This window comes from Cuculus canorus, chromosome 5 (genome assembly GCF_017976375.1).
Source record: "Cuculus canorus isolate bCucCan1 chromosome 5, bCucCan1.pri, whole genome shotgun sequence".
Taxonomy (NCBI): domain Eukaryota; kingdom Metazoa; phylum Chordata; class Aves; order Cuculiformes; family Cuculidae; genus Cuculus; species Cuculus canorus.
Window position 1 is genome coordinate 46463553 of NC_071405.1, and position 120123 is coordinate 46583675.

At 40.3% G+C, this 120123-nt stretch overlaps 2 long non-coding RNA genes across 2 annotated transcripts; both read right to left on the bottom strand.

Moving 5' to 3' along the window:
• Positions 1-10706: 10706 nt before the first annotated feature.
• On the bottom strand, positions 10707-62237 carry LOC128852405 (uncharacterized). Its single transcript, XR_008450234.1, has 2 exons — positions 62191-62237; positions 10707-11375 (listed from the first exon to the last, which is right to left on the bottom strand). It is a non-coding gene; the product is annotated as an uncharacterized LOC128852405 (long non-coding RNA).
• Positions 62238-62930: 693 nt separating this feature from the next.
• LOC128852404 (uncharacterized) lies at positions 62931-70432 on the bottom strand. The gene is made up of 3 exons (XR_008450233.1): positions 69606-70432; positions 65064-65252; positions 62931-63061 (listed from the first exon to the last, which is right to left on the bottom strand). It is a non-coding gene; the product is annotated as an uncharacterized LOC128852404 (long non-coding RNA).
• Positions 70433-120123: the final 49691 nt, after the last annotated feature.

The window sequence follows — 120123 nt, forward strand, 5'->3', positions numbered from 1 at the left end:
TCAGACGGCAGTGTATGCATAACACACAAGAAGTCATACAGGGGAACAGTTTGTTTGAACATTAGGAATACTTCAGATCTCATTGCAACTATGACGAGAAGAAAAGGCTTTTTTTAGTGTTCTGAATCCTTTACATCTTTGCTTGCAACTCTGCCTTTTACTGCTGTGTGGAGGGATAGAAGACCATCAGAATGACGATAATTTTCCATTTGCTTGGTGATGAAAGGATGTCAGATTAATCAGATTGATAGATAAATGACTTTTGTTGATTTATTTTTACCCTTGGAACACAGTGTGATTCTAGAAAATTTATTTTCCCTATAAGGACAAATGGTGAGATCTCACAAATCCAGAGGGATGATCAGTAACGCTGGGGTAAGTTGTATCCAGGGAATGGTGTGCTGTGTCTCCTATTTGAAGAGTTGAGGAAGTCTATCTAACCTTCCTCACTGCATATATTAAGATCTCCTCATTTCGTTTCATTTCATATCACAGCAAGTGACGGCAAGGAATGACAGAAACTGCACAACCCTCCAGTTAGTTTGTCACTACAAATGTAAACTTCAGCAAAGGGAAGTAAATAAGAAAACTTCAAGACCTAAATAAACCTGTTGTTCTTGTGTTAATAAAATAAAAGTAAACAAAGGAAGAAATAAGACAGAGAAAATTAAGTGATATAGTGCAGTAACTTTTTTTTAATTGTCATAGAATTTATACCTACCTCTAGGACTTCTGTTAGTAAACTTGTATATTAAAATTCAAACTACTTGCTTAACTTAAAAATATTTTCCTTAATGCCCATTGGATTGAACAGAAATCTTCTTCTCTATTTGTGAATGGCTTCCTTGTCAACATTATTTTCTGAGTCACCAGTAGCTGATGTGTTGCTTTACTTTTATTTGGAGTGGTTAGAAAGACAGTGATGCATACTACAAAGGGAGTGATAATTTATGACAAGGTGTGCAGTATACAAAGTGTCGCATAGTTTGCAGAGATTAATGCATGAGCCAACATAATCAACTATCTGGAAAGCAAGCTTAATGAAGGAGGATAACAAATGCAACATAGAAAGAAAAAGCTGTTGTAGTGACAGAAACCTGTATGTAGCATATGTATTTAATATAGGGATATTAAATATCCCTGTATTAATGATGATGAACGATTATGAATTTAAATGAATAATGAATGAATAGTTCATCTGTGAGTTCAAGTACGTGGATACTTGTCCTGGTAGGGATGGTCACATAATTCAGACTGGGCCAGTTATGTCTGACAGTCAAAAACTGAGCACTGGATCCTAAGTTTAGCAACCCTGAATCTGTTCCAGGATGTCACACATCACGGTATAGCATTTCAAAGAGTGTTTTGACAACATTTTAAGGCAAATATTCATGTCGCATTCTGCCAAGTCCCATTTCTGCAATACAGATTCATAGAAAAGGTAAGACAACTCAGTGTCTTCAAGTCTGTGCATTTCTAATGAATTGCTGCATGTTGAAATTTTTGGGAAAGATGTGCTTATACCCTCAGACACACACATAAAATCATGACTGCCAATTTTTTGAATATGTGTTTATGGTCTATCTCAAAGTCAGTTCCAAATCAGTCTAGGTTTCTTTGTTACACACTAAATCTGGCATATTTTCTGTGATAACACCAGAATTTACAGAGTCAATCTGTTGACCTTCAAGTCACTTGTTTTCCCTGAATTCTTCTGTGTTGACACTACTCACTTTACTATTTACTGTGATTGGAACGTGCTATTTTTAGTCTTTACAGAAATCATTTAACTTAGGCTTAATGAAAGCCAACAGAATCTCAACCCCCTCCCATTAGAAATGCAGACCTGCATCCTACTGTCTTTTCCTGGACTGTTTGACTGTTTCCGCTCAGTACTTCTGGCTTCAAGTGCCACAACTTGTTAGGCTACATAAGAAGGCAAACTGTATGTCATTATTTCACATTTGTAGGCTCAGGACACCCAGACTGTTATGGGAAAGCGGCAGAGACATGAAAGAAAGTAAGCTTCAAGAAACAGGTTTAGAGAGAAGCATCCACTCTGGCTGATGCCCTTCTTCTGTCCTAGAAGCTGTGGCAGTTCAATCCTGTTTACCCCGTGAACTCTGCTGATACGGTTTCTGAAACTCATCATAAATTGCCATAGATGACAAAGATGACTAGCTGTGTATTTTATTCCTGCATTGTGGGCTACAGTATGAAATTTAAGAGCCCCTCAATATACAGAAAGTCCAACTATATGATTGAATGGGCCTTTCTAGAACCATGAATCTCTGTCTATAAATATATAACCATTAGGATACTGTTATCTGTAGGCTGCACCACTCTATTTATGGGACTTGGCAGTCTGCAGAGGTAGCTGCCAGTCTGTGAGATAGAATAGATACTGCCTGCTACATTGAAATGCACAATACTTTGTTCTGAAAGCCTTTGTGGTTCTTATTTAACAAAAATATCAAATATATTGAAAACATATTCTAAATTTAGAGGAAAGGACAAATATAACATAATCTTGTTTGACTGACTTCTTTCCATTTGGAATTTGGAGTAGAAATCCTAAGATTGTAAACAGAGGATGTCCATCAAATAAGTCCTGGGTATTTTGTCTTTGCTTATAGTTTTATTTCCACAGTGTCTGTTTATAGTGAAATCTTAGCCATTCCGATACAGTCTCTCTTGGCAGATAATATTCTTAATAACTCCTTATGGAAAAGACTATCACAATGGCTGTGATAATATTAAGATGCTGTTACCTTGAATATGCAAAAGCAAACTCATTAAATCTTACAGATAATACAGTGATTATTCATGTTTCAGGAAAATGCAGCTTTAAACTTTTATAGGCATAATTTAAAAAAACACACCAAGGAATGGAAATATTTCCTATTTTAATTCCTAATTTTAACTAACAATAAATAGAAAGGGTGACAATGGGAACAACTTTTCCATGCCAGAAAAATTTTCCATAGCAGAAGAGTAGGTATTATATATGGAACAAAGCAGTGTATTATGGACTGGAAATCCTATGGTTTTAGCAAAACATACCTTGGAAACCATTAACTGCAATTATTTATTTCTTCGTCTCTAAAAAAAGATGTGGTCTGCATTTTAATTAGTTTATTAATAATTTTCGCAAATAATTTCTTGTTTAATATGGTAAAAGAAAGAAGACATTCTAGTTCCTTTGTTATGCTTTCAAACCACATGTCTACATCATGCATTTAATTTTGAAAATGTAGTAAAAAGCTGCTTTTTTAAAATGTGTGGATATGACTGAAAAATGGGGAGAAATAAGAAAAACATGAAAAAAATTAATTTTCTGTTTTTGCTTCAGAAGCTTAGATGACATTGGTAAAGAATAAGAGTAGCTACTAAACTGGCTTGCACATGGATGAACAGAAATAAAAGCCAGCTCAGGTAATGTCAGACAGTGAGTCTACAGCTTGGAATCAACCCATTTTTGGGCCCAACAGGCAATAAGTCCCTCCTTTGAAAGTTATTTACAGATTATTTTTTCTCCCCACCAAAGTTAAAGAATTCTATGCATCCTGCACTCACAGCTGTCACTAAGCTAATGTATCTCAAAAGTTTGTGTGCATATTAGAGAAAAAGAAAGGTCAGGTTCCTCTTAAATACACTCTGAAGGCTGCTTCTTACCTCATTGTTAAAGATTTAATTAATTGGCTTTTTCTTAACAATATTGTTCTCTCTTGTCTTTTGTATGTGCATTGGCTGATTCAATTGTATATAATCATAATTTTCAAGCATTAGTCAAGCCACGAGGGAGTACCTATATTAACAATAGTGTTAAACATTGCTTGCTTCTGGCAATCTGGAGAGATTTGTTGGTTCATTTCTTTTCCCCACAGCAACCTCATGATATTCATGTTGCCTGACAGTTCTTAAAAGAAAAACATTAAAAGCCTTACTTTTTGACTTTAACACAAGCCTATTTACTTCACTATTTCTCTCATATCCTTCTCCTTGGAATAACTCTTGAATAGTCTTTAAACTCTTTTCTGTTATTATTGTTTATATTTAGGATATAGAAGGCTGTTTGAGGAATCTACTCCTGACTCACATTGGGAAAAATATATAAAATTTATTAGACCATATATATTTAATGGATGAGAATCCATGAGATATATTTTACTAATGTATGTCTATTGATATTCCATTCTTTTTATCAAACAAACTTGGCATACTGAATCCTGACTTATTATGCTTGCTATGCCTTTTATTGAGGACCCTCCCAAAATGAGACTCACTGCTCAGCCAGAAAGTCTACACACCACTGCAGCCAGAGGGGACACTCTGGATCAGGACTCGCTGCCACCTTGGTCCTGGTCTCTTTCAGGACATGCATACCTGCCAGGAAGACTGCTGCCTGCTATGGGAAGTGAAGCAGGGAGCTATGCATCTGTGAATCACAGCTGCTCGGAAACCACTCTAAAACAGCAACGTTCTTGTCTCAGGAGCAGTGGTTGTAGTTCAGCTGGGGCCAGGCTCTCTTATGAAGAATACTGTAAACTTAACACTGAGCTGTAGGCAGAGGGGAAGAAAAGAGGAAACTCAAGTGGAGAGAAAGGACTCAAAAAGAGGAACTAGAGGAACTATTGCAGCATGATACTTCCAGTGTCTTGCTCCAAATCACTGTGGTGGAACCACTTGGACCTTCTGAGGAGGGCAAAGCCTTCTGACTCCACTTGGGCAAAGTTTGCTGGAGGGACACCATCTCATTTTGCTTATATGGCCTTCAGTTTTTCTAGTGGCTTACAAGCCAAACGCCTTATATTCAGCTTTGGGGGATGGGCCATTTCATAGAATCATAAAATGGCTTGGGTTGGAATGGACCTTAAAGATCCTCTAGTTCCAACCCCCTGACATGGACAGGGACACCTTCCACTAGATCAGGTTGCTCAAAGCTTCATCCAACCTGGCCTTGAACACCTGAGCAATGGGACATCCATTACTTCTCTGGGCAACCTGTTCCAATGCCTCACCACTCTCACAGTATTTTCTTCCTAATATCTAATCTAAATCTATCCTTAACAGTTCAGCTTAGAACTGTTACCCCATTTCCTATCACTGCACTTCCTGATAAGGAGCTGCTCTTCAGCTTTTGTTTAGGCCCCCTTTAAGTACTGGAAGCCTCCACAGAGTCTTCTTTTCTCTACGCTAAACAAGCCCAACTCCCTCAGCCTCTGATCATCTTTGTGTCCCTCCTCTGGACTTGCTCTAACAGATCCATGTCCTTCCTGTGATGAGGACTCCAGAACTGGATGCAGTACTCCAGGTGAGGGGCAGAATCACCTCCCACAGCCTGCTGGTCACAGAATTACACACACAAGGTTGGAAAGGACCCACTGGATCATCGAGTCCAACCATTCCTAACACTCCCTAAACCATGTTCCTTAAGCACTTCATCCACCTGTTCCTTAAACACCTCCAGGGAAGGCGACTCGACCACCTCCCTGGGCAGCCTGTTCCAGTACCCAATGACGCTTACAGTGAAGAATTTTTTTCTGATATCCAACCTGAACCTCCCCTGACGGAGCTTCAGGCCATTCCCTCTTGTCCTGTCCTCTGTCACTTGGGAGAAGAGGCCAGCTCCCTCCTCTCCACAACCTCCTTTCAGGTAGTTGTAGAGAGTAATAAGGTCTCCCCTCAGCCTCCTCTTCTCCAGGCTAAACAACCCCAGCTCTCTCAGCCGCTCCTTGTAAGACTTGTTCTCCAGCCCCCTCACCAGCTTTGTTGCTCTTCTCTGGACACGCTCCAGAGCCTCAACATCCTTCTTGTGGTGAGGGGTCCAGAACTGAACACAGTATTCGAGGTGCGGTCTCACCAGTGCCAAGTACAGAGGGAGAATAACCTCCCTGGACCTGCTGGTGACCCCATTTCTGATACAAGCCAAGATGCTGCTGGCCTTCTTGGCCACCTGGGCACACTGCTGGCTCATGTTCAGTCGGCTGTCAACCAGCACCCGCAGGTCCTTCTCTTCCGTGCAGCTCTCCAGCCATTCTTCCCCCAGTCTGTAGCGCTGCATAGGGTTGTTGTGCCTCAAGTGCAGGACCCGGCATTTGGTCTTGTTAAACCTCATGCCATTGGTCTCGGCCCAGCAGTCCAGCCTGTTCAGATCCCTTTGCAGAGCCTCCCTACCCTCCAGCAGATCGACACTTCCTCCCAGCTTAGTGTCATCCGCAAACTTGCTGAGGGTGCACTCAATGCCTTCATCCAGGTCATTGATAAAGACATTGAACAGAGCTGGACCCAGTACTGAGCCCTGAGGAACTCCACTTGTGACTGGCCTCCAGCTGGAGTTAACTCCATTGACCACCACTCTCTGGGCCCGGCCATCCAACCAGTTTTCAACCCAGGAGAGTGTACGCCTGCCCAGGCCAGAGGCTGACAGTTTCTGAAGCAGAATGCTGTGAGAAACTGTGTCAAAGGCTTTACTGAAGTCCAAGAAGACTACATCCACAGCCTTTCCCCCATCCAGTAGTCGAGTGATTTTGTCATAGAAGGTGATCAGGTTAGTTTGGCAAGATCTGCCCTTTGTAAACCCATGTTGACTGGGCCTGATCACCCAGTTCTCTTGCATGTGCTTCATGATAGCACTCAAGATTACCTGTTCCATGACTTTCCCTGGCACTGAGGTCAGAGTGACAGGCCTGTAGTTCCCCGGATCCTCTCTGCAACCGTTCTTATATATGGGCACAACATCAGCCAGCCTCCAGTCTGGTGGAACTTCTCCAGTCAGCCAGGACCGCTGGAAGATGATGGATAGGGGTTTGGAAAGGACATCCGCCAGCTCCTTCAATACTCTTGGGTGGATCCCATCCGGCCCCATAGACTTGTGGGAGTCTAGCTGGGCAAGCAAGTCTCTAACTGCCTCCTCTTGGATCAAGGGAGCCTCATTCTGCTCCTCTAACTCTTGGATTTGTAAACAGAAGGAACAACTTTCTTTGCTATTAAAGACTGAGGCGAAGAAGGCATTAAGTACCTCAGCCTTGTCCTTATCCCCTGTCACTGTTATTCCTTCTGCATCCAATAGAGACTGGATATTCTCCCTCGTCCTCCTTTTCCTGTTGATGTATTTGTAGAAAGACTTTTTGTTGTCTTTCACAGACTTAGCGAGTTTTATTTCTAGTAGGGTCTTGGCCCTCCTGATTTTTTCCCTGCACGATCTCACTTCCTCCCTGTAGTCTTCCCAAGGTGCCTGTCCTTTCCTCCAAAGCACATAGAGCTTCTTCTTATTATTGACACATGTTGAGATCTCCCTGCTCCACCAAGCTGGCTTTTCCCCCCGCCGGCTCCTTTTCCGGAACACAGGGATGGCTTGCTCTTGAGCTGCTAGGATTTCATTTTTCAAGAGCGCCCAACCCTCGTGGGCTCCCTTGCCCTGAAGGACTGTTTCCCACGGGACTTTGCTAACCAACCTTCTGAACAGGCCAAAGTCTGCCCTCTGGAAGTTTAATGTGTTAGGAAGTTTTAATTGCTAGTCCCCTTCTTTATCCCACCTAGAACTGAAAACCCTATCATCTCATGATCGCTTAATCCCAGGTGTCCTCCAACCGTCACATCCCCAACAAGACCTTCTCTATTTGCAAACAGCAGGTCTAGGAAGGCACCCTCCCTTGTTGGTTCAGTAACCAGTTGTGCAAGGAAGTTGTCTTCCATGCACTCCAGGAACCTCCTAGACTGTTTCCTTTCTGCTGTATTGTACTCCCAGCAGACATCCAGAAAATTAAAGTCACCCACAAGTACAAGAGGCAGAGATTTAGAGACTATCCCCAGCTGTTTATAGAAGAGCTCATCAGCTGCTTCTTCTTGGCTGGGTTGTCTGTAACAGACTCCTATCACAAAGTCCCCCTTCTTGTGGGCTCCTCTGATTTTAACCCATAGGCACTCGATCCCATCCTCACCGTAATCCAGTTCAAGAGTATCAAAGCACTCTTTGACATAGAGGGCTACCCCGCCTCCTTTCCTACCCTTCCTGTCCCGCCTGAAGAGTTTATATCCCAACATAGCTGTACTCCAGTTATGTGAGTCATCCCACCACGTTTCTGTGATGGCAATGACATCATAGTCACCTTGCCCTACAACAGCTTCCAGCTCATCCTTCTTATTGCCCATGCTGCGTGCATTGGTGTAAATGCACTTCAGCTGGGCTGATGAACCTTCAGCCCTCATAAAGGGAAGAGAGTTCATTCTCGATTGACTGGTCCTTGGAATAACTAATTCCACAGACCCAGTTTCATCCTTACTGTCCCCACTTGTACTCGCCCTCACTTGCCCTGTGGTGGTGTACTGGTGGTCCTCTCCAGCACACCATTTCTCAGCCGCCAGTGTCCCACTTCCAGGCTCATTCCCAACTAGCCTGGTCTCCTCCCCTTCCCCCTTCACATCTAGTTTAAAGCTTTATTTAAGAGCCTAACTAGATTTTTAGAGATAACTTTAGTCCCCCTTGGAGACAAGCATGACCCATCCCTAGTAAGAAAACCTGGGGGTGGGTGGGTCACCTCATGATCAAAGAAGCCAAAGCCTCTCTCCTCACACCAGGCTCGGAGCCAGGCATTAATCATCTGTATGTTCCTGACCTCCTGTTCCATATTCCTTAGTACTGGGATAGAACTAAACACCACTTGTGCTCCAGAGCCCTCCATCATCCTCCCTAAAGCCCTGAAGTCTCTTTTGATGGCTTTCAGCTTTCTGCGCTGTAAGTCATCATTACCTATTTGAAATACTAGTAGGGGACAGTAATCCATTTCCTTCACCAAGGAAGGGAGTTTTCTATTGATATCCCTCACTGATGCCCCCGGTAAGCAGCAGACCTCCCTGTGGAGCGGGTCCGGTATGCAGATGGGTCCCTCCACTCCTTTTAGAAGGGAATCCCTTAAGACGATCACTCTCCTCTTTTTCTTGACAGAGGATGTTTTTAGGGCCCTCCGAGGATGCTGGAGCCTAGGGAATGTTTCTAGGCTGTGGGGACCATCTTCTTCTTCCTCTTCTTCTTCCTGGGGAATAGGTTCCTCCTGCAGTGTTTCATATTGATTTCTGAGGGCTATCTGGGGGTTAGTTGTCCGGGTGGGGGGAGGAGGTTTCCTGTGCCGGACAGGAACTTGCTGCCATCCCCCATCTCTTGTTCCCCCTGCCTCACAGATTATAGGATCGAGCTGCTCCACTGCACTGGCTCAAGCAGCCTGCTGGGTTTGTGCGAGGGCACTGCTCCAAAGATCTATGTCCCTCTCACATTCCCTGATAGTCCTTAATCTGTTCACCTCCTCCCTCAGCTCTGCCACCATGTGAAGGAGTTCTGTGACTCGCGCACAGCTCCCACAAGCGTAGCCGGGTACCAGAGGCACGGGCTGGTGTAGGAGGGGGGCACTGCCTACAGCCCAGGGTCTGCGTGGCTGCATGGACCCACTGAGGCTCTGTCTGGGTGGCAATATCCATCCTGCTGGCTGCTGCTCCCGGAGCAGTTTTAAACTTCTGCCTGGTAGCCACCATGGTCCGCTGCCCCGTCTGATTCGCCACCAGCCTCTCCCTGAGCCCTTCCTGCTCGCCCTGACCGCTCGAACTGCCGCTCAAACTGCCCCTTTGTAATAACGTGCTCCGCACCTCTTTGCCTCGCTCCTCTTCGCCGCGCTCCCAGTGGACGTGGTCCCAAGAGACCGTTTAAATCTCCCGCGGTAGCCGACGAGACCACCCCCTCCCGTCAGGTACCGCGCGGGACCGTCCGCTGCCACGTGTCAGGAGCCGAGCGCCGCCCGCCCCGGTCCCGTTTAGGTTTTCCTAGGCTTTTCCCGTTACAGGGAAGTGCCTCACCACCTCAGATGGCCACCCCACCGCAGTACTCACCGTCCTGCCGCTGGATGTCGCCGAAAAGGTCACACTACTTTTGATGCGTCCCAGGATATAGTTGGCTTTCTGGGCTCTGTTTGCACATTGCTGGCTCATGAGCTTCTCATCCACCAGCATCCCCATGCCTTTCTCTTCAGGGCTATTTTCAATCCATTCTCTGCCCAGCCTGCATGTTTCATTCGGGTTGCCCCTAACCAGGTTCCGTTTCCTTTGCTCTTCCTTGGCACCCAGTGCTAGATGATTGCTATAGTACATTAAGGGGGCAAAGGGCTATCTGGGTCAAGTAGCTACTTTCATTAGAAGGCTACAGGAATTTACAAATGAACCTATGTATGAGATCAGTATCCACATTCATGAAATAAGATGGATCTTAATAGTTGCAATTTAAAGACCAATTAGATATTTCTCCTTGGTAAGTTTTGGAACATCCTTTGGGTTTGGTTATACAGATTCATGTTTCTGATATCCATTTACTTGTTACAAGTTTTGTGAAATGATATGTCATTCCTAGAGGTGAGATTAACAATGAGCGACAGTTTCTTTTGTCTTCTACTCAGTAACCGTACTGTAATTTTTCTAATTTAATTTAATTTAATTTTTCCTAATTTAATTGACCATTAAATGATATAGCTTTATTAATTTTCTAAACTTTTGATTTTGTTATATTTAACAATGTCCATTATAAACTAAATCAGCATCCACAATAGCATAATTACACACTAAGTCTGTGTAGTATTTATTCCACAATTGAATTTTAAGATGTAGTTATCCACCAGTTCTTTCTGTTTCTTGAGGAATGATAGTGAAAAATACCAGACAAAAACTGTTTTTCATGAAGTTTTATTTCAATGATCTCTATTTTGTCTGCTAAGAAAAAGGAAAATTGCTTCAGGTAAACATTTTATTACTTGATAAATGTCTGCAATAGCATTAAAATCCTTCTCTTGAGTAGTAACTATCTACCTCGATCCCTTTTGTTTCTGTTCAAATATATCCAGAGTACTAATACTATTTGCATTCCTTCCAGTTGGCTTCATAACTCTTGCTTCATATCATTTATCTTACTGTCAGAAATTGAGCCATATTCCTTTATTATTTTGAATAGTTCTTGGATAGATTTTGAAGAGATTGAAATGTTTTATAAAGTAGCTTCCACATAAAAAGTAAATTTTATGAATGTCATTCCCTGGTTTTATTTTTTTTATTAGTTTTTTTCTCCCTTTCTCTTAAACTGTCTATCAATGGTTCTGCTGACATGACAAAAGGTGCCAACAGGCATTGCATTGTGGATAGGTATCAGCATAAATAACTGCATTATATATGAATTGTCCCTGGTCTTTCATAATCTTTTTTATCTCCAGACAAAAAAACTGGACCAAATGATAGTGGATGCTGGGAGTCATGTTTCCAAAAGACATAGGAGACTATACATCTGATGAATTTCTATATAGGTGATGCATAAGGGAGGTGACCTTCCTTGAAACTCCAAATTGCTGAAAGAAAGTAAGAGACACAGAGGAGAAAACTTAATCTTGGGAGATCCCCTGGGAAGGATATTTCTGTGGTTATGCTGCTGCATAAGTGCATAAATTGAAATATGTCAATTCACGATCACTTTTTGTGGCTGGTTTCTTTCCTGTTTTTGGAGTGAAGTCAGCTGCAACTAACTCAAAATCTGCCTTCTTTTAAGAAGTCTAAAAATCAAATATGAAGGGTCTTTGTTTTCAAGAAGTGTTCAATACATCCAGAAACTGGTGGTGGACAAATAGATTTCAGAGTCTAATGTATGTTTTTACTGTTACATTTCTCTCCCCTCCCTCCCAATTTGTACAGAATGTTACAAAAGGTATCTTTTACCTTTTATTTATCAGCAAAATCTTTCTGGCTCTATAATGAATCAGGCATTCATGAATAAAGATACAGAGTTTGGGTCAAGAGGTGTCAGAACAGCTAGTTTCTTATGTGTTTTGTAATAATTTATAATACAGTGTTCTTTCATGTGAGGGTGCTGAGGAACTGCCTGTGTCATGACCCATTAATGCTGTGACTTTTTTTGCAGTGTATCACAGTTACTGAAAAACTTCTGGCTAAATAATAATGACCAAGTCCTTAGAATTTTCAATTTCATGTCTCCTGTGTGATGGTTTAAGTGATAGAACTCTGTTGTATAAATCACGAGCAGAAATGGAAATGACTATAATTATGTTCTCACAAAGCTACTGGTTAGATTAGAGGACGAGGGGGGAGGGAAGGGGAAGAAAAGGAAAAGGAAAATGAAAAGGAAAAAAGCAAAGGAAAGGGTACATGTCAGCTGTTTTGTTTTCAGCCTTTATCTCAGATTCAGCTTTAACATCACTGGAAGGTCACACTCAAAGAAGAAAAGAGAGCTTTTGGTAACTGTAGTTATGGGCACAGAGCTGATAATTGGGGTGACTGAAATTTAGTCCTAATCCTTACTGGGCAATAGTTGTATTTGATGTAGACCAATGAGAGTCACAATAGCGTTAAGACAGATGGGTGCAAAGACTGTTAACAGAATTGGTGGTAGGGTAGAGCAGATGGAGAGCTGCAGAGAAAAGTACTGGGAAATGACACTGATGGGGAGGGTTAGTATAGAAACCTGAAGAGAGTGAAAAAACCCAAACACAAGGTTTTCTTTGATTTGTTACCCAGTTTTAAGCGGATATATTTTACACTTCTGCCCATCTGACTGTCCAGCGAATGCCGTTGGATGGTCCAAAAGAAGTGTATAAAAATAAGCATTGGATAGCCTTTCCTATTCACACGAAGACCACTGACAAGACTGGGACTGATTTGTCATTTCTACAGATTTTTCTCTGAAATGTTAAGCTCCTAGACTTCATATGAGAACAAAAGTTATGAGGAGCAGCTGAGCGATCTGAGGTTGTTTAGTCTGGAGAAAAGGAAGCTGAGGAGAGACCTTATTGTGCTCTACAACAATCTGAGTGGAAGCTTTTGTGATATGGGTGTTAGTCTCCATTTCCAAGTAGCAAGTGATAGGACAAGAGGAAATGGCCCCATGTTGGGCCAGAGGAGGATTAGATTGGATGTTAGGAAGAATTTGTTCACTGAAATTAATGTCAAACAGTCTTCCCAGGGAAGCGGTTGAGTCACCATCCCTGAAGGTATTGAAAAGACATGTAAACATGGTGCTCAGGGACATGGTTTAATGGTAGAGTTGGCAGTATTAGGTTTATGGTTGGACTCGATGATCTTAAGGGTCTTTTCCAACTTAAATGATTCTATGAATGTGCAGATAGCAGACTGTCAGGTAGGCTTGGGAAATGTGAATGAGGCCTTGGTGTGGACTGAAGAGAGTGACCACTGTTTTGCCTTGGAAACTGTACTGCAACCAAAAGGCAGATGCCAGTGAAATACTCTGCCCATTCCTCTGTAATCTGTCACTGAGAGAATGAAACTGTCTGAGGGGCGTGGGCGTGGCAGCCTTTGTGCTGGCACTATTTTCCTTCTGTGATGCATGCCAGGGTACTGCCAAATGTGCAAAACCACTGGTGAGCAACAAAGAAGATCCATTTTGTAAGGAAAGCCTTTACTTCTGTAAAGATGGCTGCTCTTTTTCAGATTCTTCTATACTTAATAGCAATATTTAAAGAAAGTGTAGCTGTGGTGAAGGCATTTAGGTAGGGGGGCAGGAGAGAGGGGGAAGGAAGGATGGATGGGCATTTGGGATAGAAAATCATTAGATCTGTTAGACCTGTTCAGAGAGTAGGTAGGTTTTAAGCTTCCTAACCTGCTGTTAAAGACTCGCCTCCATAGATGAGTCCCTCTTGTATTATCCAGTGCAACTAGGTCTGGTTTGTGGCTGATAAGAGGGAAAGATTGGGAATGGCCTCCCAAATTGGGCAATTTGTTGCAACAGTGATTTAATGACTTAGGAAGGCAGAACACGGGGCATACCATTGGGCATTGTGTGTTTGCCTCCAGATGATGAGGCAACCAAAGCTAGGAGTCATGCCAACTGAAACTCTGTTGGCTTTCTGTGTAGCATGCTTTTGCATAAAATGTCGGCTTGAGAGATAAGTCTGAATTGACCTGTAGAGGCTATTTAGACCTACAGTTTCTGGATGATGTAGAATCATAGAATCACTATGTTGGAAAAGGCCTCTTAGATCATCAAGTCCAACCATTCCTATCTGCCACTGAATCATGTCCTTGAGCACCAAGTCTACCCGTCTTTTAAATTCCTTCAGGGATGGTGACTCAACCACCTCCCTGGGCAGCCTGTTCCAGTGCCTGATGACCCTTTCTGTGAAAATTCTTTTCCTGATGTCCAGCCTGAACCTCCCCTGGTGCAGCTTGAGGCTATTCCCCCTTATCCTATCACCTATCACTTGGGAGAAGAGGCCAGCTCCCTCCTCTCTACAACTTCCTTTCAAGTAGTTGTAGAAAGCAAAAAGGTCTGCCCTAAGCCTCCTCTTCTCAAGGTTGAACAACCCCAGTTCCCTCAGCCGCTCCTTGTAAGACTTGTTCTCCAGCCCCTTCACCAGCTTCGTTGCTCTTCTCTGGATGCGCTCCAGAGCCTCAACATCCTTCTTGTAGTGAGGGACCCAGAACTGAACACAGTATTTGAGGTGTGGTTTCACCAGTGCTGAGTACAGGGGCAGAATAACTTCCCTGGACCTTCTCGCTGCACCATTTCTGATACAAGCCAAGATGCCATTGGCCTTCTTGGGCACCTGGGCACACTGCCAGCTCATGTTCAGTCTGCTGTTAATCAGCACCCCCAGATCCTTCTCCTCCAGGCAGCTTTCTAACCCTCTTCCCCTAGCACTGCAGGGGGTTATCATGCCCTATGTGCTGGACCCGGCATTTGGCCTTGTTAAACCTCATGCCATTGGTCTCAGCCCATTGGTCCAGCTTGTTCAGATCCCTTTGCAGAGCCTTCCTACCCTCCAGCAGATTGACAGTTCCTCACAGCTTAATGTTGTCTGCAAACTTGCTAAACTTCAATACCTTCATTTAGGTCATTGATAAGGATATTGAACAGGACAGGACCCAGCACTGAGGTTTGGGGGACACCACTTGTGACCGGTCGCCAGCTGGAATTAATTCCTTTTACCACAACTCTTTGGGCCCAGCCATCCAACCAGTTTTCCAAGCAGAAGAGGGTGCACCTGTCCAGGCCAGTGACAGCCAGTTTACTGAGCAGAATGGTGTGAGAAAATGTGTCAAAGCTTTACTGAAGTTTAAGAAGACTACATTGACAGGCTTTCCCTCATCCAGTAAGTGGATAACCTTGTCATAAAAGGTGATCAGGTTAGTTTGGCAGGACATGCCTTTTGTGAACCGCTGTTGACTAGGCCTGATCACCTGATTATCTTGCACGTGCTGTGTGATAGCACTCAAGATCACCTGTTCCATGACCTTACTCAGCACTGAGGTCAGACTGACAGGCCTGTAGTTTCCTGTCACAGTATAATTTAGTTTCTTTCCTTATACTATAGTCTGCAATCCCTAAATGTGCTGAGGAACTGCTTGGGTTTTATGAGCAAGGAAGCTGAGGCAATAAATGGAGAGAAGAGTTATACCTAGGCCTAATGCTTCCCATGAATAGTTCATGTCTGTGATTAGAAGCACCTATAAAGTCTAGGAACCAAATTATTCTTTAATAGATAGGAGGGAAAAAAAAACCCAAACAAACTTCTGTAGAACGGAGAAAGAGACAAGAATAATTTTTAATTGTAGGTGTATTTTTTCACATATGTTAATACGGATTAATCTGACAGGTTTTCTTAGGAAAAGAAAGTAAAGAATGTAACTATAGTAAGAAATTAAAGGCATCCCCTGGTTAAGTAACATCAGGAAAATGAAAGAAAAGTAGTTGCTATTTATGAATTGGCAGGGCAAAGCTCAAATAATCCATCAAAGTAAAAGGCAACTGTTGAAGAATCTAATGTCGCATATCTCTGTAAGTACAGTGTTGCTGCAAAGATACTATTCCTGGTACTCATATGAGCAGGAGTGCCTGACTGGAGAGATTCACAAGAGTTATACAAAAGTATTGATGCAGATGCATTTAGAAACATTTTAACACTACATACCTGCCATAGTATTGGCAAAAACCTCAGAAGTCATGGCTTGGTGACTGGGGCAACTGTAGCATAAACAAAGTTGCATTTTTAGGGAACCAGGTGTAGGGATCTATCTGCTGAAGTAAATGCATGTGAAAGGGGAAATTCTGAGTGCAGTTTACCCATAGCTGTTCCTTCAGGATAAGGAGACTGCAGTAAAACCAGGCAAGATGGTTTTGTGTGATTTTCACACAGCCAGGTTCTATAGCCTTTGAAACCAATTTGAGCATTACAGCTCAGACATATACTAGATGCTTGGTGTTTTATTCAGAATCCATTTATCCTGATATCTGGAGAGTCAGGTAAGTTGTTTAGGTCAGCTAAAAATTTGTGTGGAAATGTACATAAAGGCCATTAATACACTTTCAGTAGCTGCACATCAGTATGCCCTGCTGCGTTAATGTTTTCGATTCATTCAAAGGGTCTCAAGGACGCATGTTGAAACTTAAGAACTCAACAGGCAGTGAAGTAGTGAGTCTGAAAAGATGAGATGCAGTGAACGTTAGACAGTAAATGTGTCTCATTTCTAGTTTCCTGGATAATCACAGCTTGGAACAGAATTGCTGAAATATCTAAAACCTTTCTGCAGACTGAAAGCAAAGCTTGTGAAGCACAGGTGATCACATTTAAAGAGGTTTCAGAGATTTGTCATTTTTTATAGCAAAGCACAGAAGGTATTTTAACAGACTAAAACCCTGTATGCCACCTTAAAAGTAAGGAAGACATACAGAACCCGCCTCACCAAACAATGGATTTCTGCATAGGAACATGTCCGTAAAATGATAAATTCACCGTGGGTTTATTACTCTGAGAGTCTTGCAACATGAGCTACAAAGCATGACATTATTTGTATTACTCACCCTTGCAAAAAAATAAAGGGAATATGAGCAATGCACTGAGACTGTGCATAGAACAGCAGAATTCATTCATCCAATACATTAATTTCAGAAGGCCATGCATTTTTATTGCCAAGTTAATGCATTAGCTTTCCATAATACAAATGGAACTGAATGTGTGAAGGCACACAATTGTATTTTAACATGCAGTTAGAAGAATAATAAGAATTAATTGTCTATTAATAAGAGGCTCACATCCCAAAGCAGATTTACTCTATTTAATTTTACCTGTTGCAAAGGAAAGGTTAAATCTAGATACATAATTAAGCAGATAAAGTGACTTTCTACACAGTGCTTAGAAGAGCAATATCAGTTCCTGGGAGATTTGTAATACTGCATAGACAAACTACATGTTTATCAAACAGCTCTTGGAGCAGCCCTATTAGCTAGAGGTGGGGATTTACTAATTCATTGGTTTGTTTATCTATCTATCTATTTATTTATTTATACTAGCTGATCTGAATAGAAAGACAGTTTTCAATCACTCCAAAATCAATCACTTTACCCCTTCCATTTCTTCCCGCAAATGATTTCTTTTTGTATTTTTTCAGGGGGATGAGGAGAGGGAAGGACGCACAAAAATAGTTGAGAAGCGAGAGAGCAAAAATTGACAATGTCTTGTGGTTAGAGGTGATTCCTGGGCTCAGCTCCTCCCTAAAAGTGAAGAGGCTCAATCCAGACTTGGAGCGGGGGGACGGGGGGACAGGCATATGTGTTTCACACAGAAAAAAGAGACAGTTGAATGCCTTGCCTGGAGGTAGCATCACTTACAGATACCTTATGCCAGCTTTGAAGCAGTGAAGTTGAATCAAAAGTAGGACTTTTCTGTACCGTCACATTGGATTAATATGTCTAGATAGCTAAATTAAATTTCGTGGCAGAAAGCACGGAGCTGCCACCAGGCCAAAGTACTGGAAGTTGGAAGCAGAAGCAACATATTCTCACCATATGTGCTACTACCTAGGTAATGAGCTCTATACTGTGCAAGTTTGGTGTATAGTCTTCTAAAGCCTGTAGCACAGTAGTTGATAGAGCAATTCTGGGAAAGAGAGTCATAGTGCCTTTCAACGTGTCTGTTACCCTGATAACAGCAGTTAGGTTTTTTCACTTTAAGTTTCCCATAGCAAAGTTAACTCTTAGCTCTTTTTTTTGGAGCTGAGCTCTCTATAAGCTCTTACAGATCATATCTGCTGCCTACAAGCAAAACAATTTGTTTGAGCACACAAAGTATTTCCCACCTTCACAGTAAGACTCAGGCACAGAGGATCTTAAAGAGACAGCTTTAGTCTAGCCTGTCCTCCTCTTCTTATTTCTTTCAAGCTTATTAATTATTCCTTGGTAGACAGATGGCAGCTATTCTATATTTCTGTGTATTTCCACAAAGCTGAAAGGTGAATGTTACTAGTGCTTGCATAAAATTCACATCAGATTGTTGGTATGTTTTACTTGTCAGACTTGCTTAGCTTGTTACATTCACAGGGCTCAGAATATATTGCAGTCTTCTCCGGGAGTGCAGGAGAGGCATTTGCCAAAATAGAGAGCTTATTGTCTCCCCTGCCTGCACAGCCAGCTTCTCTTTGATATTGGGGGAGATGAAGACACATATCAAAGAGGTGAACTGATGCCCTACAAATTTACAAGGCCTAGGGTCAAAGATAAAAAAGCAACAAAAGATGTGAAGCTGTAATAAACAAGCACTATCAGCCCTTGAGTTTTCAGCATACACTGAACTGTCTACTTTAGCTTGTGAGAAAGAGTAAGAAAAAAAAACAAAACAAATTTCCTTGAAGTTACTACACTGTTCATAAAACATACTGAGGAGTATGCATTATAAAGTGTGCATTGATATGCATAAGCAAACCATCTACTACTAAATCCAGGCAATTTTTGATACATATTCCACCTTTTTGTGACCTCATGTAAGAACAGATTTATTTTTTAATAACAAAAATGCAAGTTTTTTTATGTGAGTTTTCATACACCTATATTTACATGGTTAGTTAGATCTTTTACTGGGACAATGCTCTGCATATTATAGAATTGTAGAATCCCAGAATCATAGAATCACTAGGTTGGAAAAGACCTCTGAGATCATCAGGTTTTAACCGTACCTGACAACTACTAAATCATATCCCTAAGCAACTTCATCTACCCCATCTTTAAATACGTCCAGAGGTGGTGACTCAACCACCTCCCTGGGCGGTCTCTTTCAGTGCCTGATAACTATTTCAGTGAAGAAATTTTCCCTATTTTTCCAATCGGAAGCATCCCTGGTGAAACTTGTATATTGAGTACTTAGAAACAAAGTACTTCAATGCCTTGCCACTTCAGAAATGCACGTTGTTTAGCCTTCTTGCAAGAGGCGTGGTTCCTTCTTGTCTACTGGTATTACAACGTTATGACTTCATTATATTTTGTATCTCTCTTTCCATAAGCCAATTTAATTAGACAGAAGCCACAAAAGTCCTTTCAGTTCTGCTTCATTTTATTACACTGCTTATAGCAGATAGTTTACAGCAGTGTGGCTGGACCTTATTTCTGCTCCATCTAGCCTATGTTATTCATATGCTGTGCCTTATTCATTAATATAAGGCCTTTGAAGTTTAGAGGGTCTTAGCTTCTCTGTGGACTTCTAATAATTCACAAAGGAAAAAAAAAATCATATGGAGCCTTTACATGCCCCTCTTGTCTTCAAAAATGAGAGCAAGCATAGGATATACAGAAGGCACGCTAAACTCTGGTTGCTATAAAACAGAAAATTTCATTTGTACAATCCTCAGGATAAACTGCAAGTAAATCCCATGAACAGTATCCATTTAATGGTGTGTATTTCAAAAGCTGTAAGGCTGAAGTGAGAGAGAGAGACAGTCAGTGTGTATGAGAGAAGTGAATGTGGAGAAATGGGAAGGATTTTCTAGCATTAAATTACAGAAAAATTCCAACATTAACTGCTTTGCAGTAGAGCTATTCAAAGGTTGTATTTCAAAGTCCTAAACTTGGAAATGAATGTCTTCTAGGGAAAAATGAGACTGGATAGCACTTATTGCATATATGTCAGCATTTGCATAGCCAAACTTAATGCAAGATTTGTTTATTTTGTGTGTGGATTGATGTTCTACAGGGACAGATAAAAGTTTGCACAGAGGTGGGTCCATAAATGGATCTTGCAAACTTTTTAGTTTTCCATCATGCAGAAAGTCTACTCAGGGAATACCTTCAGGCTTACCGTGTAAGCACAAACCAAGTTCTGTTGTGGATTAGAGTTGTGGGTGGAGAGCCCTATGGAGAGCTGGGGCGGGGGGTGTGGTGTGTGTCATTCTCCCCAGTGCTGCTGGAGCCAGCCTTGGTGATAGGCTTTGAGGCAGTAAGAACAGCATATGTTTGTGATGGGGAGCACTGTCAGCCCTGCCTGTGCCCACACCAGCTTCTCTGCACCTCCGGAGAAGGTACCAGACATTTTAGTTTTCAGGACCACGACAAGCTAAAGAATAGAACAGGTCCTCCTATTTTGCTTCCCTTGCACGGGTACACTGCAAAGAGCTGTTTTCTTTGCTACATCCTGGAGATTTGATATGCAGTTACTGAAGCAGAAGAATAATTTACAGGTAGACAAAAAGAAACATGGAAAATTGGAAGAAATATGGAAGTGCAACTTTTTTTTCCCCTCTAAATTTTAAGAACTCGCTTGACCTGTGTTGTGACTGAACCAGGACAGTCCAGGGAGGCCAGGGTAAGACCCAAGATCTCTCCATAAAATTTATGGTTTTGGACCCACTAGGCGAAAATGAAGGCAAAATGATGCCAAAAGATTGATCTAAATGGACTTTATTTGTACAGGCAATCTTAGGAGTAAGATTGGCTTGCTAAATCTATGGTAAGGAAGGAAAGAGAAGAGAGGAAAGGGGAGAGAGAGGGAAGTGCAAGGACACCACCTGGGTCTCATGCTCTTCTTCTCCTCCTATGATGGCAAGGTGCTACCTAATCTATCTTATGATTATATTTATAGATTCACCTCCAAATGGGGAGGGATTCCTGTGGACTTGCGCAGTGCTCCCTCTTGAAGGTTCTGGAACCAAGTTTCGATGTGCTTAGGCACTCTCTAAGGTCTGAAGTTAGACTCAGGTGCTGGTTCTTCCCTTGCTTTGCCTACCGTCAGGGTTGCAGCATGATTGTCTTGGCAGCAAGTGCAGCTGGGCCGCTTGCAGAACAAGGTCAGCAACAAGAGATATCGCTTCTGCCATGTGGCCTAACAGCCACAAAACAAATTATTTACGGTAAAACCGTCTGAGTAGCAAAAATCATGTCCTCTGAGAAGGCCAGAAGGAAGAAGTCATTTTAACATTGAAGGAATGACAAACTGAAAAGATTTAGAAATGGCGGTGGAGGATGGAGTGGGTAAGTGAGGAAAAAAAAATATATTACTTCTATATAACAAACTATTATAGAAGTTATATAAATAACTATAACTAAGAGATAACAAACTATTAGCAAGAAAGATGTTTTCTTCATTATTCTAGTCAGAGTGTTGCTCTGTCAAATCCAGCACAAGAAATTCTGGTAATTAATCCACAGAGACTGTTATGTGTCTAATCAGATTCAAGATAACTCTGTTCTTGGCACAGGTAATGTTTCCTTGTTACTTAAGAATGATATAAACTGGTGTTTAGCTGAAGATAGCACCTGCACTAAACACATGAACTTCTCTTGTTGGTAAACCACCCCACACTTAAGAGAAGCAGAGAGAAAGATATAAGAACGTACTGGTAGATGCTGAAACCTTTACACCATTACAGACTACATTTTACCCTGTTTGCCCCGGAAGCTGCATCACAAAAAAATTGCCAAGCCTCAGCTTTTGTGGCATAGTTCTTATGTCAACTCATTGCTCAATGGTAAGAAAAGCTGATTTGAACTCTGATTATGATTGTCATCATCAGCCTGCAGTAAGAGGTGTGCTGGCAACACTGTGGCTATAGTAATATAAGTAGGAAACTATCTTTTGATCACACATTTTGCTACAGGGGCCACTCCCTTGGGCACAGGGGAGTCTGCAGCAGACCTGGGAATGTAATCTGTTCTCTCCAGCAGTCTCATTAACAGTAGTTTATCCTTTTGCATGATGTTGAGGACAGATGCAAGGACAACAGCTGGGATTCAATGTACCTTGCTTAAACAACTTAAGTGCCTTAAGTTAGTTATATAGCTGTTATAGGCATCTTGTATAGTAGAGGAAAAGGGGAAATTCTGTCCATCTGCCACCAACAGAGATGCTTTATTTATTTTTCTTGAGTGAAGGGAAACTTAAGGCATTTATGCTTCAAATCTAAAGACCTTTGTCGGGTTCCTGAGGCTAGAGTGCATAAAAATATGTCTACTAGGGCTGCGAAAGGTACTCTGATTTGTATATCTTCCCTAAACCTCAAGGTAAGTTTTAGGTTATTGGCTGTGCTGTATCGTGACTGCATGTGTAAATACTTGAAGGTCAATATTCCTTAAGCAAAGGTTTCGGTGTTCAGCAGCTGGTAGATATTACCAGAAAGCAGCCTCTGGCAACTGGCAGGATTTTAATGATGACCACTACATCTGGTGAGCTCTTTGTGTTATTTCTGCCAAATAATATCTACATAGTGATTCTGACAACCACTGGAGATCTGGTTAGGGAGTAAAGGAGACTCTTGAGCAGTGATTTTGTCCAGTGATCTCAAATAGATATTGAAACTAAGAATTTTTAAGGAACTATTTCAGTGTAATGCTTTAAATATATTCACATGATTCACTATCAATAATGTGTTCAAGGCAAGTGGGATTGTGACATTAAAAGCATACTGTACTCAGCCAAATAATTTCAATTTATGACAGTTTGAAAATTCTTTGCACTTTGTTAGGCATTAAAAATAAACTGGACAAAACCCTGATATTTCCCTGTAAACTTAACACAGTTGAATACAGACTCTTGTTGCAAAGTGCATTTAATACTGTCACTAATTCACTCTCAGAAATGGTAAATGAAACAAAGGTTTTATTTACCTCAAGAGCTAGAAGTTTGTGTATAGTAAAAAAAAAAAAAAAGAAAAAAGAATAGAAGAAAATTCTATTCCTGTGATTAAATGCTACTTAGGTCATACTAATTTTGATGGAATTGAGGATCCTTTTATCAGCTATTCAGGATCATCTAATAAACAAATGTTTTTAAAGCAAAAATATGATTTATATTATAACCACAAGTATTAGTTCAGTATTCACACCTAAATGTCTGACATTTTGAACAAAACAATTTATTAATTTCACATGCAATTGGTAGAAGTAAAAAGATTTCTTATACAAGTTTCCTCATAAAACGTAGGTTAACCAGTCTGACAACCAAAAGCTACCATGTTGTCTCGATGCCTGATTGAATGGTGTGAATTATGTGCTAAAAATCTTCAGTGTGTCCCAGAACAACTTAGTTTCAAAATGCCATAAAAGAATGTGTATTTCTGATTGATTGTCAATTCTTGTTTTAACAGGAAAACATTAATCAAACAAGGAGGGCTAGATGAGGATTTCAGCTTGGATACTGTGTGAAAATCACTGCTCTCATGCATTAGAGGAAGTGAACCTGTGGACTTCTGTGATAGGTTTTAAAAACTGAGGAGACACTTAAACTATAAAGCTTCCCATAGTCACGAAAAAGTGCTTTTCTTACTTTAATGCAAACTGATTTTCAAGGTGAAGCTGCAGTTATTACCAAATTATTTACAAATAAATTGGTATGTATTAGACCATATGAATCGTTCACTCCATCAGGGGAATGATGACCATCTAGTTGGTCTGATCACCTACGCCAAATGAATGTAATAATATTAATCATGATACACAGTCCTTCCACATTCATCATAATAAACAGTTCTAAATCATTAGGTGGACTCCTGTCAATGGGTCTTAGGTTGCAGTTCTACTGGAGATGGACCTAAGTAACAAAGTCCAGTACTGTAGTTCAAGTTTCCAGTTATCTGACAAGATCAAGAGCAATACTTGAATGTGTGATGTTGCTTCAGACCATACAAGCACAGTCTGATGTACAGGGATGCCAGGAAAAGTCTGAACCTTTCTGGCCTCTGTTACAGACTCTGGGTCAAGGTAGTGATGCTGAATGCCCTTTTCACAGAACATCAGCCAATCTTCACTGCTTCCAGCCTCTTCTTTAGCAAAAACTGCTTCCTATTTCTGCTAAAGGAAGTGCTCAATTACTGCCATGGCACCAGGAATTTAATTTTCCTGGGATACTTTTTTTTTCTTTGAAGTGGACCTGCTCAGTTTAAGAAGTGAAGATGTTTTGAGAAACCAGAAATTGCTGGACACTTGTGCTATGAACCTGACAATATCCAAACTCATCCAACATTACATGTTGATTTCTGTCACAGAAGATAGGATTTCAGGATTAAAAGACAAACCAAGCAACCAAACCAGTCAATCTTATCTAATTTGCTGCAGCAGACAACATGTGAAAAATGCACGGAATTAAGGAAAGAGCTTTTCTTTCTTTTTTTTTTCTCTGTCTCTGGAGTCAATTTGAAATGGAATACAGTCATTAAAAGGTTATCTAGTGTAACAAACTAGCCAGTAAAAGGCAGAAGGAGAAGCCAATATTTTCTGTGAATTGTTTTATGAAGTATCTTTTGGCTGATGATCAGTGAACTAAATCCTTCAACAAGGATTTACAAGGACTTGTCTACAGAGACAAAGTGTTTCTACAGACTTCATACAACTCTGGGAGCAGGGATTAGCAGAACGGCACATAAATACAGCTCACAGCTACAGAATGCCACAGCTGGGAGCCTTCAATAGGAAAGTGTGTGTAAACATGCCCATGGAAACAGGCTTCACATACTGATCATGAAATGTACAGGGTTTTAATAGATTTACAGACGTTTGTATTGACTTTGAAAAGGGACTTTCCTTCATTAACTCACACTATGTTGTTTATACTCCTGGTATTTGCTGTCAGACACTTTTTTTGTATATGGCTATTTTGAAGTCTCCCACTTGGAAAATCCAAACCTGTGATATTCCTATTTGGGTCAAGACTGAGTGTTATTCTCCACCTAGCACTATCTTCCTAAGGGGCTGCTTTTTTTCTTTCTTTCTTTTTTTTTTCCTTTTAGTGAGTGATGAGCATTAGAAGATGGATCAGATAGAATTTAACTATCACAAGCTCTTAAATACTAACCACTTGAGAAATACTTAATTAAGCAGCAGTATGCAGCAGGCGGTCAGGTTCTGAATGGTTATTGCATTCCTGGGATAGAACTACACTGAAAAAGCCCATCTGATTACCTTTACTAAACACTTCAGAGGAATAGTAATTAACTGCTGCAGAAATGTACTGTCTAAAAAGCACATTGTTATCAATGAAACAAATGCAAATTTTAACAACACTGCATTTAATGGGCATTACTGCCACACAGAAAGGAGTACTGGCAAATCATTTCACAGCCCATTGGTGTTCAGATAATATTAAAGCTGCTACATAATACTGATTTTAAGCAGAATTCAGATGGATAAGTAAATAGAGTAGATATTGCTGGGTGGTGCTGGCAGTCTGTGACTTTGATAAGTGGAGTTGATGAATCTTAAGTCTGGTCTTCAGAGACTGTGGCTACATCCACTCTGTGAAAACATGTTCTTATTGCATGTCTGTACCTTGACATTAACTGTCATAACTGCAGCCACCATGGATTTGATGTGGTTACACATAATATTGCAGCAAGAAATTCATTCGAGAATCATCATGTCGAGGCAGCATAGTGATTAGTGTTTTGTGTACTGCTGAAAGTATTGAATTTCATTTCTGAGCAAGGGAAATGATCAGATCCCAAGAATTAACAATCAGGAGGAGCTGGAAGCTACTGTGCTACTAGAAAGCTATGGTCTAGTTGCCATCACAGAAACGTGGTGAGATGAATGCCATGCCTGGAATGTGGCTATTGGTGGCTACAGGCTGCTCAGAAGGGACAGATAGGGAAGGAGGAGTGGAGGTGTTGCCCTCTATCTCAGGAAAGGGATAGAATGTGAAGAGCTGTGTTGAAGAGTAGCCACGAACAGGTTGAAAGCTTGTGGGTAAAAATTAAAGATGGAAGAACCAACGGGAACCTTGTGGTTGGTATATAGTACAGGCCACCCTGTTTTGTGGAATCAAACCCTGTAACCCAAAAATGGTTTATAAAGCAGGTATGTTTCTTTCCAGTGCTGGGGTGCAAGGGGGTTCTCCTCCTAGCTTGCACACACCACATAACTTAACAGGCAGCTACTTATGGTGTAAAGGCATGCATAATTATAAGTGCCTACTACCTATTCATAACTTTTCCCTGCTTCGTATTATAATTCTGGAAACTTCACTCCAGCCTTGAGCCTGCATAGGCGGAGAATGTTGAGTGAGGGATTATGGTATAATCCCAAGATTCTCGTAAGGCGGAGAATGTTGAGTGAGGTGTTATGGTGTTATATATGGTATTATAGATAAGATAATATTATAGTATATGCTGTTATGAATTGGGTACTCCTTGCTGAGAAAGCAGGAGTGCTGCATATGAGATAGCTATCATCTTCTACACCTGTTGCAAATCTTCAGTATTGGTACCGTGTATATTTTAACATCGTTAAGAGCTCATTTTAAACTTCTCTTATGTTGTGGAGTGTTTGTATGTGAGTGCGTGGGTGCATGAGACGTGCAATTGAGCGCGAAGCGAGTGCGGAGTTCCAATCTGCGGTTCTGCTCTCCTGCAAAGGAAGCAGCCAAAGATGAACGAAGCGAGTGATCACTTATATTCTATGTTGTGGGGTTTTTTTATGTCATAAGTATACTCTGTGAATTGTTTGACATATAACAGAGTACCAGTGGCACTGAAAGGGATAGCTTACCGGGGGACATTCTTCCTCAACAGACAGGAGCCAGAGATGGACTGAGCTCAAAATGTTGAAAGGCTTGCAAATTGTTTAGAGGCCCTGTTTGTCTTGATCCTAGGAATGCACCTATGAAGCCTTTTAATTCCAAACGTCCATTGAGCCAGCAAATGGGTATATTTACCTCGGACATTTGGAATGGAAGGTTGCAAAGGATGAAATTTTAAAATAACTAGCATAGAAGAAGAAAAAAAAAAAAAGGAGAAAACCGGGAGAAGCAGAGAAGTGGCTAAGAGTGTTCCTCCCCTTTCCCCTTTCCTGGTATGCGAGTTATGTGAGTTAGGTGCTGTGTGTGTGAGTTAACCCTTCCCCTCCTGGAATGGGAGTTAAGTGTTCTGTGTGACAGAAAAGAATAATTTGAAAGTGTAAAAGCAAAAGGTTTGTGTGGACAGGGGGGCCAGAATTCTGTAGGCTGCGAGAATGGATCAGATTTGGTGTTCGGACTATCATAAAGTTTTATTGTGCTATTCAGCTAGGTTGGGGTCACTCTATTGTCCTGAGTGTCTGTACTCAGTAGATGGGAATTGTTGTTACTAGTCTTGTGGGAAGTCCCTGAGAACTTAGAGACAGGGCATTTGTAAGTGTTTAAATGGTTTGTGGAAGTTTGAGAAAGGTAGAGTCGGAAGGTAGTATAATGGGGGCAAAACCAAGCAAGAATTTCCTCGGGCAAGCCCGTTAGGGTGCATATTACAGCACTGGAAGGAATTGGTGGGGGGAGCTGGAGACTCCATGAGTAAGAAGAGGATTGCAGTACCGTTCTGCAACTAATGTTGTTTTTAAAGAGAGGAAAGTGGAATGAAGTGTTTTTCACTGTCCGAAATCATCTGGAGTGGCAAAGGGACAGTGGGATTTTGTCACTGCAGGACCCTATGGTACTCACTCTTAGGCGGGAAAATAACAATTTAAAGGTAAAATAAGGCAGTATTGCGTGACGTGCAGTATTGAGCAAGGGTGCACTAGAATAAATAAGATTCACTGGACAGCAGAACAGAACAAGATTTATCTGATTTGCTTAAGCCTCCCCCTCGATCACAGGAATAGGATACGGGCTCGGACGGGTCCCCCGAATAGCCCGGTATCTTCCTGCATCAGGGAAAGGTCTGCTTTGACAGTTTTACACGCACCTCTCTGGGAAGAACGAGACAAAAAAGGAGAAAAGGAAAAAAAAAATTAAAAAAGGGCCCATTCCCAAACAAGTAAACAAAGTCCCTCTAATTCACCATCTGAATTCCTAAATCGACTGAGGGATATAATGTGCTGGAACACTGCTGAATCCTGGGTCAAGGGTAGGAATACAACAACTAGGTTTTGTTTTGGGCCAGTCTAAAAGAGGAATAGTGGCTCATGTGAAGGAAGACTGACGGGGACCTGGGGAATCCACCCTAGTGGATCCACTAGGTATAATGAAACCAGAGAAAGAGGAGAAGAAAATAGAATTTTAGTTGACACAGATGCAACGTATTCAGTTGCAGGGGCAATTGACCAAAGTGAAAAGGTGTATTTTTGTGAACTTCTAAGATATAAACTGGGAATACAATGGGGCATCCACAGATTCTTGTATATGCCCAACTCCCTGAAGGCACTCTTGGGGAGAGATCTATTAGAACAATTGGGTGCAATAATCAAATTTGAAAAGGGAGAGATTACTCTGGAGGTAAATGACCAGCAGTATATGCAAAGAATGGGTTTATCCTTAGTCAGTGTTCCCACAGAAAGAAAAATCAGAGAAGAAATCACAAACCAGGTATACTCCGAGGTATGGGCCACTGATGTAAATAAAATAACAAAAACCTTTACCCAGTGGAGGCAAATCCATATACCCTGTTAACTGTATTAATACCTGAAATAACCTGGCTTACTGTTTTGGACCTGAAGGATGCCTACTTTTGCCTCCCTCTCCATGAAGCCAGCCAGCCAGAAAATTCTTGCATTTGAATGGAAAACCCTGAAAGCAGGTGCAGAGCTCAACTCACCTGGATATTTGGTAATCAACTTGCAAAGGATCTTGAGGTCTGGAAGCCCCACCTGCGGAAGGGAGATTGTTGCAGTATGTAGATGATACCCTGACTGCCACCAAGACAACGCTTGCATGACCTGGATGATGAGTCTGTTAAACTTTTTGGGGCTCCAGGGATATCGGGTATCTAAAAGAAGGCCCAAATAATGCAATCTACTTGGGCTATGAAATCAGCACTGGATAAAGAACTTTGGGACAGGCCTGAGAAGAGGCAACATACCAAACCCCGAGATTGTAAACACTGAAAGAGTTATGAACTTTCTTGGGGATGACTGGGTGGTGTCAGCTATGGATCTATAACTATGGACTGCTTGTTAAACCCCTGTATGCACTACCCACCACCGAACAGAAATACCTCCAACGGATAAAAGAGGTTGTGCAAGCCTTTGAACAGCTGAAGAAAGCCCTGATGTTTGCCCCAGCCTTAGGAATTCAATATGTGAGTAAGCCATTTTTCCTTTTCTCTCATGAGAAGCAAGGGATTACCCTAGGGCCTGGCTGTTTACGAGCGGTTTCAGCGGTTTCAGCCATCGTGCTAAACGTCCAGGAGGCATGAAGATTTACCCTGGGCCAGAAAATGACTGTGTTAGTGTCTGGAAGCGAGAGGTGGGCACTGACTTTCTCCACAAAGGTTCCTAAAATACCACACTATAATGTTGGAACATGATATGGGAATTGTGGTTACTAACATCATCAACCCAGCTTCTTTTCTCAGTGAAAATACAGGAGAACCAGTGCACGGGACTGCTTAGAGACCATCGAGGCCACATACTTGAGCCGTTCGGACCTGAAAGACAGTCCCATGGAAGACGCTGAGGGCTGGTTCATGGATGGAAACAGCTATGTCTTAAGCAATAAAAGACATACCAGAGCAAAACCATCAAGCATGCAGAGGGATCCCGATACTGCTGGAAGCAGTCCAGCTACCTGAGAAAGTGACAATCATGCACATCAAGGCGCATCAGAATTGGGGAGAGGAAATGAGCTGGCAGACAGAGAGGCAAAACTGGCAGCCAAAGGTGAGGTAAAAACAAAAGGGGCTTTGATCCTTGACAGGTGAATCTCCGTAGAAGGTAAGCCAGAATATACCAAGGAAGATCAGATAATCAGAAAGAGGAGATCTTATAGCAACCCTCCAGTACCTGAAGGGAACCTACAGAAAAGCTGGGAGGGGCTATTCATAAAGGCTTGTGGTGATAGGACCAGGAGGAACGGGTATAAACTAGAGAGGGGCAGGTTTAGACTAGACATTAGGAAGATTTTCTTCACTATGAGAGTGGTGAGACACTGGAATAGGTGGCCCAGGGAATCTGTGGATGTCCCGTGCCTGGAGGTGTTCAAGCCCAGGTTGAATGGGGCCTTGGACAGCCTGATTTAGTGGGATGTCCCAACCCATTGCAGGGGGTTGGAACTAGATGATCTTTAAGATTCCTTCTGACCCCAACTATATTCTATGATTCTGTGACTCTGTGATTCATGATCATTTTAGTCATTGCATCCTCTACCACATGCTGAGGCTTCTAATCCCACATGTTCAAGGAAAGGGACAAATTGTTTTCCACATAACTAAGTCCTCAGTAGAAGCAAGGAAAGATGCACAGCAGTGTGTCACATCTGCTGATTAAACACTCCTCTGGATCAAAATCTTTAAATACGGAATCACAGAGCTACAGAATAGTAGGGGTTGGAAGGGACCTCTGGAGACCATCTATTCCAACACCCCTGTTAAAACAAGTTCACCTACAGGAATGTGTCTAGGAGGATTTTGAATATCTCCAGAGAAGGAGACTCCACAAACTCTCTGGGCAGCCTGTTCCAGTGCTGTGTCACCCTCACAGGAAAGACGTTTTCCCACATGTTAAGATGGAACTTCTTGTGTTTTGCTTTGTACCCATTGCCCCTTGTCCAGTCCCTGGGCACCACTTAAAGGAGTCTGGCCCTATCTCATTGACACCCACCCTTTAGATAGTTATAAGCATTGATAAGATCCCCTCTTGGTATTCTCTCCTCCAGCCTAAACAGAGAGGTCTTTAAGTCTCTCCTCAGAAGAGAGATGCTTTAGTCCTCTAATCATCTTCATGGCCCCCCACTGGACTCTCTCCAGTAGTTCCTTGTCTTTATTGAAGTGGGGAGCCCAGAATGAGATGTGGCACTCCAGACTGGAGCCTTACAGGGCAGAGTAAAGGGGGAGGATAACCTCCCCTGACCTGCTTGCTACACTGTTCTTGATGCACTGCCAGATGTCATTGGCCTTCCCGGCCATGAGGGCACATTACTGACTCACCAGGACTCCCAGGTCCTTCTCTGCTGAGCTGCTTTCCAGTAGATCAATCCCTAACCTGTGCTGATTCATGGGGTTATTGCTCCCTGGGTGCAGGACTCTAGGCTTGCCTTTGTTGATCTTCATTAGGTTCCTCTCCACTCAACTCTCTAGCCTGTCCAGGTCTCGCTGAATGGCAACAACGGTCTTCTGGTGTATCAGCCACACCTCCCAGTTTTATGTCATCAGCATATTTGATGAGGGTACACTGTCCCCTCATCCAGGTTGTTGATGACTGTGTTGAACAAGACTGGGCCCAATACTGACCTGTAGGAAACACCACTGGCCACAGGCTTCCACCTAGAGTCTTCACTGCCAATAACGATCCTCTGAGCTCTGTTGCCAGTGCGCATTCCACCCCTCTGACTACTTGTCTAGCCCACACTTCCTAAGCTTGCCTCTTTCTTCTAGATGTAGGATCCTTTTCACTTCTTAGCTTAAGCTACTGGACATCGTATTACTGTGCACAGTAAAACAGCTACTACATGTTCCTCATGGATGATTGCTGTGCAAAATAATCTTATTTATTTTGTTCTGTTTTTCCTGAATATATTAGAATGCCAATGAATGAAATGTTTCAGCCCTTGAGGAGCTTCCAGGACTAACTATCTCTTTTAAAACCTCTCTGACGGAAAATATGTCTTTCCTTTTCCCTCAGCGGGGAATAACTACCCTAGTCATCCAGATGGAGGCTAGAGCCAGTGATGGGTTTCCTAACCATAACAATGACATGCCTTCAAAATCCATTGTCTCACTGCTTTGGTGGGCCAGAAAGTAGGTTATTTATGCTTTTTGAAAGGGGATAAATGCAACTCGCTAGCTCTTGCTTTTGAACTCTGGAATTGACAGAAACAGCAAATGTAATGTCACGACACTGGTACAGTTAAAAAGGGAATTTGAGAAAGGATGTTGCAACACATGCTAAGCCATGTGCTGTTTGAGTAAAAATTATTGAAGTAACCAGCTTTACTTAATGGGTTAGAAAAATTCTCATATAATTACTTAAAATTATCTGAAATGTTCTTGAAATAGGCTTTCTCTAAGATCTGTAGTGAAATGATGGTGGAAGGAAATGGTACATTACCACCATTTCAAGGTGATAGATAGTGTCTATCACCTTTTTTTGTTACAATTCACCAAAATATGTTTCTTATGTATCAAGTTAACAAAGTACTCTATTATCCTGCAGGATTATAAACATTACATCAGGGCAAGATATATTACTTAATGTATTTAATACATTAGTTATAAAAAAAATCAATTTTACTATTGATACTTATTATTTCATGCACACTATGCTTCCTAAGGATTTAATATTGACTGATTTGTCTTTAAAAAAGACAAAAAGGAAAGACAGTAACTTGGGAACCAGGAGACATTTTTGAAACATGTTTTTAAATTATACTGCTATTTTTTAATATCTGCCTTTGGGAATCATTCCTCCCACAAAACAAGTACTAGTCAAGGTATTACTATTGCTATTGCGTATGTGATGAGGATGTAGAATACTCTTAAAAAGGTTTTATTTAAAAGAAAGAAAATGTGTGAGCACTCCCATTCCCAACAGCACAGTAGAAACATGTAACAGAAACAAAGCAAAAAAATCTAGGACTAGTGTTGGAAAAAACAGGTGTTTGTACTCATTCTCATTAAAGAGGTTCTTTGCTTTCTGTACTACTTATATCTTTTATTGCAAAGGAAAATTTTGAGTCCCTGAAGGGGGACAATATAAATGCTGTAACACTCAGAAGTGATTATGAAGAGACTGACAGTAAAAGTAACAGGGGATAACTTGGCAGACACTGAGTTACTGCTGGAAGTCCTGTGCCATGAGCTTGCCTAATGCATAGATAGATTTTTCTCTTGAGTTCCCAGATTACTGAAATTATGTTGTTGTCTTAAGCAAAAAATATTTCAAATAATTATGGCAGTTCACAATAAAAACATACATTACAGGGCGCATGCAGTGTGCTCAAGGAACGAGCACACACAATCCTGCTTTCTCTTTAAACTATGGAACTATCTTTACCAAACCAAATATCCGTATTTCACTGTAAAAAGTCTCCGTATGTTCTTCTCCTTTTCAGGCTTGAAACAGAGCTTTGCATTGACAGCAAAGTATTCAAAGTATGTAAGAGTGAGGCTTAACGTCATTTCCAGAAATGAACTCTCAATGTTTAAGCCTCACTGAACACCAGGAGAACAAGTATCCTGGAGCTGTACACTCAGACCAACAACCAAGGCCCGGGTGTCCAAAGTGAGACTGAAATGCATGAAGTCCAAGGCTGTGGTCCTCAGACTAGCTCCCCGCTCCTTAGAGAGATGAAGTTTAAAGGAACAAGAAGTTCTGGGAGGAGCATTTCCTGGGAGAACTGCCTCCATCTTAGGGATGATCTGCACTTTTTGCCTTCTCAGGCAGAGGAGGATGAAGCCTGTATAACCAGTATGTCAGCAGCACTGTATTGCTCTCACAACATCTCAGAGAAATGGCAAAATCTTTGTAGTCTCAAGGTAGAACATCACTAAGAGATAGAAATCCTTTAGGAGAACATAATAATGAAGATTGTTCTAATTCTATTTATTGCTTAGACAAACTAGTGTTAGTGACATATAAGAAGTAAGAAATTCTCTATTTCTGCTGTTAAAAAGATGCTAGAAAAATTTAAGGCTGGTAGTTCTTGAAACATCTTTCATACTGACAAAAAACATCAATGCAGCTTTCTCCAAGAGTTATAGGTTTCAGAATGTCTTTAAAAGCAGCAACTTCATAGAAAATCCTCCTTGATGCTAGAGTAAATTTGTTTACTCCCAGTAGGTATTACAAACACATTATCTTCATAGTACCCAAATCAACTTCCCCTTCTTCTCCCCCCTTCATTTTATGAAATGAGATTTTGATTCAGCTGAGACTATAGACTCACTGTCAAGGCTATTTATTGGCTGTAACTCCCACTGAAGTTCGTGAGAGTTTTTTCACAAATTTCAAGAAGGGATTAGATCTGCCCTGTCTAGCTCAATTAATGGCAATGGAAGTAATGCTATAAAAGTAGAATGTCATGACACCAATTCTGATTGCTTATCAGGTTGGGAGGAAGTCATGAACAAATTTAGGAGGCTAATTACAAATGGAACACTGTCTCCTTTGAAACACTTCTAAAGAAAGGTTACAAAAAGAGACCTAATTTTTAGGAGGAAATTGAAATAAATGCGATGGTTAAAAGAATCAGTAAGGCAATATCCATACCCTTGTTTGTAAGACAGTCTATAGGTATTTGAGCTGATTGAGGTAGTAATGAGGGAGTGGGGGAGAGGGATATTGCTAAAATAACTGGAAATGAGGAGGTGACTGAAGTGATGCAAGTAGGTGAGACTTCGGACAGCACCAATGTGGATGGGAGATGTGCATTTACAGGAACTCTGCTGACTTGCTTCTTGACTAGAAAAGCCACCACATGCTGAAGGCGCACATGCTTGGAGGGCCAAGAGAACATTGCTCGTAGAAGTATTTAGGCAAGTGTAACCTGTGGCATCTGTGTCAGCCTCGTTCTGTCATTGGCAGGAGCCACAGGCTATTCTGCCTGTTCTGCCTATGGAACTTTTTTTTTTTTTTTTTTTTTAATCTAGGTGTCCTTGGTGAAATAGTATTTAAACTGGCAGGAAGAGGTAAGGGATATTGACATGCTTAAGCTAGTTTTGTGATACCCTTCAAACTGAAGATATCACCCAGAAAGTTTTGTACACCTGAAAAGGTTGCCTATTCTTAATTGTTATCTTTTCTGTTACAGGCTTTTCCTGTTGTACATTTAGGATCTTGCTTCCTTTGCAGCCATCTTGTGATAATGTTAATGAACCCCTTCTTTCATTTGTATTATCTCCTTGGAAATATTTATAGACTATGTTCGTATTCTCCTGAGTCCTTCTTTCTGCAGAGAGGATTAATTTTGTTTCCTCAATCACTCCCTCTCTTACGTGTTATCCTATAATTCTTGACACAAAATGTGTCATTTTCTTGCCCTTCTTTGCATTGTCTCTACTTCTACGATGCCACTACAATAGCGGACAAGAGAACTACATATAACTTCTTTAATTTAATGGAATACATGTCTCATGCTCTTTTAGTTCCTTGACTGAACAAAGCATAAGGTGACGATCCTACCTTAAACTTCCTTGTTGTGCAAGAACCCCAATTTGGAGACAATATATTGCATAATTCCCTGAAATTACTCGATACACATGTGGGAATATATAAGAGAAAGATGTCTTTGTCTCTTTACTGTCCTATAGAAGGCCTACAATTCAAAATGACCAAAAGTTAATTAATATTTGTTAACAGTCTTGGACAGGCAGGGTAATAGTTACAGTACAATCTTGTTATCAACATGAACAACACTAATTGAACTAACAATATCCTAAATTGTGTGCATTCTTTATACATTTCTGTGGCTGTACTCAGCTCTGAACTGAAGGAGGTAAACAATTTTCATATTTCTTCATCTTTATTTAAAAACAAAAAATATGCCATGCAAAAAATTTCAAGGCCTCCAAGTGGGCACCTCACGGTCTCTGTGCCAACTACAAATGGGGAAGAGAATTTCAGTTGCAAAGCATTAGCAATTTGAACAGGTGAATAAAAAGGGACAGAAGGAATAAATGGATTGGAAAGAAGCTATCCTCCATACTTTTACCAACTATTTTTCAAGGCATGTTGGAACAATCCCTGAGGTGGATTTTGTCTGTTAATTGCCCTTTAATACTCAGTGGGTGTCCAACTATTGTCCTATAATTTAACATCTAAGCCAGCACTCTAAATTTCTTTCAGACAGATGGTCTATACAAGAGTACTGGTTCAGTTTAGATTAGAAAAATTATTAAGATTTCAGTCTGTTCTTATGATTCATTTATCTCTGCATTGTTTTCCTGTAGTAGTAGCACATCTATCAGCCTTAACAGACCTTTAAGCTACTGGTGGGTTATAGGTTTCTAAAGTGTTGAGTGGACAGTATTTTTTTCACTATAATTTAAACATGATGTTGTTGTTATTACTGAATCTATTTTATAAGCTTTCCTCCCCAACTAGATATATGCAGAAATGCTTTGTTGTGTACTGCACTTGACTATGATGGCAAGAAAAATCTGGGTAGTGACAGATTGTGGATACTGAGCTCTCAGGTATCTAAAGCAACTTTCTGCCCTAACACACCTCATAGTGGAAGTGCTCTGGTATAATACTAATGAAGAATATTACATACCTGGCTCTGAAAATGAGACCAAACTGTATTCATTAAGCATGAAGACACTCCTGTTCACTGTCAGGAACTTTGCCAGTGAGCCTTTTTGATATGATCAAATGGCAGAGCATCCTAAGACATTGTTTCCCACACTGAGAACTTGGAATATTTTTGCCCACAGAAAATAATATTACTCTAGTTATTATTGAACAGTAGTCACAAGAAAATACATCTTCCGTTCAGTGCAAGGAGATTCCCATCAAGCCATAGATTGAGATCAAGATATTGCTTGTATTCTGCGTTATACTTTGACCCTAAAGAGTAGCATCAGACTTCAATCAGCGTCAGACTTGTTGTTAAAGAGCATGGAGCATGCCAAATGGCCTGCTACACGTGACTGTTTTTGTTGACTTCACGCTCTGTACCTCCTTATCTCATTAATCTATCCCTGCCTTGGGAATAGTACATTTTTTCTTATGTGAGGGCCAGAAAAGTGCTTAGAACTGCAATAAATCAACAGGGATCTATTGGCATCTCAAGGTGGATCAGGTGAAAGTGGACACAAGAGATGTAGCTAAACTGAAAGTCAAGAATTGATCATCTTCAATACTCACTAATTCACATTACCTTAGATTTAACATTGCACTTTTTTTTTTGCAAAACCTCGATAAACAGCAATTGCAACACCTTCTCTGGAGCTATGCCTATGCTCCTGCACACAGATGCTCAAAAACAACAGGCAAACATCCTTTGTACTCAACAGGAAAAGGAATACTAGGCTATTAAATGCTGGGATCGGAGATCCTTTTCCCTGGAGAATGGGCAGCACATGGATTAGCTAAAGGACAGGTTCAGAGAAAAAACATAGAATGCAGGGGAGCTAATTCAGTGTGCTTCTTTCCAGTATTTTTTGCTTAGATTGTAGGATATCCTACAAGGTTTTGAGATTTTCCAGGCAATGTTATCAGTAATTCTGGTTAATAATCCTGTAAAGTTCTTCTTTCCCTCAGTATTTTTCTCAATAAAAGTCACTGCTGTTATTTCTGGAGTTAATTTATCCTTTGATTTTCTCTAACAGTGATACGTGGCAGATGATGATGAATATACACAATCCAATACTACTGGTAGTGACAAAAGCCTTTTCCTGACAAACTTCACATCTCATTATTTTATTATGTGTTTATGGTATCTCATGTGGTTCTGGTTTGGGCTAAAGAAGAACCATTCTCTAACTTTTCAGCTAAGCTTCTTCTAAATAACTTTATTGTTTTTCAGACAGTTTCTGCCTCTAGAAGTGATAATGCCTGATGTTTATCACCAAGGTAAGTGGCAATGGTATATGGAGAGGCCTATACTTATGCCTATGTAAATCAAGATACTAAAGTTGGTGGAATCTTGTAAGTCAAAGAGAAAAAAAAGAGTCACAGCTGCAGGGAGGACTGGACAGGACAGGTGATCCAAAACTGACTAGCAAAGTATTCCATTCGATATACATCATATTCAGGATAAAGCTGAGAGATCACTAGGTTTAAGCCTCTGTCTTCACTGGCCGATGTCCAGCGATGACCTCATCTGTCTGTCTGCTGCTGATCCCAATCGTACATTCCTGAATCCAGTTCCTGGATACAGCTCCCATCTGAGTCCAGTCTGGGACTTTCCCTGTGCCTGCCCTGTAGTGGTCATCAACAGAGTCTGAATTGGTTTTACATATATTTAGATTTATGTTATTATTTTCTTATTGTTATTACTATTTTCCTTTTTATTATTGTTGTTCCATTACAGTCGTTTCAGTTGTGGTTTCCAACCCACAAGTCTCTCTCACAAATTTCCCTTTCCCCTCTCCCTGTTGAGGTGGAACTGGGATACAACTGCTCAGTTTTGCTGTTGATTGGGCCGAGGATGGGGAGGATAAATCAGTGCCGATAAAAAGTCCATGATATTTTTAAGTATTTCAAAAATATTTTAGGAACATCAGGCAGGAAAGAGACATACAAGGTGGGTTCCAGTCAACGATTATGTTTTGTAATTTTTGCGCTATGGGAACATATACCTTTAGTTAAAGTTTATATGGGTGTATGGTGCTGGTTTCTATAGATAAGAGAAACTAGGCTATTGAAAATAGTACTGCAACGTATTAGCATGACTTGTGAATGAGAAACCGGGAACTTGAGTAAATTAAAAAGTTCCAAGTCAGCAGTTTGGACATACTGATCCCATAAGTGGGAGGAAAATGGGAGGAGATTGGGAGAAGTTGACTAATGCATGAATGTGGCAGGTCATTTTTGGAGTGATGACCACCAAGCACCCTTAGAAACTCCCTTGGGGCATGCACAGAAGGTGCAAGGAATGACTTGGCGTTTATTATACTTACATATAAATATGTGATTACATGCATGACAAATAAGGTGTGGCTTTGTGTAACTTTGTATATAAATGAAGGTGACAAACCCCTTGAGGTGTGTTTGATTTGAGGAAAACCTCCAAACACCTGGGAGTGGCACAAACATAAAATAGAATAATAAATCTCTTGGTGATGTGATTATTGGCTTATAACACTGGACAACAAATAGATAGTTTTGGATACCAAGACACAAGCTTTGTGGGCCTGTCAGGAATGTCATAGAGTGGCAAATCTTTAGGGTTTTTTTTCTTTTTTTTTGAACTAAAGTGAAAAAAAACCCCAAACAACCAACCAGAGAACATAATTAGTTTTCCTAGCGTATTAGTTTTTCCCTGTGCTTTTTCTTATGGTCTTCTATTTAAACATGGGAGATGGAGAAGGAAATATTTGCCAAAACTATGATATTGCAAATATATCAAGAGAACAAGCAGATTATTAATCATCTGGCATGACTCAAGTGACAATCTTAAAATGAAAAAGTGCTTTATTTTTTTGAAAGCTATTTATTCTCTCAAAACACTTCCTCTTGGCAGACTGACAACTTTAGGTAAATAATTATGCCAGCTGTTGAAGTTGATTTTGAAAACTTGCACCAAATTCAAGCAAGACCTGTTGTATAATAACCACGAGCTTTCCTACTGTTTCATAATACTAAATAGATCACACATAACAGATGACTACACATGAAACAGAAGTCACTGAAAGCATGTTGGCTAAGATACAATTAATAGACGGTAAGATTTCTTAACTGTAATCTTCTCACGTTTCCTATACATTTACTGTTTCTAATAAATCTTCAGATATCCTGGAAAATGATCAGGAAGAATGTAACACTCTATATAAAGCTGGAAAGCTCAGAAGATTAAGGCAGCCAGGGCCATATCTCACCCTGGTGACAAAACTACCAATCTAGCTTCAAGCCAGCACTGGTAGAATTCGTCATTCAGTGAAGATTCTCATTCATTAATTTTATGCCATTTTAGAAAAAAAATACAAACGAACAACTGACTCTTGACCAAAAGTGGCCAACTTCTTCAATCAAATAAGCCATTTTCCAAACCCATAAAGAGTAGAAAATTTTGATTTCTCTTCATGGAACTGTGGAGATTCCTTTGAAGATTCCGTCTTTTAAAAGCGTAGAGGAAGATTATAGCCTAAAGGGAATGATGTTTGTACTGCAAATGTATGTGTTTTACTGTATGTATATTTTCCCATAGAAAGCATGGGCGCTTAAAGTGACAAAAATGAAAATATAAACCCACCAAACATCACAGAGTTTCAGTGACATAAAAAAGTTTAAACAACTTTGCTCTTCTGTCTTCTGAGCCTGTTTGCACCAACAGGGAAAGCAATAATGCTGGGAAGGTTGTCTTGCTGCAGGGCAAAGTACCCTGTCTCACCTGGCATGATTATTAAACTTTCAAATTATTACTGAGGTTATTGCCTATGAGCAGGGCAGAATTGTGGCTGAACACTTGGATGTGCTATTTCCCTACCACTGCTTGCTTTAGAGTCTACATAAAAACAATCCTGGTACCATTATGTCTGGCAAAATATAGCTATTCTGTTCTGACCTGAAACAATAATTGTGGCCTTGCAATTGAAGATACCCAAGAGATCAGAAATGTTCCTCTGTCATCAGCACCGCTGAGGAATCAATGTTTCTAGCAAACCAGGCTTCCTTATGAGAACTCACAAAGTTGAATACCTTTCAGTGCATATTGCTTTAATGATGATTCTCCTGTTGAGATATTAGATATTTTAGGATGGTTTTGGGGAGTGGAGAGGGACTAGCTTAATTACCTAGAAATCATTAAGCTATGACACCAGATGTGAGTTGGTGTGAGAATTTTGAAATGGGTTGATTCCTTCAAGGGGGAAAAATGGATGCTGCATATGTTTGGGAAATTCTTTTAAGGATTTTTTTTTTCACAAATAACAGATATCTGAGGCATGTTTACCTTGTAAAGCAGTAGGCAGCACAATTAATACATTACCAAGAATTCAGCTGAAAATGCACCTCTGTCCCAGGCTGTGCTGATCAGCAGCTGCTGACTGTCTTTGTCACCTCTTTACCAGCACTATGATCACCTTTAGGAAATAATTTACAATGGTTATTTTTGGATATATAGATAATTTGGAGTTTGGATGTTGGAATAATGAGTTTCTGCAGACCACCTGTATAGAGGAATTTAGCCCACGATATCATGTTTGCTGCTACTGGATGTGTCTATTACTAGCTCATCTCTAGTACAAATCAGCTGTAAACACACAGATTTCCATCAAAAGCTGAGCTCAAGTAAAGTATTTGAAGTCAGTGCTCTCTCTTCATGTGTGTAGCAAGTAAGGTGTAGGAGAGGGACTAACAAGGTACAAAATATACTTACTCCCTTGCACTGAAAAAACACCAACCCAAACTCAAACAAAGCCAACATAGGTAGAATAGGTAGTATGTCTTTGTACTGACTTATGACTTTGCAAATAGTGGCAATGACCATTATCCATCACCAAAACCTGATTCAATGTCTGGGCTACCACAACCTAAGGTGGACATCAAATCTGTTCCGCTATATGTAATGAATATGAGTTGCTCTCTTTTCACCAGACTTTTGCTGATGGTGTGGTATTTAAGGGGTGCCTAGAACTTGACCTGCTCTGGACACTGCTACCATGATTTGCAAGCTTGGTTTCCTGGAAGGCAGCAGGTGGTGGGCTGTTGCCATAAACTCTCCAGTCTTCTTGCCCCATGCCAAGATGAATCTGGTATTGGAGTAGTAGGAGCTCTTCAGAAAGTTCCTTTCTCTCACTCCACAGTGAGAGAAACCAGTTTGAAACAGACTGAACTTTCCTTCAGTGTTGGCAATGATGCATATACTTATGATCCAGGGTTCTCACATTTAATTTCCGGGAAAGAGACTACTGGAAGACAAATGATGGTATATAGCAAAATGCTGCCAGCTCTGCCTCTTGAGTTTGCATAAGTGCATCAGAATGACTGAGATATTTGATGGAAGACGATACTTGATGCTAGATAGATCTTTCTAAAAACTATATTAAATAGACATTCAAACAATATTTAGAACTCTTGGGAAAAGAAAAAAACCCCATATAACAAGCTTCATAGCAAGTTTGTTATATTTACTTGTATTTAATACTCTTTGGCCATTTTTGTGTGAATTTGATGCTGTAGCCCTTGCTTGTAAATATTACTAAACAGGAGGTTCAGTGACTTTTAATGTGATATCCAAAGGTTGCTATTAAATTATTCCTCATACTTTACTATAGGAACTAATAAATCTTAATGTCCTGGTACCCTAATGCTATCAAGCTATAAAGAGGCAGAAGCCATCTGTATTTCTGGAGTAACAGGGGTATCCCAACAGCTGACTGCATTGAAAGATGAAGTGAATTTGACCAGCAGTGAGTGGCAAAAAGAACTCACTGTGACTGGTCCAGAGACCCTGTGCATCTTTGACATAGACTAACTCAGAAGAGGGTATTTCAAGGACCCAAAAGAGTACTGGAGGGCTTTTGGCATAGCTGCCTTGGAGATGGAGGAAATGAAATAGCTGGATGCATATTCCAAATTGTAAACCCTCCCTATCAAGTAACTTGACAGAAGAATGATTTTCAATGGGGCCCTGAGAAATGACAACCTTTGAACAAATTAAACAGTTCAGGCAGTAGGTCTTGAGCCAGTCCAGGAAGGACAAGATGTTAAAAATGTGCTCTACACCACAGCTAGAGACAATGGACTTGCCTGGAGTCTCTGACAGAAAACACCCAAAGAAGCTCAAGGTGTTTCTGAGTCAGAGCTACAGGGGATCTGAGGCCTGCTATACTGCAGCTTAAAAAGAGATACTGGCAGGATATGAAGGCATTCAAGCTGCTTCAGAAGTGGTTGGTACTGAAACACAGCTCCTCTTAGCACCCTGACTGCCAACACTGGGTGGGATGTTAAAATGGAGGGGCTCCTCTACACATCATGAAACTGATGCTACATCAGTAAGCTAGTCAGATTGATCACACAGCAGGCTTAAATAGGAAACTGCAATCTCCCAGGAACTTTGGAAGAGATCATAGACTGGCCAGAAGGCAAAGATTTCATATCACCAGAGGAGGAGGTGATGCATTCTGAAGAGGCTCCATTGTATAATGAACTGCCAGAAAATGAGAAGCAATATGCCCTGTTCACTGATGGGTCTTGTCGCATTGTGGAAAAACACCAAAGATGGAAACCTGCTGTGTGGAGTCCGACATGCTGAATTGCAAAAGCTGCTAAAGAGAAAGATGAATGGAGTCAGATTGCAGAGGTAAAGACCGTTCGGCTGGCTTTTGATGTTGTTAATTATGAAAAATGGCCAATATTTCATACCTATATGGACTCATGGATGGTGACATGTGCAAACGGATATAACAATGGAAGCAGAGCAACTGGTAGCACATGAGCAAACTCATTTGGCTGCAGCAAGATATTGCTGCTTGAACAGAGAATCTGGTTGTAAAAGTGTATCATATAGATGCTCATATACCCAAGATTTTGGCAACTGAAGAATATCAACACAGTTGGCTGGTGGATCAGGCTGCTAAGATTGTAGTGACTCAGGTAGATCTGGACTGGCAACATAAGGGGGAATTACTTCTAGCTTGGTGGACCCATGACACTTCAGGCCATCAAGGAAGAGGTACAACATATAGATAGGCTGACGATTGAAGGGGAGGACTTCACCATGGACCCTATTGCACAGGTTTTCCATGAATGTGAAACATGCCGCAATCAAACAAGCCAGGTGGTTAAAACCTTGGTGGTATGGAGGGTGATGACTGAAACATAAATATGAGGAGGCTTGGCAGATTGGTTATGTCACACTCCTACAGACTTGCCAAGGCAAATGCCATGTGATTTCAATGATGGAAGAAACTACCAAATGGCTGGAAACATATCTTGTGCCCCCTGACACCTTCCAGATCACTATCCTGGGACTTGAAAAGCAAGTCTTATGGTGACATGGTACCCCAGAAAGAATTGAGTCAGACAATGGGACTAATTTCTGAAACAATCTCATAGACTCCTGGGCCAAAGAACATGGCATTGAATGGATATGTCACATCACTTAACATGCATCTGCCTTTGGGAAAATTGAACGATACAATGGTCTGCTAAAAACTACAGTGAGAACAGTGGGCAGTAGGACATTCAAACACTGAGTTACACATTTAGCAAAAGCCATCACTCAACACTGGAGGATCCATCAGCCAATTTGGCCTCACCCAATCAAAACTTTACAGACTGCAGAAAGTGATGAAGTCCCTGTAGTGCACATAAAAAGGTGTGCTAGGGAAGACAGCCTGGGTTAGTCCTGTTTTAGGCAAAGGCAAATCCATCTGTGGTATTGTTTTTGCAGAAGGACCTGAGACCGTTTGGTGGGTGATGTGGAAGGATGGGGAAGTCTGATATATCCTCAAGAGGATTTGATTTTGGGTGAGAATAGTGAATAATTTGAACTGTATGATGTTACTTGCTATATAACACTGTGTGTCATCACTTCTATAGTGGCTACATGCGATATCAATGGCCTGACAGCAAAGAATCATCCAGATTAATGAAGAATGAAACAAAGCAAAGTGCAGTGGTGATGAAATCAGAACTGGATTCAGCAAGTGGTGCACAGCACCTTCCTCAAGATCAACATCTTCAGCTCACAGCCGATGGACATGGGCCATGTGAGATAAACTGGCTACAAGCTCCAAACGCAGCATGCAACAATCTAGCACCACACTCTTGCCCTGAAAGACTGTTATGACAAATGGAGCCCAAACACATGGACTAAATGAAATCAAGGGATATTTTAGAGGTGGCTGGATGCCATTTTTACATTAGCAGGGTTTGTTGTCTGGTGCCATAGATGACTCCCTGTTGATCATAAAGTCATAGAACCACAGAAGAGTTAGGGTTGGAAGGGACCTTAAAGATCAACTAGTTCCACCCCCCCTGCAATGGGCTGGAACATCCCACTAAATCAGGCTGCCCAATGCCCCATCCAACCTGGGCTTGAACACCTCCAGGGATCGACCATCCATGACTTCCCTGGGCCACCTATTCCAGTGTCTCACCACTCTCATAGTGAAGAAAATCTTCCTAATGTCTAGTCTAAATTTGCCCCTCTCCAGTTTGTACCTGTTCCCCCTGGTCCTCTCCCCACCAAGCCTTTATGAATAGCCTCTCTCCAGCTTTCCTGTAGGCCCCCTTCAGGTACTAGAAAGTGGCTACCTTCAGGTACTGGAATCTGCTCTGAGCCTTCTCTTCTCCAGGCTGAACAAACCCAACTCTCTCAGCCTGCCCTCACAGGGAAGGTGCTCCAGCCCTCTGGTCTTCATTGTAGCCCTCCTCTGGACCCATTCCAACAGCTCCACATTCTTCTTACCTTGAAGATTCCGGAACTGGACACAGTATTCCAGATGAGGGCTCACAAGAGAGGAATAGAGGGGCAGAATCATCTCCCTCGACCTGCTGGCCACACTTCTTTTGATTCTGTCCAGGATACAGTTGGCCTTCTGGGCTGCAAGTGCACATTGCCTGCTCATGTTGAGCTTCTCAGCAACCAGCACTCCCAAGTCCTTCTCCACAAAGCTGCTCTCAATCATATCATCGCCCATTGTGTAATGTAAATGGAGATTGCCCCGACCCAGGTGCAGGACTTTACACTTCGCCTTGTTGAACTTCATGAGGTTCTCACCGGCCCACTTCTCCAGTCTGTCCAGGTCCCTCTGGCTGACATCCTGTCCTTCTGGTGTGACAACTACACCATTCAGCTTGATGTCATCCACAGACTTGCTGAGGGTGCACTCAATCTCGCTGCCAATATCATTGATAAAGATATCAAACAGCACTGGTCCCAGTACAGCCCCCTGAGGGACACCACTTGTCACGGATCTCCATCTGGACTTTGAGCCGTTGATCACTACTCTTTGAATACAACTATGCATACTGTTTCTTATATTATGCACCATCCTATCCACCCATTGAATCCATATCTCTCCAATTTAGAGAGAAGGATGTTGTGGGGGACTGTGTCAAAGGCTTTATAGAAGTCCAGATAGGTCACATCCATCAGTTTACCTGTGTCCACTTCTGCTGTTACCCCGTCATAGAAAGCCACTGAGTTGGTCATACAGGATTTGCCCCTGGTGAAGCCATGCTGGCTGCCATTAATCACCTCCCTGTCCTCTGTGTGCTTTAGCATAGCTTCTAGGAGGATCTGTTCCATGATCTTCCCAGGCACAGAGGAGAGGCTGACAGGTCGGTAGTTCTCAGGGTTGTCTTTTGTATCCTTTTTAAAAACAGGCACAACGTCACCTTTCTTCCAGTCACCAGGGACTTCTCCTGACTGCCACAACTTTTCAAATATCATGGAGAATGGCTTGGCAACCACATCTGCTAATTCCCTCAGGACACTGGAATGCATCTCATCAGGTTCCATGGACTTATAAATATTCAGGTTCCTCAGGTGTTTGTGAACCTGATCCTCCTCTACTGTGGGAGGGGGTTTACCTCCCTGGTTACCATCTTGCTGTCCCATGACCCAGAGGGGGTGAGGAGAGCAGTTATCAGTGAAGAGTGAGGCAAAAAATTTGTTAAATACCTCAGCTTCGTCCTCATCTGTTGATATATGATCTCTATTTCCAGCCATCAGTGGGGGTATGTTCTCTTTGGCCTTCAAAAACTCTTAGAACCTGTGCCTCTCTGTGTTGTCCAGGCTATGCTGCAGTGGCTACTCACAGGTGCAATCTCGCTACTGACTGTGAAGGTAGCTTTGACCTGCTCCGCCTCTGACCTGGGCTGGTTCACCCCTCCTTAGTCAACCTGGCGTCCCCTGGTTCCCCAGGGGACCACCATCACATTCCCCTTCTGCTTTCTGTTGAACTTCCCTAGGGAAAATGGCCTAGAATTAGTCAGAGTCTGCAGCACCCCACACCTGGCTTTCGTGCAAGCCCTTGCAGGTGCTGCCACGAAAGAAATGCAGTGGTACAAGTCTCCAGTACAGAACAGAAGGGTTAAATGTAAGTTTGGGCTGCATTTGCAGTGTTCAATGACCTCAGATCAAAGTCCCAACCCTATCTGACTGCAGCCTTTCTAGACTTGCTCTTTACTCAGAATCACCAGGTTGGCTTGGGCTTTTCAATTTAAACAGCTTGAATTGGCTCATAGAGGGTGAGTTCAAGAATTTTCTTTCTTGGGTCATTAATGCTGTGAAATTCCTGAGCTTCTTCAGTTACAGCTGAGCACTATTTAGCCCTCTAGCTCACCAGGCTTATATGACAGCTTGCAAGAAAGAAATTAAATACTAAAGTTTCAGCAGGCAGCTGAAAACTACCTGTGCCTACACAGAACCAAGCAGAAAGTATATTTCTATGGAGTTTATTTGTTCCCTGCTCCCACCTTCACACCTTCCCCCAGAGTCTTGCTGACTGCACTGACTCCTGTGGACTCAATCAGAAGATTTGAAGCACAGCAATTCATTAAAGAACAGCTGAAAAATGCCATTTTCTTTTTAAGAAGACATAACTGTTCTTTTTCCATTACTGGTAAACAATGAGCAGCAGCTACCTAATACTGCTGATATTCTGTTTTTGAAACCAGGCAATCTGACCTGCAAAGTCAGCTCTGGAAATACATTGCTGATATTACCTAAACCACCATGTTTTCTCTCTTGCCTTCTACATAGTGAGAAAGCAAAGTGAACAGATAAATGGGCAGGACTGGGAAAGGCTAGGTTTTTACACAGAAGCAGTCAAAAAAGTATCCAGATTTTTTTTTCTTTTTCACCGAAGCATATCAAAGTAGGAACAAAAAGGACAGAATTCTGAAGCTGTGGCCTGTCATCTTGATTCCCCTCGGCTGATACTTCACCATGTCACATGCCTGGGCTCTTCTCCCTCTCATCTTCAGTCGGACCATAGCACTCTTTCCCTCATTTGTAAAGGGTGCAGTAAAGCTTAATTAGTACAAAGCCCTTAGTGCAAAAGAGAGCTGCGGTGTTTTCCCTACTCTGATTTCAGGGCAGAGGCTGATACAGAGCATTGCCCTTTGTCAGAAGGTTCTACTTGGGTGCCAAGTAAGAGCACAAGCTACCTTCAGAACCTCAGAGAAAGGTCCTTGTGATGGACACAATTTTCAAACACATCCAGTGCTGGTCTAGCTCCATTTCAGTTGGATCCAACTGTAAATGATACATTGGTAGGCAAGAGCAGAAATAGGGCGTGCTGAATCCTCCTGAACAGTAGGAAAAAGCCTGGAATGAAGAGATTTCCTCAAGGACACCCTCAGCAAAAACCTCTTCTTCCTGTGGTAGGAATTCACTAGATGTGTTTTCATAAAAAGAAACGTTTTTATAAATAAAAAAAAAGAAATGTTTTATTTTCACATGTTTAAAACCTATGCAAAATCTGGCAGCACCTTGATAATTAAAGCGTGTCCTGAAATTTCACCCTCAAATAATTCAACAAAACAGCAGTTGGGACCAAGTTTCTTTATATATCATTGTACAATGAAGTCAGTGGAAAATGGATGTGAAAATTGAGGCTGATAGTGCCCACTGGTGAATGAACGATGCAGAAAATACCTTAAGAGGTCCTAAAAGAAAGCAAGCAGAATAACGGAGAAGATGATGTGAGATCTGCATAGATGTCACTAATGGGACCTGAGAAAAATTCTAGTTGTATTACTTTAATGTAAGCCAGGAATAATTCCCATAGATCATTGCTACTACATAGGTAAATACCCATGAGAAATCAAAATCAGACCCAGGATGTTGGTAGGAAGGGAAGACAGGCAGATAAATGTTAAAGGGTGCACCTTTATAGCTGGCTGTGTTAATGTATTCTAAATCCTTGTACATCACACTGAAAATTTACTCCTGATGACTGCCTGCAAGGACATGGTGGCGGGGGGAGGGGGAAGAGGACGGGAAGGAGGGAATATAGAGGAATAATAAAAATGACATTTCACCTCACTCTTTTGGAGGAATCATCTCATAATTATTAAGCAGGATTGGCAACTCCCTTTAATGTTAGATTTTCTGGAGAGTGCTCTCTTTCTTTCTTTTCTTTTCCTTTTTTTTTTTTTCTGTGGGTGGGGTAGCAGGGTGAGAGGGAGGGTGAAGTGAAAGATTAACATAATCTGGGTAAACAATGAAACCTGAATCTGAATCATTTAAAACTCAGGATAATTCTAGCAAGTTGGGAGCTGCGTAGTGGGATAATTCGAAATGCAAATGTGACATTCTCATCTGTAAATTATTTAGTAAGACATAACTTCAGGCTGTTCTTGTTACTGCAGTCACAATCAAAGAGTCACTCGTTCTCTCTTTTCCTATTTAATGCTATGACAATAGACAATCACCAGGAGCCTTCTTCAGACTAATATAAAATCAAGCCTTTACCATGTCCAGAAGAGATATATGCACTGAAATATCCTTTATTCATTTTATGCAGAATCCTGTTGCTCTAAACAACATTTTACAGGATGCAGCTGGGATGTCATCCTCTCTTCTCCATCCCATTAACACCAATTTCTTGAATGGTTCCATAGAATAATGGGCAGAAGGTGTCTAATGCATGATTATAAAACAAAGATTTAATTTTTTTTTGTACAATTGCATATTATAAAACGAAGAGGATTGATCTTGTTTTGTTCCTTAACATCCTGAAGGCTTTTAAAAAATTATTCTATAGCTTTAAAAACTGTTGAAAAAATTACCTTACCTAGCAAAAAAATGCCCTGGCCATAACAATCATAATAAATGATGTCAGACGATATGATATCTATACAGTACAACTCCTGCACATTCAGCCTGTCCAGAACACGGAGGCATGTTCTCCTGTTCAAGTATAAATGCATGGTAGTGTTTAAACTATTATTAATGTAGCTTCTCTGTTTCCCATTTTCTCTTATGAGAAAACAAAAGGTTGGAAAAAAGGCCAGAAGGCGGATCCCATGAACTACAGGTCTGTCAGCCTGACCTCTATACCAGGGAAGATTATGGAGTGGTTCGTCTTGAGTGTGCTCACCAGGCATGTCCAGGACAACCAGGGGATGAGGTCCATTCATCATTGCTTCATGAAAGGCAGGTTGTGCTTGACCAATCTAATCACCCTCTAGGACAAGGTGACCCACCAAGTGGATGAGGGCAAGGCTGCAGATGTTATCTACCTTGACTTTAGGAAAGCCTTTGACATTGTTTCCCACAGCATTCTCCTAGAGAAGCTATCAGCTCATAGCTTGGGCAGGTATACGCTTTGCTGGGTAAAAGACTGGCTGGATGGCTGAGCCCAGAGAGTTGTGGTGAATGGAGCTAAACCCAGTTGGCAGCCAGTCATAAGTGATGTTCCCCAGGACTTGGTGTTCAGGCTAGTCTTGTTTAATATCTTTATCAATGATCTGGATGAGGGAATTGAGTGCTCCCTCAGTAAGTCTGCAGATGACACCAGGATGGCTGAGACTGCTGATCTCCTTCAGGGTAGGAAAGCTCTGCAGAGGGATCTGGATAGACTGGATCAATGAACTGAGGCCAGGTATTTTGAGTTCAACAAGGCCAAGTGCCATGTCCTATACTTGGGTCACAACAACCCCATGCAACTCTACAGGCTTGGGGAAGAGTGGTTGGAAAGCTGCCTGCTGGAAAATGACCTGGAGGTGCTGATCGACAACCATCTGAATCTGAGCCAGCAGTGTGCCCAGGTGGCCAAGAAGACCAACAGCATTCTGGCTTGTATTAGAAATGATGTGGCTAGCAGGAGCAGGGAAGAGATCATGGCCCTGTACTTGGCACTGGTGAGGCCACTCCTTGAATACTATGCTTGGGTTTGGCCCCCTCAGTACAAGACAGACACTGAGGTCCTGGAGTGTGTCCAGAGAAGGGCAATGAGGCTGGTAAAGGGGCTGGAGCACAGGCCTTATTATGAGCAGCTGACGGAAGTATGGATGTTTAGTCTGGAGAACAGGACACAGAGGGGAGAACTTATTGCTCTCTACCACCACTTGAAAGGAGAGGTGGGTGGTGGTCTCTCCTCCCAAGTGACTAGTGATAGGATGAGAGGAAATGGCCGCAAGTTGCATGAGAAGAGGTTTAGATTCAATACACAAAAATTTCTTCACTGAAAGAATGGTGAAACATTGGAGCAAGCTGCTCAGGGAAGTCATAGAATTTAACAAAACAGGTAGGTGTGGCACTTTGGGACACAGATTAGCAGGCATGGTGGCATTGGCCTGATGATTTGACCTATGATCTTACAGATCTTTTCCAACCTTAATGATTCTACGATTCTATGATTCTCATCAGAACGAAATAATGATCTTCGCAAAGCTCTATCAAGTATTATTCCGGTTGTACTTATCTACAGTGAGGAGAAAGCAATTTTCTGTCTATGGTATTGGTATTACTTTTCAGATGCATTTAAAAAAAGTATGACAGAAATCAAGATGTCTGAAAATACATTCTCAGAAAAGGTTTTAGCACACTCATTAATCTCTCAAAGTATAGTGCTCCACAGTAGAAGCTGGCTTGTTATCAATAGCAATCATTTCCTGGAGGGTTTTCACGTAAATTAAGCCATGCCCATACGCTAAAGCAGCTTTAATTCAATATTACTTTCCATGTGCTAGCGCAGTCTTATGTGTCTAAGGAGAATTTTTTTCCATTGGTGATTTTATGGACTTCTATCATAGTCACTATTCTGTTTCAAAAGTGAAATATGTTTACATATTTTGAGCAAAGGATCTAAACACTTCAAACTGTCAAATGCTTGCTAAAATTTAAACTTTCTAAATCTTTTGCAATTCTGGTGGGCAAACTTGGACATTCTCAAAACAAGCATCTGTGCTGTAATAAGACGAAGTCCTTAAGCAATGAAGGATCACAAACATCCCTAAGAAATTTCAACAAGATCTGCCTCTTCTGTGCTGATCCAGGTAGCACTTTCCATCTCACAAAGGATTTTCGAAGATCCCTTAATGCAGCTGTTTTGCCATCAGCAGGATTCTTGGTATTTTCTTGCAACCAAGAGTATCGCAACTCCGTAAAACTCTTCAGTATTGCCGGATACTTTGTTTTTGATTGTTTTTGTGTGAAAGGTATGTTATGTCCAGAAGGATATTTCAGAACATCCAAGTTCAAGAAACCCCTGTTAATACTGGCATTCTCAGTCCTGCAAAAGGGACTGGGATGTAGATATCTGTAAGCAGAAGCAAGATGTTGGTGACTGTGTGGTAACAGAAACTAGCTACATCTCCACCACAGCAACTCATCACAGCATGGACCATTCAATTCCATCTGGAGGATGAATGGTTTAGAAATAAAAGTCATCTCATTTCCTGGCACGGCTGGGTGCAGTAGCAAAACTGAATCCAGCTAAAAAAATAGTCATAAAACCTGTATTGCCAGGAGTGTTACAGTCACAGAGTTTCAGTGCTGCAGACAAGACAGTAAACTAAGAACAGTACTTTCTGACTCCATTATCTGATCAAATGTTATTTAAAATTCCCTTGATCTTTTCTCAGAGGGAAGACATGAGTTTGCGTATTTAAGTTGCTTGTCAAAATAATGTGGGTACTAGCGATCTGGAGCAGTTCTACTGTTTAAATAGAACATCACTATTAGAACATCACTTAACCCTTCTGCCTCCTACAGCACAAAGACCCTCTGTGCCATGCTTTACCTGGCCTTAACAGTAATGACAACGTCACAGAGACCATATGCTGTGAGTCAGAAATAATGCACATTTGTGAAAATAACTCTTGGGGATCTGAAGAGAGAAAGAGCTTGTAGAAATGCAAAGTAGAATAGCCACTATTTTTAATAATTCCATTATTGTTTTAAATTACAGCCCTTGTGTTTGATAGGAAATGGGCAACATCCGAGAAATCATTGAAGCGACTGTGTGCACTTACTACTAGAACGTGCATGCTGACAAGTTGCTTTAGAGTTCAAAAAGAGTTTACAGTGTGATGTCTTAGCAGAGCAGTCGATTCATACATACAAGCTTGTGACCAGCAAGTTGAAAATGCTGATTAACTATGATGCAAGAATGCTTTAAAGTAGAACCCTTTGATTTTCATATTTTCTGAGATATAAAATAGTTATTGAACAACATTTGCATGATTTGTCTCTTTTGTGTCCTTAATAAAATGAAAAGATTTAAAGGAAAATGTATTATTTATAATAGTTATATATAGCAAGGTTTAATCTTAGCCTAGTGAGTATGATAAGAACATATATTTTGACTGAAGTTGACATTGCCCAAAACCTGAAAAAAAGAGGGAGATATAGTCAGGAGTACTTAACAGCATCCACTTGACATTGTTGGAATATGAGAACAGCAGCAAGAAGAGTTTGCTGTGGATCTACATTTGACTGATATTTTATTCTCTGCAATCTTTTCCCTGACATACGCTGCTGTGTTACATCTGAAAGTTTTTTTGCTTCCTCCACACCACACAGAAATGACAACTGATTGATAGTATAATTCATTTTCACCTGGGACATTGGACACTGTGACAAAATGATGTTAAAACCAAAATAGCATATTGCTAATGGGTTAAGAAATATAAATATCAAGTGAAAAGGGGTTCTCTAGTGCATAACTTTTCAAAGAAATATATCGGTCCTCAAACACTGTGTAAAAGGTAATCTTGCAAGAGCAGGAAGAAATCTTTTTTTTGTCATTAGAAAGATCGTATTAATTACAAAATTAGAAATTCATTAGCTTTGTTTCACAAGGCCTCACTTAATAAGAAGCTTCACTTACTCGTATTGCAAATCATGCCTCCTTGTGTGTTTGCATGGACTTTCATCCAGATTCCTTATTTTATTTCTTCATAATATTGATACTTGTTCATTCAGTTTGGCTTGATTCGATCTTTTTCCCTCTCCTGTATCCCTCAATGCCTAAAGACTAAATGACAGCTTTAGTGACCATTGGACAAAACAATTTATTAGATTTGACGTCTGTGTACCAATAAATATAACAGTCATTGTTTTTCCTTTGAACAGCTGAAAGGAAAGATATTTAATCTTTTGACAAAGTGTCACTTGAGTAACTTTGGGATCAGAAGGACACCTGAAGCAGTGAGGACTGTATTAAGAGCAAGGATAAATTTTGAACATAAACATGTTCAAAATACAAAGCAGGTCACCTACACTGCACCACTATACACAAGCCAGGCTAGTTCTTAACCATTGTAAGACCAGTCAACTTTCTTCACTCCTGTCACAGGAGTTACATTGTACATGAGTTCCTTCATGGTGTGATGGTCTCCTAAGAGACCGGGTCTCATAATGGAAGTTGTACTGATAGTCACCGGATTTGTCAGAGGTCAGATCAGATACGTGGCCCTGCTTTGTGCTTGGATTATTATTAGATGTAACATCAGCAAAAGCCCAAGATCCTGTCATTAAAAATGTAACCTACCACTCTGAGAATGACCTAGGCACTTGGAAAGGCATGATTTTGGTACATTGTTCCAGCTCTGACAACTGATGCAATACTCATAGTATTGCTCATGCTATGTACCATGATCAATGGGACTTTCAATGTTTGTTTCAATGCAAGCAAGACTAAATGTGACTATCAACACCTGGATATGCCAATACTTATCCCCAGAAAAATCTGTGACAAATGCAAGACAGATCTGATCAGAAAGAAAAAAAAAAAAAATAATCCTTTGTGGGCCTGCTGCACTGCAGAGATGCAAATTTTGTGTCCAACCATTTTATAAGATCTAGTCCTATCATAACCACAACAGTAGTGGTGGACAGTGTTTCCTTGGACTGGGACCTGCTACACCTCCGGTAGATTCACTGTTTTTACCACTCTGTGATCCTTTGGAAAAGCTGGGAAGAGGAGCAAGTTGGCTCACAGAAACAGCAACAGATAACATCAAAACAAATACCTTTGCATAATCCAAGGCCTCTCTGGAGTTTTGACTGGATTTCTACCCCATGATGTTCAGGCAAACACTCCAGCGACATGACTTCGCATTTATTTCACAGCTCTCCTTCTCAGCCTTTCTTCTTGTTTTCTTTTCCCTCCATATCCAGTCATCTCCTTTTCGTGATGTTAAGAGGAAGAAATGTCTTTCCTTTCATTATATATAAAATGAAACAAAGTTAATGTTTGCTTCATCAGGTAGTCATTGTGTTTGTGTATCATACCCCTCTTCCACACCTCTGTGCAGGCAAGCCTATTTTGCAATAGTAGGTGTCAGTATCGGAGAAAAACAGTCTTGCGGGACCAGAGATGGATGAGAACAGGGGAAGAAACAACCTCTACACCTGAGACTTAACAGTGCCTATGCACAAGTTACCACAGGGCACATGATCAGAAGAACTCACACCTGCTACCCACCAAGCCCAAACTCTTCCACCCCATATGCAAGAACGAAAGAAACTCTTCATCTTGACACCCAGCCCCAAGCATAACTTCTTTGCATTTATTTGAGAACAGTGGAATAATTGTTCTGAAACAGAAGACAACTTTATGAAGACAAAACTGAGCTTAGCAAGCAACAGGTTCAGGCAAAAAAAAAATGGGCACTGGTGTAAGACTCAGAAGAGTGCAGGATACACGTGGTTTTGATTGTGCTTGACTGATGACTTTGGTTAAGTCATCTCTCTCTTCTTGGTCTAATTTCCTAATCTGTAATATAAGGATATTGAAACTCATTTTCCTTATGAAGTTCTTCCAGCTCTCTGTCTTCTAATTTTCATTGAAAGCTGTTTGGTCACTCTTCAAGTCTATGTACTTTGATATTTCCATATCCAAACAAGCTCAATTAGTTTATGTCAGTTTACTGTCTCTCAGTCATGGTCAACAACTGATTTATCAGGAACTTAAATTTTTTTATAATGCATATAATTGCATTATAGATAAAAATAATTTCCATGAGAGAACATTTCTTCCTGTCTTAAGCTGGTGATTGGTTTATACCCTTAAGTATGTGGGCCGATGGCCCTTGTAATTTCATTCCACCTACTGTGACTGCAGAAGCTTTTTTCACAGTATTCATATCTATCTAATCCTTTTTTAGAATTTTGCTAAGCTAGTTGCCTCAATAACTCACTTAACATTTGCCTAGTTTGTGATATAGGTGAAGCTTTACAGTGTTCAGGACTGGCTGCAAAGCTTGGCTTCTTGGTTCTTCAAAATTCACAAAGAGCCTTGCCTCAAGATTATTAGTCATGCTTTCTTGGAAAATGTTGCTATCATACAGAATAAAATGAGGACACTAAACAGCACGCCCAGTTTAGCAGTATGCCTACTGTATAATGCAGTGCCTTTTTGACTAGGTAGTAAAAATGAACACACATCTATTAACAAAATTAATGTTGAACAATTACTGCAATTTCTCCTTGCTCAGAAAATAACTCTTGCAAATAAATTGGCCTAACAATAGGTTGCTTGTTGTCTTTATGTCACAAGCAGACAACAAACAATATTAATAAATTCACTTCAGTGGCATTAAGATTGTGGTATAAAAGCTATACCAATTTGTGGGTTGTTACAGGGTGTGGGTATAATGAAACAAAAGCCAGCAGATCTTTTTGTGCTAGAAGTTGTGCCTTCATTTCTGAGGTTTGTAGTTGCAGTGGCACAGTAGAAATGGCTTAATGAGACACAAGCTACTCATCCACTCTACTGAGGAATCTGTGAAGCACTTATTGTGTTGGTGAATAGATGTCAAATACAAGAATGAAAATATTTACTACTGATATGAAAAGACTAATGTCTTCACTGGCAGAAATACATCATATAGAATACGCATGGAGAAGTCTCCAGGAGAAAAGAGTGTTAAATATTGCGTGTATATACACACACGCACTTATAGCCTGCTGTTTTACAATTAAGTCTTAGACAGAGATGTATTGTATTTTGAAATAAAAATAGTGGACAGAAATAAATAAATAAATAAAATAAATGAATAAAAATAATGGGAACACGTGGGCTTTCCCAGTTTTCAGCATTAGGTAATTCCAGGGCTGACCCCTAGCTGAATATGCTCTGCTGCCTAACACGCAGAAGATTTACTTCAACTTCCAGTGGGGATAAACACATTAATTCAGAAAATGTTTTGAAATATTGGTATGAGTATTTACTTTATGAGTGGATTAAGTAAGAAATACCTTATTCAAATGCATCCCAGAAACACCAGTACAACCACTGTTTCCAGAACAGTGTTAAGGAGGCTTCAGGTAATTAAGGCCTAGCTCTAGACCCTGGTCTAGACTACATCAGAAAATTCTGCAACACAAAGCAATACTGAGGAAAAGTGTGCTAAAAATTTTGATACACAAATCCTTTCAGATTTGGGGCCTTATATGGCAGTAGTATACTTTTAACTTTACCTGCCTTTTCTTTTATGTACACACACAAATGTGAACTCACAGAACCAACATGCTGTGAACAAATACATAAATCTCTTTCCAATCTAGAGAGAGGTGGTTCACAGCCTCCTAGCTGGCTCCAATGCTTACTGTTCAGTAGAGTCTTTTAGTAGAAGAACTCCTAGACAATGAGATTTATCTGATTCTTCTAGTGAAGCTATTAATTATTCCAAAGCTTCCATTGGAATCTAAAATACTATCTTGTGTTTTTCCAAATATGTCAACATTGAATACAACAGAATAATTTTCTCCTACTATATTAGTTGCAACTCTATTAAAAACAATAAATTCTGCCTGTGTTGTGTGTGCATAATTACTTATTGCTGGTCATAAATGGTGTTCCCCAGGGCTCAGTGCTAGGTCCAGTTGTGGTGATGCCTCACCTTGAATCCTTTGTTCAGTTTTAGGCCCCTCACACAAGAAAGACATTGAGGTCCCGGAGCGTGTCCAGAGAAGAGCAACAATGCTGGTGAAGCAGCCTGAGAACAAGTCTTATGAGGAGTGGCTGAGGGAACTGGGGTTGTGTAGCCTGGAGAAAAGGAGGCTGAGGGGAGACCTCATCACTGCCTACAACTACCTGAAAGGAGATTGTAGCGAGATTTATCATTCTTCTCCCAAGTGAGAGGTGATAGAATGAGAGGCAATGGCCTCAAGTTGTGCCAGAGGAGCTTCAGATTGGACATTAGGAAAAATTTCTTCACCAAAAGGGCTACCAAGCACTGGCAGAGGCTGCCCAGGGAGGTGGTTGAGTCACTGTTCCTGGAGGTGTTTAGAAGATGGGTGGATGAAGTGCTTAGTGATATGGTTTAGTAGTGGACAGGTACAGTTGAGCTTGAAGATCTCAAAGGTCTTTTCCAACCTAATGATTCTATGATTGTCAAATGTCTCTGCACCTGTTTCATATCATCCAATATTTGAGTAAGAAAGATGGATCATCTGGAACCTGTGCAGATTTCAGCGTGCATACCCAGACAACTGCATACACTTATAAGAGGATATTCTGTCAGCTCCTAGTGTTAAAAATTTCTGGCATTTTCTCCTTTCTGCCTGGTATCTTCCACAGCACAACAGACGGATGTGTTTCATCATGTTTGTACACAAGAGCAAGTAATTACTCTTCATAGAATAAGAGAAGGGTAGACACACATGAATGAATGGTATGGCTTATGTATAAAGAAGGCATTGAGAATGACGGCAGCTAAAGGCATTCTTAGGAGTTACTATCCTTTGCTGCGAAGCAGCAGCTCTCTTTCACATCTGATGATGGATGCAAAAATAAATTGCATGGATTTCCTGCCCACCTGCCTCTGCCCACCCACTGACAGCAGCAGCATTGTCTCTGGATCATGTGAACCAATACAAACCAAACAATGAGAGGCCCTCCCAGAAGGAAAGAGTTCTATCATCTAGGATTTAGCTGACTGGCTGTAAAGTGCTTTTCAGTCCTTTAAATCTGTTTACATGAAGGTGGGTATCAGTAAAACTGAACTGGGAAAACACCATCAAGAGCACAGACAATTCAAATCTGCTGAATTTGGCAGGAACTTTTCATATCACAGTCTATGAATCAAAGGCAGGTGAAAGAAAGATTAACAATAAAAGAAAGTTAAGGCATGTGGAACAGGTGGGGATAAAAAGCTTGTATTTTTCGCTTAGTACTTGAAATGGTGGTTCAATGTGGATCAAACAGATGCATCTCATCTGGTATGGAAATCCAGTCCCTACCAAAGTGAGAGATGTGAAGTGTTATCTGATGAAAATATAATTGTACAGTTATATAGAAGGCAGTAAGCATGCACTTTTTAACTTGTTCTTTCTTCTGTTTAACTTAAAGTTAAACGTATCAGATTAAAACCCCAATTTGTCCTTTAATAATAGAAAAAAGCAATCCCACCCCACCATCCCCCGAGTTATCATTCCCCTTCTGTGACTATATAGTCTGTTGAATAACTGTGAACATAATTTAATATTACATATAGATGTCATATTTGCAAATAGACGCAGAAGGTTTTTTAAGCCATACCATGGGTAGCACCAGGATAAATTTTACTCCCTGCTTTGACCCAAGCATCTTTGTGCCTTAATTGTATCTCTGAATTGGCTGAGAAGGAAGATCTATCTCTGGGTGACTCCGAGGAACAAGACAGGCAGACACTACTACATATTGCAGAAACAAATACCTAAGTAAACAAACAGACAAATCGCATCTAGTTCCTGGCTTTGCTTCAGTAAGGAATAGCTGATACTGCTGCTGCAGTGATGGACAGCTGCCTATCAGACAGCTAGTAGATCATTAAAATCACTTTCTTGCCTGCCAGCCTGGATTAACTTTCTCTCCTGACTTATTTAGTCCTGATTCGGAACAGAATTCCCGTGATGAAAGGTTGAGAGTCCACTATTCTTTTATCCCTGCCCAAGTGATAGGGGCAAATGATAGCCCTCCAGTGCTAGACTTGAGGTAGCAGACCAGAAGCTACATTTGATAAAGGACACCTCAAAGAGTTGAGGTTTACTAAAAACAGATGGGAACATTTGCTGTGTTCTGGTGCTGACTGTTTTTCTAAGGAGGATTCTTTTTATTGGGGTTAATCCCTCAAGGTTTCATTAGCAGTAGAACAACGCTGCAAGCCATTTACTGTGATAGACAACATCACAGTAAACAACAATATGCATTTGTGAGTAAAGCATCAGTCTCTGTTCATTATGCTACTATTTTAAGCACAATCTTCCTGTGAATAAGGTTTTCAGCGTTTCCCCAAATAAATCTGTGGTCTGCTCCCTGCCTTCTCTTCTCATGTAGGTACCCTAAATGGTGGTTAGCTGCCACTTACGAGGTGCTGTGTTTTTTCACACCACCCACAAGAAGCCATAAGTGCCTGAAAAGTTAATATAAGCAAGAAAAGGTGAGAAAGGGAGAGTGAAAGTGTAACAGCTTCACAGGGCACATCTGCCCACTCTGGATGATACTGGGGATACTCCACCCCTTCACGGCACATCTGGCTCATGTGATTTGGCCAGTCACTGCATTCTTTTTCAAAAGGTAATCTGCACCCCAAGCTGCCTGTGATCTGGATCTAGGAAATTTCTAACTCCAGTACTCTGCCATTAGATATTATCTGAAAGCAAAACTCTGCTGTGAATCAGACAGAACTTAAACCCTCAACTTGTACATCCAGGAATCAGGGTGTTTGATACCTTTGTCTGCTCCATACTACTTCACTGTGCATGCTTGTTCTGCGTGGTGGAGGGGGACTTGGTTGAGCCTAAGCACTGACACCAGCCTGTTAACCACAGCGTGGGTTTCTCTGCCTGCAAATTCATTCAGCTCCTCCCTACAGTCAGATCTTGAACTGGTATTCCTAGAATTACTTGTGAGAAATTAGGCTTTTTGTGCAATATTACCAATACTGTCAGCTAGAGGAGCAGTGCCAAGTGCCAGGCTACCTGCTCCTCACAGCTGCAGCATGTTCCCCGCTTCCAAGTGGCACCCAGAGGTGCTGCAGAGAGATGGCAGGAGTGCAACATTCAGTTTTGCTCACTCTGATCATTAGCAACACAAGTATTATGTGATTTACCTGACCCATTCTTGCTGTACCAGTGTGACTTCCACAGGAATATGGTAAAGCTGTGATTAGAGAAAACATGAATAGAAATGCAGATTGCTTTTTATCTGTTATTTCCCCAGGATTGTGTGGTAGCCTACCGTTTTTAATTTTTCATACCCTGTTTTCTCAACAGATGTTAAAGACCAAGACATATGACACTTACCCCAGAATAAGGATTCTGAAACTAAGATACTAACATGGAGTTTCACTGTTAATCTATAGATATCGTGTAAGTCTCTATGGCTTAGTCAATACTATGTCTTTTCTGCCAGCTGTGTCAATTTCTGTGGAGTAAAACCTTGCCTATGGGAAATCCAAGGAAAAGAGAGGAGCAGGAGGATAAAATACACTTCTGAGTTCTCAATGGTTACTGGATGAAACCAGTTTACATCCACTGTTGACTTGAAATAGAGTGGCTTTCTGCAAGACTTAGCATTAAAAGCCTATGTTATCTCATCACAAATTTTGAGTCATGCACCCGTAAGTAGTACTATATATTTGTTCTTGTGATATAGTCTTAGATAATTGTAATAGTTCAGAGAAAAATATGATTTACTGATTTTTTTTAATATATGTAAATGTTTTACTTAATTACCACATTCCAGTTGTATTTCAACTTCATATGGAAGTATGGAAGTCCATTGTAGTTTTCTGCTTATGAGATATCTCTGCTCTTCTGAGTATTAAAAAATATAAGAAATCTAGCCTCACTTTGTATAACAGCACAAGGCCTTTGCACAGTAAATTGCCACATGTCCTTTCTTTATACAGTGTGCTCAAACTCAAGAAATTTATATGTTTAATTTGAATAATGGGCCAAAATAAGATAATTCTTCATTGCTGACAAAAATGCATTATCCACTAGCACACATAACCATACTCCAGTTTAGAAATGTGCTCTTAAAACTAGGGTTACTTGCAAAATAGCTAACCAGAAAAGAATACAGGTTCCAAAAAATCACATCTGATTGATGTAACTTGACAAGTGATAATAAAATTAGGTTCTGCTCAGAACAATTTGGAATAATTGTTTTCGTTTATGACTTTGACCAAGTATGAAAAAAGCAATATTCTTTCATAGCTCACTACAATTTTCATATTACTACGAGAATAAGAAAGAGGGGGAAATGCCTACTAGGCAAAATTTCATTACAAAAATGGGCCTATTAGACAGAATTTTGTTATAAAAATGGCTAATTAGAGAATCTGAATAGGATATTTGAAATATCACATCCTCTACAATGCCCACGGACTCTGTGAATTGCATATCAAATACACATAATAACAGTGACTTTCCTGCACCTAATTATGTATAGTTCTACTGAAGCGTCTGATTTTATACTCACCATGCATCATGGGTACACATGACATCACTGAAATGCTTGGTTTCCTCCCCTATGTCTCTCCGAGGCTTCTGAAACCAGATAATATGCTTGATTTGATAGATTTCTGTGAGTGGAGGCAGATTATAATCTGCAGAAGGTCCCTGACTTAATAGTTCACTTCTTTCAAGAAAATACAATGAAGTTAGTTGACTGGCAAAACCACACAGGGCTGAACCTTGGTGGGTATGTACAGCTGAGAATCTGATGCTCTTTTCTGTGTGTGAATGCTGTCTGTCTCTCTGCTGTGTGCTGCTGTGGCACATATGTCACTTCAAACTCTCTCACTGGGCACAGAACTGCTCAGGAAACAGTTTAGGAAATGGCTACACACTTCTCTCTGCATTTGAAAAGATGCATAAATTTGCATAAAAATGCGCAGAACTGGCCTAAATCGGGGTGCAATTAACCTCTTCACGACTAGGCTTGGTGACACTAAGCAGCAGGATTATTAGACCCAGGAGAACACTTTTATTCTTGCAGTAAATAGGCATCACAAAAGTTCAGAAACAACAATGTAACTATTTCAGTTCGGTCAACTAATTTAAAAATGTGATATTTGGGGGCAGGAGCAAATCATTAGCTGGACCCTAAATCTTTCCCCACAAATCTTAGGCAAAATTGAATAGTTTCATATTATAAAAAGCTTGTTACAATAAACGGACATTTGAAGTGTAGAAAAAAATAAAGAACGGTACCTTGCAGTAAAGTCTTTTTCACACATTTCCAGTTGCATGCTGTCTTGACCACTTCTGCATTTATTCAGTTGCTTAACACAATTGTGTAGGCTCATATTCTCAGCAGAAGAGTTCATAATTCTCAGCAGAAACTTTCCCTGATTAGGAAAAATAAGGGTTAGAAAAGTACAGAGAAATGTTTTCAGAAGAAAGATGGTAAAATACTAGAGAAATACACAATCATCTTAGTTCTTAAAAGTGGGACTTATTCTGCAAAATGAGACATAGCTTTTTGAAGTTTTCTCCTTTTTCAAATGGTAACTTGCACAGAAAGAATGAGATGAACTATTTTTTTGTGGAAGCTGGAAAGTTGGGTCTATTACTGTGTTTATAATTAATTCTGTATCAACATTTGAATAGAAGTAGATCTTGGATATTTTCTGCTATACCAGGAGATCACCTTGTTTTGTTTCATTTAATTGAAACAAGTGAAATAAGTAGATATCTATTTTTGACGTGTCATCTTGCATCATGCACCAGGTGCTTGCCAGATGTTCATTAAATAACAACTTCCTTTATTTACCTCCCTTGACAGGTTAAAAAATTAGTTCCTGTGAAGAAACCTTAAATCAGGGATGCCCATATGGCAGAAGGCAATTATTCCTATGCCTCTAGAAAACTCAGTCAGTCTGCATACAGAATTGAGGAATGCTGGAAAGTGAGAGCAGAAAGAAAGATCTGGATACACACTCACACAGACAGCTTACTCCTAGCAACTTTCCTGGAGTTCTTCTCTAAGTAAAATTGGAAAGGTCATGGGTCAATGGAAAGGAGGCAAGATCTTCAAGCAGGTTTTTTGCCTATTACCAAATTACAGTATATTTGAATGTGATGCATCTCTCCCTTACCAATTGCAGGTTCTGTAAGATTCTTTGCAAGCGAGGAAGTTCCTCAGATAAGATGTTTTGGCTCATCACTGCTTTGAACTTAGTCCTGTTTTCAAACAGATTCTCACAGGGATTTTTATAATCTCACCAGTCTGCACCTCTGATCTCCTAAATCCAATATACAGACATATAAAATGCTGAGTCAGTGTCTCTCTGGAGCATGCAGAGAAAGGGACATGGGACTTATCCCAGCACCTGATCTCAGCTGTTCTGGGTTCAGAAGAAACCAGTTAAGGAAGAACAAGAGGGAGCAGCAGCTCTGTCTCTGGCTTTTTCTTGGCAGTGTTGTCTGCTACCACAGGGCAGGCAACCCCTAAGGCATTGTCACTTTCTGCTGGATGCTTTTCATGCCTCCGTGCTCAGGTTGGAGATCCTGCTCTCAGCTGGCCAACTTTCCCCAGGAGCTGAAAAAGCAGCTTGCTTGCCTCAAGCAGTCCTTCTGATCTTTTTCCTTATTGAAAGCCATAAGGATTTCAAACTCTGTCACCCACACATTTTAAAGATTTTTATTCTTGAGTAAAATTAGCAAACAGAAAGGAACTCTTTTCAATATATACCATAAGTTTGGCCTTACACTTGTTCTTAGTTGGGGGAGTCAACTACCTGCATGTCCAGAGTCCTGGACAAAGTTACAGTATGTCAAATAAAAACATAGTCATGAAGCAGAAGCTTTTTTGCACACTGTTCTTAAGGCTCCGATCCAGAAATGCAGACACTTAATTTTACATGTATACATGTAATTACCATTGACAGCCACAAACCTATCTAAAATGTGCTGATGTGCTTTTCTGGCTTGCCATGTAAATCCCTGATTGAACAGCTTTGGCAGATTTTTATCAGATGAAGGAATAGGATGATTCTTGCAGAACGCAGTGGTATATAGAACAAACTGACATTCAGAGTGAAAAAAAAAGCCAGGAATAATTGACTTGATAGAAACAGAGAATCATTTAGATTGTAAAAGACCTGTAAGACCATTGAGTCCAGCCATAAACCTAACACTGTCAACTTCAACACGAAACCATCGCATCTATGCATCTTTTAAATATCTCCAGAGATGGTGACTGCCACTTCCCTGTCTCTTCCAAAGCTTCACAACCCTTTCAGTGAAGAATTTTTTCCTAACATCCAATCTAAGGCTTCCCTGGTGCAACTTGAGGCTGTTTTCTCTTGTCCTGACTCTTGTTACTCCAGAAGAGAGACTGACACTCACCTCACTACAACCTCCTTTCAGGTACTTGTAGAGAGCGATAACTTGTCTCAGTCTTATCTACTCCAGACTAAACAACCCCAGTTCCCTCAGGTGCTCCACACAGGACTTGTTCTGTAGACCCTTCAGCAGTTTCATTGCTCTTCCTTGGACAGGCTCCAGCAAGTCAATGTCTTTCTTGCAGTGACTCACCTAAAACCGAAGACAATATTTGAGACACTGGTGACTGTACTGTCTCATTTTAACACCTATGCACACTAAACAGATTAACAATTTTACTAGCACTCTGTACTCCATTTAAAAGGCAGAAAAAATAACCATATTCCACAACCTATGCTAATCTGTCTCCCTAATTAAGCCATTAGACCAGTAAGTGTTCCTTCCAAGATTTTTCTGAACAGAATTTTTGAAAGGGAACTTGAACTATGTTTCCTCTGGAATTACTTGCAAGCAATTGCACTTCCTGTTTTGTGGTTGTATGAGGGCTATTTCCTATTGCACAGTTTCTACTTGTTTGTTATTAGGGAGAAATGTGTCAAACCCTGTACACAGTATGTGTTTATCTTGCATCAAAAGGAATTATTCTGCTCTTTTGAAGATAATATTAAACCTTTCACTGATTTAAACTTGAGCGAGACCTGTCCAAGGATTACATGAGAATTTTGGAAGTTTGGTTTTAATTTTTCAGTTCTTGATTACATTAAATACTCCAAGAAACCACTAGATTTGGACTGGGTGGTCAGGAATGTAGCCTTTAGCAAAAATAGTTAATGTTTGGGTGATTTGCTTAACTAAAATGGATGTGATATTAGTGCATGATGTCAATTTGATTAAAGTCTGTATACAGTTATTCAGAAATAAGTGGATAGCAGTATATTTTCTGTGAAAACTGAGGGTATACGAACAGCAGGAGCACAGCATGAAGATTACAAAAAGAACTTAAGTGGACTGTTAAACAGCTAATTACAGTCATCAACTGAGCATTTTTAGTTTGCATAACTGGAAGCATTATACCTCGGAACGGGGATGTGCACAGAATTTTTCATTAGCTTCTGGGAATTTTAATACTGGAAAGTTACTGAGAAATATTTCAAGAGGGAGAACAAAAAATAGATGAGCTGAGGGAGCAATTTAACAGGGTATCTAGAGACACATATGAAAAATTGACACAATCAGGTTTGCTAAACATTAGCTAAAACAGAATTGTGTTAATTATCTAGCAGTCAGGAATAAAGAAGCTCAATTACCTAATTTTGAATCTAGAGATAAAATAAAAATTTCCATTTAAACTCATATATATTCTCCCTCTTTGCAATTTCACTCGCATCCTCTTACATCCTAAGTAGTTCTTTTATCCTTAGCAAAATCAGTAGAGTCTCCTTTAATTGCAGACTCAAATGGGTATTGCTGCCACATGTCTGAGCTGGACAACTCAAAGTAATGTTTTAGTTAATTAATTTGCCTCTGAAGTGGAACAGTATTTTAAAGGAAAAGATCTGGATTTGATTAAAAAATTCTCTACAGATGTAGAATTTACAGATCATAGGATGCTTTTCTCATGGTTAATTATTTCTGTTGTAAAATGAAAATACAAAAATAAATAAACTATTTCTAGAATCAACCAATGGACTTCATTTAACCTAGGACCATGAAGCTCTTCAGTTTTCATTTATATTTCCTACACAGATACATACTGACTGTAAATCAGAGCTGAAGTCCTGTCCTTAATAGGTAAGCAAAGAGATAATCCCAGTACTTGCATTATAAAGATTATTTTTCAATCTTTTAATTGCTCCTGCAGCTCTAGGTCTTTTCTGGACTGTGGATGCAGTTCTTCTGTAGCAAGTCTGCCACTGACAACATAAAAGTAATAAACCCACCTCTTGACTTGATTATAAGTCCAACAATTAGAGTAGCCCTTTTAGTCACATCATTACAAGGAAGTTTGCCTTCCAGCTGGTTAACTCACAGAAGACTGTTTTCCCTCTTCCACTGTCCCTGATTCCCAGGTCAGACTGCACTACTCCCCAGGCATAACTTGATTTTTTTTTTTTAACTCTGTATGCATACAATTAGGTTTGACTATATTGAGGAATGTATTTTCCAGTCTCCAGCTTCCCAAGCCAACCACATCTATTTGTGGGTTTGAGACATCATTTGGAGTATCATACCCCCTAATTCTTGTACCATTTATACACTTTTATCAATTGTTTTCTACTTCTTCAACATAATTTCCCACAGAATCAAACTGCACATGGGCAAGAAAATTACCCTGAGGACCCTACTAGAAACTTACCCTGATTTGCAGTTACACTTAGGGATCACAGGTAAGGAACATTTCAGGGTACACAAGGTAATCTGTGCTGATTTTTGTACTATCTGAGTTTTTATAATGATGCCCAGGCAGACCTCTTTGGGATTCTGCCTTACTGGTAGTTATCTAAATCCCTGTTCTTAAATGCATATATATATATATATATATGTATATATATATATGTATATAGCATGACTATACTCTTCCCTGAACCTCTTTTCTGGGAAGAAAGCAAAATGTAAACCACAGAATGTAATGAAAGAAAGTGACTATTCACTTGTACAGTGTGGGCATTTAGATATAACATTATTTGATGAGCTCTGGTAATCCCTTACCCAATCCATTGTTCACTATGGTCTCCTCTTCAGTGAGGCTGGTAATAACAGACTTCAGCTTAAATGAGTTGAAAGACCTGCTGCCTGCATTTTCAATAATTCACCCGAATCTTATAAGTAAAGAGTGTCAAACTGTGTAAGGCTTGACTTGCAATCTCTGGTTCTACTAGTGTAACACTTTTCGCCAGCAATAAACTAACTTAGGGGGAAAAAAACCCGAACAACAGTAGTGTCACTTTAAATATAAAAAGTGATAACATATTGCTCTTTGATATTAAATGTAACAGTGTAGCAGATTACAATAATAAAATTACAAAGAAAAATACACTTTCCACTTTTCAGCGGAAAAAAAAAGCATTGATCAAGCATAACAAGCACAATATAACAGATAGAAAGGGTTATTTTTAAAAATAAAGATTAGCTAAAAACATTTAAAAGGTTTTACACACATAAAACCCCTACAGGGTGTACTCCCTGAATAATGATCCAAAAAGCAAAAGATGGCAACCACACAGAAAAACAGTATCAGGGCTACAGAAAGTGCCTGGATTAGCAGTGGATAATACATGCTGACTAGATATGTAGTCTGTCTCTCCATTAGAAAACCATACTCCTTTTGAAGCACCATCAGGTAAGGCTTTCCACATGCAGACAGGATTCAAGTGCTTATGCCCAAGTCATCACCAAATATTCTCTGCAGTATAAACAAACTTCTGTCCGGCCTGATCCTCTCTACCAATACCCCCAAGAAGAAAACTGGCAAGAAAGATATTGTAACAGATTTTATAGATGCACTTCCTGTTTACCCAGCTGTTCTTTCTCTTGCTTTTATTACTACAGTTTCCAGCTAGATCTAACAAATGAAGGTTGGGAGAACACATTAAAGAGTGGGTGGAACTATCATAAATACTTTTCTCCTGTCTCAGTCCACATTGAGCCACATGTGTGTGTGGCAAATCATTTAGATGTACGGCTTTCCTCCATATATCTAACAAGGTGTTTCACTATTCTGTGTACACATCCCCTCATTCCAAGGGTTTTCATATTAGAAAAACATCTTTCTATTTCTGTACTGATTTGTAAAATTGTTACTATCAAATGCTGATAGAGATAGGAAGATCATATCTCATTTACAATTTTATAGTCTAACATTTGATCATAGTCCAACTCTAATGCATAAAGAAGGAAATCTCTATCAGCGAGTGTCCCATTTCTTGCTTCCGGAATGAAGTTGCATGGCATTAAGACAAAAGACTGTAATTTTCTCTCTTGATACAAAATTCTTAGTTTGTGCAGTCTTCTGATATATTATGCTCTTGCATTTTTCAGTGTGCCTTTCTTTCCAAACTGTATGCCATTTGTAGGCCTTCAGGGACTGTAGAGTGTAACACGGGCACTGCTCCCACTCAAGATTTCCTTAACCTCTTGGCTAACATTAACAGTGTGAGGACAAAAGACTTCTAAACCAGGCTATAAGCATGAAATAAGCAGTATTTTTCTGCTTCCTTAGGTTATTATAGACTTAGCCGAGTTCTTGCAACTACACTGTGTATGCAAACTGCCGCACAGCAAGTCTGTTGTTGCAAAACCATTAAGTAAATGGTATGTGGGAGCACAGATAGAGATATGTTGTTGGGTGTTTGTTTCAGTATCCTCTGTAATTCCAATCTTTGTGTGACTAATTAATTTAGCAGAAGGGAAAGCATTTCCTCTTTCAATGTTGCTGAACTTTCTCCAGGCAAGGAATGATGTTATGTGCAGTATAATTGCAATGCCAATTACGAACTAATTTTGAAGCCACTCTATCTAACACAAACCCAAGACAATATATATGAAACAAAACAGGAACAAATATTAATATCATAGAGTCACAGAATGGTTTAGGTTGGAAGATACCTTAAAGATACCAGTACCCCCTTCAGGTACTGGAAGGCTCCTGTAAAGTCTCCGGAGCCTTCTCTTCTTGAGGCTGAGCATATTTGTGGCCCTGCTATGGACCCATTCCAACAGTTCTGTATCTTTCTTATGTTGGGAATTCCAGAACTGGACACATACTCCAGGCGAGGTCTCATGAGATGGAAATAGAGGGGAAGAATCATGTTCCTTGGCCATCTGGCAATGCTTGAGATGCATCTCAGGATATGATCGGCCTTCTGGGCTGTGAGCATACATTTGACAGCTCATGTTGAGTTTCTGATCAATCAGCACCCCCAAGTCCTTCTCTGCAGAGCTGCTCTCAATCACGTTGTCCCTCAGCCTGTACTGAAACTGTAGATTGCCCTGTAAAACACTCTTTCAGGACAGTGAGCAACAGAAATAGCTAGGCAGATAAAGTAGTATAAATGCTGAGAATACGTTGCATGTGTTATGCTGTGTTGCCCAAAGTCCTCAATTATTCAATTATTCCATTATTCATAACACAATTACCCATCTTGGAACACTTCCCTGTAAGTTACTCCTTTTCTTCCCTATACAATGCAGATATAAGAGGTGCAAGCACAAATGAGGCAGGAACTGAGCTATATGCACGTGTACAACTATAGCCTGTCTCCTGGCTGTCAAAATGCCAGTCAGTGACAGTTTTGATAGTAGCTGAGGAACCAAACTTTGGTGACTGCAGAGGGAGTCCACATCACTTTTATTTCAGACTGGCAGCCATGCAGATGTCAAAAACCTACTCTCTCATAACTGAACAGGGCCAGGTTTGAAATGGTTGAGGTCATCAATTCAATCGATCACAGAATGGTTTTGATTGGAAGGGAACTTGAAGATCATCCAGTTCCAAGGCCCCTGCCATGAGCAGGGGCACCTCCCACTAGAACAGGCTGATCAGGGCCCCATCCAACCTACCCTCAAACACTTCCAGAGAAGGGGCATCCACAACTTCCTTGGGAAACCTCTACCAGCATTTCATCACCCTCATCATAAGGAATTTCTTCCTAATGTCTAATCTAAATCTTCCCCCTTCCAATTTTAAGCCACGGCCCCTCATCCTATCACTCCATGCTCTTGTAAAAAGTCCCTCCCCAGCTTTCTTGTATGCCCCCTTCAGGTACTGGAAAGTTGCTATACGGTCTCCCTGGAGCCTCCTCTTCTCCAAACTGAACAGCTCCAACCCTCTCAGCCTGTCCTCATATGGGAGGTGCTCCAGCCCTGTGATCATCCTTGTAGCCATCCTTTGGACTCATTCCAACAGCTCCATGTCATTCTTATGTTGAGGATTCCAGAACTGGACACAATACTTCATAGTATAATAGCACAGTCAGGGTCAGAAGGGACCTTAAAGATCATCTAGTTCCAATCCCCCTGCCATGGGCAGGGACATCCCACTAAATCAGGCTGTCCAATGCCCCATCCAACCTGGCCTTGAACACCTCCAGGCATGGGGCATCCACAGCCTTCCTGGGGAACCTGTTCCAGTGCCTCACCACTCTCATAGTGAAGAAATTCTTCCTGATATCCAGTCTAAATCTGCCCCTCTCCAGTTTATATCCATCTCCCCTGGTCCTGTCACCACAAGTCTTTATGAATAGCCCCTCTCTAGCTTTCCCAAAAGCCCCTTTCAGGTACTGGAAGGTTGCTGTAAGATCTCTGAGCCTTCTCTTTTCCAGGCTGAACAAGCCCAACTCTCTCAGCCTGTTCTCGTAGGGAAGGTGCTCCAGCCCTCTGGTCATCTTTGTAGCCCTCCTCTGGGACTGTTCCAACAGCACCATATCCTTCTTATGTTGAAGATTTCAGAACTGGACACAGTATTCCAGATGAGGTCTCACAAGAGAGGAATAGAGGGGCAGAATCATCTCCCCCGACTTGCTGGCCACACTTCTTTTGATTCTGTCCAGGATATGGTTGGCCTTCTGGGCTGTGAGTGCACACTGCTGGCTCATGTTGAGCTTCTCATTGATCAGCACCCTTAAGTCTTTCTCTGCAGGGCTGCTCTCAAGAACATCATCCCCCATTGTGTAATGCAAATGGGGATTGCCCCGACCCAAGTGCAGGACTTTACACTTGGCCTTGTTGAAATTCATGAGGTTCTCACAGACCCACTTCTCCAGTCTGTCCAGGTCCCTCTGGATGGCATCTTGTCCTTCTGGTGTGGCAACTACACCACTCAGCTTGGTGTCATCTCCAAACTTGCTGAGGGTGCACTCAATCTCACTGTCAAGTGAGTGTCATTGATAAAGATATTAAACAGCACCGATCCCACTACGTACCCCCAAAGTACCGCACTTGTTGCGGATCTCCATCTGGGCTTTGAGACATTGATCAATACTCTTTCAATACAACCATCCAACCAGTTTCTTATCCACCCTACTGTCCACACATCAAATCCATATCTCTCCAATTTAGAGAGAAGGATGTTGTGGGGGACCCTGTCAGTCAAAGGCTTTACAGCAGTCTAGATACACCACATCTGCTGGTTTACCTGTGTCCACTACAGCCGTTACCCCATCATAGAAAGCCACTGAGTTGGTCATTTGCCCCTGGTGAAGCCATGCTGGCTGCCATTAATCACCTCCCTGTCCTCTGTGTGCTTTAGCATAGCTTCTAGGAGGATCTGTTCCATGATCTTCCCAGGCACAGAGGTGAGGCTGACAGGTCGGTAGTTCTCAGGGACGTCTTTTGTACTCTTTTTAAAAATGGACACAACGTTACCCTTCTTCCAGTCACCAGGGACTTCTCCTGATTGCCATGACTTTTCAAATATCATGGAGAATGGTTTGGCCACATCTACCAATTCCTTCAGTACACTGGAATGCACCTCATCAGGTCCCATGGACTTATAGATGTTCAGGTTCCTCAGGTTTTGTGAACCTGACCCTCCTCTACTTTGGGAGGGAGTCTACCCCCCTGGTCACCATCTTGCTGTCCCATGTCCCATGTTATTGGTGAAGACTGAGGCAAAAAAGTTGTTTAGTACCTCAGCCTTTTCCTCATCTGTTGATACAAAGTCCCCATTTCCAGTCATCAGTGGGGGTATGTTCTCTTTGATCTTCCTCTTTTGATTGATGTACCTGTAAAAGCCCTGCTTGTTGGTCTTTACTTCCCTTGCCAAGTTCAGCTCCAGCTGTGCCTTTGCCTTCCTGACTTCATCCCTACACAACTGGGCAGCGCCTCTGTACACGTCCCAGGTTACCTGTCTCTGCCTGCACTGCCTGTGTAGTTCCTTCTTCTTTTTCTGTTTTACCAGCAGGTCTCAACTCAGCCATGCCAGTCTCTTCCCTTTCCTGCCTGATTTTCTATATATGGGGACTGAGTGCTCTTGCACCCTGTGGAAAGATTCCTTAAATATTTTCCTGCTCTGTTCCGCTCCCTTCTCTCAGAGGACCATGTCACAGGGGGTCCTACTGAGTAATTCCTTGAAGAGCTGGACATCTGCTTTCCTGAAATTTAGTGTCCTCACTATACTCCTCACCTGTCCCATATCCCTCTGGACCTTGAAATCCACCAGTGCATGGTCACTTCAGCCAAGGCTGCCTCTGATCCAAACGTCACTGATGAGTTCACTTGTATTGGTGACCATAAGGTCCAGTATTGCTTCTCCTCAGGTGGGGGTCTCTATCAGCTGGACTAAGAAATTATCCTCCATGCACTCCAGGAGTCTCCTGGACTGCCTACAGCTTGCTGTGCTACTTCTCCAGCATATGTTTGTGTGGTTGAAGTCCCCAAGTATTACGAGCACTTGCGAGCGTGAAGCCTTCTGTAGTTGGAGGAAGAAGGCTTCCTCAGTTGTCTCTCCTTGATCGGGTGGCCTATAGTAACCAACCTCAAGATTTCTGTTGATTCTTCCATCTTTATTATTTACCCACAAGCTTTCAATCTGTTCATGTCTACTCTTCAACGACAGCTCTTCACAGTCCATCCCTTTCCTGAGATACAGGGCAATGCCTGCACCCCTCCTTCCCGGTCTGTCTCTCCCGAACAGCCTGTAGCTGTCGATAGCCACATTCCAGTCATGGGACTCATCCCACCACATTTCCGTGATGGCAACCAGATCATAGCTTTCTAGTAGCACAGTAGCTTCCAGCTCTTCCTGCTGGTTACCCAAGCTTCGTGCATTCGTGTAAAGGTACTTCAGCTGGGCTGCCAATGGCATCACCTTCCCAGTGGACTTTCTTTTACCTGTAAGGTGTTTTGGACAAGTCTCATCCCTAATACCTGACCCCTGACACCCGTCCTTCTACCTCTTGTTGAGGGCTAGCTTGGTGTTATCCCCCTCCCCCTTCTTATCTAGTTTAAAACGCTACCTATAAGGCCATCCTGTTATCAAAAACCTCAAAGTTATTGTTGTGACACCAGCCACAGAGCCATGTATTAATGGACTGGACCCGTCTGAGCTGTTCCATGTCATCACCTGTTACTGGGAGGAGGGAAGAAAAAATCATCTGGGCCCCCAATTCCCTCAGTAGCCGTCCCAAGGCCTTAAAATCACTTTTAACCTCCCTTGGGCTTCTTACAGCTGCTTCATCACCTCCCACATGGAGCAGCAGTAATGGGCAATAGTCAGTTGTTCTCACCAGGCTGGGAAGTTTCTTGGTTACATCCCCTACCCAGGTTCCTGGGAGGCAGCAGATTTCCCTGTGAGTGGAGTCCGCTTGACATATTGGACCCTCTGTCCCCTGCAATAGAGAATATCCTATAACTATGACTCTCCTATTGGTCCTTGTGCCAGTCATAGCAATGGAGCGTTTACATCATTTCAGTTTCTGACGTTACTTCACATAGGGTCTTACAAGAATGGAATTGAGGGCAAGAATCATGTCCCCTCAACCAGCTGGCAATGCCTCTTCTGATGCAGCCGAGGATGTTGTTGGCCTTCTGGAATGTGAGTGTGCATTGACTGCTCATTTCAAGCTTCTCATCAACTAGCACCCACAAGTCCTTATCCGTAGGGCTGCTCTCAACAACATCATCCCATCCTGTATTGAAACTACGGATTGCCCTGACCTGGGTGTAGGATTTGGCCTTGTGGAACCTCATGAGGTTCAATAACAACTGATAAATTGTTATTGTTATTGTTTGAGCTTTGGGAATGCAAGTGATTAACACTGTTGCTACTAATCCTCACATAAAATAAAGTCTAGAATAATATTGATTCACATTAAAAATCTCATCAGCAATTAAACAATTGCACTGTTTGTGAAAGAAAATTCATGAAAGAAAAAAAATTCTGTTTAAAAAAGGCTTAGCCACACCATAACGCTGCCTCTCTTTGCAGGTGAGAATAACCATTTCTGACCTGTCAGTGCAGCAGGCTCATGCCTTCTGGTGATTTCCACCAAGTTGCATCCTTCCCTTGTCATTATCAGCCACCAGGGAGAGCGTGGAATCAGAGCTTGAGCTGGCGGTGGGGTTACAATGCATTAGGTGCAGAGGAAACTAGTTTGCTCCTCTGCCACAAGATCAGTTCTGAAGCATTGATCGTAGTCAGTGGTTTTGGCAGCACATTACTACATACATGATTTGGAAGACAGGAAGCAAAGCACACTAACAACATGCCACAAATATATCATAACAACCATGTCACTGTACCATATTTTGCCCGAATAGCTATGTCAATTATCAAACAGATAAGTAAAATAGAACATATCAGGAAAAGTTTATTTATTAACTCTACATGCATATAACATTAGGCATTAGATAGCTTCAATTTGATTTCATAATTGAAAGAAAAATGTTTGCAGGTGATACAAATGCGATTATCCCAAAATTTAAAGAATAGCTACATTAAGTAGTAATGCCTACTTATTTCAAGAAGCAAAGTTCTACCATAGTTCATACAGAAACAGCAGAACAACACTGCAGAGGAACAATTCATTTTTCAATGTAAAAATGTATGATATGAATCCATGTACTGAAATATAAAAGATTTACTTACCTGGAAAAAAATGCCCACACAAGTTAATTGTTAAAATTTGAAAGTGAGGAGATTAATCCAATTAAACATGTAAATGGGGTAATTATGGTATTCATTTGCAGTGCCCTTCAAGTTAATAATTAAATGATAGATTTTAAAACTCATTGTTAAGAAAAACGACAGCTGCTAGCCTGAAATTTAGATTTCCTTTAAAAATGTGCTGCCACATCAATCCTTGAATGACAAATTCAAATCAGATCGAAGCCTTCACCTATTCCTATCCCAGGGTACTGGACAACAAAAATTCTGTTTTCCACTGCAGAAATTACTAGAATTACTCAGAATGAGTGGCTAGAATTACTCAGAGTGTGTTTATGCGTGTTCAGAATCTCAAACATTTGGCAACTAATCACATCCAGGGCATTTGTCAAGGCCACCTTTAAAAAGTGAGCTCTTTGTCCTGTCTTTGTCTGCTCTTGCCACTGTGTGTGTGGAGTTCACCTGCTTTGAGCCATTAACGCATGCCATGCCTGGTCCATACACCATTGAATAAGACCACTCTTTAGGTGGCAAAATAGCAGCAACCAGAGTGGCTTCTCAGAAACTATCATAACCAAGAAAGAGTTGAACAAATCAGTTTCTGCAGCTTGGTCTCTGATTGAGATAGCCCCAGACAGGCGTAATCATGCTATGCACAGAAAAGGCACACAATGACCAGTAGTTATGTTCTGCTATCGTCTCTTATGGCTAATTGATCTAATTTATGTTGTTAGCTTAAGCATGTAAAAATCACACCTTCCCCTGCAAATTCTTGGCATTAGTCTTAAAATCATGAGTTTCGAAAATAACGTATACATTTCAGACACAGAGATAAGAATCCCAAAGGTTTTAAAAACCTGGAGAAATGACGAACAATATTTCATGTCCTCACATGAATGAGAGGCTGCTTTTCTTAAGATGTATTATTCACTGATACTAATTGGGGAAACAAAAATCAGTCACATTTGTTACTTTCAAATAATATTTTTGCCTGCAAATTCCTGAAAAAATTTTTGCAGTGCTTTAGTGATAAGAAGCAATTGGAAAAAATTGACTGGGCATGAAAGATGTGAAAGTGTGTGAAAGATGCATAACGCAATATGAGTTGTTTCATTATTCAAACATCAAGAATTTTTAGGTAATTTATTGACAATTTGTGAGTAATCTTGTGACAGTTCATACCACAGTTCACAGGACCTGTTGTGTCTGTGTTGTAGTTAAAGCCCATTTACTGGATTTTCTTCCACATACATGGTTTCCTACACCACATAAACATGTGAAAGCTTGTCTAATCTTTATTTTTTGTTTTCCAAAGGTGCAAATGATACTACAACACAGGAATATTTTTACTGCCTGATATCATAGTTATTTTAGGTTGTTCCATTTGCATTTAATAGATAGTATCTGGTGCAAACAAGTCTGAAAATAGAGAGCAGTGATGGCATTTGTGAATGTGTGGTCAGAATAGTGACACCTATGAGAGAGTGAGTGAATCCCAAAGCCTAGGCAGTGCATCCACAAAGCAGTGATTTTCAGATGAGTAGATGGCTTGCCTAGGAAACTAACAATGTGAAACACCCTTATAAGTCACCGTCATAGCTGGTTATCATGGTGTTAGGTAGTTAAATTCAGAATCAAGGCAGTTTGCAAAGCTCTGACTGCAGATCTTCATGCTCAGCATCTCCACTTCCTTGTCTTTGTTGAAAGACAAATGTTTCCATCCCACTTAATTAAAAGGAAAGTGCAAAATTGCACAGTCAAACCAGAAATGTGACTCAGTTTTCCAGAAGTGCGAAGACAGTACTAAGTGCTACTTCTTCAGCCAAATTCCTCACACCTACAGCCATCAGTCCCAAAATCAAAACATGCCCAATGTTTTTTACCATTTTGGGTAATTAAAAAAATCCTCAGGGACCCAATTCTGTTTTCTGATGTATGCCATGAACATTCAATTCTCTCTTGTCTTGCATACACCCTAGCATTCATATCATTTTCTTTAGTTCATTTGTTTCACTGGACAGCGTTCTGGTGGTATGACTGCTATCTAAGCTAGAGCTGTGTGCAAACTTAAGTCAAGATGGCATGGAAGATGGAGAGGAAACACCTGGATTTTAGTCTTCTTACTCTGGAGCTGAATGTAGTCCTATGGTGAAGAAATAATTGAATCAGAGTGCTCATAGCACATCCAGCAGAAACACTGCTATAAATGAATATATCTAATTCAAAACAGTGCAACTATATCTCATGATAATCAGTGAAGAATTGCAAAGTTGGTTGTGGGCTTGGCTATAAAGATAATCATGAGTTAAGAAGGTAGAGTACAACAGACTACCTGGAATAAAAGCTATTCTCAAAATTAAATCACTTTGAAATGATTAAGAAGTTTGATCTCAATAATATGCTTCCACTTAAAAGCTTCAGTCTGTTTGAGAAGAGGGATGTGGTTAATATTTCAACAACGAATAAGAGCTGACATTTCTGAAGCAGGTACTGATATTCTGAAGAGCATCTGAGCCCCATGAAAGATATTTGATCACCTATGAAGACCCACCCAGAGCGGGAGTGTCCACAGTGCAGATAACAATGGATGAACTAATACTCTGCTAAGTTTTCTTACAAGGAATAACTATTAATTTTAGAGTGCAATACTTCAAACTCTGCCGGATGATGTTTTCAGTGTTCATAAACACTACAATTTTGAATGCTTACTCAAACAGAACAAGTCTTTTGAGATATATCCATTTCTAGAAATCAATTGAAGAAATGTATTTCTGTGACTATTTTTATATATACACAGTATAGGTAGACTAAAGCCAAGACTGCTGCCTTCCACAGCTCTGCACATCTACAGTGCCAGAAAATTGTAGTCTGCAGTCTGGTGCAGAATATTACTTATTTTTTTAGTAATAAGTTACCTACCCTTGCAGACAGGAGCCTTGGGTTTGCTCTACAGCAGTGCTAGGCTGGATGGAATAATATGGTGGGACGTATGGCCACTCCTTGTGAAGAATGGCTGACGGAACTGGGGTTGTTTAGCCTAGAGAAAAGGAGGCTGAGGGGAGACCTCATCGCTGTGTACAACTACCTGAAAGGAGGTTGTGCAAAGTGGATGTTGGTCTCTTCTCCCAAGTGATAGGCAATAGAACAGGAGGGAATGGCTTCAAGTTGTGCCAGGGGAGGTTTAGATTGGATATTAGGAAATATTTCTTCACCAAAAGGATTGCTGGGCACTGGAACAGGCTGCACAGGGAGGTGGTTGAGTCATCATCCCTGGAGGTATTTAAAAGATGGGTAGATGAAGTGCTCAGGGATATGGCTCAGTAGTGGACAGGTATGTTTGGACTTGATGATCTCAAATGTCTTTTCCAACCAAGTGATTCTGTGATTCTATGATAACTTCTCTTCTCTGCTTACCAGGTCTGTAACCAAACCAAACGTTTCTTTCCTTAGGCTTAAGTAATCCCAAATCCATACTATGTCTAATTATAGCAAAGTGTCTTTCGTGAGGTGTATTTTGCAATTCACACATGCTGTTATGTGTACTGGTCATTTTTACTCCTACAAGACTATATCAAATAATAAGTAGGAGAAACAGGTACTATTTCTACCCACCTCCTCCCCAGATTCATGACTTAGTAAAAAGCCAGCAAGTGCCACACAGAGATGACTAGTTTACCTGCTGAATGGTTTAAGGTGTAGAATCCCAGCAGGTACAATCAGCATTAAAAGACTCCTCGTTTCCTGCCTTTTACTTCCTCTGCTCACCTGCTGGCTGAATGGCAATCCTTTATTATGAAAGGCAATGCATTATCCTAGGCAAATGCTGAGTGATGTTGATCTTCCTGCGCCCTGTGCAGCTCCTTGATGAACTGGTGTTACTTTTATCCTTTTTTGTCCACCTGCTGTCTGACACTGTTTGCCTGCTAGCACTTCCCTCCTGCCCCATTTTCTTGTCTGAGATTCAACCCCCTTAATTCTTTCCTTCAGTCTCTCATAATTTGAAAAAAAAGCTTGCTTCCTCTCCCTAAACTGTTCCATATAAACAGTTTTTTCCTCTGGGGGGAAAGGTGAAGGTATCAGAAAGACACCATGATTTGAAATATGTGGGGTCTTAAATGGATTTAATTAGCTGTTTCTCAGCATTACACACCCCATACGTGACAGCTACTTCGGCCTCCTTTGCCCTATTCTTAAGCAAAGGAGGATTTCATGGGCAGAAGAGTACCTGGAAATCACCAAATATTGTGTTGTGTTCAAAGAGATAGAAAAATACATCTTAATAATTTTTTTTCTTCCCACATTTAAAGTATATTCAAGGGGCCTGTACTTGCCATTATCCCATTCAGGGATAAATGGCAGAACCTTACACTGGGTTAAAAACCATTTTTCTGTAGAAATAAATTCCATGTGTAAAAATGCATCTAGAATGTTCTAAACCCAAGAATACACTAAAGAGCTTAACAAAATCATGTTACACCTCTTGTACTTGAAACGACTTCTTCCATATTTGGGATAAGGCTTTTTAGAAAATATACACAGTCATATTGAAGAACAGATATTGAAAAATTATTGCAAATATTGAAAAAACACATCTCTCATAAGGGATTGTAATACATAGGCACCTGAGCAGGCCCTGCTAGTACCTAACCCAGCCTCTGGGTGGTAGCTTGCAAAGCTGAGTACAGCTGGAGTTGAAAAATACCAACCTCTCTCTCACATGGTCATAACCATGAGGTACAACTGAAGATGTGTAGGACACCCTCATGCCAAATGCAAGTCAGCTTTTGAGTGAACTCTGGGAAGACGAGGGTTGTGGCTGATGAATATGGAGAGGAGAAAGTCAGAAACTGAAGGCCTGAAGTTGGCATAACATCTTGGTCTCTCCTGATCCCACATCTGACCAGTCAAGCCCCCAAACTAAACCAGCAAGTTGACTAATCCTTTTTCCTTCTGAGAAAGATTGCTAGAGTAAATGAAAATGCAAGTAAATGTTCTCTTTCCATTGGAAAAATATTTGTAGGATTTGATTGAGACTGTCTTGTATGGCACATTAATTTTCAAGACTTTATGTGCTTGTTATTATTTTTCCTCTGTACATCCAATCAATACATTTATAGAACTTTTGTAGTGCATTTGCGATTAAACTAAATATGTTTGCACTTATGCCTTTGTAATTCCAGGCTTTGTTGAACTATTTAATGTTTCTGATTGTAAGGGTCATGTTTATATCTTTGATTTTCTTGACTCACTTGGTGCATGAAAGAAAAAGTAAAAAATCAGTACAGTCCTTGATGAACGACATACCTTTATATGGATTGCAGAGTTGTATGTCTTTTAGATATTTGCCATACCAATGAAGTAGCTCAGTCACAGGTCATATTATATCAGCAAGATAACTTATCGTAACTATTCGGATGCACAATTAAGGACAGACTATAAAAAGCTCTGGTTTTCCATGCTCTGTATTTCCAAAAGACTACATTTCCTCAGTGGTGTTCCAAGTTGCTACCCAATAATAAAGGTAACTAATGCTTTTGCAATTCACTGTTCCTTGGTCATTTATTCAAGTCTGCCATATCTGGCTAAGGAAGTCAGTTGCAATGGTGAAATGTCTGTTAAACCACAGTAACACCTCTGCTGCGGTTGCAGATTTCAGATACAAGTAAATAAATATTAATTGTAATTTGTCTCTCCTCACTGTCCTTTGTGAACTACATGCGCACAAAGACTGTCTTTGTTAAACTGAACAGGCAGGAAGTTGACTTCCTGCAAGTACTAAATTAAAACTCCTGAAGTATGTATTAAAGGAAGGCTTCCCTGCCACCTCTCCATTGAAGAGATGGTGCCCTGGAGTAAGTGGAAACTGCATTTTTTCCCCCCTGCTCAAGTCAAAGACCAAGTAGCACCTACAAGCTATGACCTGGCAGGGGCCTCAGCACCCCAGCTCTGGCAGTTTGTGTCCTTCAGGTGGCAGCAGCTATCAAAAAAGGTCATTGTTTTTTCGTCTGTTTATTTGTTTTCTTTTGATATTTTGGGGAGGGGGTGGGGGGTGGAAGAGAGGGGAGGGAAAGTGCATTGGAGTAACAGTCTTAAAAATGGAAAAAATGAGAGATATAATTCTTCAGACCTTCTTTAATCTTGTATTTTCAGCTCAGCAGAATCATATTCATATCCAGATTATTCATTATTAAGAGCTTATTTCAGATCAAACCCCATGTGTCAGTAGATAAGGACCTTAAGGAAGATTAACTTCTCACTGTAGGTGCTGAGAATAAGCTCTTTATCTTATCATTAGCATGGAATTCCATGAATTTTGATCATAATTATTAATTCTACCAGCAGACTTCCATGCAAGGATTAAAATGCAGATAGGAATCATTTAAGTAGCATAATCATACTGGAAGTGAGAGCTTTGTGGCAGGCAAATCCTGTGTTTTACGATAGTCAATTTAATTTTTGGACTTTTCAAACTTGTTTTGTTGTTTAAAGAGGAGTTTGTTTCACGTCCTTATAATAGGGTTTTATTAAATATTTGTCTCCCTAAAGAAAAATGTTATTAGTATTCAGGTGAATTTATTCTGATTAATATTAATGGCATGTAAAGCTCTTAAGCAATGTATCTGCACTTCCTTGCATTGTCGTAAGTGGAAGCCAAGCAGCTAAATGAAGAATTAGTGAATGAATTCAAACTAAATAAATCCTCCCCATCCTTTGTGTTTCTCTCCACCACCTGTGTCTCTTTTTCTTCTTGTGATGTTCTCTGTGACTGTGGATTGGTGACATGGCTCTGATTATATAAGAATTCGTGGATTTGTCTTAACGTCAAGGTGAACATTGTTAGAATATCAGAAAATTTGAAAGCAGTAAAGAAAGAGCAGGAAAAAAAGCCTATTAGTAAAAGCCTTTTAGTTAGATTTTAGGTCAAAACCTCAGAAATAAAGGCATCTGCATCATTTGTTAAAGCATACTGGATTCATAACGAAACTGAATGTTAATATTTCATATCATTGAAATGCTTGTATAACTCTGAATTTTGCAAAATATAAAATGCAGGAAGGTGAGGAGCAGATATATCCTTCGGAAGATTATGTGGCAGCAGCTCATATATACAGCTGAAGTGAAGATAGCTAGTTTGGAGTTGTTTCTGTATTAAATTTAATACTAATCAGGTAGTTGATATGACAAAGCATTTATGACACACAGAGTGATTACACCCTTACCTAGATACGTCTTTTCTATCACCTTTACTTTCCTTGCTTATCTCTTGGTATTTTATAACTTACATTACATGCTCTCTGGAGAGATTTTGGGTTTTTTGTCTCATTTAAGTACAGCATCTAGTTTGGCAGGCCAGGTTCTTTTGGATAGCTCTGCAATTAACTCTGAAAATATGCTTTTAAGCTGCATATGAGAGGAAGCAGAGGTGAATGTTTTGTCTCTTGTATCTGTTTATGTAAGAGCTTTGGAGGTGGCAGTGAGCCTGAGAAATGACAATGTTGTAGTATTGCTACAAAAGGAGGTAAAATTCAGTGGAAGAATTTTAAAATAGTGATTTGTATAAACACTTAAAAAAACATGCAAATAGTTTGTCCAATGTCATACAGAAAGTTGACAGTACACAGAGGGCCTAGAGTCCTCCCAGTCACTGATCTCTAAGAGCAAAATAAGATCCAGATAGTCTGGAAGTTCTTATGAGTTTTGCATACTTGCCTAGCTTTTTGGTGTCTAGTAATGATAACAGCTTTTTTAATATTTAAACACATAGCTATACGTTATACCCACACTACTACCCTTCTTGCTCCACACTTCCTGAAAGCCATTTCTTGATGTTTTTCTGCTGGCATAAAGAATACTTCTCCAGGCAAATAGCATGTGCAGGGCTCATAGAGTCATCATGGGAGCATCTGACGTGTTCTTCTCCCATCATCTGAGAACATGCTGTTGTTCTCATGTAAACAGACCAGGCAAGGTTTGTGCCAGAAAAGACCATGATAACTAGAGCTTGAGACTACTGGTGAAGTTTATTTTCATGAAGATATATCCATAATGAATATAAAAATACTCATTTTGAGGCAGCAAATGCATAAAAAATAAAAATAAATTCAGTATGGCTAATACGGAAAAGGGGATTGGAGCTCACGTATATACTTCTCTCCACATAAGCACAACTATTAAAGCTTGTGTTATGCTTTAATACATTCCTATCTGAGGCATGTTGTAGCTAAACAAGAAGTGTGTCAAAGACTGAAATGCATTAAAACCAAAATATTTATATTGTTCATTGTCACCTGTTAGCTTAGAATTAATTGAAAATTGGTGCAGATTTTTCTCTGGCTGTTTTCAGCAGCAAAATAATTTGAGCTTTTTCTTCTATGACAAGACAGCAGCAAATAAATTCTGATCAGTAGATTTACCTGCTTGTTCAGTAGGTTTTTGTAAAACCTTATTATTTAAGAGCACTAATTGCTGTTATGCATACATGAAAAATCCAGTTGTATCTCCAGGGTTTGTTAATTCTGAAGATTCTTCACTCATCCCTGCCTCATCAGGAGGGAATGGCTTCAAGTTGTGCCAGGGGAGGTTCAGATTGGAAATTAGGAAACATTTCTTCACCAAAAGGATTGTTGGGCACTGGAACAGGCTGTCGCAGGGAGGTGACTGAGTCACCATCCCTGGAGGTATTTAAAAGATGAAGTGCTCAGGGATATGGCTCAGTAGTGGACAGGTATGTTTGGACTTGATGATCTCAAATGTCTTTTCCAACCAAGTGATTCTGTGATTCTATGATTCTATGAAATGGTTACAGTATAAACACACAAACAGAACGATAAAGATAAATACTGTTCCTGGGCTCTTTGTCTATGGGAGTATCAGTTTGCAGAGGAGAGGGGAGGTGCAAGTAACTAAGTTTAAATACCTTTTGCGATGCAGTTTAACTGAGGTTGTTAAAGCTACCTTGCTAACTTACAGTAGCTCGAAGAAATATTTCAGCTACAAAGAAGCTGGCTGGATATGATGAAAGAGATTTTCTTGTCTGTCCAGGAGCAATGGCATCTTGGCTTGTATCAGAAACGGTGTGATCAGCAGGTCCTGGGAGGTTATTCTCCCCTTGTATTTGGCACTGGTGAGACTGTACCTTGAATACATTGTTCAGTTCTGGGCCCCTCAGTGCAGGAAGGATGTTGAAGCTCTGAAGCATGTCCAGAGAAGAGCAACAAAGCTGGTGAAAGGGCTTGAGAACAAGTCTTACAAGGAGCGGCTGAGAGAACTAGGGTTGTTTAGCCTGGAGAAGAGGAGGCTGAGAAGAGACCTTATTGCTCTCTACAACTACCTAAAAGGAGGTTGTAGAGAGGAGGCAGCTGGCCTCTTCTGCCAAGTGTCGGGGGACAGGACAAGGGGGAATGGCCTCAAGCTGTGCCAGGGGAGGTTCAGGCTGGACATCAGAAAAAAAAATTTCACAGAAAGGGTCATTGGGCACTGGAACAGGCTGCATGGGGTGGTGATTGAGTCACCATCCCTGGAGATATTTAAAAGACGGGTGGATGAGATGTTCAGGGGCATGATTTAGTGGTTGATAGGAATGGTTGGACTCGATGATGCTGAAGGTCTTTTCCAACCTAGTGATTCTGTGATACTGTGAATTTATGAGTCTTTTACTATCCAGTAAAAGGTCTGGGTTCCTGCATCCCTTCTGACACCAATACTATGAAAAATACGTACAATGAGTGCCATAAGCCTGTGCTGTGTAGGGACTCCTCTTGACTTCAATGACATTTCAGATAACAAGTTTTGGGCTAGTAGCCAAGTAAGATTCATTTGCACATCCAGTCTGCTTTTGCCATTTGGTCCTTGAACTTCTCTATTTGGCTATATGAGTTCTGACTATCTCTGAGCAGATCTTGGTTATAAAGAAGGTTCACCAAAAACAGAACAAAAACTAAACCAAAACCCCCAAATCACCAACTATGTTTAGCTTGAGCATAGTGCAAAAAAATGCTTTTGAAGAAGAGGAAGCTGTGCTGACAGCAGATGAATAAATACATAGGCATTATGAAATAGATCTGAGTTTTCTTTTGGGGGGATGGTGGTGGTGGTGGGGATATAATCATGAAATCTGGGTGAACAAAGACCAAGAGATCTGTTTGTAAGAATCAACATTCTAGCATATCAGAGCTCCAAGTGATACTTGTTGCCATTGTGATGGAGAATTGGCTGAACTCAGGACCCGGCACTGGCTGCCATGAGAGCAGGTGGTGCAGTGGCTGGCACTGCCACCTCCCCCGTCCATCTTCCAATGCCTGCCGGACTGCCCGGGGCAGGACCCTCCCAAAAGACACTTGGCAAGGCCACCCCAACAAGTGCTGATGGAGGTCGGATGGGCCTTATAAAAAGAACTCGCAAGGAACACAGGGTGTGGCTTTCGCTCCCATGCCAAGAAGGCAGATATTGTGATGAGAGTCTGTTATAGACCACCCAGCCAAGAAGAAGCAGCTGATGAGCTCTTCTATAAACAGCTGGGGACAGTCTCTAGATCACTACCTCTTGTCCTCATGGGAGATATCAATCTTCCGGACATCCGCTGGAGGTACAGTACAGCAGAAAAGAAGCAGTCTAGGAGGTTCCTGGAGTGTGTGGAAGACAACTTCCTCACACAACGGGTGAGGGAGTTGACAAGGGAGGGTGCCCTCCTTGACCTGCTGTTTGTGAACAGAGAAGGCCTTGTGGGGTTGTGACAATTGGAGGACACCTGGGACAAAGCGATCATGAGTTTTCAGTTCTAGGTGAGATGAAGAAGAGGATTAGCAAAACAGTCACATTAAACTTCCAGAGGGCAGACTTTGGATTGTTCAGAAAGCTGGTTGGCAAAGTCCCATGGGAGACAGTCCGTCAGGGGAAGGGAGCACACGAGGGCTGGGCGCTCTTCAAAAACGAAATCCTAGCAGCTCAGAAGCAAGCCACCCCCATGTTCCAGAAAAGGAGCCGGCAGGGGAAAAAAACCAACTTGGTTGAGTAGAGAGATCTTGAGAGGCATCAAAAAGAAGAGGAATGTCTATGAGCTTTGGAAGAAGGGACAGGTGTCTTGGGTGGACCACAGGGAGGGAGTGAGATTGTGCAGGGAAAAAATCAGGAGGGCTAAGGCCCAACTAGAAATCAAATTGGCTAAGTCTGTGAAAGATAATAAAAAAATCTTTCTACAAATACATTTAACAAGAAAAGGAGGACTAGGGAGAATATTCAGTCCCTATTGGATACAGAAGGAACAACTGTGACAAGGGATGGGGACAAGGCTGATGTACTTAATGCCTTCTTTGCCTCAGTCTTTAATAGTAAGGAAAGTTGTTCCTTCTGTGTACAAACACAGGAGTTAGAGGGGCAGAATGAGGCTTCCATGATTCAAGAGGAAGTGGTTAGACACTTGCTTGCCCAGCTAGACACCCACAAGTCCATGGGGCTGGATGAGATCCACCCAAGAGTATTGAAGGAGCTGGCGGATGTGCTTTCCAAACCCCTTTCCATCATCTTCCCATGGTCCTGGCTGACTGGCGAAGTTCCACTGGACTGGAGGCTGGCTGATGTTGCACCCATCTACAAGAAGTGTTGCAGGGAGGTTTGCAGGTGCAAACTCTCCTGGGTGGGAAACTGCTTGGATGACTGGGCCCAGAGAGTGGTGGTAAATGGAGTTAACTCCAGTTGGAGGCCAGTTACAAGTGGGGTTCCCCAGGGCTCGGTACTGGGTCCAGCCCTGGTCACTGGCTTTATCAATGACCTGGATGAAGGCATTGAGTGCACCCTTAGCAAGTTCGTGGATGCCACTAAGCTTGGTGGAAGCGTGGATCTGATGGAGGGTAGGAAGGCTTTGGAAAGGGATCTGAACAGGCTGGACCAATGGGCTGAGACCAATGGCATGAGGTTTAACAAGGCCAAATGTCGGGTCCTGCACTTGGGACACAACAACCCTGTGCAGTGCTACAGACTAAGAAAAGTCTGGCTAGAAAGCTGCCTGGAGGAGAAGGACCTGGGCGTGTTGGTTGACAGCTGCACCTTGAGTACTGTGTTCAGTTCTGGGCCCCTCACCACAGGAAGGATGTTGAGGCTCTGGAGCGTGTCCAGAGAAGACCAATAAAGCTGGTGAGGGGTCTGGAGAACAAGTCTTATGAGGAGCGGCTGAGAGAGCTGGGGTTGTTTAGCCTGGACAAGAGGAGGCTGAGGGGAGATCTTATTGCTCTCTACAACTACCTGAAAGGAGGTTGTGGAGAGGAGGGAGCTGGCCTCTTCTCCCAAGTGACAGGGAACAGGATGAGAGGAAAAGGCTTCAAGCTCTGCCAGGGGAGGTTCAGGCTGGAGATTAGAAAAAAATTTTTCATGGGAAGGGTCATTGGGCACTGGAATAGGCTGCCCAGGGAGGTGATTGAGTCACCTTCCCTGGAGGTGTTTAGGGACTTGTGGATGAGATGCTGACTGGCGTGGTTTAGGGAGTGTTAGGAATGGTTGGACTCAATGATCCAGTGGGTCCTTTCCACCCTAGTGATTCTATGATTCTATGCTCTCATACTCTCTCTACCATCACTTCAGTCAGACCCACCTGGACCATGCAGCCTGGAAGAAGCCGCTGCTGCAATGACCAGGTGTTCCCAAGAACCGCTGCTGCCATCGATGTGGTGATTTCTTTCCTTCCCCTTCTCTTTTTCTCTTTGTCTCTCTCCCATTTCCTTATGGTGTGCATGCCGGATTGGATCCAAGTGACCTGGGTAGTGTTCAGGGATCAGATTGTGATCCGAGCAGTTTGGGATTTGTTTCTGTAACTTTGGGAAGTTGCACCCCCATGTCCAGGCTGTGCACCCTAGCAATTTGGTTTGTTTATGTTTGTCGGATAAATATATGAATAAATATTGGTTTTTATTTTCACCCTGGGAGTGACCTTGTTGGCCTCCGGATTGCCACATAAATAAATAAACACTGCTGCACAAATAAACGGACACTCCTCGCCCCTGCCCCCCCATGAGGCCTGGACGCGAGCGTGTGGCTCGTGGGTCTGGAGTGTGACAATTGGTAATACTGCATTTCACTGAAATATTTATATCGTTGCAAAACCTAGTAGAATAAACCTTTTGGGAGTGAACTATATTAGCATAGGTATAACTTTACCATATCATTGGGTCCAAACTAAGCAGTTGTACAGTTTTGTGGCACAGTGTAACAAAATACAGAAAAATGCTCAGCTTCTTATGCAGCTATCTTTGTGGAAGAAATTACCATATCTTGCTCCTAGTCACCTGCATCTGCAAGCAAAGTGTTTTGCATAAGCATTCCCTAAATTGCTTTCATTCCCTTATTGTCTGCTAATGAGACACTTCATCATTCTTTCTACTACTAACTTGCGAAGTATCTTCTATGGAAGAAGTTTTGAAGTTCTGAGGGAGTCTTTTTTTTTTCTTTTCTTCCCCATTTATTACCATGAGAATAATTCTAGTGACTAATGGCAATTCTTCAGTTCTGAAATCACAGGTAATAATTTGGGTAAAGTTACCATTGCTAATAGTATATAAATACTCAGTTGTGGTGTTTTTTATAGTTTAGACAACTCCCCACCATGGGGCACAATGATCACAAAATGATAGAGTTCTCAGTTCTTGGAGAAGTAAGGAGGGCGATCAACAGACCTGCCACCTTGGACTTCCAGAGGGCAGACTTTGGCTGGTCAATAGAATTCCTTGGGAGACAGTCCTTAAGGGCAAGGGAACCCAAGAAGGCTGGACGCTTTATAAGAAAGCAGTCCTGGTGGTGCAAGACAAGGCCATCCCCATGTGCTCAATAATGAGCTGATGCAGAAAAAAACCTGAGTTAGCTGAGCGGAGAGCTTTGGGTGGGTCTTAGAACAAGGAAGAAAGCATATAAGCTTTGGAAGAAGGGGCAGGCATCTTAAGAAGACTACAAGGATGAAGTGAAGTCATGCAGAGAGAAAATCAGAAGGGCTAAAGTCCAACTAGAACTTAAATTTGCCAGTTCTTTGAAAGATAATAACAAAATATTTCTACAAACATATCAACAACAAAAGGAGGGATGAGAATCTACATCCTTTACTGGATGCAGGGGGAACAGTAGTGACAAAGGACGAGGATAAGGCTGAGGTACTTAATGACTTCCTTCAGTCTTCAGTAGTAAGGTCAGATGTTCTCTGGGTACTCAGCCTCCTGAGACAAAAGACAAGGACGGGGAGCAGAACAAAGCTCCAATGATTCAGGAGGAAATGGTTAGAGATCTGCTTGACCAATTAGACCTTCACAAGTCTATGGAGCCAAATGGGATCTACCCAAGGGTATTGAGGTAGCTGACAGAAGTACTCACCAAACCCCCTGCCATCACCTACCAGCAGTCCTGGCTGACTGGGGAAGTTCCTCTTGACTGGAGGCTGGCTAATGTTATGCCCATTTATAAGAAGGGTTAGAGGGAGGATTCAGGGAACTACAAGTGTGTCAAACTAACCTCGGTGCCAAGGAAGGTCATGGAGCAGATCATCTCGAGTGCTCATCACACAACACATATGGGTTTATGAAAGGCAGGTCCTCTCAAAATAACCTGATCTCCTTCTGTGAGAAGGTTACCTGCTTAATGGAAGAGAGAAAGGCTGTGGATGTAGTGCTCTGGGATTTCAGTAAAGCCTTTGACACAATTTTTCACAGTATTCTGCTTGAGAAACTGGCTGTCGTTGGCCTGGACAGGCATACTATTTGCTGGCTTAAAAAACTGGCTTTATGGCCAGGCCTGAAGAGCAGTGGAAAATGGAGTTAAAACCAGTTGGAGGCCGGCCACAAGCAGTATTCCCCAAGGTTTAGTGTTGGGTCCAGTTTTGCTCAGTATCTGTATCAATGATCTGGATGAAGGGATTGACTGTACCATTACTAAGTTTGTGGATGACACAAAGCTGGGAGAAAGCGCTGATCTGCTTGAGGGTGGGGAGGCTCTACAGAGGGATCTGAACAGGCTGGATCGGTGGGCTGAGAGCAGTGGTATGAGGTTCAACAAGGCCAAGTGAACTTAGGGTGTCCTGCACTTGGAACACAACAACCCTATGCAGCGGTACAGGCTTGGGGAAAAGTGGCTGGAAAGCTGCCTGGCAGAGAAGGACCTAGGGGAGTTGATTGACAGCCAACTGAACATGAGCCAGCAGTATGCACAGGTGAAACAGTGTATCAGTGACAGCATGGCCAGCAGGATCAAGAAAAGGATTGTGTCCCTATACTGGCATTGGTAAGGCCACACCTCAAATACTGTGTTCTGTTTTGGGCCCCTCACTACAAGAAAGACATTGAGCTGCTTGAGTGTGTCCAGAGAAGGGCAATGAAGCTGGAGAACATGCCTTGTCTGAGGAAATTGAGGTTATTTAGCATGGAGGAGACTCATTTTCTACAACTGCCTGAAAGGAGTTTGCAGTGGGGTGAGCCTGTGATTCCAAGTAACGAGTGATATGGCAAGAGGGAATGGCCTCAAGTTGCTCTGGGGGAGGTTCAGAGCAAAAGTTTCTTCACCAAAAGGGTTCTCAGGCACTGGCACAGGCTGCCCTGTTAAGTGGTTGAGTCACCATCCCTGGAGGTATTTAAAAGATGGTTAGATGAAGTGCTCAGGGATATGATTTAATAGTGGACAGGTATAGTTGGACTTATTAATCTCAAAGGTCTTTTGCAGCCAACCGTTTCTATGATTCTATATTAGATGACACTAAGAATAATGGTGATAGATACTATAAGGTAGAACCAAGAAACAGAATTGAATCACATCAGATAACACAGTTTATTGAATCGTGTGTCCTCTGCTTATATTGTCATTATAAATAAGAGCTTGATTCAAGCCTAGACTGTTTGCATGTTATCTTTGATGCTTAACGACATCTAAGTATCAAGACAGAGCTCTTCTCTACTTCATCAGCAAACTGCCTGCATTATTTTTTTTTTCTCACCAGTTCTTTCATTTCATTAGATATTTTCTGTTGAAAAGAGAAGGGGAAAACTTTGGAAAAATATTGTTAGGTTGTTTTTAACATGGCAACATACCATTATAAAAATCTTCAATTGCTAACTTAGTGAGACGTAAGAAAAAATGCAGAAATATACAAGTTTATCCACATCTGCAATATTTACCAATTCTTTTCACAGCTGTAGTTAGTGGAGAGATAGACCATGCATCAGAGATGTGAAATGATTTTCATCATTGTCTAGTAACACCAGCTTCCAGTAGCTAAAGCCTTGTCTCTAGTGGATAAAAGCAAAACTTTATCCTTATCTTTGTAACAAACTATTTTTGCATGCTTTGTTACATCAAGATAGTGAATCTACATAAAATCCTAGCAGAAGAAATCAACCGTAGGTTTTTTACATTGCTGAAGCTACTCAAAGTCTAGTAAAAGTGCCTCACATTTAGAGACAATTTAGAGACAATTTAGAGTTTTTAGATGAGGATACTTAACTTGATGCTGGAAACTCACCTTTATTTCAGGAAAAACTAAACTGAAGAGGGGCTGAATGGTTTAAAGGGTCTTATAATGTAGATGCAAGTAAAAAATTTCATTATTCCTCAAAATGACATTCCAGCAAAACTCCCAAAGGGAAATTATGACTCATGGCACCATTGCCTTTGGTCCTGGAAGAGCAGGATGGTTTCAGCCTATGTACAGTGACTGGCTTCAGGTTATTCTCTAGTTAGAATTTGCTCAGTAGAAAGGTTTCCAAGTGCATTTGGCACATCAGTCTGTATTTGTGTTGGAACTCAGCAACTATTTGTGGAAACTTGTTTATCTATGGCACTTTTCTGAAATCTCCTCTCTCTCTCTATGTCTGCAAGCTGTTAGGTCTTCAAGTCTGTTCAAGGTAGGTATGTGTTGTGTTAATAAATACAGCTCTGAGAGAAGCCATCCAGTCACTATGTTCAGGACAGATGCGCTTGCTTTCTAAACTACTCCTTAGAAGGGAGCCTAGGTGCAGCTAGATCTAGCCTTAGTCCCAGACTTGGTCAATAATTTATGTCTATAGGATTATGTAGTTTTGCCTATTTATGAGTGTACTAGGTGAAGTTATCCACCAGCAAAGAGTTAGTGTTACCTGTGAGAGTCACCTCATGGACTGTCACCCATAGGTCTGACTGTTGGAGCCCCACCATGGGCTTTTCACTGACAGGTTAATATTTGCTGCCAGAGCACCTCATGAGCTGTCATCAAGGCACTCAAACAGTTTGTAACTCCTGTGAAAGCCCTCCAAAGGACTCTCACCAGACAATTTAATAATGCTGAAACAACAGGTAATTTTTTCAAAGCAAAAAATAAATAGATTTGGAATTGCCATCAACAAATTCACTTGCTGCGTTAGCACTATATGATTACAACTGGTTAACAATGATCATATATATAAACATAAAATGTAACAGTTGAAATTCGATCTAGTAGCTATTTTCTTAGAAATCATCTAACCAAGTCAGAGATTCTTACCAAAAAGGCATTCTTTCTTGGAGAGGAAGAGCGGGCAGGCCTGCTGACCTGCCCATTAGGTAGGGTGATTGTTTGAGAAAAGAGGTTTTGGGTGCCAGTTTTACACTTTTTGACACTTTGGCCCCTGGTGGTGAGCTGGGACTAAGACTTATGTGTTGATTGGCTCTTCGTAAGGCCTGCTGGGTTGTCGGAGGTGGGACTTGACAATTCCTCACGCCCTTTGGGTGGGGAGTTCAGTTTGTGCTTTTGGGGTCTTTATGTTCTTAACTGAAGCAATATCATGATGTGAGGCCTTTGCCTCACCACAGGTGTCACTCTACTGATTGGAGCATTAGACTACCACCTGATCCGTCTGTCTTACAAAATAGAGGTGTTCAATTCAAATAGCTCTTAAGCAAACTCATAGTGACTTCATTGTTTGACACCTATCAGTCTAAGCAAGTCCCCTTCTTACAAGATTGGAAGCAAGTCTACTGCCCCACAGTATGCATAATCACTTTTATTTTAGCCCTGAAGAAAGTGAGGAACAGATAGTCAGATAGACTTGGTTATGGTTTGCTTTCCAAAAAGTGTGTTTAGGTACTAGAAACCAACATTTTAATGATTGATTTCCTACAAAATTCTAGACATTGTGAATTTCCTGTGAGGTATCTTAGTTGAAGTTAGTACTGTAAACCTTTCTCCAAGGCTGATCTTACTGAGGAAATCTTAAATTTTATTATGCTACTTTGTTAAGTATATGATAGTTTGTATCTCCTATGATCAAACTAACTAAAAAACCTAACCAAAACAGCTTAAGTAACAAAAATTATATTTAAAGACTTATACCGCCTTTATAAATATTATAATTACATCTGTAAGTGGGTATGAATTTGTGGATTTGTGACTAGGAGGATATCCCTGCATTATAAGAAAATCCCAATCAGAGCAGCATTTCGAAAATGAATTCTATTATAACTAATTATGCAATAAAAATAGTATTAAATCCTTAAGAGCCCTATATTTTTCACACACAAAACTGAAGGGAAATAGTATTGTACCATACACATGGAAAACTACAGTAACCTCGCAAATTACCTGCATTTTAAATTAACTCCATATTGGTCCTGTACAACCAGTTCTGGCTTCATTTTTGGCTCTTTTTGACTACCACTGTGTCTAAATGTTATATAAAAATTGCAATGCTCTACGCAATTATGGATTTTTTAAAGGAGACATACACTTATTTCCTTCACTGCTGTAGCCTGAAAACTAAAACCCAGGAAATGCATCATGCCTTCAATAAGCTCTACTGTGAAATAAACCACAATCTTCTTGTGGCTGAAAAGATTCCCTTTTAAAGGGCATTTGGAGCGGTCATATGAAAGGTAAACAGAAATGAAGTGTTATACTGAAAGGTGCTAATGGCTTATGCCCAGGCTGTCGATTTATAAGGATTCAGACCTTGGTGGAACATGCTGCTCAGATTAAAGTATTTTTCTTGTTTTGGCACAAGACTTCTTCACTGTGCAGAAGGTGCATAGTCATATTTCTTTTAAAGACCATGATATTTCAAAGGAAATTGTTTGAGATATGAAGCTTAAAGCTTGAAACAGAAAGCTTGAAACAGCTTTTGCCCTCTATTTCAGGCAGATATGTGGTCTCTGCTTAATTAATTAAAGCATAGCATCTTTCTCTAACAATAAGCTAATTACATAATAATATCATTAAAAGGTGGTTATTCTATTATTCATTGTAAACATAATTGAATCAAATTATATGTGAGAAAAGATAAATCGGAAATTGAATTAAAGGGAAAAAGGCCTTGGTTGTTATATTTAGGTTAGATACTGACATGTTTTGATTATAAACTCTCTCCACAGATTGTACCCCATATCTTTCAGAATGACTAATGATGAAGAGGAACAAAACAGGAAATATGAAGCTTCATATGCTGCATAAAGTTAGATGCAGGGTTAGGTGATATCTCTGAAATCGATTACTTGTGTTGTTTGGATTGAACTTGAAATTACCTCTAAAAAAACACTGAAATAAAAGGGTACTATTCACCACAAAGCCTTCCCTGCACCTCTCCAATAAACCTCCTTTTCCGCCAAAAAGGAAAAAAAAAGATACAATATATTCATTTTCAAAAAGGTGTGAGGACCTCTAAGGGAAGCAAATATAGACATATTGGAATGAATGTATTTGAAATTAGGTCTTGTTTTAGTTTTGGGTTTTGTGGTTTATTCAAATGAAGACTACTTGCATGCTTATTTTTCCTAACAGGTTTTACAGGGAAATAGTTAAGTCATTTTCAGAGCTGAATAGAGGTAGCTTTTTCACTGGAAATGGTAGCTGCTGAGAAGCATGTTAATAAAATAACCCGGTGCTGCTCCATGTTACTAATTGTGCTGCAGGTTTTCTGTGGGAAGGGTTATCAACATGACATAAAACAGACAATTCCTGTCTGACATGAACTGACCTTCCAGCATATAGACCCAGATTTGAGATGACTTTAAGGAGTGCTGATTAGCAAAACCTTTTTAATTGATTATTCAGCAGAGACATTCAAGTGCCCCTAGACTATAAAATGGTTTTCAAGAAGGTCCTACAAATGTGGAATGAATTCTTAAGCTTAGCTAGATATTACGTGGAGTTTCTGTTGAGCAGTGAATGAAGACAACAATTTCTACTAAAATACCTGTATGGGATGGCTTGAATCCAGGTGCAGCAGATGGGATAAAATTCCTGTGGGTGCAGTGGATATTTGTAACAAATTGATTTGTCTTCATTCTTTTAGGAAAGAGATGATGCTTTCTGTGGCATTTATCTTAGAAAAGTTACATATCAGGTTGTATGTTGTTCTAGAATCTGAGAAAAGGTGATCATAAACTGTAAGGTGGATGACACTCAGCTAGTCTCTGGTCTATCACAGAATGACAAGCTGGAAAGACATATAGAAACAGGAATAGAGATGTGTTTATATGTGGAGCAAAAACGCAAAAAAATTAAAGGCCAAAGATATGTAAAATGCATTGACCTTGGTAACAGCATGAAAAATATGTATTTTCTTGTGAGTTTATTTTCACTCTAAAAAAAGGAGAAGTAGTATCTGGGTGACCATGAAGGGGGAAGAATGTCATAATGCATGTAAAAATTGTGCATTTTGTTGTGTTTTGTTTCATAAGTAGCATTTTTTTCTATACAATGAACCATATTGTGCTGTTGCAGATGAGAATTTATGCAACTTTGGTTTATCAGCAATTTAGAGATTATTAAGGTAATATTGTGCAATCCTGTTAACATTTGATTATCAATTGATTAGAAAAGGGATTAAAATATTCAGTGTGTGTGTTATAATCAAATTAATGAGTGACTTAATCATATTAAAAATAATGAGATTAACTGCTATTTACTGCATGGTGTGATAAGTATATATGCAAACAGAGAGATACAGAAATATGTGTGCATACAAAGATATATGAATATTTAAACAGAAGAGCATAAGAGAGGTACAGGTCATGACAGAAAGAGAAAGAGACAGAGAGACAGAGAGATAGAGAGGGAGAGAGACTAGTCTGAAAATTTCCCTCTTTGTATTTGGTGAGACTACTCACGTATAATGCCCTAGCATTCTTAATGGGCAATGGTTAGATCTCAAGGCAACTGGAAGATCTCTTGAGATAGGTGAGAATACGCACATTCAGAGCACCAGTATTCCTGACAGGCAGTAATAGATTCTCAAAGGGAGATAAGTTTTCTGAAGACTTTTTCATTCGCTATATTAGCAAATGAGATCATGTGTTATGCCTGAGAGGTGTCCCAACTCACAGTGAGATTACTAGTCCCACCCTGCTGTGTTCCAGAAAAGCTCAAAAGGCTTTTTATGTAACCACATACTTACAGGGTTTCCAGATAATTTACTTTTGTCAGGTATTTGAATACTCATTTTGATGTTTTAATATTCACTTGAGCTGCACTTGGAAGATATCATATTAATGGAACTTTCCACTAGTTGCATCAGACCACCTCTCTCAGACCACAATCCAAGTATCAGGTGCTCAGGTGGGTGTGACTGATTGTCAATCCTCAGATGATGACAGGGCCTTTTCCCAGGCACACAGGATGCCAAGAACACTGGAGGAGTGCTCAAGTGCTGTGGATCACTGTATTGTAACAATAGGTATTCTTTCCCCAGTGCGCCTGGTCGAAATAACCAGTTATCAGCCCCTCCTTCAGGTGATAAGGGAGTTTCTTTCCCAGTTGTAGCAGTTTCAAGAGGGCAGAGGGTTTGCCTTAGCACCATGGATGATGCCTCCATACAATGGGAATTCTTTTCCCTATGAAGGCTGTATTCCACTGGATCAGATAATAGCCCAAATAAGGGGGTGAAGGTGTTTTTCTGAGTGCATCAAAAAGTGTGTGGAAGGCAGCACAGAGCGGTCTGTGTGGTTAGCAGGGTGGTAAGAAATGCCACCACTACAAGTGTTTGTTAATGAATAGGGACTGTCCATGTCCTGTATATAAATGTATGTGCACTTGGCACTGCTTTCTTTTTGATGGAAACACAGCAATTAACTTGCATGTAATACGCTATAAACAGCTACCAGCTTGTGTTAGCTGAATCTCCCTTGCAGCTTAAACTGGGGGACATTTTGGAGGAGGTTATATGACCTCTGTCAGCTTGATCATGCCTATTTCCCTTGTTGCTCTTTTGGTCTTCTACATGTAGATTACAAACTCCTGCAGTTATGGCTGACTGTCTTATTCAGTATTTGTAAACTGTTTAGTCAAATGGAATTACTTATAAGAAAAAATCTAATATGAAATCTAAGAAAAATCAGTAGTTCATAGAACCCTGCCTGACACAAAGACATTTACGTTCTCTTCAGGTCTATGTTTACTTTAGCCACAGTGATTCCTACTACTCTCGTGCTCTTTGCCAGTCATCACACATAAATCCTCTTTATGATATGCATGATCTTTAGTGTATATTGCAACCTCTTAATATTTTTGTATTTACACATGCCTGTCTTTTCTATGACATATATTTTACAGTTGCTGTACCTTTTTTTTTTTTTTAAATAGGCCCTATGCACAGAGGAACTGTACGCTAATGAGAAACACACCACTCAGAATCTTGCTTCTTTTACTGAAAATAGGTTGCATAAATCCTGTAAGAAATCAACATGGACCAAAAAATTCTTTTACAGTAGTTGACTTTTCATGCAATAATATTCTTTAATGGACATGTGCAATGAAATTTATCTTACTGAATGGCAGGTAAATTTTGTTGAAAAGAAATCAATTTCTTTTCTTCAGTATTTCTTTTAATAATTTTATACCTCATATATCTTAACAAAAAATGTTCTCAGCCACTTATTAACATGCCAAACTGTTTCTCAACAGTATTCACTTTTATCTTAAAAATGACACTGAGAGCTTAGAGGCCCTTGTTCTTAATTTTAAAACCCACTAATTTCATTGTGTCTGACACAAAGCAGAACATCTTTGCCATAACTACTGCATAAGTTATTTTTTGCCCCAAAGCTGTAATTTTCCTAAAATAAGCTAGACTGCTTCAATTATGTAAATCAAATATCTAGAGAATATAATGACTGCATTGGCAAAACACAATAGAACTTAAGAGGAAGCCAGCAGATAGAGGGAGAGAGTGATGGGGAAGGCCAAACCCCAAATGAGGATGTTTTTTTCAATTAGAACCACAGCAAATTCTCTACTCTGCCAGTAAATTGGCTTCTGCAATATCTCAGTCTGCCAGGTTTACACTTCCCTTGGTGCCAGAGCACGACCATTAGGATTGGCAGGAAATCTAGGCTGAAATGAATGCTGGTGTGCAGAGAGTGAGAGTGAATGAGAAAAAGAATGACGGTTTGCTTCTGTTGTTATTTTTGTGTATTTGTATTGAAAGAAATATATAGGTAGCAGTGCCTAAAAAAAGCCAAAAACTTATGACAAATTTCTCATGAGATGTCCCAAGCAATATGAGGTGTAACATCGATTGGGAGATGAAAAACCCACAGTAATGGCTAAAAATTGTGTTGATGCTCAGGACAGACACCTGCATCAGATGGCTGTCATGAAGTGGCTTTGATTCTGATGGTCCTGAGAACAGCTGACTCTTCCATACATACTCCTATGTGATTTCACCTATAAATGCCAGCCTTCCCTCACTCAATATGCTCTCAGTTACCTAAGTTACGCTGCTCTTATGATGCAACTGTTTCTGCCTCTTTGCTCCAGATGGAATGATCAGGTTGAAGACAGCTATACAATGATGAAGGAACACTACTGATTTATATCAGGAAGGCACTGCAGCTTTATTTTCAATCTTAATCTTAGTGGGTTTTATTTTCAAAATCGTTTTTAGTAGCTGACAAGTTCAGCAAAAACCTTCTCTGATCTCTCTTCGGTGATTCCTAATTTTTTCCTAAATAACTATAGTTAGTGTACAAGTTGTTAAAGTACAAGTTCCGTTCTGACAATGTTTTCTCAAATGTTTGTTTCTCTGTTGGTCAGCATTGACTTTTAAAGTGGCATAGATCTTTCTTAGGTTCTTGTGACAGTTTACTTTGCTCATTTAGTGTTCTGAAGTTTCTGTTAGTTCTTGGCTAAAATTTGAGTGTAGAAAATGTGTTCTTGTGTATGTATGTTCAACATCACTGTAGTCTGAAAACTTAAACATCTAAGTGTTGCAAATCTAATCACTTTCTGTGAATTCTAATCACTTTCTGTTTCACATTGGAACTTTACATTCCTGAACTATATTTTTTGTAGTTTCATGGCAGAGGCATCTGGTCTGATTTAGTGCTCTGTACTGAATTAGTTGGTGATTTCTCTGTCTGTGTAGCTCCATGTCTTCCACAGGACGTCGTCAAAGTCTACAGTGATTTACTTGTAGATACTTTTTGCTGAAATACTCACAGAATCGTAGAATCATTAGGTTGGAAAAGACCTTAGAGATCATTAACTCCAACCATACCTATCCATTACAAAATCACGTCAGAGCAGCTCATCTACCCACCTTTTAAACACCTCCAGATATATTGACTCAAACACCTCCCTGGGCAGCTAGTTCTAGTGCTTGATAACCCTTTCTGTGAGGAAATTTTGCCTAATGTCCAATCTAAAATTCTCCTGATGCAGCTTGGCACCATTTCCTCTCATCCTATTACCTATCATTTGGCAGGAGAGATGAATGCCCACTTCTCTGCAACCTCCTTTCAGGTAGTTGTAGAGAGCAATAAGGTCTCCCCTCAGCCTCCTCTTCTCCAGGCTAAGCAATCCTACTTCCCTCAGCCACTCCCCCTAAGACTTGTTTTCCAGCCCCTTCACCAGTTTTGTTACCCTTCTCTGGACACACTCCAGGACCTCAATGTCTTTCTTATAGTGCAGTCTCACCAGTGCTGAGTACCGGGGCAGAATCACTTCCCTGGTCCTGCTGGCCGCACTATTTCTGAATACAAGCCAAGATGCTGTTGGCCTTCTTGGCCACCTGGGCACACTGTTGGCTCATGTTCAGTTCTCTGTCAACCATCACCTCGGGATCTTTCTCTGCCAGGCAGCTTTCAAGCTACTCTTCCCCAAACCTGTAGCACTGCACAGGATATTTGTGCCCCAAGTGCAGGACTTGCACTTGGCCTTGTTAAACCTCATACCATTGGTCTCAGCCCAGTGATCCAGCCTGTTTAGATCCCTCTGTAGAACCTCCCTGCCCTCCAACAGAGCGACACTTCCTCCCAGTTCAGTGTTGTCTGCAAACTTGCTAAAGGTGCATTCGATCTCCTCATCCAGGTTCTTGATATTGAACAGGACTCGACATAGCGCCGAACCCTGGGAACACCATTTGTGACCGGCCTCCAGCTGGATTTAATTCCATTTACAACCACCCTTTTGGCCTCTCCATCGAGCCAATTTTTTACCCAGCAGAGGGTATGCCTGTCCAGGCCAGTAGTATCCAGTTAATCAACTAGAATATTGTGAGAAACTGTCAGAGGCTTTACTGAAGTCCGGGTACACTACACTCACAACCTTTCCCTCGTCCATTAAGTGGGTTAATGTGTCATAGAAGGTGATCAGGTTAGTTTTGCAGGACCTGCCTTTCATAAACCCATGCTGAGTGAGCCTGATCACTCGGTTTTCCTGCATGTGCTGTGAGATGGCACCCAAGATGATCTGCTCCATGATCTTCCCTGGCACTGAGCTCAGACTGACAGGTCTCTAGTTTCCTGGATCCTCTCTCCAGCCCTTCTTGTAAATGGGTGTAACACCTACGAGCCTCCAATCCAATGGAATGTCCCCAGTCTGCCAGGACTGCTGGTAAGATCATGGAAAGCAGTTTGACAAGCATCTCCGCCATCTCCCTTAATACTGTCAGGTGAATTCTATCCAGCCCCGCAGACTTATGAATATCTAATTTGCCTAGCAGATCTCTAACCATTTCCTCTTGGATCAAGGGAGTTTTGTTCTGCTCTTTCTTCCTGTCTACTGGCTCGTAAGTAGAGTATGCACGGAACATCTCGCAGTACTATTAAACACTGAGGCAAAGAAGGCATTAAGCACCTCAACCTTAGCCTCCTCCTTTGTCACTGTTGGTTCCCCTGCATCCAGTAAAGGATGGAGATTCTCCCTGGGCCTTCTTTTGTTATTGATATATTTGTAGAATGATTTTTTATATTATCTTTCATAGAATTGGCCAATCTAAGTTCTAATTGGTCATTAGCCCTTCTGATTGTCTCTCTACAAGAACTCACTTCATCTTTGTAGTACTCACGAGTTGCTTGCCCCTTCTTCCAGAGTGCATATATTTTTCTCTTTTTCCTGATTTCTGTCCAGAGCTCTTTACACAGCCATGCCGGTTTTCTTCCCCTCTAGCTCTGGCACATGGGGATGGCTTGCTCTTGTGCTGCCAGGAATCCCTTCTTAAAGAGCATCCAGCCCTCATCCGCTCCTTTTCTCTTAAGGACTTTCTCCCATGGAACTTGATCATGCAGCGTTCTGAACAGACCAAAGTCTGCCCTCTGGAAGTCCAAGGTGGCCATTCTACTGACTCCCCATCTTGCTTGCCCTAGAACTGAGAATTCTACTATCTCGTGATCGCTATGTCCTGGGTGTTCTCCAACTGTCACATTTCCCATAAATCATTCTCTGTTAACATAGCAGGTCCAGCAGGGCACCTTCTCTAGTCAGATTGCTCACCAATTGTGTTAGGAATTCGGCTCCCACACAGTCTATAATCCTCCTAGACTGTTTCCTCTCTGCTGTATTATACTTCCAGCAGGCATCCAAGTTGAAGTCTCTCACAAGGACAAGCGCGAGCAATCGTGAGACATCTCCTAGTTGTTCATAGAATAACTTGTCAGCCTCCTCATTCTGACTGGGTTGTCTATAGCAGACTCCCACCATGACATCTGCCTTGTTAGGTGAACCGCTGATTTTCACCCATAGACATTCAACCCTATCATCACCATCAATGAGTTACAGGCTATCAAAACACTTCCTAACACCGAAGGCTACTGTACTGCCTCTCCTTCCTCCCCTATCTCTCCTGAAGATTCTGTGGCCTTCCATAGCAGCACTCTAATTATATGAGTCATCCCACCACATTTCCATGAGAGCAATTATATCATAGTCCTCCTGCCTTACGCTAACTTCTAGCTCCTCTCCGGTATTGTCTGTGCATTGGTGTAAATGCACTTCAGTTGGGCTGTTGATCCAGCTAAGCTCTAAAGGGGAACAGTTTTAATTCCTAAGCAACTACTCACTGAATTATCTAACTCTTCAGTGGAGCCATTTGAAATGCTATTCCTCACTTCCTGTGAGGTGGCAGACCAAGGGTATATAAATAACCCAATGTTCTAATTCTGAAAGCTTCACACAGTTTTGTAAAACTCAATAACTGTTTCTTCTGTCTAGGTTCCTTTAGCATCCTGTCCTAAGATTTTGTTGTTTTTTAATACTTCGTTCCTGCAGTGACTCTCTTTTCTCAGTCTCTGTGTTACATTATTCTTAGATGGATAGAAAACCTTCAAAACATTTATGTCCCAACATCCAATGAATAAAATTCAACTTCTTCATCACCAAAGAGATTTTGCTCCTCTTGGTCCATCAGTCCCACTTATGCTATCACTTTTTGTTCCTTTACTTAATCCTATTTAAATCCTTGCTAGTTTTTCATGCCTATGTTTCTTCAGTTACCTTTGGCAAAACAGTTGCATTCTTTAATAAAGGGAAAAGACATTTCTTCTGGTCAAAGGAGCTGAAGAAAGCACTACACTTCTCACAGGGAGATGCAACAGGTAGTATCTAATATGACAGGATTAATAGCTATTCCTTATAAGACTAAACATTTTGTGGGCAAATAATCATAGGATGGTATTATCTGCGTTAGTCCTGCTTGTAGGTCATCTACATTTCACTTTTAGGTGCAACTTAAAGGCATACTGATTAGAAACTTCTCCTGCACATTCCCTTATCATACTTGACTGCTTAAGCATACAGTGATCAAACATCTTTACATAATTTTTGATTCTAGCAGCACAGTGGAGAGCAAGATCAGAATTAGACTGTAATAATCTTTCTTTCCTTGGTATCGTAAGTCAGTTCATGCTGTAGCAGAAGTTTTTTATGGAAACTGAAAAGAAAGATGTGCATGACATTAAGACTGAGAGGATGAAAAGTGAGAAGGGTAACAAATGACATATAACAGACAAATACTTATGTTTTGTACACATATCAATAGCCCTGAAGTACTTTTTCAGGTGCTGGAGAGAAGAGCATGAATGTGTATATTTGCATGTTTTTTGTTTTTATATTGTCCAAAGGTGGTAAGTTAGTGGTATGATACTGCCACTTGCCAATTCAGAACACATTTTTTTAGGCTTGATGCCAAGATTACGTGCTTTTATTACCATAGTTTAAAACTGCTCACAGGACTGTTTCGGGTGAAGTTTTACTAATAACACAAGCACACAGAGAAAAAATAACACTAATAACGGATTTCAGCAGCATTTGTGACTGTTACTTTTTGCAGGAATTGTCAGCAAATTTTAGTCACTGTCATTATCCTTCGGTGCACACAACAGGCTTTGGTCTCTCAGATATCTGAATTTCCAATATATAGAGGAAATATTAGATCCCAGCTATCCCAGTAAAACAGAGTTAAAACCCAACCACTGAATTGCATGCAGAAATCCTATCTGAAATAGGAAGCATAATTCTGAAGTATATTCTGTCTTTGAACTCCTGTAAACTCTATCAGAACCAAGACTGAGCAAGGCAGACCTTAATTACTTAATTTACCACATACACAATTTCACCTGATTTGTTAGAGACCTTCAATTAAAGCATAGAGAGCAAGGTGCTATGTATTGTAGCTGAATCTAATAGTAAAATTGAGGAACATTCACAGAAAAATACTGTCCATTAGTTTATTTGCCCTGATACAGCCTGTGTCTGCTATATATTGTTGCTAACTAGGCTTCAACGAATTAAATACGTGAGAAAACAAAATTTTGAAGGACCAACCTTCTTTAATTCAAGAAAGGTAAAAAGATATTTTTAAAAATATTGTCCCAAAAGAACTGCAAGTAAATGAATCAGCACAGAGAAAATATCACACAGTACTCTAGGTGTTACTGCTCATTTCAATAAGGCCTGTGGATAAAATAAGGAAATAATATCTCAGCACAAAGAGATCAGGGAAAAGATAACTCAAGTTATCTTGAGCCAGAGATAATGACAGAAGACCTGTGAAGCTGCACCTTCATTTGCAGGTTTTCTCATTGTCACTTGGGAAATCATAAAAATCAAGAGTTTATGAGATAGTGAGTTCACAGTAGCAGTCCATTTTATGAGGAATCTGGCAAAATTCTTCAGTGATACCTGATGTAACTGGATGCAATTCTATGCACTGTTAAACGGTGTAGAAGCTCTTTAGAAAGCTGTGAAAACAATTTATCCATTGTTAGCGACACATAAAACCAACTGTGGACGGCTTTAGTGGTCTGCTCATAAACCCTGAAGAATGAGGGTTCAAAAACATTGGTCTAGGGACAGATATACTGGAAAAACTGCTGAACTCAGAAAATTTGTTTTGTTTGTTTGGGTTTTTTTTAATTATTATTTTGAGATGGAAATCTTTACTGGCCATTTGGATTTTCCATGGAAGGGAAAATGGAATGTTTCCTTTTTTGGAAGGGGAGTTGCAGGCTCAGCATAGTCTTTTCACACTCATTCTGCTTTTTCTTCATGTTAGACTTTCAGACATGGCAGAATTGCAAGGGATTGCTACTGATCCTTTCTCTTCTTTCAAATCTGTATGAAGACATTCCAAAATGTTCCACCTGGCATGAATAGTAAAACTGGCAGCTTCAGCAAAGCTCTCCTCTTATAATCACAATCAAATTATCTTCATTCAACTATTTCCACTATAAAATAAAGAAAAAGTTATCACCTTCCTGGTTTACAATTGTAATTAACGTCACTATATTCATCACAATTTCCTATAGGCTCTATTTTTTTATATGTATACTATACACAGCATTAGTGTAGATCTGACATACTTTAGTTCCTACACAAATAATTCCAAATCAGATAGGAACAAATAATGACAAGAAATATTTCTACTGGAAAATATTTTCTCTTAATACCTTTTGTAATCAAGTGAAAACAGATATTTCATACATGCATGTACACAAGCACTCACAAAAAGAAATATTTTTTGCTTTGTCAAACTATGAACTCCCACTCTAAAATAAGAAAGGGAGGGAGAATACACTCATGGAAGAATTACTAACCATTTACTTCCCTCTTTTTTTTTGTTTTATGCATAAAAAGGACATCCTACTCAGTCTTCTTTCTCTCATCTGTATCCTGCAGTGAAATCATAAAAAAACAGAACAATCCCCAATCCAGCAAAGATAATGAGTGCATTTTATTGGCTTTCAGTTTCTGTCACTGTTGAATAGATTCAAAACAAAAAATTGTGTTTATTGTCAGAGCCTCAGGAGACGTGCATTTTGGTTCTAAAAGCACCCTGTAGGACAACCATCATATAATCCTGCTCAAGTGTCCTTCAGTGCAGTGTAAACAATATAATGCAGGAGAATTATTGCAAAATAGTAACACTGAACCATTGTGACTTCAATCTATTTAACAATCTTGAAGCTTTTTAAGGTCATGCATCCAACACTGACTTATTTGCAATAAAAAGTGGATCCTGGGACTACCCAAATCACACTATGCTTTTATGTATCTAAAGAATCCATCCCTTTTGCAAAGATATTGCTCTCAAATGAGGTGATTTTAAATGTCGTAATGGAAGCTAGAAACTGTTCTTTTAGCCAGGAGATGGCAGTCAGATGATGTCAGAGAGACGGTTCTTGACCAGGATTATGAACATATGCTGGTGGGACGCGGTCCTACGCTTGGCAGTCAGTGCATTTCTTCAATAAAATGGTCACATACAAGGCATGTATATATATTTTTATTAGCAGAACAGGTAGGACACCTGTTTTAGCATCTGGCCCTTCTTGTTTACTGATATCATTTGGGGGTTATTTTTGGAATTTTAAGTGCTAGATCTGTGCTTAATTTGTCCCTTTGTGTTTTATATGTAACTCTGAAAAGGAATTGCAACAAAAAGGAGAAATGAAACTTATATTCTGTTCCTTCCCCTTGAACATATTGAAGTAATTAAAATGCATATATTAAAATATAAGGAGCTCACTAAGAGCAATAAAGGTCTTCGATCCAAGATATCGGAGTCCGTGTCATCAATCTCCCCAAATGGTGACCTCGACATTCATGTGATGCAGCAAGAGAGGCACTGATCTGGTGATCTGAGAGACGCTGGAAAGGATAGCGCACAGGGGAGACGTCTCAGCTGAACAATTGTCTTGCCGGCTGGACTGAGCAGACAAAAGGAGAAAACCTCAGGGCCCACAATCACCTGTTCCATGAGATTCAGGTGAGCAGCTGAGAAACGAAGTAGTGTAAGATGGGGGCAAATATATCGACAGAAGAAAAGGCAATAGTAAAGATGTTTAAGCATATTTTGAAAAGGAAAGGAGTTCCTTATGAAGAACATAAACAGGAATTGTTATTAGCATGGTTAAGGAGTAAGAATGTGCCTGCCAAATCATAGCCTGTTTTTGACATGGCAACTTTGAAGGAGGCTGGTGAGTTACTGTTTGAACATGCCACAAAGGGAGATTTAAATGCTTCCTGTGTGTTAATAACATGGCGATTGCTATATGAAACACTGAAAGATTTTAAAGCACAACAGTATCTAGCAGAGGCTAGTGCCTTAAATAATCCTGACCCTCCTGGTCCAGTATTGAAGAACCTAAAGGCGACTTCTAAAAGGACTTAAAAGGAAAATAAAAAAAGTGATCACCATTGTGGAGTGATTCTGAGGATGAGGAAGCTGTTAGGAAAAAATCATATCCAACTAAAGACAGGACTTACCCGCTGAACTTGTGAGCGAATCTGAGCCACAAGGTAAAGGTGAACGATTAACTATAGTACAACCCTCTGCCCTACCTCTTTTTGATGTAAGATCTCCACTGAATACCACTAATCCGCTCCTCTGTCCTCCACTACCAAGTGAAACTTCTGAGGATGAAAGTAATTCAGATAGGCACAAGTCCTCCTCCTTGAGGAGGGAGGCACAGCTGCGGAAAGAGGTTGAAGTGTTGCAAATTTTTCCCATGATTTCTTATGAGATGCAGATCTTTGCTGGGAATCAGTTAGTTATGAAGTGATAAAAGAAATTCAAAATTCGAAAAGCTGTAGAAAGAGTAAGTACTGACTGTTTCGCCTCCAAGCTGCCCACCGCCCCAGTGTTTGAAGCAGCCGCAGGCTCTATTGCATGCATGCATAATTCTCAGCTGCCACAGGCTGTGTCCTTTACCACAAAAATGCTGTAACAACCAAAGACTGTTACCTGTTAAATAATCAATACAAACCTTATTTTATAATACATGTGCATATTTTAAGTGTTGTATGTATTCAGTACCATGTATAGTTTAAAGTTTCATACCATTGTGCTGTTCTTATTGACTGGTTGTAAACAACATTGTATGGGTGTATTAGGCTAGCTCTCAAAAGAGTGGTTGTGTGTGTGTGTCTGTGTGTGTTTAAAGTGCTTTAAACGTTCATAAGATTTGCAAATTGGGTTTTGGTTATAGGAGTTTGAGCCTCTGTTTGTTTTGATTTAATCTTAAAAATGGAGCTCTGAGACCTTTCAATCTGAAACGTCCACTAAGCCGGCAAACAGGTAGATTTACTTGGGACCTTTGAAGTGAAAGGCTGCAGAGGACAAAATTTTAAAAGACCTAGAAAAAAAGAAAGGAGAGAGAGAGAGAGAGAGAGAAAAGGAAATAGAAAAAAAATAGAAAAAAAAGAATGAAAATAGAAAATACAGAAAGAAAAACAGAAAAGGAAGTGGAAAAAGAAAAAAGAACATAGAAAATAGGAAAAGAAAATGGAAAAAAAACAGCCCTGTGGCTGTGTGTAAGTTCCCCCCCTCCCCTTTTCCTCTCCCCCCACCCTCCCCCTTCTGGTTTTTTTTGAATGTGAAGTTTGTTTTTCTTTCAGCTTGGGAGTCCTTATCTCTCTAGGGGAGTAACAATTTATGAAGAACACTCTGCATTCCAGTGCACCTTCTTAGATCAGCAACTGCTGGGTCCTAGTGCAGACAACCGTAAAGGGGATTTTAGCCAGACACTAATGACAGCATTATTTAAGAGTCCAAAAGGAGTATCCTCTGAGATTAAAAAACTGCAAAGGAATAGAAAAGTTAATGCATTTGCAGCCTTGAAAATTCCCATACAGGTAAAAACAGACAAAAGGAGCCAGGAATTCGACAACACCTGGACTGTTACCATAAATGTCGAAAACGTTTTCACTTTACAGATCAGCATCGTTTCAAATGTGATACTGGGGGTAAACAGTTAACATTAAAGAACCAAGGAAACCAGCAACCCAGCATGCGGTGGAGACGCATGACAACAGTAAAAGCTCATGCTTGGATCTTCCCCACAGCCTCCTCAATCAAAATAAGGGACTAATGCGCTCACAAGGTATTGCTCCAAGCTTTTGGTCCTGTTGGTAATGGTTTAAGTGCTTGGTTAGTGGGTCATTCGAGTGCTACTTTGCAAAGTCTTTTGTGTAGCCTGGTGTTATTAATTCTGATTTTACTGGACAAATACAAGCTATGGTTTATATTCCTTTCCCACCTGTGTATATCACTCAAAGCAGTTATGTTGCTCAATTAATACCATTTCAAAGATTGTATTAGAGAAAATAGGCCTTCAAGTTGCACGCAAAAAAATTCAAACCTGGAAATATCTTGAGTGGAAAATTTTGAATGCCACAATTGAACCTCAACAAGTCAGATTGCAAATAGTAGTTAAAACGATTTACAAAAGCTCCTAGGAACAATCAAGTTAAACCTTATTTGGGTATTACTAACGCAGAACTAAGTCCACTGTTTGATCTTCTTAAAGGGGACATGGCTTTAACAGCACCTTGTACTCTTATGAGTGACGCACCTCCTACTCTTATGAGTGACGAGTGATGCACAACAAACTTTGGGCAAAACTGAAAAAGCCATTACTCAGAGAAAAGCCCATGGATGTTCTGATGGTCATCCAATATGTTTGTTTGGTTTTGCTACTCTGTGTCAGGCATCCAGTCTAATAGCACAATTAGTACCTTTTAAAAGTAAAGCTCCTCAAATTGAAAACAAAGAAAGGGCAAGTAGAAGCTTTGGATCTACAGGACAAGGTAAACAGATAACATGGGCATTAGAAATTAAAAAAATCAAATCCACAATTAAAGGTGACATTGATATTAGAATATCAAACAATTCAAATAACTATGTTGGTGAATACCAGTGCGGATGTCACTGTCATGGCAGAAAAGACTGGCCTGAAGGATGGCCGTTGGTCAGTCCTCAAGGATTTATAAAGACTGGAACATTTTAGTTATTGACTTAATGGATTGGTTTCTTTTACCATACCGATTAACCCCAGCAATAGTGAAAAATTTGCCTTTTCAGTTCCGACAACAAACAGACAGGGACCGGTGTAGAGATATCAATGGGTGGTGTTACCACAAGGGATGAAAAATGCACCAACAATGTGTCCACTTTATGTTGACCAAGCCTAACAAGGTTTTCGGAAAAAATATCCACAGCTGTTAATGTATTATTATATGGATAATATACTAGTGACGGGGAAAGATAATTTGGAAAGGTATAAACAGAAATTGTGTGACATGTTGCAAAAACATCAACTGCAAATCGCACCAGAAAAGGTGCAGAGTGTTGCACAATGGATGTATTTGGGGTGAAAAATTTTGGATAAAACCATCAAACCACAAAGGGTATAATTTAGAATTAACATCCAAACACTTAACAATGTGCAGATCTTGCTGGGTAATATCAATTGGATCAGGAATTTGATGGGGGTGGATAATCAAAGAGTGTTACCTTTGTTTGAGTTTTTAAAAGGAGATACGGATATATTAGCACCAAGGAAACTAACAAAGGAAGCAGAACAAATGTTGGAAAAAATAGAAAATACAGTAAGCAACAGACAAGCACATCATGTAATATATGGGTGTCCTGTCAATTTTTTGATCATCAGTAATGGTTATCAACCTGTTGGGTTAATAATGCAATGGGTTGAAACCAATTTGGACAAATTAAAAATTATAGAATGGCAGTCCTTACCTAATCAGCCATCAAAGATGATTGTAACAAGAGTAGAAATGTTTGTACAGTTAATCATGAAAGGTTGAGATCAGATAGAGGAATTGAATGGGAAAGAGCCTAAAACAATAGTCGTTCCAACAGAACGATATTTACAAAGGAGTATGCAGAATAGTTTAGAATTACAAGTGGCCTAGGCAAACTTTAGTGGACAAATCAAAATTCATCATTCAGGCCATCGGTTGATAACATGTCTAGAGGAAAAATCTAAGTGTAGTACCACACCAGTAAATGGGCTGACAGTTTTTACAGATGGGAGTGCAACACCTTATTGGCATTCCACATTCCCCAACTGGACAGGCAATTGTAGAATGAATGCATTGCACCATCAAAACTCTTTTGCAAAAACAAAAACAGGGGGAACAGGGAGAAACACCAGCAAATAGGTTAGCTGGCATACAATATGTTATGAAGTTTTTACGATTGCCGGGAGATACTTTGATCCCTCCAATAGCGAAACATATGCAAACCATGTCAACAGGAATGATTGAACATAAAAATCAAGTGAAAGTCATGGTAAGAACTTGGGAATGAAATTAGTGAGGTCCATTTCCATTGTTAACCTGGGAACGAGGATATGCTTATGACATTACAGACAGCGGTCCAAGATAGGTTCCAGCAAAATAGGTCAGTAATAATGGATGCTTGTGTAATGTATAGTTATACCTATAACATCACTCCAAAAGGTCAGAATGTAAATGCTACTTTACCTGTGTATAGAAATACTACAGGCTGGTACAGTTATAGTCTCCTAAAGTATCAGGTCCTTTTTCTTTTCCAGTTGCTTTTCCCGTAGAATTTTTTTCTGATTTATGGAGATAGAGTGTAAGGAGGAATTCTGTCAAAACGTAATGGTGGGACATGTAGCCTTGGATGGCTTACGCTACTAACTTCCAATCTCACTATGATTTATAACAAGAAATGAAGTAAATGGAATAAATGATCTATCCATCAATTTGGGGCTGACTGTGAGAGTATAGTCACCTTTTTGGAACCTGGAGAAAATGTAGCTGCCTCAGCATTGGCTCCTGGGGTAGCAACTGCAGCAGCCTTGACAAAGCTGACAAATTTGGGATGTTGGTTGAGTAAGTAGACTAGTGCTACTTCAATTGCTTTGAGTGGCTTGTTAACTGATGTTGATAGTGTTAGGCATGTTACATTACAAAATAGAACTGCAATAGATTTTTATTATTAGTGCAAGGACATGAGTGTGAAGATTTGAAGGAATGTGTTGTATGAATTTATCAGATCATTCTGAGTCAATACACCATCAATTGAAACAGTTGAAGGATGTGATGAAACAATTGCAACATAACAATGATCCAGATTGGTTTAGGCAGTTAAGTCTGGATGGGGCATCAGAGGTTGGTTCCAAGAACTAGTTATGAAAATTGGAATCATTTTACTGGTGATCATTGTGATTTTAAGGATAATTACTTGCATACTACAATGTGTCCAAGGAATGATAAAAAACCAATATCAACAACTACATGCTCTAGTCGTTGAAGAAAAGAAAGGGGGAATTGTAGAAACATTTTATATTAATGAAGGCCACGATGCTCTTGAAGGACCATGAATGGTGTAGTTAAGAGGAAACAACAGATAACAACAGTAAGCTATCGCTGTATGCCCAGAAGTTGAGAGGGAGGTGTAAGCTAGAAAAGTAGAAATCATGATAACTTAGGGGAAAAGCATGTAAAATATGCAAAGCTAATTAGTCAAGTAAGCATTTGATCTTACTTGGTTAATTAAGCGCTTGGACAGTAGCAACTAACCAGTAGTAGTATAAACTTATACACGTGAACAGTTGTTTGTAACCAACCAAATGATGCCAAGTTTTAGATGCAACATAACATTGCATACATAAGGAGCTTGCTAAGAGTAATAAAGGTCTTTGATCCAAGATGTCGGAGTCCGTGTCATCAATCTCCCCAGTAAGGTACAAATCATTGTGGTTTTATTCTATTTTCCCCAGTTATCCTTGAGGTTTTATGGAGTCTTATTAAATGTCGTGGTTGTTTACAGTGTTCATCAACAAAGTGATTGCAAAATAGCTTTCCAACACATGATTCACAATATTATTACTGTTAAAATAATGTATCTTCTCATTTTCTGATGAGCTGATTTTCTTCAGTGCCTCTAAACGAGGGTATATGATCAAAATATTGAGTGTAGGGTTAAAAAAACAGTGAAAGTTATTCAAGAACAGCAGACTTTTGAAAACTTGGAAGACCAGTTCTTCCTCTAACATTAATAATGTTGCTGATGATGTAAAGTTCTTCTACTGTATTTATAAGGTGATTATATTCAAGTGTCCCAACAATTCTTTATTATACTGTGTATAATCCACAGCTTTTAGAGTGTCAGAAAATATATTTAACAAAGTAGCAATGCAAGTTAATATTTAAGATGCAAAATGACTATAACAAAACAACTGGGGAAAGAAAGCATGTGAAAAGATGAAACTTACTATCTAGTATAAATAAATGAGCTGACAGACCATCTTCTAACAAATCATTACTGTGGAGGCAGCTTCATCATTTTATTATGAGGTTACTTGTATTGTCATTCTTGAGACTTAATTTTGCCATACACTTTAAGGTTCTATTGTCCGCCATGCGTTATTTTAATGCAGGACTTCACACTACAAATGTGAGAAAGAAAAAAGGTAAAAAATATGGCCTGTGCTGCACTGTATATTTGGTTCCAACTTGAAGGATATAAGTGAAACATGGGAAGCTGTTAGTAACCAGTAATAAATTTAAAGGATCACAGTAATTTTAAACGATTCAGACTTAGTAGAATGCGTGCTTTCACTGTCACAAGGCTAAGAGGGGACCTGTACCTTGGAACCAAAAAGAATCAAAATTGTTTCAAGCAGCATGGTTTAAATGCAAATCTATTTGTAGTTTGGGGAAGGATGTTTATTTTATTATACAACTCTATTATGTAACTCTGTTTCTCTAATCCATTACTCTCCAGAAAAAACGTATGTTTAGATTCAAGATCGCATAAGAGAAAGCTATTTAGTCATTGAAATCAGGGAGTCAGAATCTTCCTCCAGTACATTTATACAACTTTGATGATTTCAGTCTGAGACTTTTAGAGGCTAGTAAAAGAATGGAGAACTAAAATGTTAAAATTTCTACTGCTCTTTGAATTAAGTAACTTGTGATTTCTTCCAGCAGTATAGAAATATTTGTAATAACTGCACTGGCTGCATGGCTGTTCAGTCTCATCTAAGGGATGATGATGACAGTTTTTCAGATGTTTCTAAATCAAAAATATCTAAAAGCACATCAGATGTTAAAAAAAGTAGAAAATGAAGCAGAGATAAGCAACTCAAATCAATTTCGAATCTACACACTAATATTACATTCTGGATCTAGTAAGACTAACCCTGCTGATAAAAAGTATATAGGAATTAGATTTGGGAAGGCAGATCTAGGATGAAATTTGGCATTATTTTTTTAAATACCATTCTATGTTTGTGTACATATAGCTCTCCTCTCACCCATTGCATATTCCTCACAGAAAGATATCCCTTAAGTCTGTCATGCTTCCTGTAGAAATCAGTGCCACTGTTCAAGAGGCATGTTAATTTACCATTTTCACATAAAATAATTGATTTATATTTTTATTATTATCTTAGAGATTCCTGGCTTCCACTGCTCCTACTTGTTCCTTTTCTGGTCTTACAAATTCTGTTGATTTTGTTATGTACAGCAAAGCCACGCATTTATGCCCACATGACCACTTCAAGTCCCCAGTGCTGGCCAGGCAGGCAGGCTGTTGCCAGTGTGAAGAAGACCTTTCCACAGGTGTCCAAAGCAGCGCATCTCACACAATCCTTCCTATCTGCTCAGTCTTACTTTTACAACCACTGAGGTTTCTGACCCTCTGGGAGTGTCAAATCTTAAATCAACGGTGTATGTCATCCTCTTTTAACTGAGGGTGTGAAATCCCCTGACACAGATACTAGGAGAATATGAACTGACTATTGACAATAAATTTTTTGAGGTGTTTCCTGACTGTACTTGCAGGACACATGAATTGGATTTTGCACCCATCATTTCGGTGAATCTTTGGAGGATGCTTACCTTAAATGAAACAGTGTGAATCTTTGTTCTTCAGATGATAAGGTGGCACTCAGCTCTTGAAAGGAGTAAACGACAGAGTAAATTTTTTTCACTCCCAGAGGAAGAACTGCAAGTTCTAAAGTTCTTTGTTATGACTCCAGCTGGATGGGCTGGTGACCACTAGCATGATCTACTATGTCTTGATAAAAGTGATTTTAAGCACCTAATGATCAGTTAGTGCAATAAAAATAGCATAAGATGAAAATGTCCTCCTCCTACACCACAAATATAAACAATTAGGAGGACCCCCTGTGATACAGAAACAGATGTGCTGTAGTATTTTTATGTTACTTTTGATAAAAATACAAACAGAACAGTATGTCTTACATTTATAATCAATTTTCCATTTTACAGCCTGGTATTTGGAAGCAGAGCTGGAGTTCTGCATAGCCATCACTCCTGCACTGATGAATTAATGTTGGATTTTCTTTACTGTAGCAAAAGTCATAACTAGTAAATGTGACATACTTAATTGCTACTGATATGTAGTTGTTAAGCATATTTTTATATAAATGAAAATCTTGACGTCATATTAAACTAGAAGAACACAGAGAAGAATATCCCCTTGCCTGAGCAGCATGTGTTGTTTGGAGGAGCTCAGAGCCAAGCTCTCTGCAGTTATGCTGTGACTCCCTGGCTCATACTCGCATAGTGTGCTCAGCCCAGCAGGGCTCTCAGTGAGGCAGCAGGGCCAGAAATTAGCAGGGCGGGAGGATAAATTCTGTATGTGCTTGGAAAAAGATCAAAGAACCTGTAACTTCATGGAAGGCAAAACTAACTGAAAGGTTAATGCTGCAGCTTAAGCAGAGTCTAGCTCAGAACATGGAGGACATAAACATAGAAGGACACAAACTTTGCAGGACACAAACATTGCTGTATCCCGATAGCTACTATTTTGCTCTTGATGGGTGCAAAACTGATGCCATATATTATACTTCCTGTCATGGTCCTTGTTACTACCAGGTGTGTAAGCCACCTTTTGTCAGGGTTTACAAGGTATGATACTGTTAGCTGTAGTTGCATGATTAAATTATGATTTGAACACTTGTGTTTTGCTTTTGGGTTAAACCTCCTCTGTAGTTTCTTCTGGATATTCTTGGATAAGCCTAATTATCCACTTAATCTGATCAGTTCTTTAAAAATTCAATGTAATCACTGAGATCAGCATGGCAACCCACTGAATTGATGGACATATGTTATCACTTCCCACCTATTCTTTCTGTTTTGATCTGTTATTTAAACTAGTAGTGAGTTGCTAAATAATCATAGCATCTCTCTAACTTTTTCAATACTTTGTTTTAGTGGGTGTTCCTACTTCAATTCACTAATAGAGAAAGGCATCAAACTGTGTCTCATATGTTTTTAGTGGCATTTCAACCTCAGAGATTAAAACAGCATAATCAATACCAGTTGCTAAAACACACAAGATGTTCAGTAGTCACGGAGCTCATGAAGGGAAGGGACTAACTAAAAGATTTCTATATGTAGAAAGTATGGTAATGCCACTCCACCATGAGCAAGAACCTTTAACAAGGTTAACTCCACCTTTAACAAGAAAAGGACAAATAATGTCAATAATTAAACATTATATAAAGCTTTCTTATACTATTTTCAAAATGTATACAAAGGTCTCTGAAAACATCTGTGTTCACTGTCAATATTGAGATTTTTTGACAGTAGGTATTTTAAACAAATTTCTAATTAAATTTCAAATACTCATTCTCAACATGCTCAACAGTTCATCTTCAGCAAGTAGGGGAAGACACTAACAGACTTGACTTGTATGGCATTACAAAATGAATGAAGACGATATATGGTAATGGGCTACAACTATATTGTTGTGAAAAATGTAGTAGGGAAGGCACTGTCTAAGCTATGGAATTATACTAATACAGGAACAAGGGCTTATAAAAGTGGTTGCAATTAACTGCACCTGAGTGTGAGAAAATTTCTGACCATCAGAGTGATGATGTTTCCAAGCAGAGTAGCAAACAAAAAAATCTGAACTGATTCAAAAGTGCAGCATGTTAAGCTCAGGGTTCCCTCACAGCTTTATCCAGCTGGGGAAAGAGCACCACTAATGCTTGTCAGGCCCACAGTGACTGCCCAGTATGAATGCATGGAACTGGAGGTGACTGGGAAAGGGCCATGTCCTTCCTATGGACCTCAGGGAGAACTGCTTTGATCACTCTTTTGTGGACTGTAACTCTTCGTATGACAAGGGTAACTTTGATAGCTGGGATGGCACTTGCGCACCAGAAGTATCCTTTCCAGTCCTATGGTCTTAGGAACTATTTTATTAATCTTGACTTGCAAAGTCAGAAGCTCTTTCCAGGCTGCACAAGCAATTACCTTACTTTACGTAAAGTCTCAAATACCATCACACAGGTTCTCACAATATCCTTTTTCAGTGCTTCTTTTTCATTACCACACTTGACGTGCCCTTTTAATTCTGCACACTGGCTATTGGTGGATTAACTTTTTTTGACTGTGTAGTGGCCAATCTGTATTTGATTCTATTTCTTCTCGTATTTATCCTTTCTCCTGCCAGAGAACCATGGGAGCCAGATGAAAATATTTGACTAATTTGGATCCTGAGAACAGACTCTGCTGTCAAGAGTACAGGGCAAATTTCAACAACAGCAGCAGTTATAAATGATGGACAAAATGAGCAAAGCTCATTTGCTTTGCTGCATCGTGATGGTTTGATCATCATCGTGGTTTGTTGGAACCCATGGTCTCCTGTGGAGTTTTGATTGTTGAAGAGTTTGTGTCCTGGTGAAATTGCTGTCAGTGTAGCCAGATGAGCAGTTTGGTTCATAAAATGTGATTTTACCTTGGTAAATCGTCTTGATTCCTATGTAAACCCGAAGGAATTCAAAACTTCTCAAGTAAAAAGGTAGTGCACTCTCTGTGCCTACACAGATATCGCTGTGATGTACTGGTGGGACAGAGCAGAAACACACAGACAGATACAGTATTTAGAAAATACTTCTAGGTCCCATAGCACAGATCTAGCATCAGTGAGCTTAGTTAAACATATTTTGAAGGAATAATATGAAGATAGACTGGAAGAGGAACCTGATAATGAATCTGGCCATGATGAGACTACCTGGAGAGTTTCTGGTGAACATGGTATGCCTGGTGTTTGTCTTAGACCTACATACAGGCTGTCAGGATTGTGCAGCTATAAACTAGTAGATTGTGCTACAATTGTATTTTTTTATTAAGCAAGCAACATGTTCAAATTCATTTACATTTACATCAAATACATTTTGATTGCTTTGGCAAGTTCAATATTAAGTAAATGAAAAGCATCAATGAATCTAGGATAACAGTACAGAAAATATACATGAATTGTAGGTGAATCTTTTAATTCTCAGAACTGACATTTTAGTCAAGTGTGCTCCATTATCTGTATTGTAGTATGAAAACAATCGTCATTATTTCACATGCCTACAAGGAGGAAAATTACATTTTTTTTTCAGTGTCCTTGGGGTATGGAAGGATGTTTTTAAGTTTTAGAAAAGGAAGATCTAAAAGCAATTTTCCCAAAGAAGGCTATTAGAAAAATATTTGCTAGTAAGAGAATAATCTAGTAGTCCAGCCTTGTTGTCTGAATATCACAGATGAAAAGACCAAAAAGTAAGTGATTGAGGACATCTGATCTGACTTTTATTCTTCTTCATCATGTTTTTTAGCTAGAATAAAAACTTCATACATACTATGCTAGCATGCTGAACACAAAGATAAAAATTTCCATAGGATACCAAAGAGCTTTGGAACAAGATTTGTGGAACATGCATAGTTTGTGACATTTTTATGAAGAAAATGACCCACCAGATAGATAAACTGAAAAAAAAAAACCCTCTCATCTTCCAGCACATAATTAGCTTAAGGATGTCTTAAAAGTCCCTACGACATGAGAGAGAGAGGGAGAGGGAGACAGAGAGACAAAGAGAGAGACAACGAGAGAGACAAAGAGAGAGATTAGATATCTTTTTATGCACACTCCTGAAATTTAGGTACATCTAAAAGAAGGAAGTATTTTATGGGAGCTTAAACCTTTGAGTGAGATTGTGTCACTATTTTTGTGCCTAAAGGACAATCAGACATTCATTCTGATCCTTGGCAGACTGTTGCTTATATAATGTCATGAAGGCTTTACTGGTTCAGAAGCATAAATCTGAAATGAAGCTCCCTCATTACAAATCCTTTTGAGCCCTCCAGATCTAGCAGAATGTCCTTTTCTTCTGCCTCATTAAAGTTGCTAATTCAGGAGTTATCATAATCTCGTCAGACAACCACAACAGACATGAAGAGTTTAAGGATCTGAAATAAAATTTAATTCTCTTTGAATATCTTCATTGTGAATGCTTTTATTTTTTTCCTTGTACAGAATTGTTGAAATTTTCTATTTGTATATCAATCAATAGCTGTTATTCTGTACTTGAAGCATATTTTTTTTAAATAATGTTATTAATCTTATTATTATTATGTCAAAGCTTTTTTTTTTGCCCATTCTTTCTTTACCCATAAATTAAGCTTGTGTCCTGGTTTGAGCTAACATAGAACCAATTCTCAAACTTTTCAGCTAAGCATTTGCTAAGTAAATTTATTTTCTGAAAGTTAACAACATGTTTTTCAGACAGAGTCTGTCTCTGGACATGATAAGGCTTGATTGAGCAGCTATTACTAAGTAACTGCATGAAATATATGCAGAAATCCAATGTAAATCAAGGACATCCCAGAGCTGGTGGAATACTATAAATTAAAGGGCATAAAAAGGGTCACTCCTGCAGCGAAAAGTGGGCAGAACAGGGGACCCAAAACTGGCCAACAATTATTCCATTTTATATATGTCATACTCAGTATAAAACTGAGGGATCATGAGGCCCAAACCTCTCTCTTCTTTGATGGCTGACATCCAGTGAGGACATCTTCATCTATCTGCTCCCAGTCTTAATCTATGCATTTCTGAATCTGGTTCCTGAATCTGGTTCCTGAATCCAGGGCCCATCTGCCACAGTCCAGTCTGGGACTTTCCCTGTGCCGGCTCTGCAACGTCAGTGATGATGTGCAGTCATCAGGGAGGGAGCGTGATTTTTTTTGGTATATAATTA